The 141,514-nt window shown below is 54.0% G+C and overlaps 1 protein-coding gene and 2 long non-coding RNA genes across 7 annotated transcripts in view; 2 read left to right on the top strand and 1 right to left on the bottom strand.

Annotated features, from left to right (window-relative positions):
- Positions 1 to 258, top strand: part of LOC128075616 (uncharacterized) — a 5,671-nt gene extending 5,413 nt beyond the window's left edge. The window contains exon 5 of the long non-coding RNA XR_008203922.1: positions 1 to 258. This exon is cut by the window's left edge and continues 2,475 nt beyond it. This is a non-coding gene — a long non-coding RNA (uncharacterized LOC128075616).
- A 3,886-nt stretch (positions 259 to 4,144) lies between these two features.
- LOC128075615 (uncharacterized) lies at positions 4,145 to 30,656 on the top strand. Its single transcript, XR_008203921.1, has 4 exons — positions 4,145 to 6,203; positions 6,298 to 6,419; positions 26,427 to 26,553; positions 30,446 to 30,656. It is a non-coding gene; the product is annotated as an uncharacterized LOC128075615 (long non-coding RNA).
- A 70-nt stretch (positions 30,657 to 30,726) lies between these two features.
- Positions 30,727 to 117,940, bottom strand: LINGO1 (leucine rich repeat and Ig domain containing 1). 5 transcript variants are annotated; one of them, XM_052672528.1, is made up of 3 exons: positions 117,884 to 117,940; positions 94,068 to 94,109; positions 30,727 to 32,668 (listed from the first exon to the last, which is right to left on the bottom strand). In XM_052672528.1, the coding sequence occupies exon 3, from the start codon at positions 32,654 to 32,656 to the stop codon at positions 30,815 to 30,817; it is 1,842 nt and encodes a 613-aa protein (XP_052528488.1). In that variant the 5' UTR covers positions 32,657 to 32,668; positions 94,068 to 94,109; positions 117,884 to 117,940; the 3' UTR covers positions 30,727 to 30,814. The 5 variants fall into 5 exon arrangements, with proteins under 5 accessions (XP_052528488.1, XP_052528490.1, XP_052528486.1 ...); XM_052672530.1 differs by lacking the exon at positions 117,884 to 117,940 and adding an exon at positions 107,084 to 107,166; XM_052672526.1 differs by lacking the exons at positions 94,068 to 94,109; positions 117,884 to 117,940 and adding an exon at positions 41,064 to 41,238.
- Positions 117,941 to 141,514: the final 23,574 nt, after the last annotated feature.

The raw sequence follows: 141,514 nt of genomic DNA on the forward strand, positions 1-141,514 counted from the left end.
TGCTGTTAGTGCTGTCAGTGGCCAGAGCTTCCTGTGCTCTCAGGGTGCGTATCTGGGCACCTTGAGTTGCACATTACAGTGAACGTGTCAGGGGCTGGGTGCTTCACTATCCTTCCAGGGTTAAGTGCCTGCAGCACAGCTCTGTGTTCCGAGGAATTTCCATTACATCCACATGCCATGGTGTATTTCTGTCAGATTAGGTAGCCCAAAGACGCCCAGCTGTTTGCAGCAGGTAATGTTTATGATGACTTGTGTTCACCAGAGGGGCTGGGCTGGCTGCTGTGTGTGGATGAGAGCCCTTGTGTGAGGCACAGTGGTGCTCTGTGATGATTGAGCGCACCGTGGCCAGCGCTGCATCCTGGAAGGCAGCCTTATATCTGCCAGGGGGTCCGTGGGGAAATGAAGGCTGAGGCTGTGAGTCTGATTTCTCCTAGATCTCTGTAGGCAGGACACCAGCCTGCTGTGGTGGTGCTAACAGGATTACCCGGCAGTTAGGGATGCAGAGCGTGTTGCAGCTGAGCTCCCTGCACGCTGCAGGCTTCAAGGTAAGGCCTGTCACACTGCTGCAGTCTGGCTGAGAGGTGAGGGAAGGTGTGAATAACTGAGGTGTTGGCACTGTTTGCAGGCTGGGGTGATCTGAGATCCCGGTGTTAATAGAAAGCGTTGATCACAGGTTCTCTGACATGGTAGCTTAAAGGCAACAAGGGATGCAAGGAGGTGTAAGCTAAAAACTGAACTGACTGTGCCAATAGCATCACTAACCGCTGGCTTTCAGCACTCAAAGTACAATTTTTGTGGTGAATTTACATATTTTCTATCTTACATTCAGCTTCCATTGTGGCCTGCTAGCTGCAGGCTCATCTTGGCAAAGATCTAGGCAGCCCTTGTGGTACTGGCATCCATGTGAGTGACAGGAGTGATGACAGTCCAATTACAAACTTCATAGGCTTTCTGGTCGTGTTAAGTGTGCAGCAGTAATAACCAAGCTCTCCTCAAGGAGGAAATGCAGTGGCAGGCTGCAGGGCCTCACTTGGCTGATGCAAGGGTGTCAGATGCTGTGTTTCTCCTTAGCCTGGAGGGATGTTCAGATGGGCACGTACCGCCCATGGTATGTACCAGTAAGATGGCAGATCCTCATAGTTTCATGCTGACCACAGAGATGCTAATGCCCTCGATGGCTTGATCTTGCTCCTGTCATTGTGGTGTCTGATAAATAATAGCCAGTTCATCTTATGCTCTGTCTCTTCCCGTGACCTTTCTTAAATTTAGTCAAGTTCCCTATACACAGATCGTGTTGTCCTTCGTAATGAAGAGAGCTGCCCTGGAATGACCCCAGCTCACACTGATTTCTGCCTCAATACTTTATTCCTGACTTTATCATGGAATAAGACAGCGTTCAATCATGCTCCACAGGGTACTAGGAGCCCATGGTCTGGGTGATGTTCTGTGTAATCTGCCTTGTCAATACCCATTGCTCATGTCCACAGCAGTGAAAAGGGTTTTGCCTGCTGACTGGATGCTTCTGAACCTGAAGTGCAACACCGACTCCTTCCACATCCTGCCTGTCCTGCTTTCCTTTCAAGCGTCTGCTTTCCATTCAGGGTTCTTGGAGCACGTGGCAAACAAGTATTGTACCCCCAGGAGATGTACAGACAAGGAGTGCGGTGAAGGATTCCCTCATGACAGGTGAGGGAAGTGCCGTTCTACAAAAGCAGCTGTGGGGGGCACTGCCATCTATTCCTCTGCCTTAGCTGCTGGATCATGTTCCCATTAGTCACCTCTATAGGAGCCAAATCAATCCATTGCTACTTTACAATCTTCTATGCAATTGGCTGCCGAAAGCAACTCTTTTGGGGAAAATAAATGTCACTTATATGGAAGCTCTGCTTTCTTACTCAGGCAGTGAAAGAACTTACCCGGAACATAAGGGTTCCCAGGGCTGCAAGGTCTTCTTCCTAAGCAGCTTGTGCCAAGATAACCAAATGCAGGTTTGGAAGTCAGAGAGGAAAGACCAGAGGTTACAATGGATGCAGATGGATTTGTAGTCCCAAAGACTAGAAATACAGCACACTGCAAGGGCTTGGCTTTCCAGAAAGTGCCATGTCTGGGTCATTATTTTTGCAAGGGATTTGTGCTTTGATTGCTTCCAGTGGCAAGCTTGGTCTTGCAGTGATTGTAGGTTAAGGTGGCAAGCAGGGGAGAGGAAGAACACCTGACAGCAGAATCAGGTGCAGCTGGTGATGGAAAGGCCTTCAGGCAGTTGGGACAACGTTATGAAACGTGTGGCATGCACAGCGGTCAGATCTTGTATGTGCTCAGCTGTCATCATTAGCATGATGTGCTGCTGGTGTAGGAACACCTTCCCTGCTGTTCTCGGAGGGGATGGTGAATATGCCAGTTACAGCGAGGTGACAGTGATGCAGTAGATAAAGAGCAGTCTGGGTTGGGAATTCATGTTTTCTGATCCTTCACAGTGCCCTTTGAGCTTGATATTGATTGTGTTTGCAGGCAGCTTGGGAAGGGATGCCCTGGATACTCGCCAGCCTGATGCAATGTGCAAAGTTCTGTGTGGACCTTGGGCACTGCTGTCATGGGGTCAAGAACAAGAGGTGCCAGATCCCTTGCAGCATTGATAGCTTCTGATATGCAAGACTAGTGAAGCAGTAGTCCCTGAAAACTTGTTTTCTTGTTCTTAGACAGGCTGATAATTCCTGCCTGAGAAAAAAAAAGAAAAATCATGGCCCTGTATCTGCCTGAAGAGAGGATGAAGTTCAGGCTGTCTCAAGCTACCAAAATGTCATCAGTCTAATCCTGTCTTCTGAAAGTACCTGAACTTCTTCCCACCTTCATGTCGCTTGCACATTTAATAAGTTTGGGTTTTGCTCCATCATCCAGGTCAGTAGCAAAAGCCTTCAACAGAGCAGAGATATGACAGACCCCTGCAAAATCCTTAAATCAGCAAGTCCTTCCTTTGTGGCAGACGAGGCTGCTGATGCCTGCCCCCTTCACGTGGTTATCTGAGCAGTTTCATACCTGTCCTGTCACAGTTTCTCTTAAGACCATATTTCCCTAGCTTACGGGAACAGCAGGCAGGACAGTGTCACAAGGCTTTCTGAAGCTGAGATGTTTGACAGGTAGTGCTGTCTGTGCCGAAAGCCTGTTACCCTGTTATAGGAGGAAGGTAGATTGGCTTGATGTGACTTGCTCTTGACAAATCCATATTGGCTGCAACTCATCTCCTTGTTATCTCATTGATTTTTTTGGAGGGCTTGGAGTTGGTTCCTTGGGGAACAGAGCAGCGTGCAAAGGAACACGAGCTTCCTGTCTGCAGATACACGAGGTGTGTGTTGACCATTGCCACCGAAGCCTTTCTCACTCCTGGTTCCCAAATTGCTTGTTGCTTCTTAGCACCAAAATGGTAATGGTGTGGTTATCTGTGTACCCTTGATATGGTTTTGTCACACCCTAGTGGCCAGATAGCACAGTGGTTGTGGATACAGTGCTGCTGCAGCTTCAGGGTTTTTTGCTTTTGCTCTTGCCTTTTGCTCTTCCATGGGAAGGTTTGGTCCAGCCATGTGGAAGCCTGGGTTTCAGTCCCCCCTTGCTCACAACATGCCTGGCTATCTCCTTGTGGGCTCCCAAATCTTCCCACCTCTGTTCAGAGCTGTTGGCTGTTGAGCAAGTGGATGGCGAGCCTCTCTCTGCTCCTGTAGCACAAGTTATTTTCTCCTGTTTTAGAAAGGCTGGTGCTTTTTTTCTCCCATTAAGGGGCTTGAGTAGGAAGACAGGATGAGATGCAATTTCCACAGTCTCTGTCCTGTGAGCTCCCACTGAATACACAAGCTGCTTTCTGGCGCTGTAACAACGATGCCAGCAAAAATAGCCTTATGGAATCAGCACCAGTTCCTCCCCAACATGGAGGAGACTTGGCTAAGACTGTTTGCTTACTGGGCTCCTGTGGCTGCGTTGAGATCACCAGTGTTTAGCATCTTCAGTGAGGAGTCTTAGGGTCAGCACCTGGCTAGTAGTGCAGCATGCAGACTCCAAAGCTGGGGCAGAGGGAACTCTCCTCACACCTCAGGCTGGGGCCTTGAGGCCAGGAGGGTTTGATGCTTGGGCAGTTGCCTCCTGCCTTAGGGAAAATGAGAGGAGGGAGGTTACCCCATCCTGAAAAAGGCACATCATGCTGTTGTGTGTGAACAGAGCTGCTCTGACTTGCTGGTGGACACAGTCACTGTCACAAGCTCCTTAGTGGCTGTTTCTTTTTTAGAGCTTCCTGAGCAACGGGGATGATGAAAAATGTTCTTTATGGTCTTTGGGTTACGAGCACCTAAGGAGGCTCTGGTATCTCAGTTGTTAGACCTCTTTTGCATTCTCAGTAATTGAGTCTGAAATCTTAGGGCTGCTAACATGCCCGTGCCAGCACTGAGCTGCCCCAGTGGGATTGCTGTGCAGATGGAAGCCTTCTCTCCTTGTACAGCAAACCATGCTCAGGTCTGCTGGCTACTTGTCCTACTCCCTTCCTGCTACAGGGTGTTCTGCTGTACTGAGAGCAGGCTGCTCCTCAGGCAGGTGTCTGAGTGGTTGTATTTGAGCTGGGAAAGAGCAGAAGCTGTCCTGGGACCTTTAACATCTGGAAATAACTGGAGATATGGGGAGGCTGCTTCAAATTCCCATCAACCTATCAGAAGAAAACTGCTGAATTGGTGCCCTTTCTTTTATGGAAACCATGAACGTGTTTTGTCCTTACAGATGTTTAGGAAGTCAATGCTCTTGTGATCCCATGTTGCTTTCCTTGCTGAGCTTTTATCTCACCTTTGTCTTATGTAAGGAGTATAGCTGAATTCTGATTTCCCATTAATGGAACTCTTGTGCTCTTGCCCTCCTCCTCACTTTGATCGTGATATCTTTGAATATTTGTTTCTAAAGTGTCTGAGTGGAATCAGGAGTGGATGGAAGAGAAGATATCCGAACCAGAAAGTTAAGCACAGGTCTTTCTCAACAGCTTATCTGCCTGTTCACAACATGCATCTGTCAGTTCTCACACAGTTCTAGGTGGGATTTCCATGTAGGAGATCTGCTGAAGGTCTGAGTGTTTCACCTGCTGCCTATGCTGGCTCCAAGCTATTGCAAGGAGAGGCTGGGGGGCATGGGAGTACCGTCAGATAGCACTGGTGAGTGATACCTGGTGGTGGCTGTGCAGCCAGACACCCAGCATCAGAGCTGCCATGCTCATCAGGCTGTGCGTGCCCAACCTGGGCTCTTCATGTTTCCAAACAGCCCAGAGGTGTGCACAACCACCTTTGTTGTAAGGGTTTTTGATAGCAGATGATGTGCTGAGAAGCAGGCTGGCCCTTTTCCCAGAGCTGGAAGTGGCTGAAGCTGGGGTGTGGTGGGCAGCAGGGCAGGAGGAAGGCGATTCTGTTCTTTAGAGACTCAGAAATATAACCAAGCCTGGGGCTGAACAGGGTGTGCGCTTTCCTACCCAGATCTCTAATCAGAAACAAATCCTGCAATTGCATCAGCTGGAAACTCTGAAGCTTCCTGCTGTCCACTGAAGGGTAAAAGAAGGCTCAGTTCCTGGCCCTGCTCTGCTGACACTCTCTTGGTTTTCCTCTCCTCCTTAGCCACCGGAGGGCAGGCAGGATTCCTGTAATTACCAACTACTGCGGAAGAAAAGCACCGGAATAATTAAAAAGCAATTAATGTTTGCACTGCTGGATCTGCTGTGGCATTGCTCTTTCCAGTTGCATGCTCTGCCTCTGGTCCCCTCGCCACCTACTTCACTTTGTAGATTTTCCTTTATCAGTTGCTTTTCATTTTCATTCGAGCTAGCTGTGAGAGCTGCAGTTCAACTTCAGATTAAGTTACTGCTGAGACGTGCTTTGCTTGGGGGGATTATGGAGTTGGCTGTGATGTGTTGGCTGCCAGGTAAGGCAAGAGAAGGCAAAGCCTTTTAGCAGGCTGCGATCAGACAGAAGCCTCTGTGTCCCAGGGCTGGAAATACTGCTGCGGGGTCAAACACTCCTAGGCTCAGCACTACACTGGTGTAACCATTACAGCTTCATTATGGAACTGGTCGATCCTTGGTGAACTGGAGCTTCTGGATCAGCACTGTAGAGCTGTCAACACTGGTGAAAATTCAAGCAGCAAGTGGAGAAGAGCAAAGACTGTTGCCAGTGGTGCATTTCAGTCTGATGCAGGTCCCGAGTGTAGCAGAGAGAAAAATTGGAGCTCTGAGATACCAGCTTTTTCAATTGCTTGGGTGAGCTCAATTTCTGTAATTACTTCCTCCAGGAAGCTCCCTGGCTGTGGCTGTTGGGCATGTTGAGGAGATGCATCACTGAAGGATTAAAATACAACTGCTGTGAGCTGGGAAGCAAAGCAGGCCAGGACTAGAAGCTGCCATGGAAGGAGAGGTAGGACATTAATGGATGCTGTACATGCAATGGGAGTGGTTAGAATGCACAGCCTCTGTACTGAGTTTGAATAACTGATGCTGAATGGCCGTTTCTTTCAGTATGTTAAAAATACTCCAGTTTCTCCATAAAGTCAAGAAATGCAGCTGCAGTTGCCTAGCACAGATGTGGATGACTGTCCTCACTCAGAGCCCTGGTAGGAGCTGTAGTGCTGGCACCGAGCTGATATTTTAAGGACCCCCTAAGAGAAAATGGCATTTTGTACTTAGTTGGGTAGCTGAGCCCAGCTGGGAGTTCAGTCAGTGGTTTAGGGCAACCTGCTCCTTCCAGCAGCTGAGCGCAAGCTACCCTCAGGCAGCTGCGTTGCTCTTTCGAGGCAAAAGGCCCAGCCCATGAAGTTGTGTGTGACTGAGACAATGCTTTGAGCTGCAGAGTTTCACAAAATGTGCTGTCGGAGTTGAGAGCCTCCCCTGTTCCAGCACAGAAGGACCTTTGTGCTTGGCTTGAGAGAAAGTTTCCAGTATCCCCATCTCTGGTGGCTGTTGGGTCACAGTGCTGTCGGACTGTATCCCTTACCCACGTGCTCCCTTCTTTCTGTGTCTCAGTGAAGCAGAGCACTCTGAAAAACCACCCCAGCTTGGAGGGATTCACTGTGCGATACCTTTGTTCCTACTACTCCTAGAGCAGAGGGAATTGGGATCTTCTGTCTGTCCAAACTGGTCACAGTGGGGCAGGAGCATAGAGGGGAAGGTATGCAGCAGCCAGAGCAAGCAGCATTTGTGTGCAGAGGAGAGGGTTGCTGTAGCAGCTGAGAACTACGCATCCACCTTTGAATGCGCCAGAGCTGCAAAAGATCATTCTGCCAGACCTGTCTCTTACCCCGAACTTCCTGCACTTTGCCCTGCTCTTGACTGGACCCACTGCTCTATCTTATGGCTGCAGTATCCCCTGCCATCACACCACAGCACTGGAATTGTGCTGTGGCTGCAGTGTAACAGGCACATATGGTAGCACGGTGATGCTGCCATGTCCATCCCACGCCCTCCAGGACTTTCCTCCTTGCTCTCATTTCTCTTGGTTACTCCAGGAGAATTTCAGCTGGGTTTGAGGTTGCTGGAAGGGCTGCTGTTCTCTGAGCTGTGGTCATCCCACCCCTCCTGCTCCCTGTGTCACAGGCCATGCCTTGCTTGCTGTGTGTTTCCAGCTCTGGGACATGCACACAGCATAAGTGCTGCACAGCTTAACAGGGTCCAAGGAGATCTCTGAAGGCATCTGTGTGGTTGAGATAGTGCTATCTGCTGGGAGGGAGGGAAGGAAGGAGTGGCAGGCCTGCCTGACCTCTGGAGCATGAAGAGACTAAAACCTCACGCTTGACTCTCTCATCTGATCTATCAGATCTCCCTCCACCTTTCTGCAACCTGAAGAAAAAAGAATCGATAATTATAGCAGCGTGGTGCTGGAAGATGCTTGGAAAACAAGTGATTGTACTAATGGAGAGCAGTAAGAGGGTAGCGTGGTACTCACAGCCCTCGAGGATGCTATAAATTGGGTCCTGCGTGATGCTGAGCCACTGCCACACCATATGGCAGCCGGTGTGGGCTGTAAGTCTAAGCCCTCGGTGGTGCCTACTGCCACCCAAAATGGCTCAGAGCCATCTGCTGTGACTACCCCTCCTCCCACCCCCTGCAGCAGCCATGGCCCGAGCATGTATTTCCTGCAGAGCCATCCCATCTTTCTCTTAGGGTGCAGAAGAATTTGGAAAGCTCTAAAACCAAATGTTTCATGTAAACCTTTGTGTCAGCAGCATGTTAATGTGCTGGGAATGTTAGGGATGCTTCCTGCTCCCTTAATTTGTTTGTTCTCTTCTGAAAGGCGTCAAGGGTGTTGGAAAAGCAGCAGTCTGGAGAGCCTGTGGCCAGGCCGAAATTCCTCAAACAACAGACAGTTGAATGTTTGTTTAAAATTCTCTTCCACCTAATCTCCACAGATGCTACCAAGATAACAACATTTTTGCAGGGTTACTCAGCAACGAAAAAAATATTTGGGTCAAGTTGAGCTGTTTACATTCATCTCGGTTTATCCATCTTGTAGGGAATGAAACAAGTTTCTTCAGATTTTCCCCATCCTTTTATTTTTATCTCAGTGCTTTGTATAAAAAAAGTCTTCCATGTGAATCATGGATATTATGATTCCAGTCATGATGGAGGCCTTGTGACATCTCCTTGCTGGGGTGGTACATGAGGATGAGTAAGCTGGTTTGGTGCAGTGAAGCCCAGCTCGTCATCTCTCTCCTGCACTTCCCCAACCTTCTGGTGCTGAGCAGAATGGCCCCAGTTTGTGAACTGCTGATGGTAACAGACATAAGTGGAAGCTCTGTCTTTTAATGAGATGCCCGGCAGCCCTGGGTTTCACACGTGGTTCCCAGCCTGTGTATGAAGAGGCTCTCCAGAGAACAAACCTGTTCTTTTCACACACATTATGTTTTCATGAGCTGCTTTACCTTTGGATTCTAAGTGAAGGTGCAAATAACAAAATGACTTTCAAAAGTCAGGTTCAGCATTTGGTGTGATCATGAAGCCCTGGAAAGTCTCTGAAAGGTTTCTCGTACTGCTCTTGTGGAAAGTTCAGATTGCTATCATGTCTGTGGGGACATTTCAGGACATTAATAAGTCCTGAAAAGGTACTGGTTGACTGAGGATTGTCCTACAGCTTTAGAGGAGCACCCCACACCCATTGCACTGCATTGGGCTTTGATTTGTGATCCGTGCAGTGGGGATCCTGTTGGCCAAGGTGAATCAAAATGGCGGGCGGTGGCAAGCTGCACTGGATGGGCTGTGGCAGGAGGAGGCCGTGCTGTCTGCAACTGCTGTCAAATGAAAACAAAGAGGAAAGCCTTGATGGAAACAGACTGGAGATGCTGCCGTATCAATTCCAAGGGCTGGCTGAGTAACCAGGGGCCTCCTCCGTTGCTGAAGCCAGTGGCTGTTACCTTAGGACCCAGGGACCTGACCATGGGGGTGGCACCCGGTGCTGCTGCGGGGCTTTGGGCACAGCAGGGATGGCTGCTCTGAGCAGCAGGGCTGCTGGGGAAGACAAGAAGTGCGTTGCAGGCACACGGATGGAAAGTAGGTCAGCAGTGAGGAGCAGGTCTCTGTGGGCATTAGCATGCTGGCGTGTGGCTGGCAAACTCAGGGAATGAAGAAAGCTGTTTTTATCCTCTCCTTTTGCATGCTTACTGTGGAGGGAAGGAGAGTCTTCAGAGAGAGCAGGCCAGATTCTTCTCCACAGCAAATCTTTGTAACTCTGTTGATTTAGTTTGGCACCTCACTGATTCATACTAGTGGAGAAAGTGGGCTGGAGTGTTTTGTGTGCTTGTAAATAATTGAAGACCATGTGAATACAATGGTGCTAAGGAGGATGGGAATAAAGCAGAGACGCCACAAAAATGTAGGATTTTTGCCATGAAGCTTTTATTTGGAAACACATTGATATCTTGGCTGCAAGGTGCCGTGGTTGACTGTGAGGTTTTTCATTGTAATTATAAGGACTGGAGCTGCAGAGCTGTTGAAACCACAAAAAATGGTGAGCACGTCTGATGGGAAGAGGGAGGCTGTGCCAGATGTTCTCCCTCCCTGCTGCCAGGCTGGGTTTGATAAACACGAGTCCTTGCTCTGGCAAGGTGCTGGGTTGCCAAACTGGAGATTAAAGCCCTCATTACCCAGGGCAAGGTGGTGACAGCACCAGCGTCCCTCGTGCTGAGGTCCCAGTTAGTGCCACGCTGCTTGGTGAATGCTGGCACGTGCCTTGTGGTGAGGGCACGCGGTGCAACTGCAGCCTCCTGCCTCCTGCCAAAAGCCTCCTCGTGAGAGATGGCTGATGGCAGCAGGGCTGGTGGGAACTGGCATCCTGGCTGGGCACAGGTCATCAGTTCTTAACATCCCTGCGGAGACGCTCACACGTGAGAAGTGGGGCTGGGAGTTCCAGGAAGATGCAGGCTTTGTTAGAGCCTGTTGGTTGTTTTATTGCCCATCACGGTGAGAAATAAATGTGCCTAATTTCTTGTCCACCTCCCGAGATGCTGAGTGGGATGGAGATGGGGATGGAGGCAGCTGTGCAGCCGCAGGAGCTGCTGCCTCTTTGTGTGCAGAGCTGGCATTGCTGGCTGTGGCAGCAGCTGCCATGTTGTGTTGAGCTCCAGTTTGGCGGCACAGTGAATTGCTGTGCTTAGCCTCTTGGGGAGGCCTTGTATTCACTCTTCTCTTCTTTATTGCTGTCTTAAGTGTAGAAATAAAAGTCAAAGAAATGCCCATTTTGCTCTGAGTGTGGGACAATGTAGCTGGCTGCAGGTGCCTTCCATTTCTCAGGCTGTGGGCACAACTTAATGCTGTAAGTCATTTCTATCGAGAACTTGGGCTTTTACTGCTGTAGCATTCGTTAGCTGCTTGCTACACTGCAGATCCCTTCCTGTTGTAAGACTCTTTGTGTGCTCCAGATCCCTGCTCTGGTTTGGGAGCAGCCTGCACAGGACAGAGCATGGAGAGGTGAGGTGAAGGTGTGATGAATGGTGCATTAAGCTTGAAATCCCAGGGAAGGATGCCTGAGTACTGCAGAGGGAGGTGGAAGGAGGAGGAAGGATGGGCCAGAGCATCCTAAAGTCTTAACTGTGGGATGGTAGGGTTCTGTGTTTTGGGGGACAGCGCTGCCACTTATGAATTCATTCTGTAACAAAAGAGTCATGTGGAGAATGCCACATAAAACAGCAGTGCTGTCCCAGTGGGCAAGCAGGAGAAATGCACAATTTGGGGAACCTGGGGGGGGGCTGCAGGTCCCTCCCAGAGCAGCAGCTCTGATCTGGAGCCCATCAGAATGCCTGCCTTAGGAAGAAAAGGAGAACCTGTGGAGAAATGTCAAACAGCAATCGTTAGAGAACACGGTGCTGGCAAGATGTCAGCCCTCACCCCCCAGACTCATTCCAAAACATATATTGAAGGTTACCCAGACACCCTTAATACTTCTAGTTGTGTGACCTTGAGAATGACCTCTGGAGCACACAGCTTACAGGTAATCTCAGCTGCTAGCCATGAGTGGTGCCCCTGAGAGGGACTGAGAGATGTCCCTTATTCCTCACCTTGGTTTCACCTGATCCCACCTGCTCCCACTCGAAATTCAGCCGGCACCAGCTTTGGTTTGCAGACTTACTGCCCCTGTGAAAGGGGGAGGTGATCTGCTGAGGCATCCGCACAGCACTAAAATGTATTTCATAAACATCCACCGGGGAAACTACGTTTCAAAACAAGCCAGCCCTGTGGGGGTGCTCTGGAAAGGACATCTAAAGCAAATGCTGAGCTCCCTGAAAGGTTATTTGTTGTTGTGCTGTGGACTGGGGTATAAAGCTGCCCGTCTCAGGTGGCTGTGTCTCATGGGAAAGGAAGCAGTTAGTCCATGGGCCAAAGGGTTGTCATCTGATTTAAATACATGAAAATGGTATTGGGTAACTAAATCGTGCCCGCACCATTCCTCTCACTGCCCAAGACCTGACTCCTTTCTAGGGAGCAGAACAAAGCAGCAGAGGGCTTTTTATGCTTGCAACATAGGCATTGGGACTTTTCCTATAGGGAGCAAGGAAAGCAGCTGAAAAATGCCAAAATCACAAAGCAATCACAACTTCCACGCCCTTTGTCACATGTTTTTATTTGCCTCAAACATCCCTGAGGCTCAGGCTGGTCTGGGAGCAATCCCGTGGCAGGCTGGGCTCATCCTGCTGCTCACAGCTGGGACAGGGACGGCAGGCTGGGGCTGCGGTGCGTGGCTGCCTATCTCAGCCTGCTGGCCGTGCCTGCCTTCAGCTGAAGGAGGCCCCAAATGCTCAAGTGGTGACTTTTTCATGCCTGCATGTTTCAGGGGCACTTGTAAGAGTGCTGTTTAAAGAAGAGAGCTCTCTAATCTATTATTCATCCAGGAAAAATCATTTCAGAGTAAAATAAAATATTTTCCTTCTCCACCTCATTCTTAATATACTCTCTTCTCCTTTTCTCTCTTCCCAACCTTCTTTCCACCCTGCAGGGCTCCAGGGAACAGTATGTATGAAATTATTTTGTAGAATCCAATAAAAATTTTAATCAGGTCAACATCATTACAGGGGAGGAAAGTGATGGAGCTTTCCTGATGCGGGGGAAAAAGGTGAAGGAAAAAGCTAAGTAAGCACATCGTTGTAGAAAAGAGACAGAGCTCCACGCCTGGGTACCACACAGTCCCTCCCCATCCCATCTCCAAGCAGCACTGTTGCTTTCAGACACGCAGGGCTGTTCACTGCTGGCAACATGCACACGTGCCTCGTGCACAGCCACAGCCCGTGGCACATACACCAGAGCAAGGATGGAGGTGCACCTTTGGAGATGCAGGTGAAGCTCTGACACCTTTAGGAGAACACCCTCCTCTGCTCGTACTTTTTTCTTCTGCTCTGTCAAAACCTTCCTCTAACCCTGAAGGTTTCTCTGTTACAGAGCCCTGGGGCCGTATGTTCAGATACAGTCACCTCACGGTGATGGTAAAGCAGAGGGACCAGCAGTTATGTGGCTGCTCTACTCTTTAATCCTTGTCTGTTTGATTACCATGGAGGGGAATAAAGAGCCCTGGCAACACATGGTCACCCTCTGAGGATTTGCATAGCATATTACGGTTTGCTAAGATCTCATTCCTGTCCTGACATTTGCAGGAGCTGGTGAGGCTCCTCTCCATTTTCCCTCTTCCAGAATAAATGTCAACATCCAAACCTGCAGGAGGAGTGAGGGGAGGGCCAGGACAGGTAGCTGCCTCTCATCGACCTCGGCTCATTACCTCTATCAGGAGTGTGGAGAGGGGCCAACCGATAGAAGTGATGGATGTCTGTGCAGGCCAGAGCCCTGAGGGAGGTGAGCGGACATGCCGGGCCTTAAAAGTGATTTACTGCTGACTCCAAGGGATCCGCAGAAGCCTCCAGGAGCAAGGCAGTTGGTGCCTGGAATAACGTGTTGTCACCCTGTTTGTAGAGAGGTGGCGGGGGTGGGGGTGGCTGCCTTCACCCCCTTCCCACCAAGGTCAGGACAGTGATGGGGAGAGCAGCACCAGCTTGGAGATGAGCACTGTGCTCTGAGGAGCCACTCCATACAATGGGAAAAGGAACTCCTGAGACCTGTACAGCCGCAGGTGGAGATGCTTCTGTGTGCACTTCCTGAGGGTTTGCTGCATCCCTCTGGGAGCAGAGACCCATGGAATAGCTGTGGTTCCTCGTGCTTTTCTGATCGGACTGGGTCACAGTGTTGTCCCAGACACGGTGCCCTGTTGGAGCCGGTGCTCTGGGCATGGTGGTGATCCTGAGGCTCACGTGGGATAGGCTGGACCGTGTGCTGCAGCCTCCCCTCCCTGCTGCCACACAGGCTAAAATAGGAGTCAAAATGTTCCCTGCTCCTGGAAAGAAAAACAAACTCCCAAGCTGGTGCCAAGCACAGCAACCATTTTGGCACGAGTGCCATCCTGCAGGGGTGCAGAATGGTGGTCTGTGCCAATGGGGCACCCATCATCCACAGCCCCACGTGGTGCTATGCCCCATAGCAGTGGGTGCTGTCTGAGGGGGCACTGCCCATGGCAGCCCCTCTTCTCCTGCCATGTCCCTGCTGCCCCCAGGCTGTCAGCGAACACATCCTGAGGCTCCGGCGTTGTTCTCTGTTAATTAATGGGAGGGACTGAAAAATGCCCATTTTAGGGGTTTTATATTTTGGGACCCAGACTGAAAAGCTCTTCACGGTCAGTGACAAGCAGATTCTGGGAAACAGATGAACAGTGCTGCTAGGAATTCATCTCATTGCTGCCTGTGTTTAAAATCTAAAGTTAGAATGAGAAGAGAGGAAAAAATGAAGTTTTGTAGGCTGAATTCCAGTGGAGTGCCACGAGATGGTCTGCAAAGCTCTCCCTGTATGGCTGCAGAGCTCAGGGCACTGAAGCGGGCACGGAGGGCTCTGCTGATGCAGGAGTGGCTTGCAGCAAACCCTGGGGTCCTGCTGGGAAGCTGCCAGCCCTCTCGGGGGGATCAGCACCGCCTGGAGCCCAGCACCAAATGACACAAGCACCCAGGGCCAACCTGAAGTCGGGGTCCTTGGGGGACATGTGGGCCCTACAGGGTAGATGTCAGCCCTGCCTGGCTGTGTCTGCTGGATCTCAGCCTCATGCTGCTGCCTGCAGGCTGGGCCTGGCCGTGTCTGGCAGAACGTGCCTGAGCTCCCCGTGATAGATGGCGGGGGGAACCGACCGCCCGAACGGGGAATAAATCTGACGGGTTGGGTGATATAACACAGCACTTGACCTTTGCCCTGGTGGTTTATTTTGTAATCAGTGCCCGGCCATTGATTTATGGGATAATCAATCTCTCCCTTTCTCCCTTCCTCTGGCCTCAGCTCTCCCTGCGCTGCGGTCCCTACTTCTGAGTGATTGCTCCGGGTTACAAATGGCACCAGGGATGCCTGCCTGCTCTGCCCCTTCCCTCCATCACAACCAGGAGGGGCCATTGCCTCCTGTGCCCGACAGACCTCTGTCAAGGAGCTCTCCTCCCTCTCGTGCAGGCAGGCAGCTCTCCTCCTCGCCAATCCTGCCTGCCTCTTGGCTCCCAGCACTTCGGTTTATAAGTCCTGCAGCAAATTGCCCTGGATGAAAGGCTTTCATGCCTCGTGATGGATTTCCCTCCCATAAATTGAGGCTGTGAGCATGTCGCTCTCAGGGCTGCTCCGCGGTGGGAAGCTGCAGCTGTGCTGGGGCACAGCTCATGCACAGGGACACAGACGTGGTCGGTTCCGGGGGTCCTTCCCAGGGAGGGTGCTTCAGATCCCTTTCTTCCTTGTGAGAAGTCTTTCCTTATATCTATTCCAAACTTGCCCTTCTCTTAAGGCCGTTCCTTCTTGTAATACATCATCCTCGGTCAGCCTTAAAGGTTGGCGAACCCTCAGGGAAAGAAGGAAAGAGTTATAATGTCTGAGGGACTAAAGGTTTGATTTGGATGCAACCACATTTATTCAGCAGCAAATTACATCTTCAATCAAACTAATGCAAATCAGGCTCCCACTCCAGTCTATTTGTTTGGACTTAGTGAGTGCTGGGGGATTCATTATTTCTTGCTCTTCCTTCCACCCTGCACAGTTTCTGTACACATGCATGGAGTTGCACACCAGCTGTAACAACCCTTTCCCCAAGGTGTTGTGCTATAGGGAATCGGTGTGGGATGGTGTCTGGGTGTGGGCAGCCCCTTCCCTCAAGAAAGCAATAGGAAAGCAGCAATGGCTGCTTTCCCATGCGAGGGAAAGAAGAGATACCTGAAAGTTGCAATTAGGGCTTGGTGTAATTGAGTTTTTCAATGGGGTGTATGAAGTAGAACAGCTAAAAAATATCTCTGGGAGTCTGACAGTGATCCCTTTCCCCTCACACACACCCTGAGGAAGAAACAAACCGTGAACATCTATTTCATTTGGTTGGGGTCAATTCATTTTGCTTCTTGTTTGTGCATGCCTGCTCACTTCCTGAGTGAAAAGAAGGGGGAAAAAAAACACAGGTCAGAAATACTCATTTTCACTTTTTTTTTTTTTTTTTCTCCTCCCTGAAATTAATCTGACTTTGACCTGCGTGTCTCTGAGTTGATATGAAACCTGCACTGGGAGGGGAGGGGGGTTGGAAGTCTCTTGTATGAGCAATTTCTCTCACCTTAGTCCTGCTCTGCCCTGGACATCTGGCTGCCTGTCTGTGCTGGAGCTGCTGGGAAGCCCTGGGGGCCCTTCTGCACATCCCAGCCCTGCAGCGTGCGGGTAGCATGCAGCCCAAACACACAGCAACAGCCTGATGTTCAGGGACAGAAGCTTCTTCCTTTGTCCTCATCCTCAGATTCAGGTATAGCCGTCATGGTACCTGTGAGGAGATCCTGCCTGCGGGGTTTTGCATCATGCTGGTTCTGTTCCAATGGGGCAAAGCTCCGGGGAGGTGAGTGAGTTCACGCTGGGTCCTCGTGCTGCCTTTTGCACAGAGCCCTCCTCCTGCATGGCTCACATGTGGGCTCAATTTCGCATGCTGCCAAGTTCAATAGGGCTCCACCAGTAAAGCTCACGAGACCTTTGCAAGGTCTGGACTTTAGGCTGTGAGCTCTTTGAGGCTGGAGGGGCCATGTGTGTTGTGTGCAGTTCTTGCAATCTTCTGCTCCCCATGCTTACCACATTCAATCTGGATTCACTGCTCTGGGCTGAAAGCAGCTCAAAGCACCTCCTGAAAATGGCAGATGACATTTCAGTGCTGAGATCAGTGGGCAGTGAGAGAAGTGAGGGGATGGTGTGAGAAGTCCGCTCTCGTAGAAACTTGCTCTGAGCCTGAAAAAAAAACCTGCAAAAGCCTTGGAGATTTGGTGCCCAGGTCTGGGTTTGTTGGTTGCTTTTACTCCCGAATTAGGTCAAAAAGCTGTCTTTTGTATGGATTCAGTACTGTGCACCGTCTTATTTGGTAGGAGCACATAGTACACGGTATCAGCTGCTTACCCCGCTCCCTGGACCCATTCCTCTTTGAATCATAGCATCTTGAAGGTTGAAAAAGCCCTCTAAGATCATCTAGTGCAACCCGTCCCACCATGCCCACTGCCCACGTCCCTCAGTGCCACATCTCCACGGTTCTTCAGCACCTCCAGGGATGGTGATTCCAGCACCTCTCTGGGCAGACGTGCCACTGCATCACCTCTCTGTCTGAAAAGTTTCCTAATATCCCACCTGAAACTCCCCATCACCGCTTGAGGCCACTGCCTCTCATCCTAGGCTTTGCTCACCTCAGGCTCAAATTTATCCCTGTCTCACACAGCTGTTTCCCTTCACTTACAAATCTGCTGCCCCATAAACATTTGGGCTCCATCACATGCGAATGCTGCCGTCCCTGTGTGCCAGGTTGCTAAGGGACTGCTCAGACTCCTCTGGAGTGTCATCGTCTCACGGCTCAGTTCCTGTAACATCCTTTTCTTTGGCTTTGACAAATGCAATCTTCTCCCACTTCTGCTTGTTCAGAGCTCTGCTGCGAGGCTCATTTTCCTTGCCTGTCATTTCTCCCGTGTCACCCGTGCTTTCCTCGCTGCTGCTGGTTCCTGCTGGCAAACAGCAGTTACCTGTCTCACTCTCAGGCCCTTCACAGCTTCCCCTCCTGTTAACCTCGCCATCCCTCCGCGCGCGGTTCCTCGCTGTCAGTCACCCACTGGAGCATGCAGCTCTGCTTCTGCCCCAGGGCTTCACGCTAGGGGAGGAGCTCCTAGAAACGCCCTGTGAGAAGTTCTGTCCTCCTTCACACCTTGCTAGCAGTGTCCGTCCTGTTCACACCCTGCCCTCCTCCTTCGCTGCTGACACCTGTCCTGTTGGTGATGATGGCTCAAACGCAGCTGTGTGAACCGCCTGTCTGCCAGGCATCCCTGCTTCCTCCTCCTGCTCCTTCCCAGCTTCTGCTAAGCCTGGAGTTCTTCATAGAATCATAGAATGGCCTGGGTTGAAAAGGACCACGATGCTCATCTATTTTCAACCCCCTGCTGTGTGCAGGTCACCAACCAGCAGACCAGGCTGCCCAGAGCCACATCCAGCCTGGCCTTGAATGCCTGCAGGGATGGGACATCCACAGCCTCCTTGGGTTGTGTCTGGTTGTGGTAGGGCTTTCTAGCAGCAGTTGCCTAATGCTGGTGATGCCTGCCAGCTCTAGGCATGTGTGGCCATCCCACAGTCCTGTTTCATGGGAGCAGGTGTGAATTGGAGCTGAATTTGGCACTCCGTGTGTGGATGTGTCTGGGTACCAGAAAGCATCCTTCTCACACAGCTGTGCACAGGCTTTGTACAACATGATGCCAGTGAGCACCTCTGCCCTTGGACGTGCACTCCAGCATACCTGGAGCTGAGGGTGAAGGCAGCCTTTCCACCTGGGCCTGTTCTGCTCGGGCAGCCCTGAGCACTGCTGGGGTCTGAGGGACACACCAGGACATCTCTTGCCATTGCAGTCCTGCTGTGCCACCTGGGCTAAGCTGGAGAACGGCCAGGGCCCTGGGGCCCTGGGGAAGCACGTGGACCCTGGACCCTACTGCAGGTGCAGGAGGGAGATAAAAACGCATCAGTGCCTTCATCTGCCCTTATGGATTTTTCCACCATATTTTATCAGCATTCATTTTTATTTATGTGAGGTTAAAGTCAGTCCAATTTGGAAATCAGCTTGTCTGAGGAGCTCCCCTCAGATCTTATTAGCCTCATGCAGTATTTCTATTCATTTTTGCTAATTCACCAGGCTGGCTGCGGTGGCGGCTCCAGGAAATGGTAACCCTCTCTCTGCCAGCCCGTGGTGGGTGTGAGCTTGCTGGGAGCTGCAGGACCTGCTGGGCAGCATGGAGCTGGAGCTTTCCCACTGCTGCCAGCAGCACGGGGCACTCACTGGCTGCCCTGTGTTCCCAGCTCTGCCTGCAGGCACTGAGGGCATTGGTACTGCTGTGCTGGAAGTCAGGGCATAGAACAGTTTAGAGGCAATGGGGCTATCCTTGTAATTAGAGAAAATCCTGGAAGAAGAAAAAAGAAAAATCCATAGAGGGCTTTTAAACGATAGATAGGATGCCTGAATCAGGAAGTCCTTCAGTCACAGAGTGCAGAGCTCTCAGCACACGCTTGCCCTGCCCTGCCATGCGGCTCAGGCTCTTGCTGCTGGCCTTGCCACTAAGGATGCTGCAGGGTGGGCCTTGGTGGGAGCCAGCTCCCCTTCTGCAGGCATCTCGTGGCCCACGATGACCAAAGGAGCTGATTGCAGAGGGAAAACAAGTGTATGTGCAGGCTGGGTGTCAGCCTGGTGCCTCTGTGCATCAATGTGACCTGCAGCAGCACGGCCGGCCGTCTGCCCTCATCATCGGGTGTTATGGAAGTGTTTGGTGCCGGGTGACTGTAATTAAAAGAAGGAAAACACAGACAATGAAATGATTTCTAAAATGGCAATGCGCTGGATGCAGTGAAGCAAGGAATGTATTAAATATTTATTGCCACTGGTCTGCTGGGGGGAAAAAAATTGGAATTATTTAGAAGGGGAAAAACATTTTAATTATTTAATTTGAGAGAAAACCTCCCCCACAGCTCTCCTTAGAGCTGAGCCCCAGACACATGGCAGCACAAGGCAAGGTTGGATAACATCTTCATGGGACTACAGCCTAGAGATGGGAACGGGGGCTGGGAGCCCTGGTGTGCCCAGCCCCTGCACGGTTGTTCTAGCAGGCCCACGTGGGGTCTGCTGTGCATGGCTAGGTCTGAACACCAGCATCTTGCAGCACACACACCCTGCAGGCATCAGCCTTCCCCTGAGAGCCTCTGTGCTCTGCAGAAGAGGTGCTGGGGCAGACATCTTGCTGGCACGTCCCTGGAGATGGAGCTGAGGACCTCCAGGACGCACATCAGAGATTAAGACGGACGAGGCGTGAGGTCTGGCAGCAGCTGATTGTTTGCCACGAGAGGAGATGCTGCGATTTTTTCCCTTGTGTCTCCAGATTGACAGTCTCTCATTATTAGCCCCCTGGAAACAGACGCTTTGACTGAAAGAGCCATCCCAGCCTTCGCTGTAACAATCAAAGCGGCTCAAGAATAAACATGGCTTGGCAAAAATAAACACAAATTGCAATGCTTGCTGTGAACAGCAATATCCAAGGGAGCCAACATCAAATGAAGGATTATCCCTGTTTGCAAGGAAGCTCTTCTAGCAAGAGATTGAATAAGGACCATCTGCAGCCCAGAGCAAAGGGGCTGCGAGAAGAACCTGCTCATGCCATCAGGAGCTCTCCTCTTTGAAGCCCACATGTAGGCACTGTCTGGTTTGCTTTATGTGCACTGCTGCCTGCTTCAGCCCCTCAGCTCTTTACGGCTCCCTGCAGCTTGCAGGCAGAAAACCTAAGGAGGGGCACGAGGAGGGCTTGGTGTGGAGAGAGCCTTCCCTGAGGCTGGGGTGGCTGGAGGAAGGCAGCATCAGCCCAGTGCTGCGGGAAGGCTGAGGGCACAGCCCTAAGGCAGCTCTTAGCCAGCAGCTGTCCCTGCACCCGTGGGAGTGAGCAGGAGCAAGCCCTCCTCTTGAACCCTCACAGGGAGCCCGCGCAGCATAAATCAGGTTTGGAGGCACAGAGGTTCCATAAACAAGCTTATTTTCTGAAGCCAGCTCCCATTATGTTATCTGTCACTTTATTGGGGTTTCTGAGCCATTTATTTTTATGTATATACATCGGAGCTGGTGAGCCGGCGTTGGCCTGAGCGTATAAAGCTGACAAGACACGGTAGCGGCGTGCGAAACCTGTCAGCGGAGCAGCAGCCTGTGAAATGAACACAAGAGCCGGCTGCGAGGCTTTTATTTATGGGATCTGGTGCTGGGGGTGCTGGCAGCCCTGCGACCCGGAACAGGCATGGGCACAGGCTGCTGGAAGCACCCCTCCTTCCTAAGGAGCACCTGAAGGTCCGGAGATCACTTTTGGCCAAGAGAATCCTTCTGGAAGGGCTCATCTTCCTGCGGTGGGTGCAGCACTTTGCTTCCCAGTGTGGACCTTCTTGGTAGATGCTCCCTTCCTTCTTTAGTTCTGTTTGTGTTTACGGTATAAGAATTTGTTCTGACATGGGAAAATCAGCGTTTCCCTATCTGAAAACTGCAGGGCTTTCAAATGGTTTGGAAACATTTTTTTTTTTCCCCAGTTATTTTACCCCTGAAACAACATTTTGCCAAACTCGATAGTCTTTACAAAAGCCTAAATGAATAATAGTTTCTGTCATACTCCAGGAGAAAAGTGTTTTGATCAGCATTTTTTCCTCCTAGTTGCAGCAAACATTTAGGATGCTAGATAGTTTGATGGGTCATTGAAAACCCTAATGAACATTGTTACCAGAGTGATGGAACAAACACAGACCCTATTTTTACCCTGTTTTGCTCTCTGTTTTCACACCCTGTGGATGTTGCGGTCCTGGTCTGGTCCTTCAGTAGGAGCAGTGTACCTCTGGTGCTTTGGAAAGGCAGCAGGTGGCCACGCTACATGCAGAGGTTGGTGCTCCCTGAATGCTGATGGCAAATTCTGGTCTAATTTTTGGTTGGTCTCGATGGCCCCTATGAGTCCCTTCTAACTCAGGGTATTCCATGCCTCTATGAAGTGTTGAGCCCATACAAATGCATCTGGGTGCTCTGTATGCATCCTCTCCCTTTCATTCACACCCTGGCCAAACTTGGCCCGTGGCACTTTCATGGTAGACAGCAGCGTGGCTGTGTGCCACCCAGCTCAGGCTGTGTTTCAACAACCAGAGATGAATGTTATGCCTTGTACTTGGCAGTGGAAGGGGTCAGCAGAAAGCACCGTGCTGCGTGCCAGCTCCTCTGCTGTGAGGAAAGCGGGGCCACACAGGGCTGCTCCTGCACAGGGATGTCTCTGATGCACAAACCTCTGCATGGAGTGGCACCAGAGCTGCTTTCCCTTAGCACCACAACGCTGTCACAGCACCCTTTCTGCTGAGGCTGCTGCCAAAGGGCTGTTCTGCCCATGTCCAAAGTCACGCAGCCTTGTGCCTTTTGGTTAGACTAGGGAAGAGCACAGGAGATGGAGAGCAAGCTGGAAGCAGCTATTCTGGGCTGTGTGTGTGTAGGGGGATGTTCTGTTTGACAGGAATAATAACACGCAGTTGAATCTAGACTCCCACCCTGCCTTCGTGCTTCCTGAGCGGCAGCAATGTGTCATCTTCCCAGAGCCATTCAGGAAAATACACCTGGAGCAGCTGTGTGTCTTGGCAAGCTGGAGGCTGTGGATGAGATGGTGGCATTTGTCCTCACAGCAGCAAGCCCTGACCGTCTACAGGAAGTGTTCCAATGCTGCTTGAAAGTGAGTGACATTGTTTTAATCCTCATCTTTCTTTCTGCTGGATGAGGAGCACATTTCCTTCCCAGACTGTCTCTCTCCTCAGCACACCCCATGTACACCCGCTGCAGGAAGGGCCTCATCTCCTCCTCTCCCTGGGGAGTGAGCTGGCAGCTCTGCCTGGTTATCTGCTGTCCTCAGCCAGGATCATCCCTCTGCAGCTCTGTCTCTCACCTGCCTGGGCACTGCTAAATCTTCCCTGAAAGGAACAGCAATTTGTCAAGGAAAACAGGAAGGTCTGAGCCTCACGCGCCCCAAGGCCACTTAGCAGGGCTCTGGCTGTCTCTGGACACCTGCTTTGTGCGGTGGAGTGACAAGCAAGGCTGCAAAGCTTTTCTGGAAAGAGCTTCCTTCATCCTGCTCAGTGTTGGTGCCACTGCTGTGAGCCCTTCTGGGGGAGCACTAAATGTGTTTTGCCCCCAAAGTCCTGGAGAGGTGTCATGTGCCCCACGTGGAGTGATGTCTGCTCCGTGTGCTGTCACCGCCTTCCTTTGTACTTCTCTGCACCAAGCCACTTATTGACTGGGAGTGTAATTGTGCTGCATCATGGCTAATTGGTTTGCTCTGTCGCTCTCCATTTGCTTTCTTGCTGCACTCTCCCCCCTCCCCGTTCCCCTGCTCGAATGCACTGAGCTGTGAGCGTGACTGGGGCACAAGGCCACCATCCTGATTGCTGGAGAAAAAAAGGCACCCACCTTCCTTCTTTCTTCTCCTAAATTCAAATGACAGGAAACAGAGGAAAACAATTTTGCGAACCCTTGGCGAAGGGCCAGCTCTGATAAAGAGCCGTAATTAATCTCCCCAGCTTCATTAGAATATCATTACAATTAACTCAGCAATCTTCTGTTGATCAAAGCCATTGTTCCCCTACAGAGCAGAGGAAGGCAGCGTGCGTTTGTGAGCCTGGATCGTGCAGGAGCTGAAGGCACCCAGAGCCGAAGCTCTCCTGCAGGCTGACCCAAAGCAGCCAGCCTTTGGGTCCAGCCTATTCAGCAATGGGTTTTTTCCTTTGTGTGTGCTGATGCAGCTCTTTGCCTGCCCGCTTCCCACTCTGGGCTGGAGATACAGCGACTGCTGCAGTAATACAGCCAACAGAAGCACAGTGGGTAAAGGAACCGGGGAAACATTGGTGGAAGCCACATTGTGAAGAAAGGAGAGTTGTCAAAATGAAGCTTACTGAGCTCTACGGTTAAATAGCCCGAGATGTGTGCTATAGAAAAGCAAGGAAAATGAGCATGGTTAAACTACCCCTTTCCTCCTTCTCAGACTGTTCTCTTAATATCGGGTATTTATCTGTAATTTAAGCCTGTGATTAGTTTTATCAAAAAGATAGTTCTGAAGCAGAGATCTTCAAAATGATTAGGTGTGTGTTTGAAGAAAAGAAAGCCGTGCTTGTGCTGCAGGATAAAGCTGTATCTGCTTGCTTCCTGGAGCATCCATCTGTGAGGGCCTCGTGCCAGGAGGAATCTCCTGGTTGTGCACAGATCTACACCCCCTCTGTTCTTTCAGAACAGCCATCTGTCCCCTTCGAAGGCACCAGTGCCAGATCCTCCTAGGTGCAGGTCACCAGGCAGGGCAGTTTGTTCATCTGAGGTGACCTCACGTGTCTCTTCTTCCTCACCACACTTCTGCTCCTTAGGAGATGCTTTGGTGGCTATTGCTCAGGTTCTGACAGCATGGGCTCTCTGACAGCTCTGGGTGCATGGACCTGGAGACACGCTGCTCTCCAGCTCTCCCTGCAGCACCAAGAAGGAGAACGGCCCCACTGCTGGACAGGGTGTGGGGCCGAGCTGCTTGCAAAGCCCTCCATGGGGCTCTGGTGCAGCCATGCAGGGGTGAATCTGAGAAACGGGGCTGGGTGGCTGATACAAAGCAAACACTGTGCAGACGTTGAGGGTGGCACGCACTGCTACTGCTGCTGCTGCAGGCCAGGGGCGTAAGTAGATTAAAAAATGCAATCAAATGACTTCAAGGAAGAAAGGTTTGTTAAGGACTAATCAGAAAATGCTGCAGAGACAGCGTGGCTCAGAAACTCTCTCACCTCCGTTTGCCTGAGGCTGGTAGGATGGTGCAGGAGGGCTATTAGAATTATGCAGTACTTGCCTCAGCCTTCCCTCTGCTGGGGCCATGCCCGGATGACTCAGTGTGGCCCTTCCAGGATGCAGACCTTCCCCAGCCTGAAACCCAGATGCAAGGAAGGGTGGAGTTCTTCGTCTTCCCCAAGCTTATGTCCTTGGATAAAGTAAGGGAACCTCCTGTGGGTGCTGGGCACACGATCTCTCACCACTTTGGGCGAGCAAGAAGAAGCTGAGCCTGGATGTGGAGTTGTTAGTGCCAGACTGGGAAAAACCCCATGAGGGCAGGGGTTACAGTGTCATGGTCAGTGTCCCTGAGGGCCTTTGCTGTCTGTGCCCGTGCTGAGAACATGTTCTTCCACACTTTGTCTGACAGTGCTCTCAGCAAAGCAATGACAGCAGGAGTGGGCTGAGGGGAGGAGGGTGCTCTGCTTCCATGTTGGGCTCAGCAAAATACCAGTGCTGAGTCCAAGAGATGTGCTGCATGCCAGGCCAGGCTCGGAGGGAGCAGGAGCCAGGGAGGCTTTTCTACAAGGCTCCTCCACAAATGGCTGGGGACATGAGGCACTGTCACAGGGCTGAGTGAAACGCAGGGCTGAGTGTCAGGTTGTTATTAAATACCATTAATAAGTGACAAAACTTCAGGCGCAGACAACGGCTGGAGGAGGATTGTTGCTGCAGCAGGGAGATGGGGCACAGGGAATGTCAGAGGCTCTGCTCTGTGCTCCCTCTCCTGCAGGAAAAAAATGGGATGGAATGGGATGGGATGGGGTGAGTGGGGTGGGGTGTGATGGCATGGGATGGGAGGTGGTGGGATGGGATGGGATGGGATGGGATGGGATGGGATGGGATGGGATGGGATGGGATGGGATGGGATGGCATGGGAGGTGGTGGGGTGGGATGGGATGGGATGGCATGGGATGGGATGGGATGCTATGGGATGGGATGCTATGGGATGCTATAGGATGGGATGCTATGGGATGCTATAGGATGCTATAGGGTGGGGTGGGATTAGGGTGGGATGGGGTGAGATGGGATGAGTGCACTAGTGCTGCATAGGGAAACAACTTCTGTAATATCCTGGAAGCAAGTGGATAAGAAATGTTGCAAACAACTGTTTTTCTTCCAAAATATTTACTGTGCTCAGTGCTTGCTTTCCCCTGCTGCTCCCCCAGGGAAAACCTGAGCTGGAGGACCACTGAATGGCAGCGCTCAAACCAGCAATGCCCACATCTGCATGGGGCTGCCTGCCTGCTTCAGTGCCTGGGAGCAGCAGAGCACATGCACCTGTGGGAGGGATGAGCTGGAGATCGAGACACCTTCAGTGATTATGGCTGTGCTGGGAGCTGAGGGACAGCAAGCGGGCTGATCAGCTGCTTGAGGCAATTGCAGGGCATCATCAGCGCAGAGAGACTTCCTGGCAGTTATTTAAGGCGAGATGCCCTAGTTTTGTGCTATCGTTGGAGTCCCTAATTATTTCTCAGCCTTTGTAGTGAGCTAATTGGTTTTGCAGCTCTCAGGGCTGGGGAGCACTGATAGGCTCAGGAAGCACGAGCTGGAGGGACAAGGAGGGGAGGGGGAACTGCTGGGGGACATCGGCATGGCTGGGTGTGGGGAGAGGTGGTGAAGCAGCATAGGGTTATTGGGGAGATGGTGAGGTGGGAGGGCAGGGAGAAGGGAGGTGTCTTGTCTGATCTGAGCTGCTGCTTTTGAACGTCATTGGAACGTGTGGCCACCACACGCAGTGTGTGACAGCTCCAAAGTGCCCAGGTGGCATTGGATTTATTAGGGCATTATCCTGCTAGTGCTGCAAATGGTGTCATCTGTCTTCTAAACTTTGCACTTTATTTCAGGGAGAGAATTTAGAATATCCAGGCGATATGCTGAAGCTTTAGCATATGAAAAAGCCCTGCTGGGAAGTGTAGTTTTATTGATTTTGTTATTAAAGTGCCACTGGAATAAATTAGCTCATTTGACCGAAATGTCTCATTACCTGGATTGTAACAGGCACATGATGAAGTCTGAGGAGCTGCTTGCTGATGGGACCCGCTGCCACCATCCTGCACCCTGCTCTGGGCACACAGAGACCCCCAGCACTGCCCGAGTCCACCAGGAAACAGCCCGGAAACCTCAGGTGCAGTGGGGGGGAACGCTGTACTTTGTTGAGGTTCACACTGCTCCTCTGATCCTTGGCTCAGCTGAGTGCATTGTTTTAAAGGGAAAGAGGGAAAATCCCCTTCACGGGGCAATATTTCTTTAGTAGCTCAGTAATGAAGGTGGATTGGGAAATGAACCGTTCCCCATTACAGTGGGACCTAACTGCACAGCCCATGCTTTCCAGTTAAAATTTGATTGCCTTGAATCCTGAAGATTATGGAAAATAAGAAAAAGGCCCAGTAAAATTTATGGCTTTTAATCATAAAGCAGTAGAATTGCAGTAAATCTATCGTAAGCAAGCAGATAGGGACCCAGAAAATAGAGAATGAAGCCATAGGCCTGGTGCTGGGGTCTGGAGGAGCAGGGCTTCAGGGTGGAGCAGCGCTGCAGCCCCCACCTCCTCCAAGGTGCTCACCCACATGTGCAGGGCCCTTCTGTGCCATCCTGCAGAGTCGGGTGCCACGGGCTACAGGCATGGCAGAGAGCTGGGCAGGGCTAGGGGGCATGTAGATAGTGAGGAGAGGTGAGGTGGGAGCAGGGGATGGGGCGGATGGGGGAGACCTTCATTCCCATTTTTAAGAAAGGGAGACCTGAATAACTACAGACTGGGAGGATCATGGAGAAGATCCTCCTGAAAGAGATGTTAAGGCACGTGAGGGACGAGGAGGTGATCTGAGGCATCTAGTGTGGCTTAACCAAGGGCAGATTGTGCCTGACCCATCTTTCTATGATGGAATGATGGCATTGGTGTACAAAAACTGAACATGATCCAGCAGTGTGCTGGGTCTGGAAGGCCCAGGGCATCCTGGGCTGCATCAACAGATCAGTGGCAGTGGGCAGGGAGGGGACTGTCCCCCTCTATTCTGTCCTTGTGAGGCCCCATCTGGAGTACTGCGTCCAGGCCTGGGGCCCCCAGTACAAGAAGGACATGGAGCATCCTCTCCATGCACAGGGTGCAGGATGGGACCCACTGAGAGAAGCAGAGGGGGAGGAGTGTGATGAGAGGAGATCATGGAGAGCAAGGAGAGCATGGATAGAGGAATGGCAGCAGGGAGAGAGGTGCACAGAATGATAAGGAGGAAAAGGGGAAAAAGTCAACGATTGACTGAAGGAGAGAGAAGAGAGGAAGGCAGTTAGTGGGAACAGAGCAAAAAAATGGGGTAGTGATAAAGCCTGATAGAAATGGGAAGGCCACGAGGAGCTGGGCAGCTCCTCCATGCCCTAAGCACACCTCTTCCTGTTTTTTTTACATTGTTTTATAAAGCTTTGTATTTATCCTTATAAAAAAAAAAATAAAGTGAAAAGCATCTATCTGTGCTGCACAGCCCATGGTTACCTGATGAGCAGTGCTGGCAGTCAGCCCCTGCTCTCAACTGGTTAAACTGCAATAGAAACACACTGTAAATTTCAGCAAAGGAGAGAGAGAAAGAGTTTATTCTATTTTTTTTTTTTTTCCTCCACATCTTTATGGCCATGAAAATTGCTGATCTGAGATGCTGGCCCTTCTAAAATGCTTTTCTCCTGCTCCATCCATCTGCTTTAATCACCCGGCGACTGAGAAAAAGAAATGATCCAGCTCACAGAGCATCAAAGATAAAAAAGTGTATGGTGCCCTGACAGGGGGGCAGCTAATGAGGATGGGGGTGGCTCTCCTGGGGACACCCCCAGCTGTGTGCTCAGGCTGTTTGGGTGCCTGGGAAGGGGCAGAGGGCTGCAGGACCTTGTACAGAGCAGAAGTCATAGTCTCTCTTCTTTCCTAAAGCTCTCTTTTAAGACCTGATTCCTTCCCTTTGATTGCTAGGATACTGCTGTGCGCTGCAAATACCTTGCTGGACTTGCTTGTTAGCATTATTATTATTATTATTATTTTTTAAATCTCTGTGTGTTGAATTAGCTCTTTTAATTATGGCATTAAAAGGGATAACGAGTCAATTAAAAAGCTCTTTCAAACCGGCAGTGTTAATAGCTGCCCAGGAACATGGAAACCCCTCCACCCTCCTGGTGTCTGTTGAACTGCCAATTGAGTTGTCACCATCATCCTGGCACAGCTTGGGCAGAGGTATGTGCACACCCTTGTGGGGCAGAGCACGGTCCACAGTGGTGCTGGGCACAGCTCCTCATCTCCAGGGAGCACGACTGCATCCATCCATTGGCCACTGCAGCACATGGAGCTGCGGGCACTTCTGGTTTGTTACCTTGGGTTCACTCCTGGATCACTGCAAATGGCGTCTAAGCACTGGTGGGAGGGAGAGCCTGCAAAAAGCCATTGTGTTTTGACTCTCTCAAAAAGCAAAACACAAAGCAAACGGCTTTAAAAATAGTTGGGTTTCAAAACTGAAAAGGGAGGATGGGTTAGAGATGATGAGAAGCTAAAACATGAAGCTCCTGAAGCCTGCTGTGGAGAAAGAAATGCAAAATGTTTTGTTTCAAGGTGAATGGAAAGCTGAAACCAGCAAAAAAAAATCCCTCTTCCCATGAGCACAGATGTTTCAGGTTGTTTTTCCTAGATTAGCACATCGCTGGAAGAAAAGAAAATCCATTCTTTTCTTTGTCGGCACTCCAGGTTCCTTTTGCTTATTTTTTATCATGTTGTAGTGACTTTGATCCCCGAAGACTCCTTAAGTGCTTTACAAGCCAAGCATGCAAATCTGGGCTCATCCCCTGAGGTGCCACTGACACTATAGAAGAATCATAGAATCATTACGGTTGGAAAAGACCTCCAAGATCCCCCCGTCCCACTCCAACCCACCCCACCATGCCCAATGACCACATCCCTCAGTGCCACATCTCCACGGTTCTGGAGCACCTCCAGGGTGACCCCACCACCTCAGCCTGTTTCGGTACATCACCAACTCTTTCTGAGAAGAAATTCTGCCTGACACACCATGGTGATAGGCGACCCACAGCAGCATCAGGGCAGTCTGCCCCACCTCCATGCTGCCCCAGGCCTGTTCCCCCCTGGCTCAGGCAGCGTGTCCGTGTCCATGTTTATTTATATATGTGTGTAATTTCATATTTCCAGACGAGCCTGGAAGCCAAATTCCCTCGGACGTGCCTGAGGGTGCTTGCAAGTCTGACTGCCAGCTGTCATGCGCCCAAATCCTCTGTGAGAGTCACTGCAGGAAGGAAACCTCAGTGGACCCATCACTGCTTGTGCTGCTGGGTGCTGCAAGGCCGGGTTGCAGCAGGGCACTGCCTGCCTGTGCTATAGCACTGCAGCATCCCTGCCTGTGGGGAACAATGTCCATTGGAGAGGAGAGACAACTGTGCTGCTGGCAACGGCGGGCAGACAATCCTCTCCCACGGACCCCCAGGCATCCCCATCTGCACTGGGGCTTTCAGTCTTTGCACGCAGAGGGCAGGCAGACAGCCCTGCTGTGTGCTCCTTACGCACATCACAGACTCGGCCCTGCTCCCCTGGGCTCTGAGGGCTGCGCTCACCACTCTGATGGGCATTTGGGAATTGGCTGTAAAAATACAACCGGTCCTCGGCAAAGAAGCTGAATTCCTCCGGGTGCGCTGCGCAGGGCCTAGGGCACCAGGAAAGTGTCTTTTCTGGGCAGCGTGAGCCCTCGATGTCAGCAGGAGAGTCACTGCCTGGGGCTGTTCTGTGCAAGATGGCTGGAAAGTGCGTCCTGGAAAGTGCCTCCGAGACCACAGCTCCAGAGGGGAGAAACCGAGCAGTCGCCAGAGATACAGAAGTCAAGATTTTGCATTCCAACTATCTATAGGAAATAGGGTTTTTTATTATTTCAAGTTTTCATAAAAATTCATAATTATTGAAATCAAAGTTACAGAAGAAAGTTTGTAACTTTTTATTGATTTTATTTCTTTTTTTTTTCTTTTTTTTTTCTTTTTTTTTTTTTTAGTTTATTTTCCCCCCCCCTTGTTGTTTTTCCCTCTCAGAATTATATCTGACACCAGAGTCCATCAGACAAAGTCCTTACAAACACAGGAGTCCTGAAGACATCGGCTGAATGTTTTCCTGGTATAAAGAAGAAGAGGAGGAGAAAGAGGTGGTGACGGTGCGGGTGCAGAGAGTTTGGACTGGGACGGAGGGCGTGGTGGAAGGAGAGAGGTCGGTATGTTTGTACCAATGTTTTTAAATTATTTTTTTATTTGTTCATATGTTCTCTTTAAAAAAAAAAAAAAAAAAAAAACCGAAACAAAACAAAAAACAACAACCAAAAAAAAAAAAAAAAAAACCCAACCAAAACTATTTGCAAATTGTTGCCTGGTTAAATCATTTTCATATTGAATTTGCGCGGTGCGTCGGCAGAGCTGATGCCTGCGTCAGACTTGCGTGGCACGTACTCGATTTCAATGTTGTGCTTGGTGTTGCCTTTCCCCCGGCTCCACAGGAAGAGGAGCACCAGACAGAAGAGCACGACGCCCAGGAAAGAAATGAAGCCCATGGTGGTGGCGATGATGAGAGTCTTGATGTCAAAGGGAAAAGGCACGGTGGCACGTGTGCTGTTGGCATCGCTCTCGTTGGGCTGGTTGGAGATGAACGCGAAGGTCTTGTTGGGCTGGTGGGGCCAGTCTGGGGAGTAGCTGCGCACGTGCAGGTGGGCCAGCATGGTGTCGTTGCCACCCGCGTTGCTGGCAATGCATAGGTAGGTGCCGTTGTCCTGGATCTGAGCGTAGCGCACCTCCAGCGTGCCGTCAGGGAAGACAGTGAGCCGCCCGTTGGTTTTGGTCGAGATGAGGTGCTTCCGGGGAGAAAGCCACATGATGGCGGGTGGCGGATCCCCGTCTGCCCGACAGACAAAATGCACCGTGTGGCCTTCGTCCACAAAGATCTGCTGAGGTTTGCGGTCCCGTATCCGAGCCCGGCGGCAGGTGAAGTAGTTGGGCAGGAGGACGTCAGGGAAGTCTTTGAACTCCTTGCCCTGGACGAACTCGGGGGTAGAGCAGGTGGGCTGCTGCTTATTGAAGTTCAACCTCCATCGCCGTCGGAAAACCCACAGCAGCCGACAGTCGCAGGCTAAGGGGTTGTTGTCGAGGATGAGCGTCTCCAGGTTGCCCACCGAGTGGAAGGCCGACTCTTCCAGAGTGGTCAGCAAGTTTCCTGACACGTTCAGGATGCGCAGGTAATTGAGGCCGCGGAAGGCAAAGGGCTCGACCGTGTTGAGCTGCCCTCCCACCAGCTGGATCTCCTGCAGCCTGAGCAGGTCATGGAGCATGGAGCCCTCGATGGTGACAATGGGGTTGTAGGACAGGTTCAGGAAGCGGAGGTAAACCAAGTGCCTCACCGACACGTACGGGATGGACGTCAGGTTGCAGTGAGTGATGGACAAGGAGGTCAGGTTCAACCCGTACAGGCAGTTGGATGTCATGGTATCCAAGTAGGGCCAGTGTGAGATCTCGAGGACCTTAAGCCTGTACAGCCTCTTGAATGAGTAATCCCGGATGGCGTTGATGTTCAGGTGGCGCAGCCGCAGCACAATCAGGCCGTGCAGGTGAGACAGGGCCTCTGTGGGGATGGAGGTCAGGTTGCATTTCTCCAGGGTCAGCTGCTCCAGGCTGTTGAGGCCGCTGAAGGCCCGGTGGGAAATGTAGACAAGGTCGTTGTCCCCTACCTCCAAAGACTTCAGGTTGTACAAGTCCTGGAACATGTAGTCTAGGAGGATCACAATTTTGTTCTCACTAATGTCTAGCTTGGTAAGATTGCTGAGTCCAGTAAACACCCCCAAGGGGATCAGCTTGAGTCTGTTACTCCTGAGCCCCAGCGTCCTGAGGTTGAAGAGGTTGTTGAAAGCCCCAGGTTCAATGGCACTGATAATGTTCTCGTTTAGCTCCAGCTCTTCAAGGTGAGGGTAGTTGGCAAATTCATCCTGGTTGAGCGTCTTGATGCGGTTCTTACCCAAGTCTAGCTGCCTGGTCTCCGTCGGGATCCCCTCCGGGACGACCATGAATCGCTTCCGATGGCACAGCACAGCACGCTCCTGGGCAGAGCACTCGCAGCGCGGAGGGCAGCCCGTGGCAGAGCCGGACAGGATGGATCCCAGCATCAGGAGGAGAATTGGCTGCCAGCAGGCCAGGATTGGGCTGCGCATACTCGCCTCCCCAGCTAACATCCTATCTCTCACCTGCAAAACACAGGGCAGAGAAAGAGAAAAGGTAGAGGTGAGCAAACACGAGGAAGGCGGTTTACCGTCCCGGTAGAGGTGACATTATCTGCCACCTAACACGGTGAGAACTCTGTTGGCACTTTGATTTCAGAATCCTCAAAAAGTACCAGATGAGACACTGGTCAGTGGCCGGTGTGAGGCTGGAACACAGCAGGGATCACCACACACTAAGACAACGGGAAGGCTTCTCACACACGGGCAAGAGATGGCACACCATGTCAGGGAGCTGTTGTGAGCACACAGCTAACACACTGGGTGTGCTCTGCATGCTCCTATATAGAGGTGCATGCCCCTACACATCGTTTGTGCACCTCTAAGACATCAGGAGCACTTTGCAAGCCCTTACACAGCAGCTGTTACACACGTGCCTCTGACACTGGGTGTGCTTTGTGTGCCTCTATATAGGGACTGCTCTGTGTGTGTCTCTAAGATACTGGGCACACTCACTGCCGCTGTTAGAGACCATAGAGCTCTTGCCTCTAACACACTGGGTATCCTTTGCACATCCCCGGATAGGGACTCCTCTGAGGCACTTTGTGCAGCCTGATAGAGGGGCTCCTACACCCCCCCTAAGACACTGGGTGTGTTTTGTGTGCCCCTATACAGGGGCTATTGAGCTCTTGTCTCTAAGACACTGAGTGCACTTTGCACGCAGCTACATAGGGGCCATCATATCTATCTCTAAGACAGAAGGTGTGATTTGAGTGTCCCTACATGGGGCCATTGTGCAAGTGCATCTAAGACACTGGGGGTCTTGTAAGAGGCCAGCTCCCCTTATGCACTGGGACTCTGCAGATTGTGGCTGCATAGGAAATTTGTGCTTCATCGGGTACAGCATCCCTCGGTGATGATCTCAAAACACAGCTTGTGGTCAGCCAACTTCAGGGCTGCATTCCTCCAGGCTCACCATTTCCTGGTTCCAGGCCTTCTGTGAGGCCCTCTGCTGCCTGTCCTGGGAGCACTGGTGGCCTTCCCTGGACACTGTATGGGCAGCTCCTGTCCAGGATTGGGACAGAAAGGAGTTCTCCCTCACTGCCTCCATGGCATTCCTTCCCTTATTGTGTAAGCTGCTATGAGGAATCAAATCATATTAATGTTACAAATGAGATGAGCAGCTACTCTGGACTTTGTTTATATCTATTGTTATGTGTACGCTCTGCATCGCTTCTACCAACGCTATTTATGTCTATTGCTGCATTGCTTTATATCCCTCATTACATGCACTGTCCATTACTTTCCCTACTGCAGCACTATTTATGGGCCTGGTATACATTCTGTGCGTTACTTTAATTGTGTCTGTTTATATGCATCATTTCATAGAGCTAGATGGCATAAGTATAACTTTTGATGCAGAAAAATAAATTCAGCATTTCTTTGCAAGGTTAAGGTTTCAGGATGAGCGATCCTGGACGGGCATAAAACCATCCACCAGCACCATCTTGGAGCCCAGCAGGCTTTGGCATGGCAGGCTGAGCTCCGGCTGGGCTGTGTGCTGTGGAATCCTCCATGGCTCCATTGGGCCATGCAGTAGGTGCAGCCCTTCCAGGCATGCCACAAGGCAGACCCTGAACCCTGCCTGACCTTGCAGCACCTGAACCCCCACTCCAAGTGCTCAGTTGGGATCGGGGCTGATGGCTACGATGCACGAGCTGGTACCAGCTGGGGAGCACTGCAGCCCTCGGGCACCAACATAGAAAGGGAATCGATAAGAAGGGAGCAGCTGCCGGAATCACTAGCATCACACAAATATCAAATCAGTGCAAACCAAAGGAAAAAATAGTGCCCAGAGACATGGCATCCAGCACTCACCCTCGCCACCCGCTGCCTGGGGACGGGGAGCTCGGAGGCACAGCCCCATCTGGGGGAGAGCTGCCGAGGGGCACAGATGGCCCATGGGCACGGTGCTAAATGCGGCAGTACCCGCTGAGCTGGGAGGAAAGATGCTATTCTGGGGCCAGGCTGCTGACGTGAGCGGGGCGTGCTGCTGTGACGGACACAGGAGGAACATCCCCAGAGAAACCAACCCTGGGATGTCACCGAGGAGCCCCACCGTGCGCCTGGGCTCAACCCCAAGGTGCTGCTCCCTCCCCGCCCCAGCCGTGCCGTGCTTGCTGCCCGCAGGGTGCCCAGCACTGGGACTGGAGCTGCACCATGCAATCTGCTGCGCCGACAGCAAACGAGCGGCAAAACCCCTGCGTCAGCGCTAAGCCCACCTGGCATTCATAAATTACAGCGCGTGAGACGTTCACCCTTGAACCAGATGCTTTCGAGAGCATCAAGCGACACAGGCAATCGAGGACGAAGCGAGCCAAATCCCTGGGGCCCCACAGTGCATGGGGCCAAAGCAGGGCTGGGGGGCACGGCTGAGTGTGGGGCTGTGGCTATAGGTGTGGGCAGGGGGTCAGCCCCCAGCTCAACCCCTCCTCTGTACCACCGCCTTTGCACGGAGCTTCTGGGATGCAGCTCCCGGAGTCGGCGCTCTCCTCGAAGCTGCTCCGGCTAAATCAAGCTTTATTGAACTTGACTACATTTTAGAGATAAAGACTCCAGGTTTACAAATAAATATTTAACAACCTTTCCCGCTGCTAGAAGAGTTGCTTAGCCAGACCCTGGGCTCTGCACTAAGTGTTCCTGTAGCTATCTGCAAAGCAGCAAAACAAAGGGAGAAGCTTTAATTTGCCAAACACATTCGTGCCCATTTCCGCCTCTCTCCATCACTCCCTCTGCGCCCAGTGCACATTCATGGCCTCTTTCCTCCATCTCCCCGCTCCCACCCCAGGTGGGGTGGCACCGTCTCCCCGCTTGGGAATGCGCAGCGCTCCGGGAGGTTGCACAGAAGGATCTCTGAGCTGCAGGATCTGCTTTCAGCTGCTCCGAGATGGAGCCTGGAATAGGTGCGCCGCAACCTGATCTGCCGTGGCAGTTGCTCCGGGGCTGTAAAAGAGCACGAAGAAGTATCAAGATGTAAATCCCCTTCCGGCACCAACATGGCCTGGCTGGCACCAGGTACCCACAGCTCCCAGCCCATGGGACTGCTGTGCAAAGGGCTTCCCCATGGCTATGGCTCTTCCTCCCAAAGTGCAGCAGTCCCATTGCCCCGGGGAGGTAAGTCAGCAGGGTGCTGGCAAGGAGATCCCATCAGCTCCGTGGTTCTGCTGAAGCCCTCTGGCTGAGATCACAGCTGTGCAGAGCTGCTCACCCTCCTTACACCTTTGCTCCCTCGTTTTTCAAGGTTTTTTTCTCTCTTTGGCTGCACATGCTTCAGTGACCCATCAGCAAAGAAAACATCCTGACAAGTGATCAATAAGTAATTGCAAAGGCAGCTGTGGATGCCTCGGGTGCAGAGCCCTGAGCTAGCAGGAGATAAATGAGCATGGGAAGGTGCAGCATACCGTGGAGCTCAGGCTGAGAGCCAGCCTTGCTCCATGCACACCGAACTGCTGCAGCCAAGGGCTGCCCGCAGCTGAGCAGTGCCTGTAGGGCTGTGTCTGCTGGGGGATGTCCCCTGAGGGTCTGCCTTGGGAGCAAGTGCCCTGGAGATGTTTCAAGCTTGGGTCATCAGGAGAGCAGGAGGTGGACTGTGAAGGATCACAGAACTATTAGGGTTGGCAGAGGCCTTCAAGATCATCTTGTCCAACCCCAACTCATCCCACCATGCACACTGCCCACATCCGTCAGTGCCACATCTCCACGAACCTGGAACACCTCCAGGAATTGTGACTGCACCACCTCTATGGACAGCCTGCGCCACTGTTTCACAACTCTTTCAGAGAAGTTCCTCCTGATAATCCAACCTGTCCGTCCCCTGGCACAGCTCGAGGCCATCACCTCTCATCCTATCGCCGTTACCTGGAGCAGAGGCCGACCCCCACCTCACCACAACCTCCTGTCAGGGAGTTGGAGAGGGCAGTCAGGTTTGCCCTGAGCCGCCTCTTCTCCACGCTGACCCATCCCAGCTCCCTCAGCAGCTCCCCATCACACTTGTGCTCCGGACCCCTCACAGCTCTGCTGCCCATCTCTGGACACGCTGCAGGGCTTTGATGTCTTTCTGGCAGTGAGGGGCCCAACACAGCACTCAACGTGCAGCGTCACCAGAGCCCACTACAGAGGGACGATCACCTCCCCAGTCCAAGGACATGCACCAGCTGTCCAAATGGGGCTTCTCATTTTATTTATGGCAGCAAGCCTCCCCTCTGAGACACCCACCTCTGGGGACATGGGCTGCTGGAGGCACTCAGCACGAGGCACCCAGCTCAGTGAGCACCAAGCACTGGGCCAGAGCGGAACTGAAGGGCTGTACAGAGCTTTGTGCTTCCCTTCATGTAGCTGTGGAAAGGGGATGGAAAAAGCCTCCTCGACTATGGAAACATGTGCACCGGAACGACGAAGGAGCATCTCCTGGGAGAGGCGCCAGGGTCACGCTGACATTGGGAAGGCAGTGCTCACCTCGCCGTGCCCTTATGGGACAGAGGCAGCTGCTGCAGCCCATCCACAATCCCCTCTGTGCTGTGGGCTCAGGGCAGCATGCCCTCCCATGCAGCCTGGGCTGTGACTTGCTGTGCAGAGTCTGGGTCCCCCACCCCTGCATCCCAGCCCTGCTCTGAGGTGAAGCCCTGGATGGAGGCACCGATGCTGCGCAGCCGCAGCAGGTGGGGACCAGGCTCATCCCAGCCTCACGGAGCGATGCTGCTGCTGGAGACTGTGGGCACATCCATTACGTTACATTTAAGGTCAGCCCGTACTCACAGCACCGCTTCTGTTCCCACGCTTTATCCTAAAATACACCCACAACCAGCGCAATGCCCTACAAAAAGGCTGATCCGGAGCACTGCGTCGTTCCCCGGAAACCTTTAGGATAACAGCAAGAGGACTTCAGAGGACACAGCTCCAGGGAAGCTGCCGATTTACCTCTGGCTGGGACCGGCCCTGGTATAATCACACTGCTGCCCCAAATGAGTGGCCTCACAGCCCTTTGGAAGGGGCTGACCACAGAGCAGGGGAGCATCGCTGTGCCCCCTGTCTGCCTCCTGCCCAGAGCCTTCCTGTGAGTCACATCTCCACCTGTCCCAATTATTGCTTCCTTCACACAATAACGAATACAGCGCTGCAGGAATGTCCAGAAGGAGAGAAACGGAGAAAAAAAGGCAGTGAAGGAAAGCACGAGTGATGGTGAACACAGAGATTTCTCTTCCCAGCCCGGCTTTCTTTGTGATGATTTCACACGTAGAATTCCTTTTTCTTTCCCCTTTCTTGCTTGTTTGATTTCTGCATTATTTATGGCTTGTCTTCAGGGCCTCTATTTGTTGTTATTATTTCATCCAACAATGAAACACATTAGATACAAACAAAGAGCACAGAGCCACAGCGGAGCCCCGTCCTACACTGCTGGATGGGGCCGGCCTGTGCACCCCCAGCCTGACCCCTCGGCTGCAGGGTGCCATGGGATGGGATGGCAGGAGCAGGGCTGTCCCCACGGCAGAGCAGGGCTGTCCCCACGGCACAGAGCTCCCTTCAGCACGGTGCTGCGCGGTGCTTTGGTTTTGTTCCGCCTGAGCTGAAAAGCGATGCTTTCCACCCTTTCCTCCTCCTCCCCAGCGGTGGTGATAATAACACAGAGGCTGCACTCTGGGCTGTATGTGAGAACAAAAGTAATCACGTGGAAACACAGCGCATGGAAATTAAATCGGAAATGCAAGGCCTGGGTTTCCATTTCGGTTCGGCTTCTGTATCGTTTCCCATTGAAAAGGATAAACAGAGTGAGAGCCAATCAGCCTAATGGCAGCACCTAATGGCAGCACAATTCCATGTTTCCCGAAGCAAATTGCAGCTCCGGCCCAGGGCCCAGCAGCAGCTCTGTGGGATGGCCATGGCACGGCACGGCCCGTGGGCAGGGAGGGGTTCCTGCAGCACCCAGCGTGCCCATGTGGGAGGAGGAGCACCCAGCAGCTGTGCACGTGCCCGGGCTCTGCCCCTCGCCCCCCGGGTGCCTCTGGCTCCACATGGGTTGTTATCCATTTCACACTCGACATCTCCAATCTCAACAATGAGCTGGAAGAATGGATTGCGCCAAAATATTTCTGCTTCTCTCTCCGGTGAGAATTCCCCATCGGAGACCAATCCAATTAAGGTGCTGGTTATGAAATTAACCGTAATTACAAGAGCGATATTTAACGTTTTGCATTCTGATGAAGAAACGGAACGGAAACGATAAAGAAAAAAAGAAAACAAGAAACCAATCCATTATAACTGTGGGTCCTAGCAAGATAAGTCAGAGCAGCGTGGGGCAGTGGGAGGGCTGGGGCTGGGCTGTACTGTGGGGGGGAACAGTGCCTGCCTATCCCCAAAGCATGGCACCGACCCCACTGGACAGCATATCCGGACCCCATCAGGCTGCTGGAAACGTGGGCAGGGAAAGCAGGGCGGCCCCAAGGCAGGATAAGGGTGCAGCCCCAGCAGCACGCAGAGCAGGGGCACGTGGCAGTGGCACGGAATGCTCTGCGTGCGGCCGTTCCCCTCCACAGCTCCAATTTCTGCTCCCCCAGGTGGGGAGAGAGAGAGGGTATGGGGAAAAATGGGCTTGGAAGGAAATTGAGGGCACGGCCTTCGGTTTGCTTCTCCCTTTATTTTTCTTGGGTTGTTTGATTTGAGTTAAGCATCCCCAGCTCGCTGCTCTCCCCCCACTGGAGCCACGACAGCCCTCTGCCCACGCAAAGCCATTCCTGCTCTGCCAGGACAGACCCCACCAGCACCAATGTGGTGCAGGGCACCATGCCTGCATCCTGTGCCACCAGGAGGGCTGCCATACAAACCAGCAGCACACCCTGCCTACCCCATGCATCCATCAGTCCTCGCTGGGCAACGATGAGCTCCGTTTGCTTGGGAATCCAGCAACTGTAATTACGCTGCAATTACAGTGTGATTGTGGCGATATTATAAAGTGATTTATCAAGCCCTGAAATGAAAGCTCACGTCAGTGGGTTTTACACTTGTTACGTGCAGCGAGCGGCACAAACTTTGGCATCCTTATGGCAACTGTCTTAAGCGGGAAAGCAGAGGAACAGTAAGTCATTCCATCGTGCCGTTCACCTTCCGGTGACATGAAGCAGTGGTAATTAGCGGTATCGCGGAGTAATTGCGTTACAGGTGTGCAATAGCAGCTATGTTAAGGAGGTGTAACCACCTGCTTTGTAATGAATCCCCCCAGCCAAGCGCCCGGGCAGCGCAGCCCTTCCCACAACTCCTGCTGCACCGCCCTCCGCCCGCCCGAGCCCCGTGCGAGCCCCCGAGCGGTGCCACAGCCCCGGGCACCTCACCGGGACGGGAACCCCACGGTGCTCTTCACGGGGCCTCTGCGGCTGCCGGGGGAGCTGCAGGGAGGGCCGTGTGCTGGGGAATCGGCTGCGTGGACACCGCTAGGTTGGGGGCACGCGGGGGGTGCCGTTGAGCCCGCAGCGAGGAAAGCCGCTCGCACGGAGCCCGCAGGCGTTTGCCGCACGTCCCTCCCTCCCGGCAGAAACCCTTCAGCGGCATCAGCGCTCCCACCTCAGTCCGGAGGTGGCACCTCCGCCGCACGGCTGCCTCGCACTCCGGGCTATCCGCGCTCGGCGAGGCGCAAGGTGAAAAATCCGATCATCCGCGGACAGCAGCGGAGCAACAAGCGGCGGCCGGGGGGGGTCGGGGCAGCCCTCGTGCCCTCCTGCCCCGAGAGCCCCTTCACCATTAACCCCTTCTCCTGCCGGGCGCAAACCGAGGGCGAAGCGCTGTCAGAATTCCCCTCCCGCCGCCGCCTCTCCCTCTCCAATTAGGAGCCCGGGCACGGGGACCCTTCAGCGCCCCGGATTCCCTCAGACCTCCCACCCGCCGGCACCTCCCCGCGGCCCCGCTGGCCGTCCCTGAGCCCAATGGTGACGGAGGGCTCAGCGATACTCCCTGGCCCCCTCCCGCGGGCCGCTCCCCGGGGCCGGGCGGCGCGTCCCTGCCTATCTCCGCCCGGGGCCGGGCGCAGCCGTGGGGCGATTTTCCCCGGCCCCGGATGGCAACGCTGGGGCCGCCGCCTGGCTGGGAGCGCTGCCCCGGCCGTACCCCACCTGCATGTGTAATCCGCTGCCCGGCGGCTCGGCTCCTCCATCCGGGGAGCGGGAGGGCTGCCCCTCGAGATGCGGCTGCGGGCAGGGCGGGGCGGGGGCCGGGGGAGCAGCGAGGAGGGCTGCCGGCAGGAGAGGGGTGGCGGGGGCGGCCACCGGCGGGGCCCGGGGTTCGCGTCCACCCCCCTCCATCCGCCCCCCCCGGCCCGACAGCCCCGCTCCCCGCTCGCCCCGCGCCCGCTCCCTCCCGGCATCGCCTCCGCGCTTACCTGCATCTCATCCTCGCCGGCGATCTCCTTCGGTCAGAAATGGCATCTCCCCCGGCCCCCACCCCCTCCGCCAAAATCTCCACCTGCAGTAACGCAGCTCCCCCTCTCCGCAGCGGCCGCACGGGAAGGCGGCGGCTCTCCCGGCTCGCGGGTCCGCCCGGCTCCGGCCGCCCCCGGCTCCGCTCCGGCACGGGGAGCTGCGGGGCCGCCCTAGGGACGTACCGCGGCCGGCGGCCTCTCCTCCGCGCCCGGCGCCGTGCTGCGGGGCGGCGGCATGGCCCCGCCGGAGGCTGCCACGGCCCGGGCTCCGGCTCTGCTTCGGCGCGGCCGGGCTGGGGCTGGGGCTGCAGCCGGAGCCGGAGCAGCCGCCGCCGCCGCGCCGGCCCCCGCCTCCCCTCCGGGAGGAGCCGCCGGCGGGCGCGGGGCGGTGCGCCGGAGCCGAGCGGGTCGGTGCGGAGCCGCCGCCAGTCCCCTCCTCCCGCCGCCTCCCCCGCGCCGAGGGGCGGTGGGTTCGGGGCTGCGGGAGCGCCGTGCGGGGAGCGGCGCCCCCAGGGGCCGGGGCCGCGCGTCGCCTCTGCCCGGCGCCCCGCTCCTCTCTCCTCGCCGCAGCCCGGCGCCGGGGCGGGAGGACGGGACGATGGGCCGGGGGAGCTGCGCGGGCGCGGGGCTGAGCGCTGCCGATCCCCACGGGCCGGCGCCGAGCTCACGCTGAGCCCTCAGCTCTGCGGGCAGCGGGCAGCACCCGGCGCTCCCCGCTGTGCCCGCCGCGTCAACCCTGCCCCGGTGGGTGCCGATTTATCGAGCGGCATCGGCCCCTCTTCTATCGAAGATATCCCTGGTGATAGTGAGCACCGACTTTGCTCCCGATGTGCTCCTTCCCCTCCCGCCTCCTGTCAGCTGGGCTGCCCGGTAGGTCCCGCATGGCCAAGCTGGGTGAGAGGCGGCTGTTCCAGGAGCCCAGAGCCGGGCCTTCGGCGTGGGTCTGGGCATGGGTCTGGGCATCCCGCACTGAGCCCCGGGAGCCTTCCCTCGGGCGGCCCTAAAGCCCGTGGGAGCTTTTGAGGAAGAGGAAGGCTTGGCCTTCCTCCACGAGCCATTAACTGAGCGCAGGGGTGGGGATTCCCAGGCGCCCTCCGTGGGCCGCGTGCCCGGCAGCCATCCATCCCTTGGGGACGGCGTTGGGGCAAACCCCGTGCTGCTGCTCCCCCTGGGCCTGCAGAGCAGCAGCGATCCTCCCGCTCCGAGCAGCACGGGAACAAACAAGGGGTGGGCACCGCCAGCTCGCCCGCTGCAGCTGAATCAGCCGGCAGTGCCGCTGCCCACCCGCCGGCTGCCGGCTCCTGGCACACGAGGAGCGCAGCGCAGCGCAGCCCCTCGGTGCAGCTCAGGCCTTCCCTCGCGCAGATCGATGCCTCCTATTATGACGGCTATTTCAGCGATGCCATCGATGTTAATAGCACTTCACCAACACAGACAAAGCCGGCGAGCTGAATGCATCCAGGAAGAAAAAACAGAGGACAAAAGACAGGCTAAGAGCGCCGAATGCTGTTTTCAGTTCTTTTCCCCCTCCCCCCCACACACACATCGTTAAAGCCCCACTAAAGTGCAGGGCGCTGCGCGTTCGCTAACAGCACTCCAGAATAATTCCTGGCATTGCCTGGTGCGTGAGAGGGGGACTTTGCCTTGGCCGTGCCGCACAGCCGCGGTGCTATGCGCTGCCGGGAAGCAGGGGGCCTCCCAACACCGCCTTTCCAACAGCCGTCCCCACCCCGTGGCACGCAAGGGACGAGGATGGAGCTTGGCGTGAGGGCATGGACAGCCCAGGGCCCTGGAGCCCGGTGTGTCCCCCCAACACGGCACCGGGGCCGAGCTGGCAGGAGGGGGACGGGTTGTCATCCCTCCCGTTATGATTATAGTTCCTTCTCTTTTCAGATTTTCACACTTTCTGCCGTAACGAGCTGAGCTGAGAAAATCCATGCAAATGCCAGGCGGAGATAAGATGCACCGCGCCTTGAAGCACCGCCAGCGTCGGCTCTGGGAGCACCACATCCACTGCCTGCCTCTCTGCACCGCTCCCACGGGGCGGGGGCTGCAATCCCCTGCTCCACGCCGTGCCCAGCACTATGCACACCATAGGGCTGCTTGGGCAGAAGCGTGCCCTGCCCACAGGTGCTCCCTTCCTTGGAGGTGGTGGCATTTTGGGATGTGTGTGGGGAGCGGGATGAGGAGCAAGGCGGGGATATTCCTGTCCCTCATCCCCACGGCCATCTGGCCGTGTGCTGGTGCCTCCTCGCAGCAGGCTGAATCAGTCCAGTGGCTTCTCATTACCAGCTGGAGGGAGTCCAAATTCTGCACGGTACGCCTGCACCCGAGTGAAACTGAGGGTGGTTATCAAGTGTTATCATAATGGTTTCTCTCCATGGCCTGCTGATGGACATGGAGCCAGAAGGCTCCCCAATCCCTTGCACTCCAAATCCTCCAACCTTCAGTCAGAACTGGAGCCCGACCCAAGGCCCAGCAGCTCTGCTGTGCGACAGGCTGTGGAAGGGCTCCATTCAGCTCTGGAGCTCATTGACACATATGCAGAAGGTATTAATAATATCGAGCATCTCCGCGCCTATTGTAGCCCTCATCCAGGAGATGAAAGATAATTTCTGGGACAAGGAAGTTATGACAGTGACAGCTTTTTAACAGCTTGGCACAAGAATAGGAGCAGCACAATGGGACAAAGCAATGATTAAAGCTCTCAGCACAAAGTAGAGAGGGCCAGGAGAGCACAGTGAGCACGAGGCGGGGGGGGAGAGGGGGAGACAGAGGAGTCGTGTCAAGAGCCAGCAGTGAAAGAAAGCTGAGGGGGGAGCGGTGCAAGGGAAGGGACAAATCCGGGGTCAGAGAGGTGGGGGAAGGAGCCCCTCAGCCCACGCTGGGATGGCGCTGGGCCCTGTGGCTGTGCCAGGCCCACGGTGGCATTTCTGACAACCCTGCACATGCACGCTCTCCCCTCCTGTACACCGCGCATGTAAACAGCCGCCTAGTGACATTTGCACGCCCAATTACACCTGTGTATCATTGATTTACATGCACAGTTGGAGAGCAATTAAAACACCGGAGCCTGCTTCGCACTTTCCCACGGCCACCACGGGGTGAGTTTTGGCCCCATCCCTCGGGCTCACACCTCTGCTGCTCCCCCCGGGTGAGCACAGAGCGCAGCACTGCTGTGTGCCCACGCTGTGCCGGGCAGTGCAGAGCTGTGCCCATGCCAGCACACCAGGCCCGGCCATCACCCTCGCAGCACATGGATGCTCAGCCCCGGGCAGCATTGCCTGGCACCTTCCCAAAAGGGATTAAAGGCAGGGAGTGAGAAACATAAACGCTTGTGTAATTATGTGCAAAAAGGCCCTTAATAATTTATAGAGGGAGAGGGTAAATATCTCCATGTGTTATCCGAGTGTGGCTCCTTGTCCCGTTGGCTAATACCCAGCGTGCACGCATGGCAGCCTTTATCCGGGAGGCTGCTCTGCCCTTAATACCTGCCATAAATTATTGAATTTATAAAGAGGAAAGCAGGTGTCATGTCATTCCTACACACCGCTCATTCGTTACAGCTAACGAAGGTGGGGAGCAACGCTTTTCCACTCGCCTCGTCTTTCCCTTGTGGCTGCTGGCAGAGATGTGGCATAGTATGGGTATGGCAGCACCCCTGCCCTGGACAGATGGATGGACGGATAGATGGATGGACAAACGGATGGACGGATAGATGGATGGATGGACAGATGGCACTGCAAACACAGGGGGTGTGGACATGGAGCACCTTCCCGCGGGCGTGCAGCTGAGTCAGGCAGCACATGGTTGGGTGCAGGAAGGCAGTGAGCATCCAGCATCCTCCACACAGCCCCCGTGCAGCTCTGCCCCAGCCCCATGCCGTGGGCCAGGAGCCGTGCTGCAAGCAGCTGGCTCGGGGGCTCCGGGGGACGAGGCGCTTCGGAGCTGGGCCCCCACACACACCTCTCCAAATATAGCACGTGTGCATTGGAAAACAGACACGGCACTGGGGGGATGCGGGGAGCTACCCACAGCACCAGGCTGCTGGCTGCAGGGAGCTGTGTGATGGATGGGGGATCCCAAAGAACGGCTGCGGGGCCTCACAGGCACGGGAAGAGGGAGCTGAAACTATTGATAATCAATTAACTCCTTCAATTACAGGAGCCTAATGAGGTAGCACAAAGTCAGCTCTCATGAACATCAGTTTAATAGAGGCGGTTCCTCGGGGCGCTCCGTTTTGACTCAATCTTTACAGGGTAGGAAACACGATGAAAGTAGCAAGCAATTAGTGCCACATAACGAGCACCCGCTGCCGGCTCTGGGCGCAGGGTGGGCCATCTCCATTAGGGACAACAGTGCAGGGGGACGCAGTGCAGGGACTGGGGGCTGACAGCAGCTGCTGTGGTGGCAGAGCGGAGCTCTGAGCTCACGGTGCTGGGATGCTGCTGGATGCATCGCTTGCTGTTAGATGAAGTGAATGTCACAGGGCCCAGCTCTCCCCTACAGGCAGCTGTTTTTTCCTTTTTCGGTGATGGCAGCACAAGTGACAAAACGAATGTTACTGCCTGCCGGCCCTGGTGCCTCATCGGAAACCTGCTGGGGCACCGGGAAAGGGGAGGTGCTGGCGGAATGCTGCTCCTCGCGCTTAGCGCCAGCACCGGTAACCGCGCTGTGCCCAGCATGGAGACAAAACCACGGCAGGTGAGAGCGTGGCGACCCACTCCGTGCCCTGAGCTACTCCTCCAGCAGCCTGGCCAGAGGTGTGTGCTGGGGAAGGGCGGTGAAGGAGCACGGCGCTCTCCCTGCTGGGTAGCACGCTGCTGAGCACCTTGAGCCGGGCTGTCGGCGGTGCCGGCCCTCTGCAGACACAGCTCTGCACTGGCCGTGCTCAGGAGGGATTTGCATACTAAGGAGCCTCCAGCAGAGCGGAGGCAACCTAACATCTATTTCGGGTCTCAAAGCCAAAGACCATATTTCAAATCCACTAATCAGGTGAGAACACGGCAAACTCACGCAGCGAGGAGCTGGGGCTCATGGCAGCACCCCCTGCTCCACAGCCACATCCCCACAGGGACTCACAGCCCAGCAGCCGTCAGCATCCACCAGGATTCAGCTGCCAGGGGACTCCACACCCCTGTGGGGGCCAAACCCCACATTCCCACCCTGGGTCCATCTGCAGAGGCTCTCCCAGCAGTCACCCCCTGTGCTGCTCCCCAAAGGGGATGGGCAGAGGCAGAAGCTCGCTTCCTGAGCCCAGGTGCACCCTGCAGGCTGCCATGCCTCCAGCTGCTGAAGCCTCAGCCCTCCTGCTCTGAGGGTGGGAGCAGGCAGAGGGGTGGGAGAGCCCCAGTGCCTGTAGATGGGTAGGTGAGGGGTACAATGTGCGTGTACCCCCAGGGCAGATGGCCCCTATTGCTTGGTGACAGCAGGGAGTCATACAGTCAGAGTCATAGAATCATAGAAGGACTTGGATTGGAAGGGACCCCAAGGATCATCAAGTTCCAACCTCCCAACCACAGGCAGAGCCACCAGCCTCCATACCTGGTACTACACCAGGCTGCTCAGGGCTCCATCCAACCTGGCCTTGAACACCTCCAGAGATGGGGCACCCACAGCCTCTCTGGGCAGCTGTTCCAACACCTCACCACTCTCTCTGTGAAGAACTTCCCCAATATCCAATCTAAACCTTCCTTCCCTGAGCTTAAAACCTTTCCCCCTTTTCCTATCATTATCCACCGAGCAAAAAATTGATTGCCCTCTTGTTCATACAAGCCATCAGGAATGTGCAAGGCATTGGGTGAGAGCGAGGAGATATGGGTAGCTATAGAGCGGGACTCCACTGTGAGTTGCCCAGGGAGGTGGGTGCAGGCTGTGCTGCATGGGGATGTTCGAAGGACTGCTGCCATTAGCAGCCACACAGCTCTGGGCACTGAGATGATTCTGCCCCTTTCCTTGTTCAGTGAGCTTATTATAAGACCATCAGTGGATTAACCAAAATTCTTACGGTCCTGGAGCAGCACGTTTGTGGAGGCTCTGGGGCTGCAGAGGGGTTGTTCCATGTTCCCAGAGCATGCCTGCAGCTGGGCAGGCTGTGGGGGGCACACAGGAGGTGCAGAGCCCTGGCAGCAGCCACTCCCATCTGCCAAACTGGGGACACAGGTGACCAAACCTGGCACTGTGGCTGTCCCTTCCCAGCTGGGAGTGCTGCTCCAGCGAGCCCTGCCTTCCCCACAGCCCCCAGTCCCACAGCAGCCCACACTGCAGGGCTGCGCCGGTGCATTCAGCAGATCCTTCCCTCCCCACCCTGCAGCCTGACAGAACCCTGGTAGGTTCCCCCGAGAGCATGTGGTGAGACCCAGCGTGAAACAACGGCAGATAATTAAGGGATTTGAGCGGGGTATGGAGAAGAGCAGGGAGATTGCAACAGCCATAAATAGCTTGCCTTGCCGAGCTGCTTAACTCCTTGCTTGTTCTTGCCAAAGAGCGGACCCCAAAGGGATGGTGCCTGTGCGTGAGCAGGGGTGGAGAGTTCACCAGCGTATTTTTAAACCATTCAAGCTTTACTCAGGCTGGGTGATACGTTATTGTGTGCGTGTCACTTCAAGTCTCCAATGAATGAAGAAGAAAAAAAAAAAGAAAGCACCACTTTGTCTCCCTAAACTCCCACCCCTCTGCTCCTACCCAAATAGCATCAGGCTGGATCTGACAGGCGAACGGAACGCACCACGCTCCTTCAAAGCCATGTGCAATGCTCTCAGCTGCAGGAAGAGCCCAAGGGCAGCAGTGTGTCAGCTCTGAAAAGCACTGGGAATCCAGGCAGGGCAGCACAGATGTGTGCCCTGTGGAGATGGTGGCCTTCACATCATGGAATTATGGAATCCTTTGAGTTGGAAGAGATCATTGAAGGATATCTGGTCCACTTCCCACAGACACCAGCAGCACATCAGCTGCTCATAGCCCCCCAGCCTGACCTTGGTGGCTGCAGCCACGGGGCACCATCGTCTTTCTCGGTGTCCTGTGCCAGTACTCAGGTGCCTCATGAAGTGTTGGACCCCACAAGGTTCTCCCACTGCTCATCCTGTCTGGATCCCTCTGGATGGCATCCCATCCCTTGGGCATGTCACCACACCACACAGCTTGGTGTCATCTGCAAACTGCTGAGGGTGCCCTCCTTGCCACTGCCAGTGTCGTTGATGAAGAAATTAAAGAGCACCAGTGCCAGAGGGACACCACTCATCACTGCTCTCCACCCGGACACCGAGCCATTGACCACCACCCTCTGGGTACAATCTCACAGCCAGTTCTTCATCCACCCATCCATCCATCCACCCATCAAGTCCATCTTTCCAATTCAGACACAGATGCTGTGGGGAACTGTGTCAAAGGCCTTACTGAAGTCTGGGTAGATGAAACCAGTGGCTCTTCCCTTGCCCAATGATGAAGTTAAACTATTGTAGAAGGCCACATCACAGCGACACATCTTCCCCAGACCACAGGAATGCTGAAAATGGGTTTTGTGGCCCCAGATAAGATTTCTGACTCCTGCAGCCTCACACAGCAGGCCTAGATGCCTGCACGACACAGAGCCTGCAAGTCCCTGAGGCCATCGCTGTGCACACATGGGCCAGCCAGTAGCCAGGCGAGGTCCTTGGGGACCCCCTCACCATGAAACCTGGGCACGGGGAGGAGGTGTGTTTCACAATTGAACTGCCTGCTTTGACACCCCCAGCAGATCTGGGTGATGCTCGTGTTGGTACAGTTGGGTTCCTTTGCTCGCAGACCATTCGGCCACTCCTGCCATGAACGCTCACCATGAAGGATTAGAGAGGCCCGAGCGAGAACGAAGGGCTTTGTGCTAGAAATTGAAAGTTGATGGAGTGTATCATAGGAAAATGACAACAACCTACTGTACCTCGAAAGACAATTATTTTTCCCTCATTGAAAGTGATTGAATTTCTCCACACTACTGATGTCAACGCCAACAGCTCTCTTAAGGAAAGGCTCTTCCCCAGCTGCACACCTGGGTGCTCCTGACGCCTGCCCTCCCTCTCTACTCTGTTCCTTGCTCTTTGCAGGACACAGCCACCAGGAGAACTGCCTATGGGCACAAACACGTGCTTTTCCCTGCCCCATAGCTCCTGCAAGCTCAGGTCTGTCCCACCTGCTCCTCCAGACCATTCCTGAATATGCCTCAAGTGGAAATGACAGATTTGAATCATCCATCAGGGTTCCTGCGGCCCCTGCAGACCCCACCAGCCCTGCGGTGCCATGCCCGTGCCCATGCCTGTGCCCATGCCCATGTCATGCTGCAGGCAGGTGCATCCCAGCACTGCCCCAGTGGGGAAATGCGCCTGCGCCGGCTGTTTTCTGCCGCATATGTTGTGGGGGCTGAGAGCACATATGTCAGCTACACACACATCGACGCGTGTGTGCGTATATATATACACAGACATACATGAGGGAGACAATTATAGATACAGATTTACATATATAATCAACACCAGAAATCACTGCAGGGCTTGAAGGCAGCAAAACCAGCACAGGCAGCAGGAGATGGTTGCCTTCGTCCCTGCCCTTCCAGCTTGGTCCCATGGCCATGCCTGCTTTCCCAGCCCAGCTGGGAGGTGTTAGCTGCCCATTTCTGCACCCAGGGACCAAGGAGCCATCTGCCTGCACGCAGCCTATGTGCCGCACAGCAATGGAAGCAAGGGCTGCTCCGGGCAGCATTAATCTCTTCTGAAGGTGGCTGCCTAAAAAAGGTCAGATGAGTTTTGCCTGGTCGTGCCATTTCCCTCCTGCTGACTGCAAATGTCATCCAGCCAGCAGGCATGGGGCAGGCACCCACAGCAGGGACACGTGCAGAGGAATGGGGTGGTGGGGGCTGGGAGGCACCTCTGGGGGTCATCCAGCCCTGCAACCTCTGAAGCAGGTTCAGATGGAGCTTCCTATCAAGTTACAGGTTCACAGGATGGCTTGAGTTGGAAGGGAACTTCAGAGCTCATCCGGTTTCAGCCCCCTGCCATGAGCTGGCTGCCACCCACCAGACAAGGCTGCCTAGGGCCCTCTCTTGGGCACCTCCAGGGATGGGGCACCCACAGCTTCTCAGGGAGATGCTCCAGGTCCCTAGTCAGCTTTACGGCCCTCTGTTGGACCCTCTCCAGCAGTTCCCTGTCTTCCTTCAGCTGGGGAGCCCAGAACTGGTCACAGTGCTCCAGATGAGACCTCACAGGGACAGAGTAAAGGGGAGGATCACCTCCCTTGACCTGCTGGCGATGCTCTTTTTAATGCACCCCAGGGTTACCACTGGTCTTCTTGGCCACGAGGACACACTGCTGGCTCACAGCCGATCTGTTGGCCAACCAGGACACTCAGGTCCTACTCTGAAGATCTCCTTTCCAGCAAGTCAGCCCCTAACCTGTACTGATGTATGCATGTATTTCTCCCCTGGTGCAGAACCCTACACTTGCCCTTGTTGAACCTCATTGCATTCTTCTCTGCCCGATTCTACAGCCTGCCCAGGTCTCACTGAACAGCAGCACGGCCTTCTATGTCTCAGCTCTGTACCAGGTGTGTGAGCCCACTGCTGCCTGCTGGCTCACCCTGGTGCCAGGCACACCCACAGCAGGCAGCAGCGTGGGGCTGCAGGCGCACACACACTGGCTCAGGGCTCGAAAGCATGGGGTGCTGGTTCCAGCCACATGCAGGAACAAAATCTCCTCTCTTAGGCTGAATTTTGGGCTGGATAAAAACAGAAAGTGCTTACCCAACAGTGTGCAGCATTAGCTAATTGGCAACGAGTTGGCGGGTCTGTGCCAGAGTGGGATCGAACCTGAGCCTTCACAGCCCAGGACAGAGCTCTGTGTCTGCAGACCAGGGCCAGGGGCACCCTGCTGGTGTCAGGCTGCACTGCATCCATCAGTGCCCTGCACAGCCCTCAGCAGCTCTGGGCTTCCCACAGAGCCACAGCCAAGTGTGGTGTGAGGGCACACGGCTCGGGTGCTGGGAGTCAGCAACGCTCTGGCTGGGTAAGGAAACTTTCATTCATTATATCAGATAGCCCCGAGCAGCAGCAGCGAGCTGTAAAGCACTTCAGAGTTGACTCAATGTCACATTTAAGTGCTGGCTGCATCAGAATTCAGGATGCTTCAGAAAGGTTATGTAAACCATTACATCAAATCCTGGGAGAGTTATTAAGGTGAGCGGCAGAGCATGGGAGAATGGGTGATTATCTCACAGCAGCAATGTGGAGCCATGTGAGCAGTGTCCAGCTTAAGGATGTAACTCATTCTCCTTACAAGACTAATTTTGTTTCTCCTTAGTGCTTCGTAACAAAAAAAAAAACCAAAAATTATCTATTCTGGGAAAAAAGAAATGGTTACAGGGAGCCTCCAATTAATCAGGTGAAGTTCTGGGGAGATAAGGTTGAGAAAGAGAAGGATTCTCACTTTTGGAAGTTTTCAGCCCTCCCCCTTTTTGGAAGGTCATATTTAAAACTCTGTGCGCTCTGTTAACTCCCAGTCAGTTTTATCCATCTGAACTCGTGCCTTAGGGAAGGGTTTGTTTTGGAGTTATTTGCTGTGAACTCTCGAGACTCTCCAAAAGGCACGGCATCCCCGCAGAGCTCCAAGGACACGGGGCACCCGCAGGGCCAGCTGTGTTTCAGAGCCTGGAAGCGCCCCAGCTGGGTGGGCTGATGGACGAAGCCGGCAGCAGCGGAACACGAGCGCTGGGCTCGGCCCTCCAGCAGTGCTGCTGTCACCCCCTCTGGTGGGTTACGGATGCAGTACACACTGCTGGCATTTCAGCAACCGATTGTCACAGCGCTGCTCATCCTGCGGTCTGCAGTCACACCGGTGTCGAACACGGGGGCACTGACTCGTGCGGGTTCCAGCAGCGCCCGGTCGCCATCTGCATGACAGCCCTGGGGAGATGAGGCTTTCCCACGCCACAGTGCTGCTCCATCAATCCAACCAGCCCTGCACACGGCCAGAACCCCACCGTGGCCATGCCCTGTGAGCTCACCGAGGGGCAGAGGGGTCCCAGCCTTACGGCACTGCTGCTGGGACACCCCTGTGCTCCCGAGGCTGCGGGGGATCTGTGTGTGAGATGGGCACACAGGTCTTCTGTCCCCTTTCACTGACGGTAACGTTCCTTAAAGAAAAACTACAAAACAACCCCAACATGGGCTAATTAGCTAATGACATTATTTTGGCCTGATGTGCCATATAATTAAACAACTAATAAACGGCAAGAGCCCTGTGCTGCTGAGGCTCCTGAGTCAATACCGTGCTATTACCGCGGTGTAATTGAGTTTACAGAGAACCTCAGCGCAGGCGTCCCAGAGCCCATGCGAGGAGCAGCATTGAAATAGCCACCAGAGACCCACCTGCTGGATCAAGGAGAAAGACAGATCTTTTAATCTACAGAACCGCCTGAAGTCACACGCAGGGAAGAGAAGTTTGTGCTTTGCGCTGCGGTAAACGCGTTTGCTGGAGGAGGGTTCACGCGGCCCTGGGGAGGCTGCGCGTGCCAGAGCTTCTCCTCTGGCAGAAATGGGGTTAGGGAGGAGGGGATAGGATGGGACGTGGCCGCCCTCGCTGCTGCAGCAGTGCTTCCAGGAGGCAGCGCCGTGGTATGGTGTGCATTCCTTCACCCAAACGGAGCATTTGGGCCCTAAAGGGTTCAGACTTTGAAGATGCTGCACTGAAGTTGGATGCATCCCAGCGCTGACCCCGGCCCCACGCAGTGTGAGCGGGGGGCAACCGGCAAGCAGCAGGGCTGCGTTGAAACAGCAGCAAATCCACATGGAGAGGGCAGAGCAAGGTGCAGGAGGACACGTGAGCGGAGCGGCACAGAGGTCGGGGAGGAGGAGGAGGAGGCTGTGCGAAGGCTGCGCGGCGGCGGAGCTGCGCTGACAGTGAGAGGCAGCGCCTGTCGCGAGCGTGAGCCAGGCTCTGCCAACCCAAATAGCGAGCTGGCTGAAAACAAGATGTGCGGCCATGCGTCTTTGCTGTCAATCAGCAGCGTAGAGGGAGCGTGCCGTCACAGCTCCATCTCCATCTGAGACCTGCCGTGGTGCGCTTTGCTGGCACAGGGAGGGGGCACGTGGTGGCCTGAGCACGGATGGGAGGACAGGAACGTGCTCCATCCTTACAGCCAACCGGGGAAGTTCTCCCCCTGCCTCACCTCAGCTCACCCGCAGTCCCCTGTGCTGGGGCCGAGGAGCACCATCTGACATCCGCTGCCGCTGTGTGAGCTGTGGAGAGGTGCTTGTGTGGAGAGCAATTGCTGCACTCGAGAGTTACTCACCGCACTCTCCAGAGCCCTGCCGAGAGCACGGGGTGCACAGTGTGAACCTGAGTCTCCGGGCTCAGCCCTAGCATGCCACCGCTCACGGGAGGTGCAGCCATGGAAGGGCAGTGCCAAGGGGTACCCACACCCCATAACGCAGTATCGGCACCCCACAGCACCAGCACCCATCCCAAGAACCCAGCCCCATGTGAGCCATGAGTTCTGTCCTCCTGGCCGAGCTTTGCCACTCGTGCAGGGTTTAAGCAGCCCCATGTCTCCCCTTTTATTTCTCATTTCTATGCTGACATTTTAAAGGAAATTTGCTCTCCTCCTTGAAGTAGGGAAATCTGCGTTCAGAGAGTGCTCGGGCCCCAAACGCCAGGAAGATAAACATATTTGGACGTGTGATTTCACAGTTGCTATGCTGATAGCTTTCAGAGGCCGGGTCCTGTCCATCAATTACCCACAATGTGCATTCAGACGTGAGATGGGAGAACAACACCCGGCTCATTAGAAAGGAGGAGGTGAGCGCAGCAGGGCTGCTTCAGCACGGCAGCTCGTGCTCTAGGGGCAGCTGGAAGTTGTTTCCCCCACCACATCCCAGCCTACAGCACACAGACGTGCCCCAAATGTGGTGCTTGGCTGTGCTGGCAGCGACTGATGCTTGGGCACAGGGGCAGCCCACAGAGCAGGCTTTGCTCTGGAGACATTTAGAAGGGGATTTTTAGAGATACTCGGGCCCCTCTCTCCCCTCTGGCCTGCAGGAACTTGGGAGTGCTTTGCACACAAAAGAGTATTTGTCTAATAGATCATGTTGGAATGTGAGATGACATATCCAGGGCAGACTTTTGTATAAAGCAGAGTTTTAAAAGCAGAATTTTAACAGTCCTGGGGGGACTGGAGCATGTGGAAGATGCAGCAGAACAGTGATGGTTTGTTTTCAGCCTGGGCAAGTATTTTTGCCTCAATTCCCTGTTCCTAAGAAAGGCAATCACCATTTTCTGGGCTCCCTCTGGCACTGCTCAGCCTGACTAAGCAGTGCTCCAGACCCCTCACAGCTCTGCTGCCCATCTCTGGACACGCTGCAGGGCCCCAGTGTCTTTCTGGCGGTGAGGGGCCCAGCTCTGAACACAGCACTCCAGGTGCAGCCTCACCAGAGCTGAGCACAGAGGGATGATCGCTTCCCTGCTCCTGCTGGCTGCACCACTGCTGGCACAAGCCAGGATGCCACTGGCCTTCTTGGCCACCTGGGCACACTGCTGGCTCGTGTTCAGCCAGCATTAACCAACATTCCCAGGTCCATTTCCTCTATACAGTCTTCCAGCCACTCTGCCCCAAGCCTGTAGCTCTGCCTGGGGTTGCTGTGGCCAAAGTGCAGAACCTGGCCCTTGGTCTTGTTCAACTTCATCCCACTGGCCAGCAATCAGCCTGTCCAGATCCTTCTGCAGGGCCTTCCTACCCCCAGGCAGATCGACACTCCCTCCCAGCCTGGAGTCAAACTTACCAAGGGTGCACTCAATCCCCTCACTCAATGACGATAATAAACAGGATAAGCCCCAGTACTGATCCCTGGGGATCACCACTTATGACTGGTTGCCAGCTGGATGTAACTCCATTCACGACCACTCTCTGGGTCTGGCCATCCAGCCAGTCCCTTACCCAGCAAAGAGCACACCTATCCAAGCCATGGGCTGCCAGCTCAGTGGTGGCAGAGCCTACAGACGGGCGTCTACGCAGCTCTGCAGGTGATGGCTTAAGGTATTGAGCCACTCAGGTAGAGGATCACATTACTCTGGAAATGGAGGATCAAAATATTCCATTATTCCCCAGGGAGGGGATTAAATTACCCTGGAAATAGAGGATTAAATTACTCACCAAGGGAGAGGATTGAATTACTTTGTGAGATGTGGGATTAAAACGCTTTGCAGGTGGCGGACTCAAAATAGACCTTCACACAGAAGGCAGGATTAAATTATTCTATGGCTGACCAGAAGGAAAAAAAAAAAAACAACCCAAACCACCGTACTCTGGAGGAAGCCATATTAAATTATTTCTGGAGATTAAATTGCTCCACAGGCTTGCTGGATCCCGGTGCTCAGAGCAGACCATCTGCTCAGTGCAAGGTGTGCGGACACCCATGTACTGGTGGAGCTGGGCTCTGCTCCTCTGCAAAGGGAATTCCTGTAGGGAAGACCAGGCCACCCATGGACCCCAGGGCGGCCCCACGTCACTGAGCTGGGTTGTCATTCACTCTCTCTAGGGAGGTTTTGCCTTATTTTCATGCTTGCATCCATGCCTACAGCACTGCTGGGGCTCCACTGGGCGGTGGCACTGCTGCCCTCCTGCCGTCCTCGCTTCCCACCACGGGGACAAATTGCTATTTGCAACGTGCATGGGTATTTTTTTACGCTGATTTCTTTTGGAGGTGCCACTGCTGAGATTTTGAGAGAGGGAAAGAGAAGGAGAGTTTTTAGGATAATCTTAAAAGCAGAAAAAATTATTACATGTCAAACACCGAACGGGGAGTTTAAAAGGCTCCCAGGTGGGCTGCAGAATTAAATGTTTGGAGGCTTTTTTTCCCCCGGAGAGGTAGGGAATGGCAACATCACCATAGCAACGGCGGGGCAGATGCAGGGATGGCGTGGGGCACGATGCTGCAGGCAGAGATCCCATGTCAGAGTGGATCTGGAATGGGGACTTCCTCAGGGCGATTGGGGGGGGGGTCAGTGCTGGGGATGCTACCTGGCACCCAGCCCTGCTGAATCCCACTGCTGCCATCTGCCCAGGAAGCTGGGAATCAGCACAGGCACCCAGGGGTTAATGGGGCTTTAGATGTGAGAGGGATCCCGCCCCTCTGCTCTGCACTCTGAGGCATTAGCTGGAGCACTGCATCCAGATGTGAGGTCCTCAGCACAGGAGAGACGTGGAGCTGCTGGAGCGTTTCCAGAGGAGGGCCATAAAAATGCTCCAAGGATGGAACGCTTCTGTATGAGGACAGGCTGAGAATGGAGGCTGTGCAGCCCCAAGAGGAGAAGGCTGTGGAGAGAGCTGAGAGTGGCCTTCAGTATCTAAATGGGCCGGAAGGAAGGGAGGGAGGGAGGGAGGAAGGGAGGAAGGGAGGAAGGGAGGAAGGGAGGAAGGGAGGAAGGGAGGGAGGGAGGGAGGGAGGAAGGGAGGGAGGGAGGGAGGGAGGGAGGGAGGGAGGGAGGGAGGGAGGGAGGGAGGGAGGGAGGGAGGGAGGGAGGGAGGAAGGGAGGGAGGGAGGGAGGGAGGGAGGGAGGGAGGGAGGGAGGGAGGGAGGGAGGGAGGGAGGGAGGGAGGGAGGAAGGAAGGGAGGGAGGAAGGAAGGAAGGAAGGAAGGAAGGAAGGAAGGAAGGAAGGAAGGAAGGAAGGAAGGAAGGAAGGAAGGAAGGAAGGAAGGAAGGAAGGAAGGAAGGAAGGAAGGAAGGAAGGAAGGAAGGAAGGAAGGAAGGAAGGAAGGAAGGAAGGAAGGAAGGAAGGAAGGAAGGAAGGATGCTGCTGTTGCGAGGCAGCAGGAAGGCTCCCCTTGGCCCAGCATTTTCTGCAAAGCTGCAGACAAATTGCCAGCAGCCACCAACCTTGAACACGGTGGTGCAGAGGGCTGCGGAGCAGTACCAGCCCGGTGCCACAAAGTGCTGGCAGGATCTCACTGTCCTGTTTGGCAGCACTGTGTAAGCAGAAGATTGGAGGGGCCGGTAGGGACACCCTCCCACCACCCCCAGCATGCCAAGAGGAGGGAGACTTGCTGCCCTGATGCCCACTCAGCCACTTGCCCACGTCATGGCCTCAGTTCAGAGGGCTTTTTTTTATCGTGGGCAAACAAAGTGGAAAATGAATTCCTTTAGATAGCAAATGAGTTTAATAGAAATGGTGATGGAGTGGCTCTGTGCTGGGAATGTTAATCCAGCACCGATGCAGCCGGACTCTCAAGCAGGGCAGAGCAGGAGGGGAGAGGCTGCACATGTGAGCCGGGACATCGGGTCGGTGCCAGGCAGGGCACCTTAGCAGGGGGCACCGAGAGGGATGGGGCCCTCCTACATGGCCATGGGCACTGAGCAGGGGCTCGAGGGGCTGAGAGGAGCAAAGCACGGTGGGCAGGGACTGGGCTGGAGCAGGCTGTGGCTGGGTGCTGGCGTGCAGTAGGGCAGCACACAACACAAGCCGCTGCTGTTCCCATTGCTTTCCTCTCCACTCAGAGTCACCAGGAGAAGCCCACGCTTCTGCTGCCAGAGCATATTTGATTCTTCTGCTAACCTGACCTTATTTAGTTCATTATAAGCCCCCAGGACATTGCAACTGTAACTTAAAAGGAGAAAGGAAAAAAAAAAAATCCTAACAGAAACACAAACCTTTTCTCTGATCAATAGTGCAGGGAACTGGAAAAGGTATAATTCAATTTGTCAGCACGGAGTTATTAGTTACCGTGATGGAGCCCTTCCTCTCAGCCCTGCTGCCCTCAGCCTCCTGGTGCCGTGTCCCTGCAGTGGGGCAGCAGCTGTGGTGGGAGACAGCCACCAAATGCAAGCCAACAGGGTGGCTGTGGGAGAGGGCAGAGTGTGGAGACAGGCAGGGAAGGGTGTTTGACGAAGGTTCTTGCAGTGGAGCCATGGTGACATTTCCTCTTCCTCCCACTGGCCTTGCAAGCACCATTCCTGGCACAAGCATGGCATTCAGGGGTTGATGCACTGTGCCCTCTCCTTGAAGTGCCAATGCCAACGCTCTGCCCAGGCATGCCAATCCTGTGCCACTCACTGCTGGTAAAGCCATGTCCATCCTCATCAAGGACCCTCTGGGCACTGTCCTCGGGCCTGCAGACAGAGCTGCCCTCCACCCATCCACAGGGAACAGCCCAGGGCTCTGCATGGAGCAGCTTGTGGCCGGGGGGGATGGCAATGCGCTGGGCCACGCACAGCCTCCAGCCTTGTTGAAAATCAATTACCATGCCAAACAAGTGGCTGGGAGGCTTTGGGGAGCCTTATCACATGCCTTTGATTGCAACCTAGCCTGAAATTACCTCCCAGTGCTCCTGAGGCTCAGGGAAAACAATGGGGGGGAGAGGTGTGACGATGTGCAGCCATGAATATCAAATGGCTCCTGCACGCACCCATCCCCGGGCAAGGTGTCCCCTGGAGCGCCTGTTGTCCAGCCCCAGAGCCCACCAGGAGGGCACAGAACCCCCATTGCATTGCAATGTGCTGAGCCATGCCGTGATGCCTGGAACCACGCAAAGGGAGGCACTCCCTGCTCCTTTCCTACTCTCCTCCCCCAACTTCCTCACGGGGGAAGCCTCCAGATCGGCACCCAGAGACGTCTCTTCCCATTTGTTGATGTCGACAGGCGTATCACGCACAACACACACACACATTCATTATTTAATCTACCTTTGAATCAAGCTAAATAGTTCTAACGATAATTACAGAGCGCTCGTATTTATAGCAAACCGTCGTGCACAATCTGCATCCACACGGGTAATGCCGCCGCGATCTATAAATACGGCCAGGGATGGTGTGGGAAGGCAGGCAACGCTCTGCTGGCATGCACTGCTATGCAAGGATGTCACTGGCAGCACGGAGGCCTCCATCCCAAGCAGCATGGGGTGCTGGTGAGGCTGGGTGGGCACAAGGAGGGAGTGCAGAACGCATCCCCACCGTGTGCTGGGGAGGGCAGGGCTGCGTGTGGCGCTGCTCCGGGCACTGCCTGTCCCACACATGCACACACGCAAATTAAGAGTGTTTCTATTGCATTACTGCCTGGAAATCTCATTGCAGTCATATCCCATTCAGCAAGATGCTGCACAGATACAGGACAAGAAGCTTTTTTTTTTTTTTTTTTTTTTTTTTCCTAGAGAGAAAAGCAGTGTTTCTCTGCATATTGGTTTAATGCAAACACAGCCAGCGGCGGAGCACGCTTGAGTAATGGCCCGTGGCTGTGCCACTGAGGAGGGAGAGCTGGCAGCACCGTGCCCATGCTCATTGCTTTTGAGGTCTCCTTGTGCCGCTGCGGTAATGGGTTTGCCCAGCCCTGCTCTGCAGGGACCGACTGCAGGAAGAAGAGTCCAATCCCAGCCCTGCCTTACTCCCAGTTAGGGCTGCATGTCTCACATTTCCCGTTGCTAATTTACAAGCAAATATTTGGCCATCTGGCAGCTCCATCCATAGGGCGAGGTGCTGGTTGTGCTGCTGGGAGGGCGAGGGCAGCGCTCGCTCCCATCCCCGCGCACCGGGCAGCCCTTCTCAGCAGCACGGCATCCCCCTCCTGGCACGATGCTCCCCACCAACTCCAAGGAGAGCTCTGTGAAGGGCACAGGGCTGCTAAATATAGCAGGGCAGCTCACAGACGCGTAGCCAGGCTGGGAAGGCTTCTCCCAAAGCTACAGCTTTTGGGGCCACCTCCCTGCGTGTGACGTCTCCTACATCCTCCACCACACCTGCGTTTTTCAGCCCCATTTCCTCCCCCTTTCCCTCTGTTCCCCATTCCCTCCTCACCACCACTCTTCATCTCCCCTTTTGTACGCAGCAGAGAAGAGCTCTGGCTGGTGCCAAGGCTCACCCCATAGACCACGGGTGCACAAGGGGACATCACACCAGCTGAGGTTGGGCTGGCCAGCACAGCCTCCCCTTTGTGCACTGCCTTACCAGCATTTGGCTGAACCACTCTTCTGCCAGGTTGATCCCAACATACCTCTGCTCCCTGCAGGAGAAAGAGCCATCCAGTTGTGTCTTACCACGGCAAACAAACTAAGCAACGGGGAAGGAAAACAAGCACCCAGACACCTGGCCATGGACAGGCCTGGCACGGAGACAGCCCTGCTGCTGCCCGGGCGTGAATTGTTAATAGAGCTGCTCCTGCAGCCTCCTCGTTGGGAGAGCACAGAAAGGGAAAACGCAACAACACAAAACACCTTTAACAATGAACTCTGGTGTTCAGCCAGACGTGAAAGACAGGAGAAGGGGGGAGAAATAGAGAGAGGAAACGAAGAGGGACAATAGGAGACAGAGTACTATTTCCTCTTCAAATATTTATTTTCAGGTCTGCCTTAGAGCACTGCTTATTGAGATATAGAGCCTTGCTGCATGGCAGCTCAGAAGCTGCTCTGCCCATGGGCATAGCCCTGCCTTGTCTTGGGGGGGTCAGAATGGCTGGGAGCTGCGAGCAGCCCAGGGCCAGGCCTGTGGGGCAGCCCCACTCCTCTGTATCACCTCCATCCATGCCCAACACTGGGCATCTGAGGTACCCGTCTCCTCCAGGTGCTGTGTGGGAGCCCAGGGAACACGGCCCATCTCCATCCCTTTGGACAAGGAACAACATCCAGTTGGAGCAGGATCCTGGAGCTCAGCATCCCAAACACCCTTGGGACTGCGATGATCCCCCTGGGCAGCAGCAACAGCCCTGGAGGTGAGAGCTGCCCCGGGCAGCAGGGCTGAATGCAGCATGCAAGCAAGGCAGTGGAGAGCCCCCGGCTGCTGGAAGTGACACGGCTTGGAGGAGAGCCAGGGCTGCCATCCTGATCGCAGACAGCAATTAAGAAATTAAGCTATCAGAGAGGCTTTTTGGGAGGAGTGAGTGTCCGTGGCTTGGGTGGGTGCCAGAGTGGGTCAATAACATTTGTCCTTCCCCTCTCCGCTGCAGATGGAGATCTTTGTTCGTGCTCCCAGGGCGGGCGTGCTGCTGCTCCCTCCTCCCAGCGCCACGGAGGGCACGGAGAGGGGAGTGCCAGGACTGCAGGGCCGTGATGGAGGAACAGAAATCCCCTGGAGAGGTCAGACCCAGCTAAACAGCTTCACCTCCCTTGGGTCGGGTGTCACCCCCCAGCCTTGTTTCGAGTCCGGAACCACACACTCTGCTCAGTGGACATGCACTCAAATCTCTCCTCCAGCAGCTCCTAGCACCATATGTGTGTGCATGCTCCTACCTTGAAGCCTGCACATCTGCACCTGCACCATGCCTGTGGCCGTGTGCGTGGCTCCCTCCCTGTGCTGGGCCTGAGAAATATTGATTTCCTTCCCCCCTGCAATATTTCGCTTGGTTGAGCAGATTTAGAATTGAAGAGTCAGGCTCTGCCTAGAGACCAGAACCATATTTAATTCCACGCTTTAAGAAGCCCTGGAGCAGGTTATTCTTATTTTAAACCACCAGTGCACTTAAAAACCAGTGAAATTCGGGGAGACGGGTCGGGAGCGGCTGCTGGGTCCTACCGGGGCTGGAGCCGTTCTGCAGCCCCGTTGCATCCCCTCAGGCCCGGCAGCTGGGGTTTGCAGCCCAGAGCTGGGCAGGAGCCGTGAATCACAGCGGGGCACTGCGGGCGCAGGGCTGGGGGAAGCAGCCCCAGCGGCTGCGGTGAGGCTGAGGACAGCTGCGGTACGGGGAGATGGAGCGCCTGCCGCAGCAGCCCGTGCATTAGCCGGTGTGGTTGGGCTGACACACGGCACCGCTGGCTGCGGAGCAGTATTTTGACTGAAGCAGACAGGCAGGAGAATTAAAATGGATCCCTTTATCTCAGCCTGCTCACACGCCATAACCGCTCTTGACATCTCTCCCCAGCTCCGCTCTTCGGTGCCCAAAGCGAGCTTGGATGGCAGTGGGAAGGGATGGGTGGGCTGGAGGCTGGCTCTGCCCAAAGCCACGCTCAACCACCTGGCTAACCCTCACCTGGCAGCACCAGCAGTGCTCAGCCAGCCATGCCACAGCAAGACCCCCTGTTCCCATCATGAGGCTAAGTGCGGAGCAGGGAGTGGAGCTGCAGAGCAGAGGGAGTGCAATTAGTGGTGGTGAAAGCCAGGGCAGAGAAAACGCATCGCTGTTAGTGCAATTGTTATGATTGGCATTTTTTTTTTCCTTATTTTTGATAATTTGGTATGAGTTAGAATCATAGAATCATAGAATGGCCTGGGTTGAAAAGGACCACGATGCTCATCTGGTTCCAACCCCCTGCTATGTGCAGGGTCACCAACCACCAGACCAGGCTGCCCAGAGCCACATCCAGCCTGGCCTTGAATGCCTCCAGAGATGGGGCATCCACAGCCTCCTTGGGCAACCTGAAGGTTGTGGATGCCCCAGCCATCTTTATAGCAGGGGAGTTGAAACAAGATGATCATTGTGGTCCTTTAATTAGCTTAACTAAAATGTCTTCTGCTACGTGGCACTGAATCACAGGCAGAGGACGCACCCATTTCTCCAAGGTAACAGTCAAGGAACTTTCCAACCAAAATTGCTCTTTCTTAAGGAAAACAGCAGTTACATCCTCAGGAAAACAGCTGTGTGATGCCATCGGACACGTTCCAGCTTTCCATTTTTTGGCCCCAAACAAACATTTCGTCTGCCACCAACAAGACACTGCATCCTGTCCCCCTGAGACCACTGGGCATCCCCTGTCAGCTCCATGGGGACCCCGGGCTGAGGACACTGTGCACATTGCAAGGTCACAGTGGGAGACGGCTCCCGGTGGGGATGGCAGCACTCACAGGCACACATACATGCGTGTCTCTTGTGCTCTGTTTATACATAGCCCAGGAGCTTAACCAGCGCGCTACCAACAACGCATCAAATGAAGCAATTTGTCTCAGACAATTGCCGGAGCTGCCTCTGATGTCGCTGTCTCGCCACCGACGATAAGAGGCTCTTAAGTGTCCTGAAATTGTACTGCGAGTTCCCATCGCGCTCACCCCCGCCTCTGCCGCCTCTCCCCCGAGCTCCTGCCCGTGTTTCTCCAGCAAAACACCCTCTTACGCAAATAAACATGCGAGGAAGCACAAAAGGCATTTTGTCTGGGCTTTCAATAGAGCCGTGCATTTCTCATTCAAATATGCAGCTCTACCCTTCAGAGATCAAAGCCGTCAGCAGCCCGAGCCCCCATCTCTCCCACCGCCTTTGGGTTGGAGCGGGGGAACTCTCCCCCCTCCATCACAGCAGCCTTGGACCCGGGGTGCCCACATCTCTGTTGTGCAAGGTGCCCGGTTGAAGCCACGGGTTTGCTGTGTTTTCCATGTGATGTATGAACCCGTGCAGGTTTTATGAGCTCCTCCTGGCTCCAATCGTATTGTAATTCTAACCAGCCCTAAACTCATTTAAATCCTAATAAAAACACTGCCCGGCATTTGCATTCGCCACTCGCCGGGCCCTGCGGCTGCTGTGGCAGTGGTTGAGCAGAATGGAAAACGCTCGGGATGCTGCACACTGGAGAGCATTGCTCAGGGCAGGAATGCTGCAGGAAACAGCCCTGCAGGGAGCATAGCGCAGGGCCAGGGCTGCCACGGCGCTGTGGGAGATCCTGACCTCGGAGTCTCACCAGCCTGCATTTGTCCCACAGTAGAGAGGGCTCCAAAAGCACTAAAGAGGTACTAACAGCCGGCCTGAGAGGGCTGGGAAAGGAGGGCGGGCAGGACTGCAAAGGCAGTGGAAGGGCTGTGTCTGCATGGAACCCATCGTGGGGGTGGGCCAGGACAGACGCACGTTCACACCCTGGTTCCCACCGAGCCTGGCATCCGCTGACAGAGGGCTGCTGTCACCACTTGGAGCTGCGTCACGCACTGCGATGGCATCCCCTGTCCCCAGGCTGTGCCCTGCAGCCCCTCCTGCCCAACCCTGCCCAGCACTTCGTGCCTGGCTGCTCTCGGGGATGCCACGAACATGCTCCCCTGAAACAGGCAGGTGATGAGCCATACTCTCACAGCAATAGAATTACTAATTATTCCGGAGATAAATGGGAATATCAATGATGAATATCAATATTATTGCCTCCTTTGTTCCCGTTAGTTTTATCTGCAGATGAGGAGCCGTTTGGCCCAGGATGAGGCTGGAGCTGGAGCTGCAGCTCCTGGCGGAGCCACGCTAAGGACTCACGCTGCACACCCGCCCGCGAAGGGCTCTCCGAATCAGCTGCTCTCAGAGCTTGCATTGTCTTTGATTAATTCACAAAACCGGAGCTGCCTCCGCTCCCCCAGCGAGGAGGGGCTCAGGGAGGGGAAGGTGCGGTGTGGGTGGAGGCAATGAGTGGCGCAGCACGGCTGGTTTGGCTGAGCGCGATGCTCGCACCCTCCCCAGCCACACCATCCCCACTAGGGCATGAAGCCACGGGAGCTGCAACCCCACACTGGAGCTGCCATCAGGGAGACCCAGCCAGGCGAGCCCCACGGCAGCAGGGCTGCCTCACTCAGCACGTCTGCTCTCCTGCGCGCTCTGAGTCAGAGCTGCTGATCTCAGTGGCAAGAGACTCTTTTTAAAGCGCGAGCTCGCACAGCAAGGAGCGGTGAATTGGGATGCTAATTCTGGAGCTCGCTGGGAGCACCTCCCGCAGCAGGAGGAGCGGTGACATCGGGCAGTGCAACCCGGAGCACACGCAGAGCACGAGGGATGTGCTTCTTGCTCCTGATAATGCCGCTGAAACTAATGCCACCTCTGCTTCCCTTCCAAGCTCCCATTCATTCCATCATGGCAAACTCCCATGGAACAAGCCAAACACAGAGCCCAACCCCCTCATCCCTAAACACCTGAACAGGACCATAACCTCCCCGTGATTGCAGCAGCCAGCCCAGCCCCAATCCGTGCTGCTGCCTCCCTTCACGTGCAATGACACTGACCGACCCTGGGCTTGCAGCCAGGCTCCATCCCTGGCTCATTTACACAAATATTAGTGGTGCAAGATGCTAACACGTTACTAAAAGAAAATAAACAGCAGAAATGTGAATGGCTTTGTCAGCCCTCAGAGCAGGATGCTTGGAGAGAGATCTGGCTGAATTTGAGAGCTGGGTAGGGAGGTCTGGAAAAGAAATGCAGGTGTGGGTTTTCTCATCCTTGCTGGGTGAGGGGGCAGAGACGACTGGTGGAGGTTGGAGGCAGGAGGTGTTCACACCTATAGGCTTTTCCCATAACCTCAATGCTGGAAATTTGCTTTAAAAATGCAACTCTGTGACACAGTGGCTTAATGGAAAACCTGAGCTATTGCGAGTTCGTTCCTGTATCACCAGAGCAGGAGGAGAGGGAGGGTTTTTTGAAGCATTTACAGCACACATTCAGAGAGGAAGAGAAACATCCCTCTGAAACCACACAGGTTCAAAGATTTGTTCCATTTAAACACTAAAAATTCATGCATTAAAAATCCACTCAGGCTCAGCCCTGCCTCAGAGCTGAATAAAACCTGTGACTGCACCATCCGGCCCCATGGCATCAACCAACCCCATGGCATCAACCAACCCCATGGCATCAACCAGTCCTATGGCATCAACCAACCCCATGGCATCAACCAGTCCCACGGCATCAACCAACCCCATGGCATCAACCAGTCCTATGGCATGATCCAGCATCATGGCATCATTCAGCCCCATGGAGTCATTCAGCCTCATGGCATCAACTAGCCCAGTGGCATCAGCTCACCCCATGACACCATCCAGCCCCATAGCATCAACCAACCCTATGGCATCATCCAGCCCCATGACATCAACCAGCCCTATGGCATCAACCAACCCCATGGCATCATCCAGCCTCATGGCATCAACCAACCCCACTGCATCAACCAACCCCATGGCATCATCCAGCCTCATGGCATCAACCAACCCCACTGCATCAACCAACCCCATGGCATCATCCAGCCCCCATGGCATCATCCAGCCTCATGGCATCAACTAACCTAATGGCATCAGCTCACCCCATGGCAACAGTCTACCCCATGGCATCAACCAGTCCCAGGGCATCATCTGGCCCCATGGCACCATCCAGCCCTGCAGATGCTGGGTGCAGAAGATGCTCAGTGGGGAGCCCCAGCACCGGGAGCCCTGTGCTGGCTGTGGGATGGGGCTGGGTGGGGGGATGTGCCCACCCAACTTTTGGCAACAAGAATCTGGAATAATCGCTCTGCAGAGCCAGGAAGAACCATCTGCAGGCCCCTCTTGCATGGGAATGAGGCAAGGTGAGGACATGGAACCCTTTTTGCATGCACCAGGTTGATCCTATGCAGCCCGCTCTCTGCTTTGAGCAAAGAACGTGAAGTAGAGGGGAAATTACACACCGGTGGGCATGTGTTTGAGTAGGGCAGCCGGCTCTGCCTTGCTTCTTTGATCCCTTCCTCTCCAAACCTGATGTGGGTGCAGCCCCAGGTGACCCCACGCTGTGTCCCAGGCAGGCACAGCCCTGCTGGTTGTCCCTACAGGACAAAGAGCAGAGCACACTCCACCATCACGTTGTTTGGACAAAACCCGATGCGAACACCACCCCCTCCCCAGCTCCGCTATATAAAAGCTGCTTGAATCATCCTAATTTTCTCTTGTTTGTTTCATTAGGAAGCCGAGTTCTGCTCTTCACTGCTCTCTCTTTGTTCTCTCCCGAGGACTGACATCCTGGGAAATTGCCCGCGCCCAGCCAGCTCTGATGTTTGCCGTCTCACGCGGCGCTCGCATCAAGCTGACAGCTCACAGACTTCAGCTGAGGATGGGGATGTACTGTACGAGCCGAAACCTGCTCCCATCCCTCCTGACCATCCCAGTGAGAATGCTGGGAGGAGGCCTTGTGGTCCCGATGGAGACACACCGGGGCTGTGCTTCAGAGCACCCATGGGCCACCTACCCGGGTCAGATGAAGGCACGGCGTTGCGGGACGGCTGCCAGGGCCACTCCTCAGCTTTGCACTCATGCACTGTGGGGAAACGGCGCTGCAATTAGGGCTGTAAGCTGGCATTTAGAGGAGGCAAGCGGGAGGGAAATTAAAAAGCTGCGAACGCTTCGCCCCTCTCCCTCCCGAAACGGAGCTTAATCTTCATCTGAGATGATATTTAAAAAGCTATAAATCAGGATGTAAGGGAGAGGAAAACAGGGCTGCCCAAATTTAGGGACCTGCTGCTGGAAGAGCCAGGATGAACCGCTCGAGAGAAGCCATTTTCCCGTGGAAATGAAGCAGACCTGTGCTTAGCAGCGCATCGATCTGCTGACAGCTACCAGGACAGATTTGGGCCAGAGCACTGGGGAATCATTTGCAGCCATCTCTCAAGAAACACATGCATGCAAAAGCCCTCTTATTAGCCCTGCTGTCATGCTACCTCAGGTTGCACTGCACCCTGCAGCCTCCCACCCCGCAGCCTCACTGGGTGCCCTGGGAACTCGCTGCCTGCCCACACTGCTCCCAGCCCTTGGTTGGTGCTCTCCATGGCACCGTCCCCATGAGGGCAGTGGGTGAGCTGGGAGCCCCACATGCCCCATAGCAGTGGAGTCTATCCTGCATCTGTCTGTTGAGGAGCCAGTGGTTCACTGCTTGCTGTCCTTATGCTCTACATCTCCTTATGAGCTCTCACAGTGAAGATCTTACTCCAAAAGCTGCTTCAGTGTAAGAAAAGCAGGAGTGAACCAGTGGGAATTTCACCTGTCCATCTGTGCCCCGAGGAACAACAGCTTCCCATGTCCCTGAAGAGCTGCAGGAAGAGCTGAGATCTGGGAAACAACCAATATTCCACGTTTCCCCCCCACACCTCTGCTATCACACACGACTTGCTTAGAAAAAAAAAAAGTAAAAACATGCTTATGAATTTAATGTATTTAAATAGCTCAAAATCTGTTTCTCTAGGAAGGAAAACAGCTCTCCCACCCCAACCTTCCCGTGGGCTGGGACACGCTCCTCAAGCTCACACCCACAGGCAGCACTCGGCCCCTCTGCAGCTGAAAGGGGAAGGAAGGGGGACATGAGAGGGGGGAGAGGGGCTACTGGGCCCCCCAGCACATCCCTGAGCAACTTGGGGGTCAGCTGGGGGAGAGAGATGCACCTGTGTGTGGGGAGAGCATTGGGGGTGGGCTGGGAAGGGAGGATGGGGAGAAGTGGGAAAAGCCTTCCTCCTCCTCCTCCTCCTCCCTATCCATGGGCAGCTTTCCACGAGGAGGATCAATGCAGCCCCACTGTAACCGTGCTTCTGTTCCATTTTTAATTAATGAAAGAAAAAAAAACCTAATCATTGAATTAAACTTCTCATTACTCCAGCTGAATACTCGCTAAGTAAATTTAATTACTGTACGAATTGGGTTTCTTCCTGCCTGTTTCATTAGCTACTGATAAAGATGAAGGGGTGGGGGGAGAAGAAGGAGAAAGGAAAAAGAATGGGAGATGGGAACAACAAACACCAAAGCAGAGGGGCTGAGCAGGGAAGGCAGAGGAGCATCAGCACGCAGCTCTTGCTCAGAAAACCCAAAGCACTGCATGGTACCCCAGTGCAGGAACCCCACTGCAAACCTCCTCCTTCAACCTCCCCCAGGGACAACAGAGCTTTTATTTTATTTTTTTCCCTTCTCCAATCCGTTTCGGTGGCCAAAGCTGAGGAAAGGAATAATTCCAGGTGACGGAAAGCATTTCTTTTTCCTTTGGACAAACCCCAGCAATGATCCAGTGCTGTAGGGAATGCGTTGTTTGGTCTGAAACGAAGCTCTCTCGTTTTGTTTTGTAGGTGGCTCCCCCCCACGCTGGGAAAAAAAAAAAAAAAAAAGGAAAAAAAAAGAAAAAAAACCCAGAAAAAATTTCAAAATGAAATGTCATCTCCAAACAGATGGCTGAAAGGTTTCATTTTGAAAATGTCAAAATGAAACTTTTCAGCGTTTCACTTTTTTTTTTTTTCTTTTTTTTTTTTTCCCCCAGCCAAAACCGCTTGCTAAATACAACCTGGATTCGTGAGCAGTTGCTGTTGACTGCAACCTGAATTATGGGGAGTGCAAACTCTGTGCTCTTGGTGGGATCTCCCACGAGCCCCAGCGCTGTGCATGCTGCAGTGGGGATGCATGTGAAGCAAACTGGAGAGGGAACCCTATGGCACAGGGCAGTATAGGGCAACATAGGGCAGTACAGGGCAGTAAGAATCATAGAATCATAGATTCCTAGAGTCACTAAGGTTGGAAAAGAGCTCCAGTATCATCCAATCCAACAATTCCTCTATCACCAATATTTCCCCACTGTAGGGCAGTATAGGGCAGTACAGGACAGCACAGTGCAGTACAGAATCACAGAATCATAGATTTATAGAGTCATCAAGGTTGGAAAGGAGCTCCAAGATCATCCAGTCCAACCATCCACCTACCATCAAGATCTCTATAGTGCAGCATAGGGCTGTATAGGGCTGTACAGGGCAGTGTAGGACAGGCAGTCTGGGCACCTACTGTGGCAGCAGAGTGCAGCAGCTTCATGTTGGGCACTGGAGGGGGGTTCTGTGCATCTCAACAAGAGTGGGGAGCCACGGCCCTGGGTGCAAAGGGCAATGCAAGCCTTCCTGGCACATGGGACCAGCCCTGGAACACAGCTCTGTAGGACTGGAGGAGAGGGAGGTTGGCAGAAGGGCATAGCAGGGAGGCTTTGTGCAGAGCAAGGTGAGCACAGTGTTTTTCCTCCTCTCACAGTTCACCCACGCTGATACAAGACCCCACGCTCCCCTGAGCTGCACAGAGACCCTTAACAATCCTTGGAGAGCCATGGGACTCCCGAGTGCATCAGCAAGGAGCAAGGAGATAAGACTCAGAAAACACAGAGCTTTCAATCCAACCCAACATCATGGCCATAAAGTCTGGCTGATGTTCTGCAAGAGGCCAAGAGAGGAAACGGCGTGCATGAAACCTTGCAAAAACAAGAACTGGCACCTCAGCTGCCGGCCAGCAGCCACACGAAGGGCTCATTCCCTCCGCCCTGCCCCAGGCTGTGCCCCAGATGCACAAGGCAGCGTCACCCTCCAGCATGCACATCACAGGGCTGTGCCACCGAGCTGCTCCAGTGGGATCGCTGCCCCAAGCGCCGGAGGAAAGAGGATTAGCTGGAGCTTAGCCTAAGCGTCTCAGCAGCATCAGCCTGCGATGCTCAGCCATTGCTCAGCCTAGGTGACACAGAGACAGGTTTATCCGAGCGGCAGCCCGGCTTCAGAGCCCCCCGGCATGAAGAGGGCTGTGTGGGGTCCTGGTGTGAAGCTCTGGGCTGGGCAGCAGCCTGAGACTGTCACGTGGAGTAGGAGCAGACGTGCTCCAAGCTCGAGCCTCCCGCAAAGCGCAGGGGCGGCAGGCGGAAATTAAACCCATCTGTTCCCGAAGCAGTGCATGGAGAGGTGAGCAGGCTGGGAATGAAGAGCTGGAGAGCAGGAGTGCTGCCCACAGGGAGGGATGTGGCAAACTTGAGCTGCCTAGTTAAAACTCCCTAGCCCAGGAGCTACGGCATGCGTGTAACCCACCCAGCAGCGATGGGACAAGGCAGGAGGTCCCATGTGGGGGGGGTACAGGCCAGAAGGAGATACTGAGTTGAGGGCACAAAGGGGCTAGGAGCAGACTGGGGGGGTGACCAAACCACGAAGCGATGCCCATCCTGCCAAACTCTCCCCATTGCACAGAACGGCGCTCCAGGAAAGAATATCATGTCAGTCATCAGCAGCATTAAAACCGGCTGGCTTTGACATGTTTAAAAGAAACCGTCTCCCTCTTTCCCTCCCCCTGAGCCCACCTTTCAATCCGAGAATCTCTTTTTTTAACCCCGGCTCCACACGCTGCCATCAAGCCTTAGAACTCGCTTTGCATTTCTGATGCACTCACTCCAATGAATCACTCCGATCCCAAAGTGAGCCTTCGCGTTGCCCTCCTCCCTCACAGTGCTGAGTTCCCAGCTGACCTGGAAGAGCACCCTGCTCATCTCCTGCCCAAAGCAGGCAGCAGGCGCTGGGCTGAGCGTGGGAGGCAGCAGCCAGGTGGGATGGGACATGCTGCCCACAGAGCAGCTCCGGTGCCAAGGACATGGACAAAAGAGATTTGTGCACAGCTTTTCATCCCCAGGAGGAGGAAATGGTGAGGGAGCAGAGCTGGGCCAGGCAGGGAGGCATGGTGAGTGGGCATGGGGCCACAGCCCTGTGCCGTCCTGCCTGCCGGAACGGAGTTGTACTTAGCAAGGAGTATTTATGAGTATGGAAAGAAATGCCGTGCCACAGGGAATAGAGCAGCTTTCTTGTGGCTGGCAGCTGAATGAAATAAATCCATCCACTGGGCATAAATTGTTTAAGCAGAAATCCCTCTCAACTTGAATATTTTGTGAGGAAAATAGCAACAAAAAGAGGGAAAGAGAACTCAGAGCACTCATTGTTTCTCTCCTCAAGGTCAGGGCTGTTATTCTCTCCTGCGTAGCAAAAAACCCACACCTTTTGCTACAGCATTTGTCCAGAAGAAATGTTTGGGAAGCAAGCATGTTGCTGCTGGGCTTGGTTTGCCCACCTGGATTCAGTTAGCATCACTGCTGGACCAGGACTTGCTTCTCAAAAGCAAACCCTGGGCAGCTCAGCATTGGGATGGTGTGGCAGCAGCACCAGCCCCTCCTGTCACCTTCTGTCACCTGGCTATGGCATCCACTGGGAATGGAGCAAGGGCTTCACACACTGGGGCTGCAACAGTCATGTGGAGCTGCCACGTGCTACTAAAGGATCCCCAGCCTCTGTAGTTGTTATGCAGAGGCTGTGCTAAGGTTGCTGCTTTAGTGCAGGCACTAAATTAAGGGGATGTTTACAGCCCAGAATGCAGAGAAGCAGCTGCTAGGGGTAGCCACGGTCAGTGCATTCCCTGCTGGGTGCAAGGTTCCGTGAACCCCATCCGGGAGGCATGGATGTGAGATCAACTCTGCCTTCCTCCTGCTGCCCTACAGGCGGTGCAGCGCAGGGGGATCAGCCTGATGTCCTGGGATCAGCCATGCAGGGGGACAAGGGACAGTGCTGTCACAGCAGCCGTCACCTCCTGGAGGTGGTGGAGGGGAAGAGGAGCAGGAGGGAGCAGGGATGGGCATGAGTGAGAGCAGTCAGAAGGGATTAGCTCAGCTCTAGGCAGCACAAGGCAGAGGTGCACCCAGAAGGAAGCCCAAAGTTGCAGCTGACCAGAGCACACATAGGCTTTCATCAATAATTCAGCACAGCCAGGCATGTGGTCTAACCCATCTGCTTTGGGAACAGAGGGGCTGGGTGCCAAGAAGGGGTGGCAGCCACCAACCCTACAGCCCGCTGTGCCATGGGTTGAAAAGGCTGTCCCCAAAACACCCAGCAGAGCAGAGATCCCTGCTGCAAAGGGAGGCCAAGGCTAAGGGTTGTGCTGGCTGACAGGGTGGTGGCTCCTTGGCTGCAGAAAAGCCACAAACTGCACAGTCGTGAGCCCAGAGACACCTGTTAGCTTGCAGCACAGGCTGGCAGCGTGTCCTCAAGTGCAGCCTCAGGGACAGCCTCCTCCACGGGTGCTGAAAATGAGAGCTTGGGCCACCATGCTCCTCCCCTGCATAACACTACTACAGCTGGGCAGCTGAGAACGTGCCCGTGCCCAGCGAAGGGTCCCAGACAGGGTACCAACCACATCTAATTCCTATTACCCAAACATCTCCCCATCTGTCCGCCTCCCACACACTGCGGTGTGCCAGGGCTGCCTGATATCAATGGCACTTTAATTTCATCATTCCCAACTTATTTAGAGCAATTAGGAGGCAATGAGCGCACGCCGGGGGCCACGATGCACTTGAACAGCATCCAAGGGCTACTGCAGCGTCGCGGGAGACCTTCTGATGGAATTATCGGCCTGCAGAACCAACCCAAACAAGGAGCAAGGCAGCCCCCGAAGGGAGGATGAGGTTCTTTCTGATCCTACAGGTCCCTTTTTAATTTGAATCAGCTGACAAATTTAAAGAGATGATATTACTCATGGAATTAGCGAAAAGGTGGCATCTCCAGCTGGAAGACACCAACAGATCACTGCCTGCAGTGAGGGTTTACTGCCGGGTGTAGAGGTAAAATTGAGCAGCTTTGGAAATCCTACACAGGAGGGCAAGCAAAAAGGAGAGCCACACATCCAGCTTGCAGCTCTAGCAACCCCTCACTGCCCACCCTGCTGTGTGCCCACACTCCTCGCGCAGCCTCACTCAGCGCTGCCTGCGTGAGAAAAGCAGTGGCCTATTTTTCCCCAGCACATCCTCCAGCCCAGAGCACAGTGCACGCAGGTCTGATGTAGGATGCTTCCGACACATCCGGAGGGACTGCGGGAACCAGCTGGGGAAGAGCAGACTGAGTGGGCAACCTGAGTCACTTCAGTGCTTACGGAAGTGTGCATAAGCATCTTCCATTTGAGCACAGCTCAGCACCGCTCCCGATGACTCTGGGGACCTGGGGAAAGTGCATCTTCTCCAGCACACTCCACTGATGCAGAACAGCTGTGCAGCACCGTTCCTGGCTGGGCTGACTGCCTTTTCCACCAGATAAGAGCCACAAAGCGTGGTCCCAAGCAGTCGACACGGTCTCACAGATGCCATCAGCACCACGTGCACAGCTGCTCCCGGATGGCAGGGAGTGGGTAACAGCAATGTGTGGAAAGCGCCAAAATATGAACTGCTAACAAGATGCATTTTCAAACACCATCCAGCTATGATCTATTGATCCCGCACCAGAGGCTTGACTTTTCCTCTGCAATACTAATCTATGTCACTCACACGTTCCGGGAACTGCAGATTGAATGAGTGCCATTACGCTAAAATTAGATGTTGCAATTAAGTGCAACGGGCCTGACCCTGCAAGGTGCTCAAGAGCCAATGCAGGGAAACAGTGACTTACAGCACAGGAAGCACACGAGCTCAGGCACTGGGCACTCCTGCCCTGGATGAACTCACCTGGGTCCGTCTGGGAACGAGTGAAGTCCTACCCACAACCAGGAAATCCCAAAGAGGACTCCAACTTGGGTTGGTGGCTGCCACCCCTTCTTGGCACCCAGCCCCTCTGTTCCCAACTCCACCCAACGCAGCATGAAGGCAGCAGCCTGCTCACCCCACCAGCTGCTGGCAGCTTCCCCTGACGTTCCCCCAGCTCCTGCAGTGCCCCAGTGAGGTGCTCCTCCTGCAGAACCACAATTTCTCCTGCCCCACAGCAGCTAGGCAGGAACACAGGCATGGCAGGGAACTGCTGGCCCCTCCTGCACTGCGTGCCCACACTGAGGTTAGCACAAACCTCAGAGCATGGCTCTGGTAGGGGCTCTGTGTACAGGGTAGCCAAGCTGTCTAGTAGAAGGTTTTCCAATAGCTGAAAATGCTCCAACAGGGTTTTGGCCAAATATTTTTGATCCCTTTTGAAAACAAGGCCAATCCATAGTTGCTTCTAACGATCCAATTGACTGTTCCGCACTGAGTGCTAATAGAGACAAGTTGTCTCCTTTAGACCACTATATCACAGCTGAGAGCATCAGGAGGGGAAGATGATGGGCGCGGAGAGGAAGAGCATCCTTCCTCTGCTCCTCTCCAGCTGCTAATAGGAGTGCCAGAGCTCCCCAAATGCCATTACATCAGCGCTGCACAATGGCAATAAAGCCCTGAAACAACACATTATGCACTCACTGAACTACACGCCACACAAAACACCATCCCCAGGACACACATGAGCACTCAGAACAGCAAAGCTGAGGGCTGGACAAAGCCCCAGTCTGGGCTGGCATGCACGGTACCCTCAGTTGGGCTGGGTGCATGAGAGCTGGCACACAGGGAGCTGGCAAGTGACCTGGAGATGGCATCCTCATCCTCTCTGCCAGCACACAGGCAAGCCCCAGCCACAGCAAGGCCAGCACGGCAGTCAGCATCATGGGGAACACCGAGACCAAAGAGAGCCACCCTTAGCCATGTGCTCCCCTATGCCGCAGTCTTCACTTCCAGAACTTACACCTTTGTACTCTATATGCCCTATGGCTTGTCATTTCCAAATGCCTCCTGCCCACAGGAAGGGGAATTGCACAAAGTGCTGCTTGATACTTTCAATACCTGTCCCTACAGCATGGGGCTGACGTGGAGCCTTCAGTGGGAAACTGTCATGATGGCTTTGATGGGATGGAACAAGCGGGCTTTAAACAGACCTTTTCCTAGCCTGCTGCACACAGGTGTCTGCTTCCTCATCCTGTTCTTCAGACACCTCTTGGGCAGCCACACCAAGCAGTGGGATGCACAGTGGCACTGAGATGCAGCACAGCACTGGGATGCACTGCAGCCCCCATGCCTGGCCAGCACCCAGGGACCAGCGGCGAGCGGAAGCGCAGCGCCTCACAATTTTGGTTCCTTATTGTGTCACACTGAACAGCTCTGACCTTTTCAGCGTTCTGTATGTTCATTGGCTGCCACTTCCCCTCGGTCCCCACAGGCTCATTAGGCAGCACTTGCAGCCAAGAGTGGCTCTGGCAGCCAACGTCACTACACTGCACCAAAAGGTTGGGCATGGGACTGAGCGATGCTGCTCTGCAGCTGAGCGGGATGGGGAGCTGCAGCCCAGGGGTGCCCAGCTCCACAAGTGGCATGGCATGGAGCCACAGTGCTCCCATGGTACTGGCAGCAGGGAGAGAGCCAAGGACATCCCCTAGAGCTGCTGGGGCACAGCACCAGCTGCTGGCTGCTCCCTGTGCCCAGCAGATGCAAGGATGGCAGGAGAGCACCAAGCACAGCGACAGCGACATTCTGAGATTGGGAAAATATCACAGATCTGGAAACAAGTACTCAGATTTTTCTAAAATAATGCTGGATTTTAGAGTTATTTAAAAAGAAAAAATGGATCTGGGCAAAGAAGTGCATTGACATTAGTGACAGATGGGATGGAAAAATTTTGTTTGGAAAAAATATCATCTTTTGAGTCACATGCATGCAGCAAGGAAAACAACTTAACCCCTCTGTGACGAGCTGTGGCACAGCAGCAGAGCGAAGTCCTGGTGGTGTATAACCAGGCCCACACCTGTTGGATCAGCAGTGGCCAAGGTGAAACTAGCAGAGGGAAGTGGAAATGCCTACAAAGAACCGCTTCTTCCATCCCTGGGGCTGGACAGGAGCATGCTGGCGTTCAGCCCATCAGATCCCAGCGGCCAATGAGTTTTACCCCAAACCAATGGGTTTTACCATCCTATGGTGATGGGGCTGTGCCACACCAAGCCCTGGAAATGATAACATCCTTCCTTCCAACCTCACACACCACTTGGCCAAGCCCATCCGCAGAGCAAGGACCGATCCATCACCTGCACTTTGGAGCAGGGATGGGCTCTGTGAGAGCTTAGCGGAGATGAAGAGCGTTCAGGACTGCAGACCTGCAAGCAGCAGGTTTTCTCCTGGGAAGCAGAGGCCAAGCAAGGAGCTGTGTTTGCCCACAGAAGGCAGGCAGAGGGGAGGGAGCTACAAAGCGTTTGCCCTTGCGGTGCCACCGACTGGAGACGAACTCCCACCGCCGCTGTTCTGACAGCCCAAACGCGCTCGCTCGCACAATATCTCTGTCTTGTTAAAGGTAATTACAGTTCTTCCTGTGTAATGAGATGGTTTTTAAAGGCCATTCAAAAGAAATTTTCTATAATGAGGTTAAGGGTTTTATGGTGTTATACATCAAGGGAGCTGGTAATTGGTGGGATCCAGGCAGCATCCTGAAGCAGGGAGATAGGAGGTTTTGTGAATAATAGGCTAGCACAGAGTGCAGAGTCTCCAAAAATGTTTTGGTTCTGTAGGAGAGCGAGCATAAAAGTGGAGGGAGAGGAAGAAAGGAGCAGGCAGAGAGATGGAAGCCGATAGCTTCTGCAGGACCGAGGTGGCACCTTGCATGCTACCTTGAGTGATGGGCTCATTATCCCTGGGCACTCATGGCAGCTCCATGCACTGTTGCAGGCCTGCAGCCTGTCTCCATATTTAGGCAGAGCTGGTGGTGGTTCAGACACTGCTGCAGGCGAGCGCAGGGGAGCTGAGCGCAGGCAGCAGCTGTTTCCTTGCCACCAGCAGCTCCCTCGCACAGCGCGTTCTCTCGGGATCTCCAGCCCACTTGTTTGTGCTGAAGAGGCAGGTGTAGCATGGAGAGACAAGTATCTGAACTCTGGGAGCCTCAAGTGCTTGTCTGATTGAGAAATCAGCCTGGAGGTGCAGGAAGGCTCACCCAGCGCTTGTGCAGCAGAGCAGACAAGTGTGCAGGGGGTGGCAGCACGGACGCTCGTTGCTTTACTCCCACCTGCATTGTGAGGATTGCTGGCGAGTGCTGGGGGAGCAGCTGCCCTGCTGGAAAACCTTGATTTTCCCTCAACACATCAGCTGAACCTTCTGTAAACTTCAGAAGATATCTTAATTGGGGTTTTTCCTTGGTTTGCTTCAGTCTTTCCTGTGTTGTCTCCCCACCCATAGCATCAACCAGCCCCAAGCATTGGCTTACAGCATCACAAAATCACAGAACCCTGAATATTGGAAAATACCTCTAAGATCATCTAGTCCAACCCGACTCCACCATGCCCACTGACCACATCCCTCAGAGCCACATCTCTGCAGTTCTTGAACACCTCCAGGGACGGTGATTCCACCACCTCCCTGGGCAACCTGTGCCAGTGCATCACTGCTCTTTTGGAGAAGAAATTTTTCCTAATATCCAACCTGAATGCCCCCTGGTACAACTTACAGCCATCATCTCTCATCCTATCGCTGTTACCCGGAGCAGAGGCCCCACCTTGCCACAACCTCCCTTCAGGGAGTCGTAAAGGGCAACAAGGTCTCCCCTGATGCTCATGTCTCATTGGGGCGGTGGAGCTGGCTGCCCGAGGGATGGATGTGAGCAAGGACATGCAGTGCAGCACCTCTCCATCACCACGAAATGGAGCATGGCATGAGCTGGAAGGAAGCGGACTGCTCAGGGTGCTTCCAGCTTCCTGCTCCCACCAGCATACCAAGGAGAAGGAAATGTATCCCCAGCCCTTAATTCCAAACCACACTGAGTGCATCACGCAAGACGCTGCCGGTTGCTGCGTACCACACTCATCTCACTCTGCCTGAGGAGTTGCATTTAATAGCCTGCCTATTTATGTTTTTTAAAGACCAATTAAATATTAAAGGCATTTATCAAGGTTTAACGCTGCCAATGGCCGCCCACGATGGTGGTGCACGTGGTCGTGGTGGAGCTGCAAGGGAAGAGGGGCATCCAGGGGTACCCAGCGCTCCCACAGGGGCACCGCAGCCCTGAAATCACAGCCACGGCCTGCACAGAACCTGCTGGGGGATTTGCTGCCTGAATATGTTCTCATCAGTAAATATCAGTTTGTAGCAATTCAAAGCCTTCCAAAAAAAAAGGGATCAATTGTGACAAATTACCCATTTCGTAAAAAAAATTCTGGAGAAAGGCTCGGAGGGGTCAGAATGTCCCATTTTTGACACATTCAAAATGAAAGAAAATCAATTTTTTTTTTTTTTAGGTTAATAAATCCAAGGTAATATATAGTTTTGCAGAAAGAACTAGAAATGAAAAGCAACTATCAAAACGTTTTGAAATTATTTAAAGAACCCTATTCAGTGCAATCAAAAGGGTTTTCTTTTTCAAGACAATTTTTTTTTTTTTTTTTTTTTTACATTCAAATTTTACATCTCTGTTGCTGTCACTGGTGGAAACTCCTCCCTGTTACATCTCCAGAACCGTAGAGCTGGGGAGAACCTTCCTCAGTGGGCTCTGGCTGTGCTTGCACAACCTCACATTGATTATCGTGGCTGCAGACATCACAACAGGAGCCAGAGGGTTCCTCTAGGCTCTGCCTTCTGGGGGAGTCCAGGGAGCATCACCCTTCTCCCTGTGGCCCCAGTGCTTTGGGCATGGGGACAGGACATGGCGGCTGGCACACAGGTGAGCAGCACTTGGCAAGGGGCATCTGTGTGAAGATAAAGGCAGTAGAAGGGGGAAAATACGTCGATGGAAATAAACGAGGCTGAGATAACGAAGCAACATCCAGCACAGAGGAGCAGGCAGGCAGATCAAACAGCAGCCGGGCATGGCAGCAGCCATGGGAGAGCTGCTCCCCTCCTTTCCCACATTTCTCCCCCTCCTCTCGTGCCCTGCTCCCCCTGCATGAATCTTTCATCCCGACTAACGTCTCTCTTCATAAGGACTGAAAGAATTAAATATTTCACGAGACTGCAGTCAATCTTGCAGGGCCTTTCTGTTGACATTTCCAACATATCTTTGACATTGCTTTCTCATTCCCTCCTGGTGGAGCAGGGAGCTCTGCACAAAGCCCATTACACTCTGCACAGAGGGGACGCTAGGGCCAATTCCAGCTGCCCTAATGGGAAGCGAGATGGAGGCAGCAGCCCTTCACCTCCCTCCATTCCCATCCTTTTCTCCCCCTCCCCAGCTCCCACATGCAGACAATGCTGTCCCTTCACTCTGTCTTTCCTTTCAGCACAAGAAACACTGATGGACCTTTCTTCCCCAGCGCCAAGTTATCCGAGGGCCTCTCAAACACTCTAAGCCATCTTCAATGGTTTCTCCAAGGTGCAGCCAAAGCCACAGCATCCCTCTTGCATCCCAGTAGGCCATAATCCACCGTGCACAGAACATCTGCAGCAGGGCTGGGTAGCATGGGGTGTGCATCCACCACCACGGTGTGCCCTGGCTGCAGTGGGTGACCTCTCTTCCTACGATGCATGGCTTATAGGTCATAGGATCATGGGTTCGTAGGTTCATTGAACCATAGAATCATGGAACGGTTGGGTTGGAAGGGAACTCAAAGCCCTCCCCAGCCCCATACCCAGCTGTGGGCTGGTTGCCCCCCACCAGATCAGGCTTCCCAGGATACCTCCAATCCTAGTCCCAAGAGAGCAGCATGCTAAGGGGGTGGCAGGAAGACCCCATCCCATCCTTGCAGCCCCCCAGGCCTGCAAGCAGTGCGAGCTGGAGCAAGAAGTGGGCTCAGAGCTCCTTGCCAAGGCTGAAGAGCTTCACAGAACCATCTCCTTTTTAATGAGGCTCTACAAATTGTTCTCCAGTTCCTCTGGTGTGTTGGTTGAACAAATCCCATCCTTCTTTTTAAGTTCTGTATTTAAAGATACATTTAATCCCCCTGTTAAAACATTTCCCAATTCCTAATAAAATTACGGAACGAAGATTTCTGCTTAGTTCTACCTATCTGACTCATATTCTTACAGCTACCTTTGGGTCTCCTTTAGATTGGCACAGATTGATGTCTGTAGATCAAAAGGAAAGATTCATGATCACTGGTGTTTCCCCTGCAAACACCCACGACCCACGCGAGCTCAGGTGGCTCCAAGTAAAGCCAAAAAAAAGCACACGTTGGAAAGGAGCTGCCACTATGCACGAGCAAAAGAAAGGGAGAAGCAGCCCAACCACGTGTTGCTCTGCCTGGTGGCATCACACAACCCAGAGCAGGGCTTCCCAAGGCAGAGCTGTGCCCCAGAGATGCCCATTGCACAGCATTGGGAGTCCCTGCCCATGCACCCATCCCCTAACCCCAGTGGAGACAGCACAGGGACCGTCCCCACGCCCTGGATGGGAGCTGCAGGGTAGGGAGCTTGCTGGAAGGTTGGGTGAGATGATCCCATTGATTTCCTCGGGTGTTAAATCTCCAGGAATAGAAAAACGGCTTGCCTTGCAAGGAAGTATTTTGCAGTTTATGTGGCAGTTCTCTTCCCTGCTAATTTCTGCTTTGTCAAAGATACTGGAAAGTATTTCTTCTGACTGACAAAGCAGTGGGATTTATGAATAGGGAAATTAAGAATAAAGAGGGAAGAAATAAGTCTGTTGATAAAAAAGCTGAATAATTCAGCTGAGGATCAGTTCCTTTAGTCGATTTCCCCAGAATTTGAATGAAATCATTTTTACTTAAAGTAAGTTTGTCTTTTGGGTTGGAAACCTGCGAGCCGGAAAGCAACATATTTGCATTTTGCTTTCCAATACATAAACCGAGACTTCATTTTGTAGGCTTTCTTGTTGAATAATCTGCTCTAATTTAATTGGAATCTGAATCCTATAAAAAGCATTTTCTACTTAGGTTTCTACTGATCTTCAGTACTGAGATTTTGTGATCTGAAAAAGCAATATGTCTGTGTTTGCTTATTATCATACTCAGAGGAGCCTCATTGTTTTCGCTTTTTCTGCTGAATAATCTGTTGAATCTAAAATGCGGTTTTCACTTCGCTCCTTATTGATATTTTTATTTTAAAATGTTATGATACGAAGAGCAATTTGTTTGTATTTTCTGCTGGGAAGTGCGTTCTGTCGAGTAACAGGGGGCTGGTTCTGTCAATGTTTACAGGAGAATCTAAGTCAACAGCATTACTCACGCAATTAATCTTACCTGGCCCTAATCACTGCCTACAGGTCCCTGACAGGAGGTTGTGGTGAGGTGGGGGTCGGCCTCTGCTCCAGGTAACGGCGATAGGATGAGAGGTGATGGCCTCAAGCTGTGCCAGGGCACGGATGGATTGGGCAAGACTTCTCAGAAGGAGCAGTAATGCATTGGAATGGGCTGCCCAGGGAGGTGGTGGAATCACCATCTCTGGAGGCGTTGAAGCAAAGCATGGATGGTACTGAGGAGCACGGTTCATTGGGCAGTGCTGGTGGTTGGTGGATGGACTAGATGATCTCAGAGGTCTTGCCCAACTTTAACCATTCTATGATTCTGTGTCCCTTTGCAATGGGAAATGCAGGTGAGCATCCACTGGGCAAAACCATTCTGACTCTGGCCACAAGCTTGTATAGATGTATAGAAAATAGATTCCTGCTGGCCTGCAGTCCCACGTGGATAAACCAGCCCTGTCTCATTTACCAGCCTCATTACACCAGGCCTGTGTGCAGACTGCTGGCTTGTAGCGGCGGATTGCTGCCAGGGCAAGCACAGCCTGGCACGTAATGTAATCACAGCTGCAATCACAAGGAATTAAAGTGAATTTATACATGCAACAGTCACCCGGCTCTGGGATATCAATAATACAGCAGCAGAGGAGCGAGTCGGTGGCCTGATCCTGTTCTGTGTGCTCAGACCATAACTCAGCAGCAGGCAGCACACAGCCCATGGGCGGTGGCAGCTTGCTGCTCACAAGCAAAATGGACTGCAGGAGTGCTAGGGGGAACAGAGCATTTTATTCGGTGCATCAACAGAAAGGGATTAATAGAAGACAGTGATCCTTCCAGCAATGTCTGGGTAAAATATCACCAAGGGGATGGGAAAGCTACATTGACTGTGAAATAATTCCAAAGGGCAGCACCATAATTTTGGTATCATTTCTGTCCCATGGGTGCTATTTCTCTACTGCTGCACTCCAAACAAAGGCACGCAGCACTGCTGATGAGGCTCCTTTTGCTGCAGCTTGCCTCTTGGTCTGAGCACAGGCCGTGGCAAAGGGTGCCTTACAACACATTGCTTGTTAGCTTCTCCATCACCCTGCTTGGAAAACTAAGCATGGGGGTGAGGAGAGAGAGCCACGGGGCCTTCCTGCCAGCAATCAATACTCATGTGAATGCTGAGTGTGCTCACAGGGCACAAGTGAAGGTGCAGCAAGCCATGCCATGGGCTGGGCTCAGGCCGGGTCCCTGCGCACACGCATGCACACATATCCATGCGATGTGCTGGAGCACAAAGCCCCTGCTCCAGACTTGAGGCAATAAGCAGATGGCTCCCCAGCACTCACATTTTACAGCATCACAGCTCCTGCTCTGCTCGTGCAGTAAACATTTTCTGGTTTATTGCATGAGAAAAGGTGGATAACGCAGCTTTGCACAATTACAAATTTCCCATGTTGTCTGTTTGTTGAATACTTTCTTGGGGGAGGGGAGGGCATTTCTATTTTTGATTGCCATCCTGCAGGACTCCGATTTTCCCCTGCATCCCAGTAGGCTTGTGCCTCTGCTTGCCTCTCTCCAGATTGCTATAGCTCTGTCACTCTTTGTGGGTAAGTGGGAGATGGAACGCTGTTATGCAGACATCAAGGGCTGCGTTTGCATGCTGGTAAACATGAGAGCAAGAGGGATTTCTGATGGTATTAGAAACCACAAGATCTCTGCAGACATGAGGATGTAAGCATTCCTGGAGGCACGGGTCTGGCTGTCAACAAGACAATTAGACCTGGTGCTACTGCCAGTCCTGGAGGCACCTCAGAGGAGATCCCTGTGTAACCCTAAACCTAAACCTAAGCTTAACCCTAACCATAACCCAAAAGCAATACAATGGAATGGAATGGGATGGCATGGCATGGGGTGCAATGCAATGCAATGCCGTGCAGCGTACTCAATGTCTAACCCAAACTCTAACCCTAACCTTGGGCCACATCCAGCAGTGGCATTCCCACACCTTGGGCATTCTCATAGGGACAGATCTGCTTCGTCCCACCTGCCACCAGGGCACTGCTCATCCCAATGGGGCCTCAGCAACTTGGCAACAGGGGAAGGAGATGATCTGAAGGAGACAGCACCGTGCCTTGCTTTACATGTACTGCAATTACCGCCCTGGCATTTTCCCTGTGTTGAGAAGAAAAATGTCAATAAGGAACAAGCTATTAAGCCAGCAAGAGAGTGGAAATGGCAAGGGTTCCCTGAGGCTTGAGGTTGAGCGTTATGGCAAACGCTCCCGGGGTCCCTGGGCTCTGCTCCTCCTGCTCCCATCCCTCTCCCCAGCACTGAGGGGCGCAGAACCATCCCAGCGTGGCCACTGTGGTGCTTTGTCAGTCTGCTGAGGGGCTGCTGAGGACCAGAGCAAGTGGCGTGTGCCACCTCGGGTTGTCAGCCTCCAGGCGAGGCCCTCCCCGCTCCTCGCCATCCTGAGCGATTGCATTTTTCTCTTTTAATGAGGCTTTTCTGTCTCGAGTGAAAAACCTTGCCTTTTCCTTTCCAAGGCTCTCATCGCTGCCCCGCTGAGCTTTCTGCCTCCACCAGCAGAGCCAGGAAAACCCCAGGGAACAACGTTTTGAAAGAAACCGAGCGGTTCCCTACCATCGCTCAGCTTGGCGGCCCCTGCATTGAGCAGGGCTCTCTGCAGGGCACACTTAGGGACCCCAGTGCCAGCACAGACCCCGCAGTGCCATGCAGTGTGAGCAGGGTGCCCACAGCACCATCCTGCTGGGGTGAGGCAGCCCCTAAAAGCACCCCTGCTCTCCTGCCCCCCCCCTCGAGTGCCTCCCCTCCCCCTGTTTTTAATTATCAATGCAAAAAAAAAAAAAAAAAATCACCACCCTCCAGGAATTAATTAGTGATTCATGTTGGAGCCTTGGCAAATCTCCCTGTGCAGAAGTTCAGAGTAGGAACAATAAGTATTTGGCAAGGAGAAGGCGAGCGGCTCGTGCTTGAGGCGTATGGCGTGTGTGGTACGGAGCGGTGGCAGGGGCACAGGGGGTCCCTGCCCTCAATGTGGGCATCCCACAGCCAGCACTGCTGTGCACACCCATCCTCCCCAAAAGCTGGGCCTGGGCAGAGAATGAGGGCGAAGCGAGGCTTGAAATGCCATTAATAGATGTCATGGGACATGCTCTTGCAAGCCCAGCACAAATGGGGCTTGGATAATTGGCACTGAGACGCATCTATCAGGGAGACGGTGCGTCCTCTCCAAGCAGAGGTCAGGGGAGCTCACCATGCACCTTCCCAACCAGCCCTGGTGCAGCACAGTGTTGGGGGGTACAGCCCAGCAGGCAGCAGGCACACTGCCAGTTCTTGCTGAAAAACCCTGAGCAGTGCCTTTCTGCCTATGCACATGCACAAATGCATGCCTCCGTGCTCAGGTGCCCCTCTGCAGAATGCATGGAACGGAAAATCCACTCATTTGTCAGAAACTGCTCTGTGCAAGGCTCCTAAATTAAAAGTTTTGTTTGGCACCAAGCGAAATGAATCAAAATCATCTGCAGAACAGGGCCCGGGAAAAACCAGAGCACCGCCTCTGCTGGGAAACATTGCAGTAAGGGAAAAAGTCTTGCATTGCTCAAACAGCAGACCATAAAAAAAAAAAAAAAAAAAAAAAAAAAAAGTTAACTATAACCTGGATATTAAATTAAAACATAAAAGTCAAAACACGTCGCATCACAGAGATGCATTTGAATTTCCTGGACACTGTCAACAGACGGAAGTCAAAATGATTTGCTTCAAGGCTCTCCCATCTGAATGCTGCGCACCGGTTTTGATAATGCAAGCAGATAAAAAATGTATTTTCCAACAGAAAATTGTATCCCGGTACCTCTGCCTCCATTTCCAGCCTGTACAATGCTCTCCCTGCCCAGGGCTGGAGCACAGAGCCCTCTGGTTGCAGGGGATCCAGGTCCCCCATAGCACAGGGGCAGCACTCAACGTGCAGGAAAGCATTGCTGCGGGTTGTTAAGCATCTGCATATGGCTTTGGAAACTGCAGCCATGTCAGACCGTTATAATTGTGGATAAACACAGTGGAGCACAGTAGAATGCACAGAGCATGGTGGGGCTGTGATGCCTGCTTCCCAGCACTCAGCTGGGAGCAATGACAACAGGATGGGCAGCCAGGGATGTTGGCTTGGCAAAAAGCACATCCAGGCCAGGATCCACGCTGAGCAGGGCAACCACGAGGAAGGCAGAAGGTTTGCCCTGCTGCCTTCTGTTGGGCTTGCAGTGCCTGGCCGGAGGTTCATCTTGGGCTGGATGCCATCCCAGAGGGTTCCTCCAGCTCTGCCAGGCTCAGGAGCACCTGTGCAAGCAGTGGGAGAGGAGTTTCCGTGGATGTTGTTCCTCGGGGGCACAGTGGAAGTGCTGGATTGTGACAGCTCAGCACTAAGGAGCCAGCCCAGATGGCGGCAGGGCAGCCACGGTGACATGGCACGGCCTGAAGGATGGAAGAGGGGAGGCATCGGAAGGGCTGAGCAGCACTAGGAGGGTTAACTGGAGCCACGGGAGCAGAAAATGAGGTTCCAGTTATTAGCTGATTTATTGGTCTGTCCTCAATTGGCACTCAGGACTCAGAAGAAAATGTTCCACTCCAAAGCATTAAGCATCTTCAAAGAGCAGAAGCATTAAAAATTGAAATCATAAAATAGACATGTAAATATAGCAGAGGTAAACGGGGCAGAGAGGAGAGGCACAGAGCCCAGCCTGGGGGTGGGGGGCAACCGTGGGGTGCAGACACACAGGGAGAGGGAGCTGGGGGGCACAGGTGGGCGCCCCAAATGCTACAGGGCTGACACCCAGCTGCTCCTTCTTGCCAGGTGTTTCCATGAGCCTTGTTCCCATAGGATTTGAGAGCTGGTGCAGAGACCCAACTGCCCTGCACCAAGTCAGGGGTCACAGCTGGCTGCGTGTGGCTCCAGCACCCGGCCCAAGGAACACGGGGAGCCGCTGTGCCCTCCAGAGCCCTTGTGTCCCCAAGGCACATCCCACCAGAGCAGCCAGCAGGAGGGCCAGCACCCTGCCCCGAACCCTGGCAACAGCCCAGCCCTCTTGGCACAGCTACCTGTTTTTCCCCTCCAGGCAATTTTTCTTAATTGGGAGCTTGTTAATTACCCCACTACTTTGCAGAGGAAATAAACAGCAATTAGAGACACGAGTGGTGTTTCTACTGGCTGGAGCCTCGCCGTGCTGCCAATGCTCCCCTGTGTGGCTCTGGGCAGGCATGCAGTCCTTGCCCGGTGCTGCACACCACCCTGCTCTGCACTGCCCCAAAGCCATCCATCGCTGGGAAAAGCCCACTTTTCTGCACAATAGAAGCCTTGTGACTTTAAAGAGAGCATCGGACATGTTTTTATTAATCAGAACTGCTATAAAGAAAGCATTTTTAATTAACATAATTACCCTGTTTGAAAGAAGCAGCCTGCACCTCGCAGATACTTTTCAAACTAAAGATGCAGGCTGTCGCAGTCAGTCATCATTAAGCAAAACGAGATGCTTTGCCTTGCTGATCCACACCTGCCTCCCCTTTCCTATTGCAAACCCTTGTGAGTTGAGCAGAGACAGCTTTGGGCTGTGTGGTCCCCTCTGTCCCACTGTCCTTGTCCCCATATCCCTGTCCCCCTGTTCCTGTTCCTCTGTCTCCTGTGCACTCCTCTAGCTCAAGATACACCCTGAGCTGCAAACAGGGAGCCCAGGAGGCAGAGGTGGCTATGAAAAGCTGCAGGATTTGTAAGGCTTTGTTTCCAGCACTGTTGCACAGTCAAAAGATAAAAGACTTGTTCTCATTGAAAAAGACCAAAAGGAAAAGCATTTAACGCCTGGTGCTGGGCTGCCAGCCAGCAGGGAGGGAAGGGAAGGGAATGGAAGGGAAGGGAATGGAAGGGAAGGGGAAAGGGGAAAGGGGAAAGGGGAAAGGGAAAAAGGGAAAGGGGAAAAGGGAAAGGGGAAGGAGAGTGGCTATAGGAGCAGGCATCACCTGTGTGAGCAACCCAGCCCCATCCACGCCACCCTGCTCCACCTGCCTGAGCTCCCACTGAACCGCTGATGGTTGAACTGAATGATCCTAATGGTCTTTTCCAACCTTAATGATTGTATGAACCCAGTTCATTGTTTTTAAAAGTATTTTAATAGCAGCTACGCTGTTTTGCTAACATTTCTCCTTAGTGTGCAGTATAATAGAGTGATCACAAGGAGGGCTTGTAATATAAATCTCCGTGGCTGATAGAGGACGGCTCCAATTGGGTGGGCATGCCCTGGAAATGTGCAGTGCTGATGGAGATGCTCATACCACGTTTTTCCTGCCTGACACCTGCCACATGGTATGAGCAGAAGCCACCTGCAGCTAGAGCAAAGCAAAGCCTCCAGAATGAAGATTTTCAGTGGTTTTCTCCCTTTTTGGCCATGGTTTCCCTAAGAAAGAGAGGCTTCTGCAATCACGTGCTCAGCATGTTGCCTGTCTCCCCTAATCACTCTCCAACTCAGCAGTCAAACTCGATAGAAGGTGAGTGACGGCTGGAAATCTCAAAGATATTGAATTCCTGGAGGTTTGGCAGAAATGGGCAGGCAGGCAGAGATGAGAGGCCTGCTTGTTCAGCCCAGCCAGGCAGGCTCTGAGGAGTCCACCAAAGGGAAGGAAAACCATGAAATCTCCAACCCAGGGAATGGGATGAATGAAAGCACGCATCATTCTGGATACTGAAATCAGTCAACCTGACGTATCAGCCCTGGAAAAGCAGCCTTCTATAATGCAGACAGGCACCTAACAGCCTGTTTCCAAATAGGAAATGCAATTTCCATGGGAAATTCTTTTTTTTTTCTCTCTTTTGGTGAAAGAATTAAAATATTCGGAAGAAGAAAAAAAAAAATAAATCTTTCCGCTGTGGCTCAGTGCAGACTGAAACATTTCAGCACAGAAAGCACAGAAGCACTTCCTGTGAGCAGCTTCCATCTGGAAATGTCCAGGTCCCCTGGTTGCTGGGGAAGGTGTGAAGGAGAAGGAGAGCAATGGCAGAAGGTGGAGCGAAGCCCGGGTTGGGTTCGCAGGGCACACGGGCAAACTTTATTTGCACGCAGGCTGCGAAGCACCCACTTAGAGATGCCTCGAGACCTACTTGCAAGACTAAGTAAAAATACCTCCCTGGGTCCTGGAGCTGGGAAGGAGGTTTCCAAAACGGGCTCGTCTCCTCGCCTGCGCGGAGGCTGGGGTTGTGACTCCCCGGGAAGCTGTTTGTAGGTCTCTGTTGGTGGGCTGCAGGCACCCGCCTTCCCCAGCTGTAAGTAGGGCTCCCTCCTTCCTAGAGCGTTACACAACGCGGCTCCCAGGCTACATCCCTGTCCTTGCTGCCCCGACTCGGCCATGGGTTCGGGAAGCCTCTCCCCAGCCGCCAGCTGTGCGCACGTCTTATCAAAAGCCAAAGCTGCGGCCAGATGAACGGCGATGCTCATAAACGCCTTAGAAGGCAAATGTTAACGAGCGCTGAGCGGAGGGCAAGAAAAGCCCTTAATCGCATTAGCTCCGCTGCCAGAGCTGATGAACATCCCCAGGCCCAGCTCCCGGCCCAGCCAGGCGGCACAGTGGCAGGCTGAGCTCCCAGCCAAGCTTGACCCCAAAGAAATGCCTCCTCTGAGAGCGTGGTGCTGGCACCACGTGGCTCTGCAGCCATGAGTCCCAATGGGCTTCTGATGGCTCGATCGAGCAGGATTGGGAGGCACTGCCCTTGCTGAAGCACACTGATAAATCAGAGCCAGGGACATGGAGCAGAACTTGGCAAGCATAAGGAGACCCTTCCACATGGTGCTGGAAAAAGGAGCCTGCCTGAAGGAAGGCTTCTCCACACCATCATTATGCTGCGAGGCTGGAGGAGAGGGAGGTGCATTTATGTACTGCAGCTCGGCTTGCATAAATAAGCCATGTACCAGGTTTTCATACTGGAAGCTCTGCTCCCAGCTCGTGTAACTGCCTGGGCTTTTTTATGCGGCCAGGAAATTATGATATAAAAATATACGTATAAAAAATAACGGCTCTCCTCAGATCAGCAGCCACGTGAGCACAGCCTGCTGTGCTGCCCTGCCTGTGGTCCTGCTCACCCCGCACACGCGCTCACGTGCCGCTCCACAACACACGGCGATGGGTTTTTTACGACGCCAGTCTGCAGTTCCCCCTTGGGAGAAAACGTGGTTTAATTTTTATTATAACCTTAAAAAGGAGACTAGTGAGGCATCTCTTCCATAAATTTGGTAAGTGACATTTACTTTCGCACGCATTAAAGCTGCTGATGGATCAACCCGAGGAGAAGTGTCCCCTGGGCAGGGCACCTGCGGCTCAACTCCGCTCCAGGGCTCCCTCAAAATGCACCCCACCCCCAAAGTGTGCCCCACTGGAGAGCTCCAGGGATGCCTTCTGGCCAAGGAACCCCACGTGTAGGGCCAAGGGACCCCATACCATCAGTGCCTTCCACCCTACAAGCATTTCTGGCTGGCATGGGTTGTCACCCATCCTGGCCGGGCTAGAACGGAGTTTACTGTGCGAACGCAACAGATCTCCTTGGCCACCGAATCCGGCTCCCTGCTAGTCAGGAGCCTGCCAAGTTTCAATCTGAATACACATAAAAGACCTCAACAGCTGGGTGTTTAATTACAGGGCTAGGAATCAGGCTCTGCAGAGCCCTATCAGGTTATTGCAGCTCCCTCGAGCTGGCTGCATGGTGAGCCAGGAGCGGCCCCGGGCAGCCCAGCAGCTCCAGCTCTGGCTGAGGGTGCAAAAGCTCAAGGAAGCGGAAAAGCAGTGAGCAGAAGGCAGAGCACAGAGCTCAGCCCCTTGCTTGGGCAGAGGTATCACAGTGGCTCTGTGGGCAAGCTGCTCTGCCTCCTGTGGGACCGTTCCTGGTAACGTCTGTCTGTCCTGCACAGTAGGGCTCCCTCTGGGCAGCAAAGAGCACGACTGAGGACTCAACCATCACTGCACCACACACCCGTGCAACTCTTTGCTCTGTTCTCGGTATCCAGCAGCCCAAAGCTGGCACCCACTCCTTCCTCCAAGTGCTCCGTGCATTGTGAGCAAACAGAGCAGCGATGAGCCGGCAGCAAAACGTGCAACTTCCCCAGCACGGGGGGTTCACTGGAAGGTGTCCAATTAGTTAGCTAGCACTCCAGAGCAAAGCACTGTCAGCAGTCAGTAATTAATTGCCACAAGACAAGCGGCAGTGAATACATCTGAGCAACCCACGTCTGTCCTAAGGATGGATGTAAGAAAAGAAGATACCGGGACGACCACGACCCTGGAGCCACAGCGCCCAGCCTCTCCCAGCAGGGAGGAGGAGCCTAGGCAGCAGGCAGAGAGCATAGGCTCAGCCCCAGACCCGTGCTGTCACGGAGAGGAGCAGCAGGCAGTGACACCGCAGGGGTTATGAATGGATGGTCCGGATCCCCAAAGATGCGCATCCATCCCTCCGTGCAGCACCAGGAGCTGCCATCCCTGATGCCCCACAACCAGTGCTGGCACACAGGGATACGGAGCACAGCCGAACAGCCCTGCCCTGCTCCCACAAGCTCGCAGCAGCACGTCACAGGCACGCACGCTGCTGCGGCGCACAGCCCGTGCGGACTTTGCTTCTGACGAGCAGAGCTGCAGTCATTAAGGGAGAGGGAGACGTCAGCCCAGCCAGGCACCTCCCACTTCCACCAGCCACAAGCGCCATGGAAGCCCTGGGATCATTTCTTCACGTGCTCACGCTACAAGTGTTGCTTGTGCTGGAGACGGCGGGCACAGCGGGCAGCTCCGCTGTGCTGCTTTGGCAAAGCGTCATCTCCTGCAGGGAGGGCAGGTGTGTCACTGCGCCTCAGCCCTTCTCCTTTCCGCAGCCGCCTCCCAGCAGGCTCCTCTTTGTTGCAAAGCAGAGGCAGAGCCACGCGCGCGGATCTCCCCCAGCGTGCCCGCAGCGACACCGGCGCTCTGCCCGGCCGGAGCTGCGGAGCGGTTGTGCACGCGGCCGCCGTGATAAATCAGCCCGAGAGCCGGGCTTTTCGTGCAGCTGCCTCATCCCCTGCCAGCATGACAATGTGATTAATTTTCAGTGCAGATGAAGCTCATTTCTCACCGGCACGTGACGGCCGCGCAGCCGGCGGGGGTGAGCAGCGAGTGCAGGGGGGGTGAAGGCGAAGGCGAAGGCAGCACGGAGCCGCGCTCGGGGCAGCGCCGGGAGGAGAGCTCGCCGCATCCGGCTGCAATTAAGCACGGTGCTGGAGAGGAGCCCTGCGTGGGCAGCGAGCTTCTATCGCTGCTCGCACACACGGCCGAAGCTGGGGAGCACCGTGGGGCAGGAGGAGAGTAAGAAGATTTGGGGAGAAGCAGCTTTGAGATGCTTACTGCGCTTGGTAGAGGCCGTGCCAGCCGGCTGCCTCGCACCCCTATTCTCCCTTTGGGGCTGTTTTCCACCCCACAACCATCCTATGAAAGACACGTGCTTGCGTGCCCTCCATCACCACCCTGCGAACAGCCAGGCGGAGACTGGCAGCTCCCAATCCATCATGGGCTGCAGCTCTAGGAGGAACTGCCTGGGATGGCAGCACTGCCTGCTGCTTCCTGACGTCACTCAGGCCTGCCCTGGGAAAGCTCAGCCTGCTCACCACCCATTGACAGAGTTTTTGTGCTGGAGCAGTGCCCAAAGCGGCGATGCTGTTGACACAGCGCTGCACAGCACGGCTCTCCTGACACCAGTGCTCTGATGCAGGGCACTGAGCTCTCTAGGGCTCCTGCTCGGCCTTTTCCTCAGAGAACAGAGGCACTGAGTGTGACCGGGTGGATGCCCACCCTCCCATGGACACCCCTGGGTTTGCTGGCACTCGCACAGCAGAAGCAGAAGAGGAAGGCAGGAGTGCACGGCAGGCACAGCAGCTTGGGTTGCACTGCTCTCAGCTGGATGGCAATCTGGGGATCCACAATACGACACCACTGGGAGATGGGGTGCATGAATCAGAAGGAGATGGAAATGCCAGGAAGAACTGCAGATGATCATCCGTGAGGAAAGTAAAGGGTGCTGCAGGCACTGTGCACCAGTGGTCTGCCACATGCCCTGACTCTGGCACAACTGATGCCAGGCCGTGGTGTCCCTGCTAGTGCTCCATATCCCTCAGCCAGTCATCCCAGCAGCAGGTGCCCCTTGTTGGCACCCCATCCAGCACCCCAAGGAGCCATCTCTGCACCTCTGCAAAGCACAACCAGCCCAGGTGGCAGCAATTCACTGCTGTTTGCTCCAGCAAACCCACCCAGTAGTGCCCACTCTTGGACAATACATCACGACCTGTTGCACGGGAAGCCCGCTATGATTTCTTTCCTTCAGGAAATCAAAGCCATGCCTCTCCAGTCTGACCATCTTTTCTCAGCCTACATCGCAGGAGGAGCCCAGAGCCAGGAAGGAGCCTGGCATGGATGGAACTGTTTGCAATCTGTGCAAGCGATGCAGCAGGAGTTCAGCCAGGCCACGTGGGCCAGGGACAGCAGCAACGAAGCAGTGCCAATGCGTGCAGTAGGACTCAATTATCGGCCCTACGGGTAGTGCCAAACAGAGGAGATGCACTTTTTGATATGTGTACTTTCTAAAGAAAACGTGTCAAAGAGACCGGATAGGAAGGCAACACAACATGCGATGGCCCCGCTGCTTTGGAGGCAGCCCTGCTAATTTCTCTCTGCACTGAAGCAGGACACTTTCTGCTGGTTTAAATTACACTCAGAAATCCTAGGGTGACTTTGGGAGTGCAAAAAACATCAAACAAAGAGAAGGCTGAAGGACTGGCTCAAAGAAGCAAGGATGGCCTCGCTGCACCCAGCAAAGCTGTCACGGGAACGTGCACAGCACCACTGCCCTGTGGTGTGACCCAAGCCCCAGCCAGGACCGTGCAAGGCCATGCATCCCCAGAGCCTGGCCCCAGGTACATCTGTGCACTCAAAGCCTGGCACCAGCTTTCTCAGGGTGCTTCATCTTGAAATACAAAAACCAAAGGGGTTTTTGTCTTTGTTTACTGAGTTCCTTTGCTGGAGCAGGGAACCTGCCAGGCCTGATCTGTGCTTCACAAGAAGAAAGGAAGCAGGGTGGCTGCAAGGAGCACACTGCTGGAAAGGTCGCATGGCCAGCACTGCCACCCCTGACCTTCATGGTTCTTCCAGATCCTGGGTGCTCTGAACCACATTTGAACTCACTGCCCTGCCACATCCCCAGGGAAGCTCTGCTCTGCTCCAACCCAGCGCTTTGCCCTCTGATCTTTGCAGAGCTCCTCCAAATCCCCCCTGCGCTTCACCATGGAATTACTCAGTGGAAGTTCTACGTTCTCATCCAGCATAGTCTACCCAGTGAGGACTGAAGATGCCCCCCTTTGCAGACAGCAGAAAGGCAGCGACAAATGCACAGTTTGCACACGGCGGGGAGATAACTGCGCCTTTGCATTGTGCTGAAGTGCTCTGGGATGGACCCTGTGCAGAGCCTGGCAATGGAAAATGCAACCCGGCCCTCATGGCTGAACCTTGCCCCCCAGCACAACATGGAGCAAACACACTGTACTTACCGGAGCTGGAGTCCTGCAGGGACCCGCTGCTAGGTGTGAGACCTGGAAGGGAGCAGAGAGAGATGTGTCAGTGGGCTGGCCACTGCCAGCAATGGGCATTGCAAAAGGGAATGCAGGCAGGCTGGCAAGACAGTGCCAACAGCTGGGGTCCTACTTTTGGCCTCCCAGCAGCATGCAGGGCTGGCAGGACACTGCCGGCCAGAGGACAGACACGGGGCATGCTGAGCCACAGGCTTAGCTCTTGACTACCCTGCTGGGTCATGTGCTTGTGAATACCTGAGCCAAGGAGGGAGAAATTGGGAGCAACTTCACACATGTGGAGGTGCTGGCACCCACCCTGGTGTGAGCACACCTGGTGCTCAGTGCCTCCCCAGCTCCCACAGTGCGCTATGCAAACCCGTGCAAAGGAGTCACAACAACTATAAATTCCTGTGAAAAAATCTCTCCGTAAATACGAGGGAAGGGGAATTTACAGCGTTTTCTTTGGAGATTTCTCCAGGTGTTCCCTATTAAGCCATTGTGTTAGTTTGCATAAGTATTCCTCAGACAATAAAGCACGCTCCGCAATCAGTTACCGGCAGCGGCGGGTGTGCGGCACGCCTGCAGCCAGCCGTAAAGATGACAGACGGGTTCCTGACGTCACCCATCTTCAGGGGGGCTTTAAATCAGCACCTCAGCAACAGGTTGTGCTCAGCCTGCCCCAGGGTGGGAGGATGTGGGAAGAGGTGGGATGCAGGGGGCTGTGTTGCCAAGGGACACCTCATGGCTCCATCCCTGCCTGGGGACGCTGCCTGGTGGCGCAAAGAGCCTTCAGGAGGGTGAAGAGGAGAGAACCCCTCTTCCAATCCCTGCAGCTCTGCCAGGCTGACAGGTTAACATCGGGAGCCTGTGCTGTACTTTGGATGTGACATTTCTTGGCGTGTTTAACACGTCCTAATCACAGTTCCACTGTAATTCAGGGAGAGGGGGGAGAGAGGCAATGGATAGAGCGTTTCCTCCCGGCATGAAATGCGGAGCATGTCCTCCGCTGAGTGCAATTACTGTGTCTCTGACTCCTGTAATCTGGCTAATACAGTTAAGTATACTGGAGATTAAGGGATTTTGGACTGCAAAGTCCATTTCATCCACCCAGGCCTGTGCAAGGTGATGCTGGCAGAGAAATCTCCCGCAGAGGTGTTGGATGGAGCTGGGGCAGGCCAGTGGATGATGGTCACACCGCATCCCTGAATTGCTGGGGGGAGCACAGAGCAAGCCCAGGGCTGCAGCAGGAGATGGTGAAGGGGAAACCTGCCCTGGTTCTGGGGCACGGCTACAAACCAAGGCCTTGTGCTAAAGAGCCTCTCCCAAATAACCCTCCTTCTGCTCACCTACACCCCTATAAGCACATGTATACACTGGTATGGAGCTGGGCAGCCCCCACAGGGCCACCCCACACATCCATGGGGCCCGGCCCCAGACAGCTCGCTCCGACAATTCAAAGCCTGATTCCAAATGTTAGCTCTACAGCTCAGCACAGAGCAATATATACAGAGCAAACCCACGTTGTCAGGAGATACCCCACAGCCATCAACACATCTGGATGCAAATGATCGCTTAAACGCCCCACATGGTTCCGCGCATACGCCATGGATTTACTGCCACGTCTTGTAGAATTAGGAAGGATGAAATAAGGCAGCTGAGCAGCGCCGGGCAGGTGGGAGCAGCCACCAGCTGGCTGCAGGGCTTTGGCTAGGGAGGGAGATGTGGGTAAGCTCAGAGGGATGCAGTGCTGCTCACAGCCCGGGGGCAGCATACTGGGGCTGTGCCCCACAGCGGCACGACTGCATTCCGGATCTGCAGTCTGAAAGTCAGCCAGGACAGAATGTGCTACGGTCCAGGGCAGGAGGGGCACTGCGACCATGTGAAGCTGCCTCAGAGTCATAGAATCACTATGAGTGGAAAAGACTTACAAGATTATCTAGTCCAACTGTCGATCCATCCCACCGCGTCCCTCAGTGCCACATCTCCTCAACTCTTGAACACCTCCAGGGATGGTGACTCCACCACCTCCCTGGGCAGCCTGTGCCACTGCCTGACCACTCTTCTGGAGAAGAAATTTTTCCTGATGTCCGACCTGTCCATCCCCTGGCACAGCTCGAGGCCATCACCTCTCATCCTATCGCTGTTACCTGGAGCAGAGGCCGACCCCCACCTCACCACAACCTCCTGTCAGGGAGTTGGAGAGGGCAGTCAGGTTTGCCCTGAGCCTCCTCTTCTCCACGCTCACCCATCCCAGCTCCCTCAGCAGCTCCCCATCACACTTGTGCTCCAGACCCCTCACAGCTCTGCTGCCCATCTCTGGACACGCTGCAGGGCCCCAATGTCTTTCTGGCGGTGAGGGGCCCAGCTCTGAACACAGCACTCCAGGTGCAGCCTCACCAGAGCTGAGCACAGAGGGATGATCGCTTCCCTGCTCCTGCTGGCTGCACCACTGCTGGCACAAGCCAGGATGCCACTGGCCTTCTTGGCCACCTGGGCACACTGCTGGCTCGTGTTCAGCCAGCATTAACCAACATTCCCAGGTCCATTTCCTCTATACAGTCTTCCAGCCACTCTGCCCCAAGCCTGTAGCTCTGCCTGGGGTTGCTGTGGCTAAAGTGCAGGACCTGGCCCTTGGTCTTGTTGATGCCGAAAATAAGGCACCATTTTTAAGCAGCCACGAGCGCTACCAAGCTCAGAAAGGGAGGAAATCTGTCTTCATGGGAAATATGGGGTTAAAAAAAAAGAAACCAAAAAACAAAAAACAAGTGAGCAAACGATCCCGGGGAGTGACTATAACACCTTGAAACCGTCCTGCTTTGAAAAGCAGGGCTGGTGCAGGGAAAGAAAGCCTCATTACCATCAGAAACCCTCGCTCCTGCCCTCACCTCCCCGCTCATTTCCATATCACAGGGCACACAATGCCTTTCTTCGCCCGGAACGATCGGCACAGCCCCGCACCGGCGGGAGGAGCGGGCGGAACAAAGCCGGGCCGGGTGGCACCGCGCTGCCTTGGGACCCTCATTGCCGCTCAGGGACCGCTCCCATCGCGGATCTGACTATTGGACGACTTCATCTATTTTTTTTCCTCAGCTTCAGGATTCTTTAGTCAGTCAAATAAGGCTCAGGCATAGCAGAAGCGGCAGAAAATCGAGCATTGTAAAGGCTGCGGCGAGTTATTTTCATCTTAATGAACGTGTAGGAAAGGTTGACAAGTCTTTATTCTGCTCTTAGGGGATCGTCGGGAGGTTCCCAGCTGATATGGGAGAAAAAATTGAAAGCATCAGAAGAAATTACAGCAGGAAGTCAAACCCAGGTCTCTGCATAACGCCAAGCAAAGTGTGCTCCACAGAGCTGGGTGCGAGCAGGGTTTCCAGCCAGCACCAAAAATGGCTGTTTTTCCCCAAAAAGCACCATGGACGTGAGCTAAACTCACTGGATTCATTCTTCTCCTCCCGAAAAAAGCAAGGCAAATCCGGTTGTGCGTGGTCAAGTCTCTGCAAAGACCTTGGGTTGGAGCAGAAGGGCACCTAAGTGCAATGAAGCCCCCAGGAGGCACTGCCTGAGGACAGAGCCATGAGGTTCCCCATCCTGGGGGTACCCTGGGGCTGAGGTCCTCCTAAAGGGAGCCACGCTGTGCCGTGCTGTGCTGCTGTGGCTGCTCAGCCCAATGCTGCGCAGCACGAGGCAATGCTGTCAGCACTGATTGATGGCATGGTTCAGAAGGAAATAAATTCCCAGGCTTATTGCAGGAGGTGAATCGGGGGGTGTATCCATCTTAAAGATACTTAATGAATGTGCCTCAGCACGCCGAGTGGCAGCAGATACATCTCCGCAGCCAGCACTCCCTGTGCTGCTCCTTGCAGGGCTCAGGCACAATTTAGCAGCTTCTTATTGATTTTATTTATGCTTCCCAGGCCCTGGCAGAATCTAGATTGCCCCGGCCCAACGAGAGCCCTGTGGTCTTGGTGGGGATGTGCCCACCTTGAGCGGGGCACTGCCAAACTGCCTACTACGGTAATTCTGAGGATGAAGCCTGTGCTCCAAGTGGTGTTTTGGCCCCTGGACCAAGAGTTGAAGATCACGTAGACCTCAGCTCAGCTCTCAGGCCAAGGCAGAGGATGATACTGCACTGCTGGGGAGAACCGTCCTGCACCAGAGCAGAGGCAGGACCAAAGGGGTGGTCCAAAAGGAAGAAGCTGTGTTATTGGGAGGTAGGAGAGGGAATCCCAACAAAATAAAAGAAATAAGGACCTTACGGGAGACAACTTTGCAAGAAAGACTTTGGAAAACCTTAGCTTTTATTCAGCATAGCAGACTTTCACTTTTAAGGCAAGAAAAATGGCAATCAGCAGTTCTGGTGCGTGGCTTTGCTTTGTTTTTCCCTCTTTCCCTTGAGGGGGAAAAAAAAGAAAGGAAAGCAGCAAAGAAAAGCAGAGCCCTGGCTGACCTTTCTGGCTAAGCGACCTTGTCTGAATCACTGGATGGTAACAATGAATGAAATGCCAGTGCCCCAGTTCATAAATATCAGCCTCCTCTGGGGGTGAAATGCCAGCTTTCTAACGTGTAAATGCCGCAAAGCAAATGTCACCCTCCCCGAGGTGTGAAATGCCAGGTGGCAGGATCTGCCAGGACGGGGCACGGTGGGGCAGCTGGGGCCGCCGGGTGCTGCTGGGTGCTGCCCAGGGCTGTGCCTGGCTCCTCCTGAGCTCTGCTCTTATAGAAGTAGAGAATGGTTGGCTTGGAAGGGACCCTAAAGATCATTGAGGTTCCAACCTCTGCCATGGGCCAAGTGCTCCCCCAGCTCAGGCTGTCCAAGGCCCACCCGTATCCTTGTCACCTCCAGGGATGGGGCACCCACAGCTCTGGGCAGCAGTACCAGCTCCTCATCCACTCTTGTCCTGTCACTTTCAGACCACGTAAGACATTGGCCTCCATCTTATTTATAAGCTCCCGTGAAGGACTGAAAGGCTGTTCTCCAGCTCCTCCTTGAGCTCTGCTCTTCTCCAGCTCCTGCTCAGTTTCTGCTCATCCCCAGCACTCCCCCAGCGCAATGCCTTGAGGCATGCAGGCAGGAGGTGTGGGACAGGCATGGCACCCACACTGACAGAACCCCATCTTAGGAAAGCTGCCTTTGGCCTCGTTTTCCCCCCTTTCCAAGCGTTGCTCCCCCAGCAAACCAAGCGTGAGATTCCTCAGAGTGGGCCAGCCAACCAAGTAATCAAATCTAAAGATTGCTTCGCATCAAGCCAAAATAGGTACTTCCAGTTTCCTAAATGGAAAAACAAGTGAGTGTAAGGAGATATTGCCACATAAAGAGTTTATCTGTACCTGAAACTCCTAATTTTCAGTGAGTGCTACCGCTGCTGGTCTTAATCCTATTTATTAAGCAGGAGGAACCATCAAACACGCTGTCATTGTGGCACCGAGCAGAAGAAACACGCGGGTGAAGCCAGCAATATACGCAATGCTCCTCCAACCCGACGTGTGGCCAAGTGCTTTGCTTGGACCAAGGATCCATTTCCCAGCAGATCCCATTCCCTTCTCCCCTCAGCACCAGTGCAGGCTCAGGATACCCTTTTGGGGCTGATCTGCTCCCCCAGCTCCCAGCAAGGCACCCCATAAAGCCGTAGGGCTGTGCACACACCAACATCCCTACCTGCTGCCAGAACAGCACGGCAGCAAGGGAATGAATGAAGCTTTGCTTTGTGTCCTGTGGGATCCGGAGCTCTTCTCTCTCCCCACACCCACACCTTTTTTTTTCTCTCCCCCCCCCCATAAATGTGTGAAATAATTTCACCACTCTTTTTTTTTAATTCTTTCAGCTACTCCTCCTCTCCCCGGATCTCACCCTTCCCAGCATTTGAAAATAGCTCATGAAAAGGAGGAGGAAGGCGGGGGGGGGGGGGGGGGGGGGGAATGGGAGGGGGGAAGAATTAAAGGAAATGTGTGGGGATGGAAAATGGAAGGGGAGAAAAGAGAAAAATGCAAGAGTAAAAAATATGCATCTTTAAAAGCAAGTCAGGTCTGGCTGGTGGCTTCCACCGGAGCACCCCGGGCTGCCCAAAATTCCCTCCTTGGGGGGGGAGGGCTGAATTTTTTAACCTTTTCCTGCTGATTTGGAGGGCTGGGGAAGGCTCTCTGTAGCCTGTCACTGGTTACACAAGGCACAGAAGTGGGGCAGCGCACTCACATCCCTCCATGTCCGGTGCAATCCCTTGACAGAGAGCAGCCCCCCCATGCCCACCAGCACCGCCTGTGATCAGAGCTGGCTGGGAACCTTCTCTCTGAAAGGCTTTCCTCCCTGTGCAGTGCTGACTGCCGGAAATGAAATGTTTGGGAAAATCCTGATGGAGCTGATCATTCTCCTGCAGAACCAAGCAAAGGGAAGGGGCTGCACAAGGCCCTCACCAAGCACAGGTAGCAGAGCCCCCTAGCCCAACTCCCAGGCTGGGCGTAAGGCCTTTGGCCACGAGAACAAAGTGGAGGGCATGGCCTGGCTGTGTTTGAGCGAGGGCATTAAGCTCAGAAAGGGGAGAAAGAAAGGAATGAGTGAAAGCAGGAGCAAGGCAGACATCCCCTTATTGCTGCTGTTTGCTTGCTTAGGGCTCCTGGTTCCACTTTTGCATGCACACCAGTGCTCACCCCATTGCTGGGGACACGAGTGCAGGCAGAGTGCTGACAGCACCCAGCAGGGGTGGGGACACCCAACGCAGGGCAGGACGGAGCCGAGTGACGCGCTGAGATTATGGCGGAGTCTGAACGAGAGCAAACGCTAGAGGGACACATCCCAGCTCCTTCCTTGTACAACAAATGAATGCTCAGCCCTAATTCAGCTCAAAGCAACTGCTTGACGCAGGGGGGGCCCGGGGATTTCTGCTCGCAGCAGCACAGAGGGGAATCCGCGGCGCAGCAGGAGGGCTGGCAGCGGTGGGGCCGTCCCCTGAGGAGCACAGCTCTGCATCTGAGCATCTGAGCCCAGAGGGTGCTTCCCACCCTGCTTGGGAGCACAGCGGGCTCCTCGCTCCCACATAGAAGAACCTGGGGAGCCAAGAAAGCCTGAAGCAGTGGGGAATCAGGCTGGGGTTGGGACCCACCTCTAACACAGGGCTGTGCCCACGTTGCAGAGGTCCGGCACTGAGGAGCACATGGGGGGCTGTACCAAATGGAGCCAGCTCTATCTGCATGCTTTACTGCCTCGGCCAAGCCCCTCAGCACAGAGTGACCACTGAAGCCAAATCCTGGAGCTGGGGGTGATGCTGAGCGTGCCTCCGACATCCTTCAGGAGCTGCCGCTGCGCTGCTCCCTCTTCCCACCCTCCCACAGGGACGCTCACTTCTCCCAGCTGGGATGAGGAGCAAACAAGTCCTCACCCACTCCAAGTAGGTGGCTTGGCAACGGCCGAGCAGGAGATGCTTTCTGCTGGCGCCAACCTGCAGAGCTAGCTCAGCAAAGCCAGATGATAGTCAGCGAAGCCGCCCTTTCCAAGAATAGCACCGCTCGGCACGCAGATCGCTCCTCCTCAAGAGAGCTCTAAGGGCTTAGAGCACTTCACGGCACCCCAATTTCCAGCACACAGGAACAGTGCTTGCAGAGCTCATCATTTTCTAGTGCATCTTCATTAGCCTTTAAGCACTCTGCTGCTGGCCTCCCGCGTCTCCACGGCTGCTGGAGAGCCCGGGCCACATTCTGCTATCATGCACACTGGTGTAAGTGCAGGCAAGGCAGAGCAGTATGGGAGCTAATGGGAAGTGGCTCTGTTCCCACAGGCCCTGTCATGCCAAGGACTTCTTCCCTGTGCCCCCCACCCTGCCTTCCCCAACTTGGTGTTACCAGCCGAAGCCAGGTGCCCTGGCTGGGAGCTTCTCCCCCAGCTCATCGCTGCACCATCACTGCTTTACTCATCTCTGCTGGAGCTGCATACCTGAGGCAGCTTATCTGGGTCACGGCGTTCCCCTTCCAGCCCTCTGCAGCAGGAGGAAGACACTGTGCTCTGAAGCAGCTCTGCCACGTGTCCCATGCGCTGCGCAGGGGACCAGAGGCTGTGACAGCCTTTCTGAGACTGAACCCCCTGGAAGGGGAGTCCCACCACTGCCTCTTGCTGTCTTTTCACAGCTTCTGCTCACAACCCATGCACACACTCTCCAGCCCAGGTGCTCAGACCAGAGGCAGCAGGCTCTGGCAGCAATGCGCATGGACCTGAGCTCCCTCTGTACAGCTCTGCCCTCACCTCCCCATCCCCTTCTGCCCCGTTGACAGGATGGGATTTGCCACAGCTGGCTTTTCTGAGAATCGCTCATAAATCCCAGCATGAAAAGAGCCTGAGAAGAGCTAACTCTGACCCAGCCTTTACCTTTGCCTCTGGGCATGGCTGCGATAAGACCATTCAAAATCCAGGCTGAGGATATCCTGCCCAGCCTGCCCCAAATCTGGCAGAGAAAATCCTCCAGTGCTGCAAGGCTAAAACCAATGAGTGGCACCAAGCCACGGCCATCCCTGAGCCAAGCAACGTCCCAACACCAGCCCCAGCCACCCACAACCCAAACTTTAGGGGTTCACCAGACAGAGGGAGAGGACTGGGGGTCCATCCCAGAACACCTCTTATTGAATGACCTGTTGATATGGTGCTGCCTGCCACTCCCTGCTGCCCACCCTCACAAGAGGCAAATTGGAAATAAATTAGCCAGCATTTAAAAAACACAAACAAGCAGGAGAAGAGAGCGCTCCCAACTTTACAAGCCCAATGGCTGGTGGTAAATGGAACTCATTTTCCTGTAATGAGGGACGACTACACTTCGTTAGCTCAAACTTTCTCATTAATCACCTTTGCATCGCCGCTGTCTGCCTCGTCGCTGTCAGGCCATAATAACATATGAAGAGCATCCATTTATTCCCCAACTTCCCACTCAGTGGAGATATACGGCGCTGCAGGAATGGATTTATCCCAATGCATGGCTCCCTGCATGAGAATGCCAATCTAACCATGAGGCTGAGCCAGACCCTCCTTTCTCCTTCCCCTGCCCTTTATTTCGTGTTGCAGCCAGCAACTGGAGGCGGCTGCGGGCAGCACGGGGCTGCTGCTCCTCTATAAGCAGTACTTCAAGGAGTGCTTTCTGTAACGTGACAGCTGTCACAATTGGAAATGGCCATTGCTCTGGTTTTTGTAGCAGCAATCTCGGGTTGGATGCATGCTTGAACAAAACCCACACGTGCACAGCAGCCACAGAGAGCGCTGGGGATCCACACCAGTGCAGGAGGTGGGGAAGGAGCTCCCAGAGGCCTCGCCAGCACAAGGACAACGAGTGGCACGTGTCCCTGGGGGGCTGTGGGGCCGGACACAGGGATGGGGCTGTGAGTGACCCCTGAGTTGACGCCCATCCTCAGCAGCCGGCTCCATCCCCGGCAGGGCGGCGGGATTAAGTACAAGTTATAATTAAGACTGGATGTTTGAAGAGAAACATAATCTCCGTTCCGTGGGATTCGCCGGCACAACAGTAATTAACGTCTCATTAACATTCGCCTAATTAAGCAGTTTATGAAAGTGGGTAGATTTGCATACTGCTCTACTTCAGCTTGGCTGTGCTCCGTTCAGGCGCCGGCGTTAACCCTTCCTACACCACTCCTCCTGCAGCACCCTGTGGGCCTCGGAGCAGCAATGCCCCTATGCTCACCCAGGGGCCTCGGGGGGAGGTAAGGAGGAGCACTGAGGCTCCCCCAGCCCCTCTGGGGACAGCAGGGCCACAGCACCGTGCCACCACACAGCCATCCCTGGGAGTGCCGGACGCGGTGCTTCCCTCCACTCGTACCCACTTCTGCTCTGCTGTTGGATTAGCAAAGCCACTGCATCCATCATGTGCTTAAAAGGAGCGTGTGCAAACCCACTCTTCTTTTTTTTTTTCCTTTTTTTTTTTTTTTCTTTTTTTTTTCCTTTCTTTCCCCCCTTCCCTCCTCCTAAAGGGGAAAAAATGAGCTCTCTAGTTAGCGTTTAATGCTTGCAGTCAAGATGCACCTTTGCAGCAAATACAGCGGGAGAGAAAAATTCATGACACAGCCTTTCATTGAAAATCAATACAGCCCAGACCTGCCCGCGATACATGCACTCAATTTATCCCCCGCCTGGCTTGCAGCATCCTCACCGCCAGTCCCCCAGCCGCAACAAGGGGAGGGCTGCCCCAGCTCTGGGGGGGGCACTGGGATCACCCTGGTGTTCTACACACGTCCCCAGGTGCTGAAACAGGGCAGGCATTTTGAGGATGCACGGGGCTGGCACACAGATGGCCCCGTGTTCCTGCAGCGCACCGCCCCCTGGCACCATTGGGGCAGACCTTGCCCTACCCAGTGCTGCAAAGGCAATTTCTGAGTTTGCTTCCACCTCACAACAGGTGCCTGCAGCTACAGCAAAGTGCTTTGCTCCGGCTCTGCTGGCCAAGTGCTCCTGATTTGCACTTAAAACACCTCTACCATGAAAGCACCTCTTCATTTTCCCCTCTCCACGTAGCTCGGGAGCCTTCTGGAGGTGCTGATGGGCTGACCCGAGCCTGGCCTGAGCCCAAGCTGTGCAACCAGGCTACTCATCTCAACCTTCCTCTCCTTCCCCACCCAGGAGCCCCAAGGCTCCAAAAACTGCTGACATCAAGCGTATGGAGCCTTGCATCAGTACAAGGGGATGCTGTCCTGCTGTCCCGCTGTCCCCAAGCCCATCTGCTCCCAGGGAGGATGGCCACACTCAGGGTCCTGCTTGGCACTGCACAGCAGCCTGACCTACTTTCTGCAGCACAGCCCAGGATGGGCACAGCAGCACAGCTTTCTTCTCCCCTCTGGCATGTGCAGAGCTGTGCCATAGAGCAGCAGCAAGCTGAGCTGTCCGGCTGCCCTCCCTCAGCCCTTTCCTGCACTCAGGCCAGGGACTGGTGCCTTCCATGCCCTTCCCCGAAATATTCTCAGCACATTGCAGCTGAGAGGAGGATTTATTGATCGCCTTATCTGCGCCTGATCCCAGCTGGAGCAGCGTGATGAACGCAGCCGGCTGAGCACAATGCCTTCCTGCAAGGTCTCAGCAGCAGGAGCAGCTGGCAATTTGTGGGTGCCAACCAAGGGCAGACCCCCCCCTCCTCCCCCAGACCCCAGCATGCAGGAGAGCACACCAGGGCCTGCATTTTGGGAGAGTTAAAGAGGGTGCTGACAGTACCCTGTGGGCAGGGGGCTGGGGGGGGGTGGACAAAACAACCCCAAACTACTTTGCTAATCGATGGTAAGCAGTTTAACCACTGTTCCTCTGCTGTCCAGGGAGCCCTAATTCCAGGCATGACCTGAATCTCTAAAGAGAAAGAAGGGAGGTGGGGCTGGCAGGCGAGAAGACGAAAAGCCAGGAGTGTGACGGGTGCCAATTTGTCCCTGTTCCCACTCTGCAGACCGGCTGCTGGGAGACAAAGCACCTGCTGGCAAGGAGGGATCACCGTGGAGCAGAGAGCTGCTGGTGGTGCACAGTGAAACCCCTCCATCACCCAGCCAGCCCAGAGCAGATGGAGTGACGGACGCAGATGGAATAACAGATGCCGTTGTCATTGCAGAAGAATCCTCTTGGTGCATGAAGCGAGACCCCCAGAACGTGACCCAGGCACTGAACGCACAGGGCACAGGGGACGCATTAGGGGACATGAGCCAGCCTGGCCTCAGTGCAGCCATATTTAGGGAGCACATTGTAAAAAGCAATGGTGAAATGCTCAGAGCATCCCACGGCCACGAGGAGGAGAACAGGGATGCTGGCACAGAGAGCATCCCTACCCTCAGAGCATGGTGCTGGGGGCTGATGGCTGCAACACCCAGGCATGCAGCTACATCAGCAGGGCTCACAAAGCAACACTCCATAAGGTCACACCAAGAGCTTTCCAAAGGGACACGAGCTGCATAGGGGGCTCTCACCTCCTGGCCCACCTGAACAAGGAGAGGGGGGACGGGGCTCCAGCACAGCCCTGGAACATTGCACCCCAAACACTGGGGAATGAAAACCAAAACTAAGGTGGAAAAACCTTCCATTCCTCCAGGTAAAATCAAGTTTGTCACTTGGGTAACAAATTGGCCTGCCTGACTGGCAGAAATAGCTTTGTTAAAACGTCTATATGTATTTTTTTTTTTAAGTTGCCTTTCCTAAATGAGTTGAAGAATGGGGAGGGTTCTCAAGTCCCCGTGGACAGCCAGTCTCTCTCTTCCCTTCCTCGCACGGAGCAAGGTAATTATCTGCCAGGAGCCCGGCTGCTGGATGGCTGGTTACACTGCTAATTAGCAGGAACGAGCCAGGCCCCCGGGGCACGCAGGGCCGCCCCATCCCGCTGTGCCTTCCTCACTGCCTCCTCCTCCTGAGCAGCAGCAGCGCAGGATGCCCCTTCCCTCCCGAGGGAACGTATCCATGGCCAAGAAGGATGAGGATGTCCTGGAGAGCACTGCTGCTGCTTGGTGCCAAAGGACTGGCAAAGTTCTTCACCCTGGGGCAGATTTTCCAAGCAGTCTCCCTTTCCCCCTAAAAATACCAAACCGACTGCTGAACGGGATAAAGGAGAGCCCCAGGGCATGGCAGGCATGGTGCCCATTGCAAGGTGCACCAAGGGGAGTCCCCCCAGCAACCTGTCGTTGTCCATGAAGGCTGGCAGAGCTGGGGCACCCAGCATGCCAGCACTCAGCCCCCCATCCTCCTCACAGGCAGCAGGACAGCAGAGCACACTGATGCTTCAAGCACAGCTCAGCTCTCTGCATTCACAGCCAGAATGGACAGCAGGCACACAGCAGCATCAAGCTGCTCCCCCAGGATCTGAAGAGGCCCTGGATGCTTCCATCTATGACCATACAGCCCCCAGCAAAGACTGACCACCAGGACACGGTCCAACTCCCCATCACATCACTGCACCTCACAACCCATTGCACCCTGCAGGGAATAACGCAGCCCCACAACACCCTGCTCCAAGCTGCACTGCCCCAGGGGAACATCAGGAAGAGTCACTCACCCAGACAGGTCCTGGGCAGCTCAGGCTCCTCTTCCCATTTCCCCACACCACAAGAGGATGGGCCTGCAGCAAGCCGATGGCCAGCACCGTGCTGCTCCCCTGAGCTCTGCCCCTCTGCAGAGAGCCCCGGAGCTGCTCAGCCTTTGAAACCAACGCCCCTGCGCACACAGACACTGGTTTGTGGGTGCTGTGCCGCCTTCAGGATTTTTTTTTTCCCTTTCCCTTTTTTTTTTATTTTTTTTTTTTCCCAGAGCATTTTGTACGTGCAGATGCCCCGGCTTCTTACAATTCAGCCTGGGGGCGTGGGAAGTGTTTTGGAACATGCCCAAGCTGTCTGCTCCGTGCGTGCGTGCTGCTCGATGCCATCCATCTCCAGCCCCCGGCCCCAACCCAGCAAAACTCCAATGCTGGGAGCATTGGGCAAGCTTGGTGCAACCCATTGCAGCAGTCAGCGAGCTGGGGAAATCTGGAGCCAGCCGTGGGGGCACGGTGCTGCAGGGGCCATGCTCATTCCCCCACCCTTCTGCTATCAAAAAAAATAATATTTAGGGGGTGTGCTGTGAACACGTGTTTATCACGCCCATTGGGAGCCCTGCCCCAAAGCAGAGCATCCGTGCAGCAGTGCAGCCCAACGTAACGCGTCTCCTCCCAAGCAATTCCCAAGCGCTGTATGAATAAATAAACGAGCTGCAGGGATTTAGGAACTTAACCTATGAGACAGCAGCGGTCAGACTCAGCCCAGCTAACGGTGCGGAGCAGTGGGGTGGCACAGCAGGCTCAGGTGTGCACCAAGGAAAGGAATGGCCGCACCAGTTTGCACCAGCTCAGCATCCAAACTGGCAAAGTATGAGAAGGAGGAGGGCGTAAGGAGAGTTTGAATTGGTGAGATGCTAAAAGGAAGTGAATGCAAAGCACCAAGGCCCTGAGGGAGCCCCATTGCGAGCTGTACGGCGAGGGGACGAGGACAGCAGAGCCACTGCCAGCAGGGACTCACGCTGCAGGCTCACAACAAGCTGCTAGGAACCAGCAGCAAGGCTGTCTTTGTGTTTGCTTTTAAATCCCTTCAGCAATCCGCTATTAAAGCGCTCGTCAGTTCGCTCAGGGCAGGCTCCCCCCTCCTCCAGCGTCACTTCTCTGCAGATTTGAGTGAAACTCATATTTTCCTATCAGAAACGTGAGATTTCAAACACACAGAACATTGAATTTGAAAGCTGACTTTTGTTGGGAAGGTGCCTGTCTCTTTGTTCACAAAAGGGCTCATTTTTCCTGGAAAAGGGCCCAGATTTTGAGTGAAAGATCAATAACATGCAGAAAGCAGGTCCTTGTATTTAATTTTCCATGATACCAAAAGAAAAGAAGAAAGAAAGGAAAGAACACAATCCAATGCTGAGAGTGAATGAATTCACAATATTTTGCATTTGTTTATCCCCTAGTGCTGTGCTGGAATATCCAATTCAACCCCAGGGGAAGACACAGCCCTTGGGGCTCCTTACAATCATAGAATCATTAAGGTTGGAAAAGACCTCTAAGATCATCTAGTCCAACCTACCACGGATATCACCCACTGGCCACGTCCCTAAATACAACATTGACATGTTTATTGCATGCCTCCAGGGATGGTGACTCCACCACTGCCCTGGGCAGCCCATTCCAATGCCCAGCCACTCTTTCTGAGAGTAAATTCCTCCTAATATCCAACCTTGTGACTACCCTCCTACCTCTGGCTGCCCATTGGGACCTCCCAGCTCAACCCAGCCACTGTGGGGGGCTCCGAGGAGTGAGGACACCACCCCTCTGCTGTGTTAATTACAATGAGCACGTGGGCAGTGGGGAGACAAAATTACTGCAGTTACAGCCCAAGGCGGGGGGAAACACAAAGACACGGCAGTCAAGATGCTGTGCAACAGTCATGACATGCTGTATGTATCCTCCTAGATCCATATGGGGGAAAACTAACACTCTGGCAAATTTATGAAGATGTGTGAAAGTGATTATATTCCTGAAAATATCTCAAGTGGAATGGCCTACCTGGCATACTTTGTTAGTCATGAAACACGATCCGCACACCGACTGTATTTTGTGTGGCTCCCCATCTGCTTAAATACTTTAAATACTGATTTTTTTTTAATTTTTTTTTTTTTTCCTTTAAAAAAGGGAAAGAGCACGATGACAGCAGCAACACAGTGCTGACTCAGGCTGGCAGGGGGCACAGAGGGGGCTGCGTTCGCCACCAGCAGCGTGATGCAGCGCATGCCTTGTCCAGATGGTGCAGCCACCTCCTTGGCCAACGACCAACCTTGGCTTGATGGGGACCAGCCCTCCTCAGCCACTGGGATGGATGTCACCCTGGGCAGAGCAGGTCAGCAGACACGTGGCCCCAGCCCCAGCAAGGTGACTGAAGGATAGGTGGCTCTGCAGGGAGACACTGAATCACCTTTTGCTGGTTTCTCCAAAACTCCCCGAAAGGCCATTCAGTGTTTTCTCACCCGTATCTGCCAGCACCCAGTAGCTAAGGCAACCTGGCTCGGAATCAGCTGAGAAACAGGCTTCAGTATAAGCATCCGTATTCAAAGCAGTTCTGAGAGTTGGAGAGGGGACACAGCCCAGAGAGATGTGGGTGTCCCATCCCTGGAGGTGCCCAAGACCATGGATGGGCCCTGGGCAGCCTGAGTTGGACGACACTCAGCCCATGGGAAGGGTGGAACTGGATGGTCTTTAAGGTCCTTTCAAACCTGAGCCATTCTATGGTGTGCACCACAGGGATGGAGCATTCCATATCCATGCCACGCAGTACTTTAAAGGGAAAAAGCATTTTCCTCACCTTCCACCTCTACAGTAGCTGAAGAGGAAGCTGCAGTTTTACAGTGTGGTCACCTCACAGAACCACCGTGCAAATGAAATGAGAAGAATCTAGGTGTAAACACAATGATTTTCCATCCCGATTCCAACAGAGCATTTATCCACAAAGGGATAATTTTTACTTATTTAAGCAGTTGTCTTCCAGTTACACAAGGCAATGGCAATTACATAGCGCAAGGCAGCCATGCATGGCACTTACTGTGTAACTACATTGTAATTACCCCAGCTTGATGATGGGGAATGATCAAATGGGATCAGAACATCCCAGACAAATCCTTCTTCCCAGCAAGTGTTGGCTGCCAGAGGGAGAACCCATCTACAGACCTATGGAAAGAGAGAGCAGAGCAGAGGGAGAACCCATCTACAGAGCTATGGAAAGAGAGAGCAGAGCAGAGGGAGAACCCATCTACAGAGCTATGGAAAGAGAGAGCAGAGCAGAGGGAGAACCCATCTGCAGAGCTATGGAAAGAGAGAGCAGAGCAGAGGGAGAACCCATCTACAGAGCTATGGAAAGAGAGAGCAGAGCAGAGGGAGAACCCATCTACAGACCTATGGAAAGAGAGAACAGAGCAGAGGGAGAACCCATCTGCAGAGCTATGGAAAGAGAGAGCAGAGCAGAGGGAGAACCCATCTACAGAGCTATGGAAAGCAGAGAACAGAGCAGAGGGAGAACCCATCTACAGAGCTATGGAAAGAGAGAGCAGAGCAGAGGGAGAACCCATCTACAGAGCTATGGAAAGAGAGAGCAGAGCAGAGGGAGAACCCATCTACAGAGCTATGGAAAGAGAGAGCAGAGCAGAGGGAGAACCCATCTACAGAGCTATGGAAAGAGAGAGCAGAGCAGAGGGAGAACCCATCTGCAGAGCTATGGAAAGAGAGAGCAGAGCAGAGGGAGAACCCGTCTACAGAGCTATGGAAAGAGAGAGCAGAGCAGAGGGAGAACCCATCTACAGAGCTATGGAAAGAGAGAGCAGAGCAGAGGGAGAACCCATCTACAGAGCTATGGAAAGAGAGAGCAGAGCAGAGGGAGAACCCATCTACAGAGCTATGGAAAGAGAGAGCAGAGCAGAGGGAGAACCCATCTACAGAGCTATGGAAAGCAGAGAGCAGAGCAGAGGGAGAACCCAACTACAGACCTATGGAAAGAGAGAGCAGAGCAGAGGGAGAACCCATCTACAGAACTATGGAAAGCAGAGAGCAGAGCAGAGGGAGAACCCAACTACAGACCAGCAGAGTGTGATGAACGTTCTCCCTAATGGTAGTGCTGAGTATCAGGCGATTGATGGCAGGTTCCCATAAAGTGAAAATCTCTCGTGCCATCTTGGTGGGTGCATTACACACCTGGAAGAGTCTCCTCTTCCAAATGGGCTCAGTCAGCAGGAGGACTAATCTCACTGGAAATAATCCAGAGAGGTTTTACAGCATCTTTTGAAAGGCTCTTTCTTGCTGACAATTGACGAGTTCATATCCACCGATATCCATTATGGGGTTTATTTTTTTTTATTTCTTGTTAAAAAATGAAAGGGCAGAGCCAGAGAAGAGTAAAACCAGCAACAGAAGCTGAAGACTGACAGCAGCTGCCTGGCAGACAGTGAGTGAAAATGCTCTGACAAGATGAAATGTTTTTTCTTTCATTGAAATCACTCCCTTTCGGAATGACTAATACGCAGCTATCGCACCGTGGATATTTCCAGAGTGATGAGATGTTTTTAAAATATCTCGCCGTGCCTCAAAATATCTCACTCCGGCTCAATAGATCATCCAAAACACCACCCACGGAAATCATAAATAAATAGATACTCTATTGCCACAAAAGAGCAGACCAGCCAGGGCCAGGTCGGCGTCCCTCATCGCCGCTGAACTCCTCACCTCGGTGCTCAGCTCCGAGGCTGATGGACATCAGGTAGCAACCCCAGGGAGCAGCTCAGTGCTTCCTCCTCTCCCCCATCACCTTCACAAGCCTTCGTCCTGCACACCATGCACCCTGATGGATGCAGCCAGGGCGCCCTGAAGTGCTTTCTTTTTGCTCATGGAAGGAAAAGAGAGCGAATGTTGTGTAGGAGCTGAAATCAGGCTCCTTTGCTTTGCTCAGCAAGAGAAAATTGTTCAGCTCATTGAGACCACGCCACTCTCAAATTGTTTCCCCTTTAGAGAAGTTTACCCATGTGTGGTTTCAAACTTTTGGAGATAAGTTGCCTTTCCAGAATAGCAGAGTCAAAATACATCGCTTGGAAACCGCAGCAAGCCTTGTGCTTCTTTTCCCCTGCTTTCCAAAGGGCTGGACCTACTCCTCCAGCACAGCAGGCGCTGGAGCTTTCAATGGGTTGGAGAAAGATGAATGCCTCGCCCATAAAAGCTCAACCCAGCTGCAGAAATCAGGACCACAAAGTGAGGAGCTATCCAAAAAGTAGAGCTCTGCCATCCGAGCCACCCCAGCCCCTTCCCCCTCCTTTTGCTCCCCAGGAACAGGACTGGGAGCTGCCAAGGAAAGACAGAGGTGCTGCAAAGGGTGGAGAGAGAGAGCCCCACACCCCCAACGAAAATAGCTCCAACATCTGTCCTCAGACAGAAATGTATTCACCCGCACAGACACACTCATCAGATGAGGCTCTAAAATATTTACTGCCCAAATATCAATCCTCATAAAGCGAGGCAGCCATTCGGGCCTGGGGAGGGGGAAGGAGACCGGGTGGGTTGTCAATAATGTCATAAACACGGGCAATTTTATGTATCTCTGGAAATGGCCAAGGAACACGCAGTTTGACAGATGTGCGAACGGGTAATGCAGGCTCCCTAGTTATGAGCATGAGGATGTCAAGAGGAATAGATGAGCAGTAATTCAAAGTATATTGGGCTTAGAGAAGTACAGGGACCTTGCAATGAATACGTGATGGGCACTGCGGTGGGGAGGGTTGGGGAGGGAGGCGGTGCGCTGGTCCAGGAACACATCCAGCCAAGGGCAGCCCTGCTGGTGTCAAGGAGCAGCCACTGGGATGGGGACTGGGCAGAGCTGTGATGCCTCCGGGTGTTACTGCAGCAGGGTGCGTGGCAGCCTGCTGGATGCTGCCTGGAGCTGGAATGACCTCCGGGCTGACTTCTCAACTCTGCCACTCATATGTCTCTTTAGATCAGAGGATCACACAGAGATCAGAGGGTACCCAGCTTCTGAAGGCTCCTGGTTACTCTGCACCATCAGCGTTAGCCATTTAGAAAGGCCATCGGGTCATTAAGGCTGGGAAAGACTTCTAAAATCACCAAGTTCAACACCAACCCATCACCAGCACGCCTCTCAGTGCCACATCTACATGTTTCTTAAAAACCTCCAGTGACAGTGAATCCACCACCTCAATATCAAGAGGTCTACCTCATACCACTCTTCACACAGGGCACCAGACCCGAGATCCAACAGCAAAGTGCCCTTGGGACTCCCATCAGCCCAGCCCCTTGGCTGATGGCGCCGTTGGGTGGTTCTCCCAGGCCTTCATCCTACACGGTGGGCCAGGCTGTGCATTCAGCTGTTTGCCCCAGCAGGAGCCTGCACTATGTGCCTGCTCTCCTAGAAAGACATTTCTGAGACCATTGAGCAACAGAGCTGAATTCTGTGAGGGTATCCAAAGCAGCCTGGATGCAAACAGCCAGGCCTGCTTGCCCACTACATCCAGAGTGCCATTTCTTGCAGGTGTAAAAGTCTCCTACACCTAAGGAAGCATCTGAAATGGGATCCCAGGTGCCACAGGGTAGCTTTTGGAGGCCTTTCCTTGGGACACAGTCTATGCAGCAGAACCAGTGTCCTACACACTGCTTTCTTGGGGAAGCTGGAGAGTCGGGACTTTTGGCTGCTCTGACTCAAAGTCCTTCATGAGAAGGGATATTTGATGTCTACCTGCCCCTCAAGCCCACTCCGGGCCCAGATTAAAAGCCAAAAAGGGGACTTTGCTGCTCCACCTGCACACACCCCCACCATCATGCCACCTTTCCTTTCCCATCCATGGAATCTTGGAGTCTGGGTCAAATTAGCATCTCTATACTCTTCCAGTGTAGAGCACACTCAACAAACAAATAAATAAATAAAGCATCAGCAAGAAATCAAAGTAAGTTCCATCTCCAAATTAACGAGCTCCAGGATGGCCTCACTCAGAGACCTGAACTCTGCTTTGTGCAGATTCACCTCCTCTGGGCATTGCTCCCACTCCATGGGACTCTCCAGCAGGATGTGGTCACATTACCAGCGCTGCAGCCAAGCACACCCTTCCTCCCCAAGCCCCACATGGTGCCTAGGGAGGAGTTCATCATTTTCACACACCCTGGTGCTTTCTGTGGGGGGAATTACTCATGAAACCAAGCAGGCGCCCGCACACCAGCCAGCCCCGCAAAGGTGATTTTCCTTGCGGAAAAATCCATGAATCACTGTGAAAGTAAGCCTGCCTCAAACCAAGGCACGCTGCTCACCATTTGTTTATTAAAAAGCAGCAATCTTTCCCGGCTGATTTTATGACAGATGACTTATCCTAACCACTCACTCATCGCTTATTGCGACACTCAGCTCCAAGCTTCCCCTGCTCACGCTCTGCGAGCTTTTCACAGCTCTCATGGAGAAACATAGAATGACTTTGGATGGAGGGAACGTTAAAGCCCACCCAGTTCCAACTCTACTGCCCTAGGCTGGGTGCCCCCACCAGCTCAGGCTGCCCAGGGCCCATCCATGGCCTTGGGCACCTCCGGGGATGGGGCACCCACGGCTCTGGACAGCAGTGCCAGAGTCTCAACCTCAAGGCTTTGATAGGTTGAATGAGAAGATGGAATAAACGTCAAGTCAATACTTCCTACAGTCTCAGACCTCATCTTTCCACTCCAGTGAGACACTGCCACCACTACATGTTCCCAGAGATGTGTCACTGAGTAATGCTGGGCTTGGGAGAGCAGAGTGCCAACGGCTGGCATGAAGCTCAGGCAGTGAGCAGGGGACAGGCAGAGTCTGCCCAGGCATAGCCATCCTGACACGATGAGATGACCGAGTGGGATCAAGCTGATAATGAGTGCTTCTTTCCCAAAAACAGGCTTGCTTTAATTTGACTTTCTCCTGGAAGCACTCTCCTGTGCGCAAGAGCTCTGCAATGAAATGGTATAATAGCAACAAACTTCAATGCCCACAGCCAGAATAGCAGCAGAAGGAGATAATTGCACTTGTTACAGCAGCAGTAACTTATCTCAGGGACGCTTTCCTCACTAATGAGGCTGTTCAAGTCAAAGTCAGTGCAAGCGGAGAGGGCCAGTCCTGGTGCCAGCCTGATGACCAATACCAGTCCCGACCTCATTGCTTCATAGCTTACACCAGCAAGCTGCCTCACGTTTATTTCTCCTTAGTAAAGCCTCCCCGTGCAAGCTATTGTTTGCTCTGCCTCCGTTTGCCTTTGGCTACACGCTGGTTTTGAGGCTTCTCCCAGCAGTGCCGCACGTGCCATCCAGCCCCTGGATTCCTGCAGAGAATTTCATGCATCGTTGCCCAGATGCTTGTGGGTCCCTTGGAGCACATGGCAGGCACTGCCTGTGGGGACAGGGTGCAGCCTCTCTGCCAGCTGCACAGCATGTGCCGGGCACTGCAGCAACTGGAGGCAGAGGGAGCGATTTGCGTGCTCACCTGGAAAGGCAGAGATCCTCCTGCCCCTGCTCCCACCCAGGAGTTAAACACCATCATATTTAAGCCTTCAGCAAAGAGCTGCTCTCCCTGAATTCAATCAGTTTGCCCGAGCAGTGGCAGTGGGAAGGCTTGGAAAAGTAGAGCATGAGAAGAGGAAAGGGAGGGGGGGGAGCCTGCAAACCATTGCTGGGCGCAGCAGAGCAGTGCAGCAAAGGCAGGCGGCATTGCTTCGGTCACTGATGTGACCTTGAGAGCTGGGACAAGCTGCAAGGATGAGAGGGAAATCACCCTGTGCACCATGCAGAGAGGCTGGAGCCCACGCAGTGGGTCAGGCTTCAGCCCCTTCCTCAAAATCACAGCTCAGGTGAAACGCATCCCCTCCCCTTTGCACTGGGACCTGGGGCTGATACAGACAGAAGCACGACAAAGGAGATACAAGTCTCAGCAAATCACAGGCACATCAGAAGCAATAGCTTTCAAGTGCCTGCTCTGCCACGAGATAAATTCCCTCTTGTCCTGCGCCTGGCATGCATGCAGGGAAGATACCTGGGAGTGGGAGCCAGGGCACCGCCCAGACCCCTTTCCACCCCGTCTATGCGAGGTGTGTTCCCCCCTCGCCCTGTCTTGTGAGCATCAGTGTTTGGGAGCTGCATCAGCGTTTGGGACAGCAGGCACATCCAGCAAGGATGCTCCCAAATCAGCATCCTGGCCCTGAACAGCCACAGCAGGGGGGAACAAACCTTGGCTCAGTTTTCCTGCTGCCTGAAATGAGTGAGGGCTGCAGAGGACGGGAGGTCACAGCCCCATAGGATGCCCAGCACTGGGACGTGGCTCAGAGGCGGTGGCCAGAGCAGATGCAGAGCACAGGCTGTTCTGTATGGCTAGGCTGTCCTCAGGATGCTTTTATTTCCAGAGAGAGCTCATTAGCTCGGCTTGTGCAGGAGTTCGTTTTTTTCCCCCTGTTACCGAGAGCTGGAAAACTCCACTGAATAACATCTCCAAGCACAGCTGGAACAAAGACAGGGCACGGGGGGTGAGCGGGAACAAAACCAGAGATAATCAAAGCTGCTGCTGCAGCCTCACATCACTGATGGGAGGCCTGAATTCCCAGGCGAAGCTTGCCTGGCCCCCAGCAGCCTGCCCTGTGCTGGGGCTGCGCTCAGCCCTGCTCACCCCACAGCTGGGGGCTCCACTGGAGCCGGCTCCTGTCCCAGGAGCTGCAGGGCAGTTTTGGGTGGGACAAAGCAGGCTGGAGCAGGTGAGATACCAAGAGCCAGGCTGGGAGAAAGCTAGAGGAAAGCCAGGGGCTAAATGGGCTCATGCATGCACCAGGTAAGGAGGCAGGCACTGCTGCAGGAACACGGGCACATGCTTTCACCACGGGTGTTCCAGCAGAGATGCCCTGCATGGAGCAGCCCACAGCCAGCTCTTCCTCACCAAGCTCTGGTTCTCCTCTCCCATCCCTGCACAGCCCAGCTCGCCACAGCCAAAAATCACGTAGGAGCAGCAGGAGATAAGCCGGCTCCCCAGATATGATCTAAAGCTCTGTTATCACCTTAACCTTTCTGCGATTCATTTATCCCTCCCAGATCTGTTCCTCCCTATCAGGATCCTCCTGCTCTTCCCCTCTGCTCACCCTGCAGAGGCTCTCAGAGCAGGGGAAGCTTTGGCAGCCTGATTCAAATGGGCTGCTGCTCGCTGCACCTAATGGGATGGACTCCGATTGACTGGCCCAAGCGATTTAAAGTTAATAAAATGTTAAAAGCAGCCCTATAAATCACCCGCACAGGAAGTGACCTGGACAGGAGGCCTAACGAGCTAGCAGAGGGTTTTATTTAAAAGCCATTTGTCTAAGAAGCACAACACAAAGAGTCAAATAACTCTGAGGAAAGCAGGAACGCTGGAGCTACGGGGAGGATTAGAGAGGGCAAAATATTTATGGCTGAGGACATCAGTGCTAACCAGCTCCTGCTTCCCAACCAGATTGGTTTGGGAGGCTGAGATGGGACAGGTCAGGCCAGAGAGCTCCTGCAGCAGGGATCTGTGCCCTCCCTGCACAGTGCTCAGGGCACCCACATCTTCCTACCCATCTCAGCTGCTCCACACAAGGCACTCAGCAGATGGAAAAGTTGCAATGCTCACACGTTAACACACACACCCAACGCTGCTTGAGACAGGAAGCTTTCTAGCAAAGAAGCTTAAAAATCTCCAAGCTCAAAGCACCAAGATTTTGATTTCTAAGCCCAGTCTCTCCCCCTTAGCCATGACCACCACTTCCACAGCAGCACGGCTGCAGTCCTTACCTCTGGAGGGCCACGTGGGCTGCAGCAGAGGGGCTATCAGCACCGGGGGGGTGGGCACAGGGGGCTGCTCCGGCGGCTCTGCGGCTGCTGGGGGTGGCTCATGGCTCCTGGGTGCAGGGTGCTGTGGAGGAGAAGGCACAGGGGGTGTCAGGATGGGAAAGCACAGCCTCGAGTCCCCACCTCAGCCTGTGTGGGTTTGACTGCCATAGGGGGCAGCATCACTGTCCCTCAGGCCACCCTGTGCTACGTGTGCCATGTGCTACCCGTGCTCAGCCACTCGTGTACCTGAAGAAAAAATGTGGCATCTGAATTTCCAGGCACTTGGCTGCTTAGAAGTATGGCATTGATGGTCTGCATGCATAGGCTGAGTAGGGTTTGAACTTGGTCGCCCTCGGTGGCCAGATATCCTACTCCCACTCTTGCTCATGGGGACGTATGCATTTTCTAATTGCTGAATTTGTAGCTTGTCTGCCTTCCTTCTGCCTTCCTTTCCTTTCTCAGATGTGCTACAAAGACACTGAGCAGCTAATGTTTCCTCTATACTTCTTCCTTTCCAGCCCATCACTATGTTATGAATATTTCCAGAAATTTTCAAACCCAAGCCTTAAACAAAGACTGAAACAAGTGTAAGCTTTGCTTGCTTACAAACATTTCTCTTAATCTACTCAAGTACTCGTCTGAATTTTCATCCTTGAATAGTTTGCATGCATAAACTTGAGTCCAATCTGTTTTTCTAGGACATACTTGGGAAACAGCATTCAAAATAGAACCCCTGGGCAATTTAATATCAGCGTTTGGCATGGGCTATGTTGCATAGTTTCCTGTGGAACTGCAGACTTAAAAAGCTGGCCCATGGTTAAGTTACCATTGTTTATTATTATCCTAAGCCCCTCGTTCAATTTCCAGTCTGGGAACAACAAAACCCTTGCTGTTGAAATGAGAGGGCTCAGACTCAGGGCTAGTTGTAGAATCAGCTTGGGTACATGACAGACCAATGCGTGGATGAGAAAAACAACGTGGGTTTCCCACAATACAAATAAAGATACAAATGCTGAGGTGGTTTGGTTCATTGATCAGTTAATTTCCATTGTTTTTATTTTCTTTTTTTGTTGTTGTTGTTTTTATTTAACTTTTCCTGGTAGTCTTTTTTGCAACTCAGTGCGCTGTTTAGATGCACTACTGCACCAACTAAAAGGCATCCCACTGAGTCTCTGTGACCGTTGCAGTTAGAATCAAAACCACATTAAGGGAAATTGTTCCAGAGGATCATCCTGGGTACAGCAATTGCATTTTTCTAAAATCTTGCAAGTTTTATAGGAGGAATACATAAATTAGGCATGGCTCTTTTGGAGAGAGCCTCACCCTGACGCCAGGTTCTGATGGCCATCTGTGTTCAGTTTCACTGACACACACAACACAGGGGTAAGTTACAGGGAATGCCAGACTGCAGATTAATCTCCTCAAGACGACTTCTGCCAGCCCTTGATGCTAAAGATCTCTTCAGAGTCTTTCATACCAAGGAAGCAATTTGCTATTCAAACATTTGGCTGCGTTTCAGGCCCACCACGATCACAGAATCGTTAGGGTTGGAGAAGACCTCTAAAGTCACCGAGTCCAACCCCAACCCATCCACTATGCCCATTATCCATGTCTTTGTGTTCTTGAACACCTCCAGGGGTGGTGGAGTCACTGGGCAGCCCATTTCAGTTCCTGACCGCTCTTTCTGAGAAGAAATTTCTCCTAACATCCAAACTGACTTTCCCCTGCCACAGCTTGTGGCCATCTCCTCTCATTATCAGTTTTGCATTTCAGTCACATCAAGATGGCAGCCCACCTGAGACGCGAGGCCTCCCTGCCATCACACCAAGATGGCTCACACCACAGTGGTGTGGAAGGAAGGGGTACATTAAAGCCAGACATCTCTGTCTGATCCAGATATTGGGGGTCAAGGGCAGGTTTCTTCAGTGACGGGGCTCAAGCAGCTCCTCCAGGGACCAGATGGAGGAGGGTTGCAGAGGACCCTCCTGTTGAGTCACGAGCCTCCTCCTGGAGCCTGGCATGGACCCAGCCCCAGTGACGAGTTACCATCTCATGCCTGAGAGCTCTCACATGCACGCACAAGCAGCTGACTGGACAGACAAAACGAAATATACTCCCCCCAGAAATTAAGAGCTTATGTTTACCCAAATAAATTAGATTTTCCACCTGAATCGATCAATTAAAATGAAGTTTACTTTAGCCATCTTCGTGGCCCCGGGTTGACGTGTATTTTAAAAGTCCAAACGGTCGCTTCTGAGCGCGGCAAAGAGACTACAGACAATCCTCACCAGTGGGGAATGGTTTAATTTCTTTTTTTTTACAGAAGGTCTCTTACCTTTTTAGTTGGGCACCTGGGGTCGGGAGGAGACAGCCTGCGGTTCCCCCAAGCTGTGGCACAAAACGCACTGAGTCACAGCACTGTAATTGCTGGAGGATATCAGGAGAGCATAACAACACAAGCACAGTTTGGGACAGATCTGGCAGAAGCTTCATTAACCATGATCATAGCAATAGAATGCTCAGGAAGTATTTCCTTCTCTGCACAGTTTGCAGAAACCCGACTTACATAACTGTTTCAGGGAAATGAAAGGGGCAAGGAAAACCATCCCAAGTTAGAGGCAGGCATGCATTGCTGGAAAGGATGGGTTCCAGAAAGTCATTTATATGCCAATGAAGCCAAGTGCCCGTTCATGGGAGGGAATGGACAAAGCTCAGTGGACCTGTATGGCCAGGGATCTCTCCTCAAGTGCCTTATAAGTGATGAGATGTCCTTGGAACAACACCTCCTGTTTGCCTGAACAAGCAGCAAGACCCTCGCCTGATGGAAAAGAAAGCACCTTCACTCCTCTCTGACCAGCTTCACCTTTGCATGCAGTGCTATTATCTCCAGCCTGGCTATGATTTAATACATTTATTTCACTGTGAGATCTCCGTGGCAGAGCTCACATCCTTTTTTTTTTTCTTTTCGCATCTCAGTGTTGATCAGTCGGTGCTTAGCAAATTAATAATAAAGAGAAGGCGCCCTGAAAAATAGTTTCCTGTCCTCGGGAAAGTGGCCGTGCCTCCCAATCACTCCAAAGGGCAACGCTTCAGACCTCGCTGAGCAAACGGCATTTAGCTGCAGCCACCTTTTAATGGGAATGATGTGCTCCTGCAAGGGATGCAGTCAAGTGTGTCACATCTGAAGTCAGCCACGTGCTGCACAGCAAAAGGGCGGGAGGGACAAAGGGATGGAAGGAAACGCTGTCAGCCTCAGCATCCAGCAGCAGCCGCTCCTGGCCCCATCCCAAGGCCTGACATCCTACCCCGAGCTGCCAGTCACATTCAGCATCCAGGTCGGGAGAAGCATCCGCGAGGATCGCCGCGAAGGCGGGCAAATATTTGCCAAGGATTCTTCCAAATCTCCAGGCCCGCCACGCGCTTGCTGCAAATGTATTTGCTGATCGTGGTCCTTGCACAGATTTGCAAATGAAGAGCAAAGAAGAGCACTGCTTCGGAGACAACTCCGCTGACTCGAATTAGGGTGCAGTAATTAACACCTTGGGAACGACTGGTGCGCTACCTGAGCTGCACACAGACAAGGAGTCTTCTCCTCTCATCTTGATGCCTTACCCTCAAGCTCTAGCCTGGCCAAGAACCCCGCTAATTAGCTACACTAATTAATCACAGTTTCTATTGTTTATCTTCTTGTTCAGCCACAAGCAGCCGGGTGCATGGCCGCAGTGGTAAGCCTAGATCACCTTCAAAGAGCACCAGCACGGCTCCACAGCAATGCTGGGAGGTGCACAAGCTCTGCCACCACTGCTGGCACAGCACACAGCAGCCACCCTCCTAAACCTGCTAATCCCCCAGCATGCCAAAATCCACGGCCAGGCTGTGCTGAGGACAGAGCTGACAAGCCATTACCTCTCTGCTTGCTCCCTTTTGTCAATGCTTGTTTTAAACATGTATTTTGCAAAAAGACACCAAAAAGAGAGAAAAGAAATGTTGGTCCGAGTGAGGCTGTGTTGTTAAATACTGAGAAATCCAACCTGGAATCCAACAGAGGCCAAGGCTTCTGGGCTTTGACACAGCCGACAAGCTGCAGCACAATGAGGAAATGCACGCACAGAAATAGCCAGCCAGGATAAAGGATTTACTGCCTCTTTCACAGAAAAGAAAAGAATGAGCTTAAACTCTCCATTTAGGAGCTGTAAAAAAAAAAAAAAAAAAAAGCCAACAGATCTGCAGGAGGAATATTTCAGCAGCAGGATTAGCAGGAAGTGAAGAAAAGCCAAATCCTTCTGTCCTGAGCACACAAGAGGATGCCGACCTTCTGCTCCGGGTCACCTCCATCCCAACACATCCGTGGGCAGCCAGGTCCCAGTGCAGCTCCTTGGCACAGTGGGCATCACAGGAGCCCCCAGCCAAGGGGCTGTGCTGGTTGAAGAGCTGCTGCTTCATCACAGCCCCATCCTCCCTCAGCCCCAGCCTCCAGCTGTAAGGCAAAGTTTCAGCTTCCCTTAAAGTTTCCTCCATCTCAAGATGAAAGGAACTCTGGAAGAAGAGACAGGAACCCAGTTTCCCTGAGGAGAGCAGTTCAGCTGGATTCCTTCTGACTAGCACCAGTCAGAACGGAGCACTGCAGCCAGCCACATGAAAGATCTTACGCTTCTCATGGAACCAGATCAAGTCTCCCAGCTGGAGGCCAGAAGAGTGGCAGAAGAACCCACCCATGATCCTGCTGGGAAGTGAGTTAAAAACCACAGCCTTCATTTCTGGGCTTAAACAGAGCACGATTTGCAAACCCAGCCCAAGGCAGCTCCTGGCAGAGCCATCACATCACCTTTCTGCCACCCCACAGAGAGACAGGAGCCGCTGGGGTCTCTTCTCACCTCCCTGCCCTCGAGGCAGGACTTTCACTTTTCAGTGGACACTGTCAGGCATAGCCTTACCACCTCCAGCAATGGCGATCATTAAGGTTGGAGAAGACCTCTAAGATCACCTCCTCCAACCATCCACCTACCACCAGTACTGCCCACTAACCGTGCTCCTCACTGCCACGTGTCTGCATTTCTTGAGCACCTCCAGGGATGGCAACACCACCACCCTGTGCAGCCCATTCCAGTGCCCAACCACTTTTTCACAGAAAGTTTTTCCCTACACCCAACCTGAACCTCCCCTGGTGCAACTTAAGGCCATCACCTCTTGTCTAGTGATCTAGCAGCCTCCCTTGGCAGCTCGTGCGCTGCTTAATTACCCCTGTAGTTATGCATTGAAGTTTTTTATTGTAAGCAGCAGCTGATTTCTCAGCAGCAACAAATACTTGGGAAAGCTTCCTCCCTGGCACACGCTCTCTATTGTTCATCTCTTTCACATAAAGCGTTCCTAATGAAGAGGGAAAGAAGGATCTTGGCTTCTTTCAAAACAATCTGAAATATTATATTAAAAACATGCGCTGAGTGTTGACACATTTACTGCGTTGCTTTATAAAGCAAATTGCCCGAGCTCATTGTGAGCTTGACACTATTAAGACAGCACGTAGCTACACAGCTGGAAGGATACAGCTGCAAGAAGACCCACTCACACGAGGTACAGTGCACCAGACTTTAGGGGCAGCTGAAACCACCAGCACCAAACAGCACCTCTGGGTCTGAGGCCCCGAGGGGAGTAGTGGAGGGGAGGTTTAGATTGGATGCAAGGAAGAAGTTTTGTACACTAAGGGCAGTGAGGCAGTGGCACGGGTTGCCCAGAGAGGCAGTGGTGCCCCATCCCTGCAGACATCAAGGTCAGGCTGGAGGGCTCTGTGGGTGTCCCTGTGCATTGCAGGGGTTGCACTGATGGACTTTAAGGGCCTCTTCCAACTCAAATGGTTCTATGGTTCTGCTTGTAGTATGTACCGAGCCTGCTAGCAATGGGCAAGTGTGGAAGCATACTCCAGTGTCTGCCCCTCCGCACCAGTCCCTTGGAAATGAACAGATCATCCTTGGGAAGTGCCCATCTTCTCCTCCAAGCAGACCAGCACCCAAGGGTTCTCAGCACATGACAGGGAGGCTGCAGCATGCACAGAGCTGGTTTAGGTGCATTTACACATGACTTATCCTGGTTGTACAACCATATCCCAGATCTGGTCCTTGGCACGAGGTCCTGCTCCTCCAAGTCCAGCTGGGGCCAAGCACAACCATTGCACAGCCAAAGGCTGCCCTCTGTCAGGAGGTGACAAAAGCCATCCAGGGAGAACAAGGGGCAAAACAACATCCCCAGTTTCAGCACAGAGGAAGGCAAAGCAAGGGAAGGAACACAGAGGCCCCGAACACCATACAGCTGCAGACAGAAGGCAGGGCTGGGAGAGCAACTGCAGAGGGATGGGATGTGCTGGAGCCTTCCCTAATGTAGAGAAAATTGCTTTTGCCAACTATCTGCAGTTTGGAAGCAATTACGTTTGGGGGAAAGCCGAGAGAGCACGTCTGGATGCTGCGAGCATGGCGTGTGTGCTTTAAAATGCAAGATATGAGCTGGGGGAAAAAAAAAAAAAAGAAAAAGAGAGAGAAAATTCCACTAAACAAAATGCTGTGCTGCTTTAAGTGCTGGGAGGTTGAAGTGCTGGTGCTAAAAGGGAGGACAGGAGCCGGGTGCCAGCCCCGTGCAGCTGTGCAGGCACCCAACTGCTGTGCTGGCTGCAGAGAGCTCCTCCAAGCTGCAGTGCACCTCTGCAACAGTCTATAGCAAAGCTTCCAGGGAACTCCTTCTCATGGCTTCACCCTGCAACCTTTCACTCCTCACCCCTCTCAGTCGTTGGAATTAGAGAGGATTTCAGATCGTTAGTGCTCTGCCTCTAACGAGGGGGGCGGCAGGTGCTGCGAGGACTGCTGCCATCACTGCTCCCACACCAATCTCATGCTGTGTGCCCACGTGTGCTCCGTCCTTATCTGCTCCAGGACAGGTGTGGGAGCTGATGGCAGCCCTAACAGTGCCCCTTTTCAAAGTGCCACCACTCTGCCATCGCTACGGGCTCGGAATTGAGACATGAAGGAGATTTGTGCCTGAGATAATGGCATTTATTAGACAAGCTATTGAGGACAAAACAAAAGCCAACAGCGGAGAGCCACTGCAAGCAAGGCTTTCAAAAAAATCCATCAAGAACACAAAGAGGAGCAGTGCTAATAGGTGGTGCTTCCCATCGCTGATTAGAAAGCTTGTGCAGTCCCTTAATGGCTTTGGATGAGAGCAGGCTGGTGTCACTGAGCATGAGGTGACAAGCACACATGAGCGGAGGTGACAGCGCCAGCCTGCTGTGTCTCACGGGGTCTGTGAGGACAGGGCAAGCAGAGAGGGCACGTCCTTGTCTCTTGTCCCTTGTCCCTTGATCCTAGCATGGTGGGGTCAGCACAGCCCTCTCCTGCTACCCCCCACCTGCACCACAATCATTGCACAAAGGCCCAACCCTGCAAACACACAGCAGGGACCACAGCCACTGAACATCTCTCCATCCATTCCCTGGTGGAATATTTTACATTTCCAACTTGGGCAAACAGCACAAGAAGCCACCAAGGCTCTGGTGGCTAAGGCAGCCCCCCAGGAAGCCTCTTCCACACCCGACCTTGCCAGCCCCTTCTTGCTGCGGGGCTGGGGTGCAAACCGAGGCAGAGCCGGCAGCGGGGAGATGGGAACACGAGGGCGTCCCCGCCGCCCAGCAGCTCAGCCTGAATTTATTGCTTGTGACACGCTGTCAAATTGAGACGCGCCTCGTTAATCAGAGCCGAGGCAAACAAGAGGGCTCCTTAGTGAATTAAGGGAAATTAGGCAGGCTCCGCTGGGTGCACCGCTGCCTCCCTTCCTGCTGGGGGTGGACAGGAGAAGCAGGGCACGATGCACAGCACTGCCCACCAAGGATGCTCTGCTTCCTTCCCTTCCCCTCCCCCCCCCAAAAAAAAAAGGGGCGCACAAGACTCAAAGCACGGCTCCAGCACCAGCAGTGCAGCAGCTGCCAGTGGGCTGCCCAGTGCTCTGCTCAGGAGAGCTTGGATGCTCATGGAAAGCAGCTCAGCCCACGTGCTGGGCCAGCCCCAGCACAGCCAGCATCCCTAAAAGCCGAGTTTCCCCGTGGATACAGGCAGGAGAGGCAAACACCAGCAAACACCAGGCTGCGTGCACCACTGGCACGGATGCTCACAGAGCCCCAGCTGGCACTGGGAGCTCTACACCAAGAGATTCCTTTGCAGAGCTCCCCAGGCGCTTTGTTTCCCAACTCTTAAAACAGAACCCATTGACTCTTCCCGAGTGTAGTTCTCTGCTAAGGAAGAGATCTATTTTTAAAAGCTTTTCTTTTACAAATGACGTGGTTTTCCTTTGTGGGCTAGGCTGAGCTGGCACATGCTGTGCTTTGTTTTCCAAGCAGTATCAGCCCTCACTGCACAAGGCTCTCCTCTGGCACCTCAGCGGTGCCCTGGGCTGTTTGGATAGTGTGCAACCAGCCCTGTCCTCTCTGAGCCCCTCTGTGCCATCAGGGATGCTGAGCCACACCCTGACAGCAGCAGTTCAACAAGCCCAATCCTTGCACAGGGAGCTCAGGGCAGAAAAGAGCTTCCAGCTCCCGCTGGTGGAACCAGCTCTGCTCCAACCTCAGAAGCACCCAGCAGACAAAGGAGAAGCTGCAGCCCTAGAAGGTGTCCTGGTTGTCACCATCCCAGGGCTGGAGACAGATCCCCCACGAGCAGAACGGAGTCCCTGCACTGCAGGAGGATGCACCCAAGCAGCCCTTCCCCGGGCCCTCACACACCTGCAGGCACTGGCACAGGCATGCCTCACCTCCTGAACAGCCCCAGGGATGCTGCCTGTGGGATGCAGGCATTGTCAGTCTGGTCCCTCAGTGCCAGGCAGGCTGAGCCCAGCCATCAGCAGCATTTTCCCTAAATTAAACAATAAACAAGCAGCCGCTTCAGCTTTTCCTTACGCTGTGGCTCCTTATTAATCCCCACAGTAAACACAAAGGGAAGAAAAACAATTAACCTAAGAGGAATGCTTTCTGTTTAAGGATACGGATTGCTGCTACAAGCAGGCAATGGAGCCGAGCGAAGCCTGGCAGGGCCGGGCAGTATGGCAGGTCCTGGTCCCCGTGGGAAGGGGCAGGGTTCCCAGCCCACCCCACAGCTCTATGGAACCCAGGATGACTGGCCTGGAGATGTGCCAGGTGCTGGCAGCGGCACCTCACTCCTGCCTGGCTTTGTTAGCAAAGGAACCCGGAGCTCTGCATCTCCTGGTAGGTCCACTGCTCATCCCGCCGGAGCTGCTGCCCGCACGGTGCACCCAGCTAATTAATTACAGAGTGCAATCCAATCAGCCCGGCCATCCCATTTCACCTAAAGGCATTTAAGAGATAACGCCACCGATCCCCAGATGGACTGGCCTGACCCCAGGCTCCGGCAGCGCGGGTGCTCCAGGAGCTGGCACTGCCCCGAGCCACAAGCAGGTGATGGGAAGCCACCTGCCCAGGCTGGGCACACTCTCAGTGTAGCAGAAGGACGGACCTGAAGGACAGATGCCAGCCCATCCCCTCCCTGCTGCCGACGTGTGCCCCGCATATGCTCAGCTACGGTGGAGGCTGCCTTGTTCTGATAAACCACACTGCATGGCAGGCCGTCTGGCTTGTGTGCTGCAGCTAGCCTCAATGCCTGCCCGAGCTCCCACTCCGCTGACTCCCCCCAAAAATCCCTATAAGTGGCAGCCTGGCCCTACCTGCAGGTGCTGGAGCAGCTTGCAGTGCTGGATCCTCGCAGCCCTGCAAGGTCTCAGTGCTCCGTGCCAGCTGAGCTCACAGCCTTCTTATGTTCAATGATGAAAGTGGCTGATCTCTGATTTACTGATCCTACACTTGGTTAATTTTGCCTACCCGGGGTGAGGATAAGCTCTTGGATTTGCAGACATTTTGAGGATTGTGGTTTTAATTTTTTTTTTTTTCCTCCATTATTTTGTGTGCATGCGTCAAAAGCTCTTACGCCTTGATCCAAAGCCCAAAGCCAGAGCAGGGGATATATATCAAGTCTAAATATGCTCCCGTCACAGGTGGCATCAAAAGCTTGTTGCTGTTGCAGTGAGTGTGGCTTTGGCTCGTGCTCGGTCCAGCCTGCCCCACGGCTGCTTGGCTCCATCACTCCACTGCACAACCACTTGCACCTCCCAGCCCCTAAAGCAATGAGCATCACTACAACAACCAAACACCACGGTTTCACCCAGTTTCACCAGCCCCTTCATGCCTCCGAGCAAGTGGGGGCTCGGGGGCATTGCAGCACACACAACATCTGCCCCATGCACCTCTGGGAAAGCTCAGGAATGAGGATAGAGGATAGCTCAGCACATCTGGATGAAGGATAAGATCAAATACGATGCCCTTCCACCTCCTGCTGGTGTGTCCCAGCCCAGCACTGCATCGCTTCAGGGCTCAGAGAGGCGTCCTCGTGGTGGTGACACGGCTGTGCTGGGGTACCACAGCTGGGGTTCTGCAGAACTCCTGCCTCCCAACTGGGCCCTGGGGCACGAGGAGCAGGGAGCAGCGGGACGGGGAGTAGGATCTGATCCATACATCCCCATACTGCAGCCGTGGTGGGGTGAGGGGAGAGGCTTTCCCCATGGCTGCGGGACTGCAGCCCTTCAGATGCTGATGTCAAGAGCTGGTTCAGCACCTCAGAGATTTGGGCGGGAGGAGGACAGAAGATGCTCGATGGATCCTGAGCTCATCCAACCTTCCATCTCGCAGAGTGCTGTGCAGAGCCCAGGTTCTGGAGGTGCTTTGCTCACTGTCAGCTCCCCTGTGCCCTATGCAGCGCACTGTCTCCTGACAAGCAGGACGAGGGCTCCCCGGGGAGCTGCCTGCTTCAGAAGCAGAACAGTGCTGGAAGAGCACCGGCCCTCAGAGGACAGCACCGATGTGATGTTGTGCCACCAGCCCAGAGCACCTGCTCTGCATCCAGCCCCAAAGCACCGAAGGAACGCGCTGAGAGAACTCCCAGCCTACAGCAACCATCCTTCCTTTGCCAGCTGTGCCAATAGGATTGCCACTGGAGCCCGCACCACCTTCCATACCCTGCTATGAAGCTGCCAATTAAACCACCGAGCTGCTCTCAGCTCAGCCTCCCGTGCACGAAACCCTCCTGTTATCTCGCACCTGCCAAGAGCTGTGTCCCGGCAGATTTCTCTCGAGCTGACACGGGAGGGTAATTAAACCCTTCTCTCTCCTCCGCCAGAAGCGCAGCGGATGAAAGCCGATCCCTGGGGCCCTCGGGTCGCCGTTGCGGTGGTGGGCTGCCGTGCCAGGCGGGCAGCACGAGGGGAGGGGGCAGCTTCAGATTCGCCCTCATTGGGAAAGGGACGCGTGCCGAGCTGGGCGGTCACCTGCTGCTGCAACACCGAATGGCAGCGGATCAAGAGGCATTGGGGGCACCGTCCCCGAGCCGCCGGTCCCGGAGCTCCGGGCGCGATCCTCCGGGAACCCTACCCGCCTCCAAGGGATCCAAGGGAGAGGGTCCCCAAAGCAAGGACTGCTGCCGGCAGCACGGAGCCCCCCCCCCCCCCGTCCACGGATACCCGGCAGCTCCCCGGGGACACGGCGCTTCCCTCCGCGCGCGGACCCTCATCTCCCACCTCCGTTTTACCTCCGTTGGGCGGTCGGGCGAGCGGCGCCGCGCTGCAGCTGGGCTGGGCTCGGCGGGGCCCGGCGCATCCTCCGCCGCTCCGGCTCCGCCCGGCTCCGCGCTCCCCGGGCACCGCGGCAGCGGCGGGGGCGAGCTCCCGCCCCGGGGCTGCGGCTCCGGCTGCGGCCGGCCCCGCACAGAGCGGCTCAGGCTCCGCTCAGCCGCCGCGCCGGGCACCTCCCGCAGCCGCCGCCGCCGCGCCCCCCGCCCGCCCCCAATCCCCCCAACCCCCCCGCGCCTCCCGCGCCCGGCCCCGGTGACAAATGGCGGGGCGGCCGGGCTGGCTTTAAAGGGAGAGAGCCGGCCGTGCGGAGCCCCGAGTGCCGGGAGGACGCTGCGGTGGAGCCACGACCTCGAGCGCAACGGTGGGAGCTCTGCTCCCTTCGCATCCGTGGGCACGCCGAGGCGTCGGGGCTCAGCCGCACCCCTGGCTATGGCTCTGCAAGACCGCCTCTGCTTTTTCGGGCACTCGTCCGTAAGACCCATCGCTGTGGGACACGCGGGGGCCGTGCCGTGCCGTGCCCCTTTCGCACCAGCCGGTCCCGTGCTGCTGTGACCTTTGGGGCTCCTTCCAGCAGCCTCTCCGTTCGGTGCTGTGCATCACAGGGCTCGGGACTGGGTTTGGAACGATTCCCGCCCCATTGGCACCGGGATAAGTGAAGAAAAGCACCTGCAAGGAGGATCGTAAGGCAATTAATGCACAACATTAGCAATGACGTTCTTATTCCAGCTCCACTTGTTATCACAACAAGCTTCGCTCCGGTCCACCATGATGCATAAAGCAGCTATCTCCTGAATCTGATTTCCTGTTTGGAGATGATCTCTAGCTGAGAAATTACCTGCTCTCGAAGCTGATTAAAGCCCTAATCAGCAGATTCTTCACCAACCCTTTAGGCAGCCCCAGAATACAGAAGGAGCTCACAGTAATTTTGTGCACGTGTTTGCTCAGCCCCAAGGCACGCCGAGGGGACGCAGGGAGCAGCCTGCCGGAGCTGGGGGAGGCAGAGGAGTCACACTGAGTTGGTAAGCATGGGGCACTGCGGAGCACCTAGGCAGCACCTCGTGTCACCCAGGGGTCCCCACATCCCTCCTGGGGCTGCTTACCCCTGCATCAATGCACCCTGAAGCACTGGGACAGACACACCGCCCTCCCTTTCTCTGATTCTGCTGTGTTCCTCCTCCCTCCACACCCCATTCCGTGCCATTTCCAAAGCATTGAGGTATTTTTCCTCCTTTTCCTCTACAGTGCCGCAGCTCTCATGGTTAAAATTTTCTCTTCTGATTTCTAGCCCACAACAGCCAGTTTAAGCCTATTTGTTCTTGTGCCAGCACAGTCTTTTAGCTTAAATGGTTCTTTTCTGTACCTGGTGTTTTCTTGCTTGGTATATTTATGGGAAGCAATCATATCACTGCTTTTTCTGCCTTTGCTGGGCTCAACAATCCGAGTGCTCTCAGTCTCCTCTCATAAGCCAGGCTCTCCATCCCCAGCCACGACGAGCGCTCCGCACTGCTGCCATACAAATCCATCTCACTGGGTGCTCTCGGTGACACACGGAGCCTCGGTGCCCCCTGTGCCCCATGCCACTGCCACCCTGCCAGGTCCCACCATGGCCACAAGGCCTTTGCACGGCCTCAGCCCACGAGCACAGGCGGGAGATGGTATCACCATGCTCCGATGGCCACTAATAACTTTACCTCCGCTGTGCTATTCTCAGCAGAGATAAACCTCCAGTGTCTGATGAGCCAGAACAGAAATATCCAATGGCTCTCCCTTCTTTTCTATTTTTGCTGCAAGCTGGTTAACCCTGAAATCCAATTACTGCTCATTACTCGGTGGAACTTGCCTCTTATCAAACGGGCACACTGCAAGGCCGATGCACCGGCTCCCAGTGCTAATGGAGCTGCAAATTACTGCTGCCACGCTGATGGACGGGCGGGTGTGAGCCTGGGGTCACACTGTAGGACAGCTGCCAGCCCTGCTGTGCCATCACAGGGACACGGGTGGGCGATGGGCAGCCTTTCAGTGCAGCTGAACTGGGCCCGGGCATGGCATTGCTCTGGGACAGCCCCGGGGTGTCCACAGCTCCCAATGCATGAAGGCATTCAAGGCCAGGCTGGATGTGGCTCTGGGCAGCCTGGTCTGGTGGTTGGCGACCCTGCACACAGCAAGTGGGTTGAAACCAGATGATCATTGTGGTCCTTTTCAACCCAGGCCATTCTATGATTTTATGAGTCTACTATTGAGCATGGAGCAGTGCTGGTGCGGACCTGGGGGATGTCGGGCTGTGGGCTCAGGTCCCAGCACAGCACGCAGCAGGAGATGAGCTGAAGAGTGCTCAGAAACCCAAAGTGCTCCTCTGCACCAAACGGCTTCCCCCAGCCCTGCACTGCGAGAGGAATCAGAGGGAGCAGATGAAAGAGCAAATCTAATAAAGGGAGTTTTAATCAGAGCAAAAGTGAGCGGGGGGGGGGGGGGGGGGGGGGGGGGGACAGCTCAGAGTTGTACACTGGCTGGGAGCCGGTCCTTCGTTATCACAAACACATGATCAGAACTTAATAGTGTTTGACGTTTCATTAATTTAACCCGGGAGTCTTGGGAATAGAGAGAGAGAAAGAAAGAACATTATTAATTTTAAAGACCTCCTCCCGGAAGGGCTCATGCTGAAAAAGAAAAGAGAAACGTTAGAAGAGAACTGTTTCTTTATGCTTTTCCCCACTTTCCCCCTCTGTCTTTTCTCCTCTGGCTGCAGGAGCTTGTTAGCCATCAAAAACCCAGGGCTGGGCTGCAGAGCCTTCCCAGCCCTGTAAGGCAAGGGTGGGATGGATGGGTTGCCCTGAGAATCACCACAACCCCCTGCACAGCACCAGGAACTGAAATAGCTGTCCCCAGCCCCAAAGGCAAGGCAGCGGCAAGCAGCCCTTTCATCTCCGCTCTTTGCTTCGACCCGGTGGAGCTGGATGAGAAACTGCCAAAAATAGGAGAACGAGGACACCGACTCTTTTGTGAGGGCTGCTGCGCTTCAAGAGACCGATCTGAAGAGAGGCAATGGGAAAAGGATGGGAGAGGCAGCACGGGGCTGTGCAGGAGCCCAGGGGAGATGCTGCGCTTCGGAGCGCCGTGGGGTCCCTGTTGGCCATCACCTCTTCCCAGCCATCCCAGCACCGTGCAGGAGGAAGCTGAGGTCCAGATGCTGAGGCTGTGCCTCTCACTCCCTTTTTATTGCCGCCGTCTGACAGAGAAGAAATACAGAGGGGATATTTACGAGCCCTCCAATAGGTCGGTTTGGCTCCGGGCGGGCTGCGTTTCAAGCACCTCCACCGTTAGAAAGCATTAAGAGCATCCGAGATATTTACAGCGCTGACAGCTGGAGACAGACACAGGTTACAGCCCCGTGCACCTGGAGCTTGGCTGCGTTTGGGTGCTGCTGCCCTGCTCTGGGATTGTGGCACCCATCCTCCTCTCCCACCCTCTCTCGAGCTCGTGTTTATTTTCCTGCTCTGCTTTTGCATCCTATTCATCTGTCTCTCTTGCCATCTCGCCTCCCCGATCCTGAAAGCCTTGTCAGGAGCAAACAGAGCGAGCCCCGCATCTCCCAGTGCTATTTACCAAATAAGGCCTGGAGTCAGATTTTATTTCAGAACAGGGAAATGAACTGGATGCAAGTAGGGCAGGAGACTCACTGTGAATAGCAACGATGGCAGAGAAGCTGATGTGCAGGGAGGGGCAGAGACCCGCATCCCCCCCAGTCACCCACCCAGGGGTCTGCGTGGCCCGGGGGGGGGAATATGTCCTGTGCTGTAGGGCCAGACCCCTCACCGTGCCCCCGTGGGTGATGTGCCAGCACTAACGAGCTGCCTCCTCCCCCTGGCAGCTCCGCAGCGAGTCGCTGACGAGCCCTCCTTGGGGGCTGCTTGAGAGCTGGGATGCAGGCAGAATATTTTACAGCAGGCAATAGCAGCGTGGTAGATATTTCTGCATGCTACAGCGAGACCTTGTACAGGACGGCTGGGAAGAGGCCCTGTGCTGGTCAGGCTGTGGGGAGGAGCGGGGCATTTCCTCTGTGTCCTTCTCAAATATCCAAATTCCGGACAGGACAGAGCCTCTGTAGCACCTCTACACCTCTAGGGGCTCCTCCAACCTCCCCCTGCACATGCTTGCCCACATATGGCTCATGCAGTTGGGTTGTCTGATGGCACTGGGCTAAAAAGTGACCAAAGATGTATTTTTTGCAGGCAATCCACCACCCTTCCAGCAAACAGCCTTTAAAGAGGGGCTTGGCCCCATGCCCAACAAAGTTAACTTCAATCGACTCAAACTCAAAAGCATTTCTCTTCAGGCCCTCCCTGGCTTTTCCAGAGCGCCGTGCAGTAGAGCACTGCCACAGCCACTGAATTCAGCTCGCTGTGTTCCATGCAGAAAGATCCCTTTGGTATTACCTTTCCCAGAGCCACACGGGCTGCCCAACAAACCTCCACCTTGCTTTAAAGGTTGAAAGAAGGGTTATTGCTTTAAAGAGATGCATTTGGCCTTAAATCCCTTTTCCTGGGGAGCAGAAGTGATTCCGGCCCGTGCGGCCAAGGGAAGCACATCAACCCCTGGTGGAAACGTGAATTATTGAGGTCTAGGGGTTGGCGGTGCACCCACTGCGGGCAGCCGGTGAATTATTCACAGCCTGAATTTAAGTGGTTCCTGAAATGAAGTGCTGGAGAAGGGCACCCCGAGGGGTTCCGGGCTGGTTGGGCTCCAGAAGAAAGCAAAGGGAAGGAGTGAGAGCTGTGTTCCAGCTGTATGAAGTGAGGATACAAACGGGGTGGCCCAGCCCTGGGCAGCCTGCCCAGAGCAGCATTGGGATGAACTCCCCATCGCTCTTGGAGCTCCTTGAGGCAAACCCAGGCCCCAGGAAGCGGATCCGGCCCTTCCAGCACTGCCCTGGGAAGCACTCTGGAAGCAGCCGTGGGCCCTCCAGCACTCTCAGCCCCCGCTGATTGCAATCAGCGCTTCATTCACATGCTTCTGTTTACCCATTTTCCAGGAGATCTCATCCTAATGAGGGAGCCAGGCAATCAGGCAGCCTCCTGGGAGGGAGGGATGTGGGGTTGTAGGTACCTGGCAAGCAGCATCCAAGCATCTCTGGCTAGGTACCACATATCCCTGGTCAGGTACTGTGCATTCCCAGTTGATTGCAGTGCATTCCCAGCTGGGTATCACACATCCAGAGTTGGGAACCACACATCCCCTATTGGGTAACACACATCCCCAGTTGGGAAGCACAACTCCCTGGTTGGACACCGCCCAAATTGGGCACAACTCGTCCCCGTTGGGTACCACAAGTCCCCATTTGGGCATCACTCATGTCCAATTGGGTACCACACAGCCCTGGTTGGGCACCACTCAACCCTCTTGAGCACTATTCATGCCCCACTGGGAGCCCCACTTCCCCAGTTGGGCACCACTCATCTCCAGTTGGGTACTGCACACCTCCAGTTGATCACCACTCATCTCCAGTTGGGCACCACTCATCTCCAGTTGGGTACTGCACACCTCCAGTTGATCACCACTCATCTCCAGTTGGGCACCACTCATCTCCAGTTGGGTACTGCACACCTCCAGTTGATCACCACTCATCTCCAGTTGAGCACCACTCATCTCCAGTTGGGTACTGCACACCTCCAGTTGATCACCACTCATCTCCAGTTGAGCACCACTCATCTCCAGTTGAGCACCACTCATCTCCAGTTGTTCACCACTCATCTCCAGTTGGGTACTGCACATATCCACTTGGCCACCACTCATCTCCAGTTGATCACCACTCATCTCCAGTTGATCACCACTCATCTCCAGTTGAGCACCACTCATCTCCAGTTGGGTACTGCACACCTCCAGTTGATCACCACTCATCTCCAGTTGAGCACCACTCATCTCCAGTTGATCACCACTCATCTCCAGTTGAGCACCACTCATCTCCAGTTGAGCACCACTCATCTCCAGTTGAGCACCACTCATCTCCAGTTGATCACCACTCATCTCCAGTTGAGCACCACTCATCTCCAGTTGAGCACCACTCATCTCCAGTTGGGTACTGCACATCTCCACTTGGCCACCACTCATCCTCAGTTGGACAATGCACATCCCCAATTGGGCACCACACATCTCCTGTTGACACCACTCATCCCCATTCATCTCCATTCATCTCCACTTGGATCCTGCACATACCCTGTTGGGCACCACTCATCTCCAGTTGAGCACCACTCAGTTCCAGTTGGGTACCATGCGTCCCCAGTGGGGCACCTTGGCTGGGTTCCATTCATCCCTGGCTGAGTGCCATGCTGCAGGAGCTGGTAGGAGCCCCCAGGTTACAGCAGAGCTTAGGCCAGGATCTATTGCACATAACACAGGTGAAGGAGATGGATCTGAGGAGGAGGCAGGATGGAACAAGAGGGATTTAGCAACAAGGCAAAAAATAGCCTTAAAAATATGGCAGGCGAGCAAACAACACTGGTTCCCAGCACCATGAGGATGAGTTAAATCCTGTCTGGTGTAATTCAGCAGAGATCCCGGGAAGCCGTTGGAGCTGCAGTAATTTACTATAACTGCTAGTTTGGCTTGGCTGAAATGCTGGGTTTTATGAACATTGGGATTGGGGTGCGTGAGGGGAGGAGAGGCAAGTGGGGAAGGGTTTATTTACACTGCAGCTTAGGAGCTGCTTCAACTGATTTGGAGCACAGGTGAATAATTAATTGCATCTTTAAGGCGCCCAGCTCTTAATAACCCTCCCCACGGTGGTTGTGCACAGGGAAGGGGATGATGCTCTGTGCCCCCCCCCAGCTCTGGCTCTGTTCTTCCTGCCACCCAGCTGCTCCTGACACCTGGATGTCACATCAGTGCTGTAATGACAGCACTGTGAGATAGGGGGAAAAAGAAAAAAACATCCTATTACTACATGGAAAATATTTATATCACCTCCGACTCTCCGAGGTGCAGGCTGCTAATTGAGCACAGAGGTGGGTTTGCCTGCAGCACCCAGCCCGTAGAGCTGCCCTATATCCTGCACGGGGCAGAACCCCACCCCCAGCCCCCAGAGCTCACATTTGGGGCACACGGGTGCTGCAGATCAGAGAAACTCCTTCACAGCAGCACTGACAGTTTTCCTAAAGCGCAGTCTCCCCGGAGCTACTAATAATTACTCCAGACCCAGACATTAAAGCACCACCAAAGAAAAAAAAAAAAATTGGTTTTAATTAAAAAATTAATTTTTCCTGACAGACGCGTTGATGCTAACTTGGCACGGCGTTCGCTGGGGAGAGGAAAGCCCTGAGGCTGTGCAGTGGGGGCACGGGGCTGTCCACTAACTGGGGGCAACCGGTGGAAGCCCCAGCATCCCATCTCCATCCTGCTGTGTCCCAGAGCAGAGTTAAGGGGATGGTGCCATGGCAGCTGGCTGCTATGGGAGGGGACATCAGATACGTGGCCAGTGGAAATGCTGCCATTTCTCAAAGGGTCTCAAAGGGTCCAATAATGGGGAAAGAAGGAGTGCAGACCACCTCCTCCCCAGCTGTGGCACTGTGGGGTGGGCATGGGATGGTTCCTTCCTTCTGCACCCTCACGGAACTGAATGCTGCTCATTCACACTGCAGAACCCTGCACCCTGCTGCAACATCCCTGCCAGCTGTGACCTCATCCCCCAACCATCATATTCAGGAGCAAATTAATAGGAGCAGCAATTAATTAATCGCAAATAACCGCTTGCTGCTGCCTATGAGTGCCCAGGGCCAGCTGCAGCCTTGCTCCAGATCCCACCCTGGGAACACTCAGCTCATAACCAACCCCAAATTGCAGCCGACCCCAAATTGCAGCCAACCACATGGGGTCCTTCTCCAGGCCCAGCACTGAATCGTGCTTTGCTGGTTGTTTTTCTCCTTCTCCTCCAGAGAACTTCATCAATCTTGGAAATCATCAAAAAGAAATGCAGCTCTGATGCTCAGTGAGTGCAGTTAAGTTACTTCCTGGCAATATAAACCATGGCTGTAAAGTCAAACATTCCTCTGCCATAACACAAAACAAAATGAGGGCTGGGGGGGGGGGAGGGAGGGGAAGCAGAAAGAGCCCCATCTCAGCTCCCAGCACTGAGACACGACCCAGGTAGGGCATCTCAGGGCACTTCTCATCACCAGGCAGCCCCACTCCCATCCCATTCATGACCCCAATGTGTTGTAGCCCCCCTGCCCAGTGCCACCCCCACTGCAGAGCCCTCGGTTTGCTCTCCTGCTTTTTGCAATCTCACTTTATTAGCGCTGCTTTGGAGCTGCTTTGTGCACAATTAGAAGTATATTCGTGGTTTAAAAAAAACAAACAAAAACAACAAGCAAGCAGAGCTCACACCCAGCTCTACAGCAACACCAAAATTAGTCCATGCTGCCTTTAGCTGCTTATATTGATTACCCTGCCAGCTGATTTGAATAAGTAAGGCCAGATGGACCCTATTTATATGTTTGTGGGAACAACCCTAGGAGTTATCCCTTGGGGTGGGGGGGTAAGTCTAGAGGGTTGCTGTTGTATCTTCCTCTGCTGCCTGTTTCTACCCTGTTGCATTCCTAAGCAGCGCTTCTGCAGCAAACCGTGGGCAGTGGGCAGCATTAGTGCTCCTCTTTATCCAGGAATAATTGCTGTTGGTGTGCTGATAGCATCCCTTATGCAAACACTGCTATAAAGGCTAGCCAGCCGTGCGCTGATGGCGGTGAGTAAGTGGAGCTGGTGGTGGCAGTGGGTGAATGGGGCTGTGGTGGGGACAGGGATGTCCCCAGTGCTCAGCCCTACGCCGGAGCAGGGAAGTGGCTGTCTGACCCTCAGCATCTCCTCAGGCTCCAGCAGTGCGTCACAGCAAGCAATCTGCAGGTGTTTATTGTCTGGGAATTGCTGTCAGGCCTCGCTGGGTTTATTTATGCATACTTCCCAAACCTGGAAATAGATATGTATACAGAGCTGTGACGTGCTCCAGAGCTGGTGGCCCCAGCCCTGCAGCAACAGCTGGGGGCTGTCCTGCAGCTGGCTGTCCTTACCAACCCAACACCTTGGTGCTGGGGGGTGGCACTTTGCTGCACCCTGCTCCCCACCCACAGCTGTGACCATGCACTGCGTGTTGCCAGGTGCAGAGCGCAGGTTTGTACCCCCCAATCTGGCCCCCTCCCCTCTGTTTCAGGCTTTGCTCCTCATCCCATTGCTCCCATGTAGGAGCTCGCTGCCCTGCTTTGGTATTTCCATGCCAGCTTTTTCACTGTGTCCTTCTCTATTAGTCACAGGAATTAGGGAAGACAGTTGGTATTTCATCATTAGATGTATCACATCCAATAAATTGATCATTATTCTACAATGATTAGCAGCTCAGTTTCCATCAGTTTGGAGCAGTTCTGGTCTTTTTTTCCCCCTGCCTTCAAGCAGCAGCACGCCTTCTCCTAGGATCTGTTCTAATCAAAGGATCAGAGCTCTGGAAATGTCCTTTGCACACGTGGGAAGGCTGTTCTCCCTCTCACAGCAAGCGACTTTGAAGCGCTGCATGCAGCCCTGCACCGTGGCGGTGCCTGACCTGCTTTCCTTGCAGCCGCCTACATCTGCCCCCGCTCCTCCGCTGGAGCCTCCAGAGCTCTCCATGGGGTCGGTTCCTTCCCTTTGCCCCGGCTGCTGGTTACGACGCGGGCGGTGCTCTCGGTTTTGGGAGATTTTCAGCCATTCTGAGCTATTTAGGAGCGTTATTCGTGTTTCCAACTTGGGGAAAGTCTCAGGGCGTGAGGACGCACAGCCCAGCACAAAGCAGGGGCTGTGTTTGGGTCGGGAGGTGCTGTGGGGTGCAGCCAGCCCCAGCCCCGAGCTGCTGAGGAGCGCAGGGGAAGCCATTTCGGGCGGCATCTGCGCATCGCCGCGTGTCTGTGCGTTCTGGAGTGCCATCTGCTGGCACCCGGCCCACCGAGGTGCCCCCAAAGCAGCTCCAGAGCCCCTTTGTGGGGGGCTGCAGACCTCGCTGCACCCCAAAACCGGCCTGAATGGGGAGAGCAGGCAGCCCACGTGCCCTCCCCGGCTCTCCATGGGAGCAGCTTTGGCACACCCACGTGTGCGTGGCTCCTTGGTGTGGAGCAGTGCAGTTACCATCTTGCATCCATCAGCTCTAAAGCTCCAAGGATCCAGAGAGCGCACAAATCCAATTTAGGATCCCATTCCCATCCGGCTGTGGAATGAAGCCTGCTTCACCGAGGGCACAGAAATCTGATTGTGCCTCGCTGTGCCCAGAGGCATCCCAGTGCTGTGGGGTTCTCCCAGCAAAGACCACGGAGGCTGTGTGCCCTGCCAGGAAGGAGTGCTCAGACCTCCCCATGCAGTGTTGGGGCTTGCAGATCCCCCAGCACCAGCTGCAGAACACCTGGGGAAACTGGAGCAGGGCCACAGGAAGGGAAGGGCCGGGCTGGGGGGTGGCTCTCCAGGGAGCGCTGGGTCCTCTGTCATCTCGGTCCTTAAATGTTGCATTGCAAACTCACATTTCCCAGCCAAAAACGCCTTTTGCACCAGCGCTCCCCCATTTTGCACGGTTACAAATCAGTGGAATGGGACATTCCTGATCGTTTCTGAACATCTGCTTTGAAAATGGGGAGATTTATCAAGTCTGACCTTCCCCATGTGCACTTTTGCTTTGACGAAGGAGCAGATTCCAATGAAAGCCCACAGGGCTGCTCTGAGAACCATCCCTATCCTCAGCCAAGCCCTGGTGTGCTCTCTCCTCCCAGTGTTACTGGTTTGCACTGGTGATTGGCTGGGTAAGAAATGGGTTTGATGATCCTGTACTGGTGGCACTGCTGGCACTGGTTTTGGGGAGGTGAAGTCCATGCTCCCACCAGCCCCATTTGTCCCATAGAGCAGGGAGGAGATCTTGCCCAATGTGGATGAGGTGGGATGGTGGCACAGATGCTGACAGAACCATGGATCTCGTTACCATGGCAATCAGCACAGCCCTCAAATGATGGCATGGGTGGGCAAGGGGACATCCCAGCACCCATCCCATGAGCCAAGTTCTGGCCCCACACCACGCACCTGGGGGCTGGCAGTCTGGGCTAATTGAATGTTTCTGCTTTCACATCTCCCTTCCCAGCAAATAAAACCAGAGTGAGATAAAAATCTATGGTGCTTAAAGGGGACTCTGCCAAGTACATTTTTATCAGCTTCCATTTGCATTTTCCTCTCGTTTTGCTGGCAGCACTGTCTGGGAACGGCGTTTCCCCCCTGGCTGAGCGCTGCCCAGCTTCAGCTGGCAGCCCCCTGCTTCCAGCACGCCCTGTGCACACCCAGCATCCAGCTCACAGAGCCCGTTGGTGCAAACCCCAATGGGGAGTTTGTAAACCCCAACCAGAGCTTGCTTTGCCCCACGAAACCCCGCACAGCTGCTTTTGGCTGCGCTGGGCAGAGCTGAGGGCTCGCTGTGCTCCTCTCCCTGGGATGCAGCACTGCTGCAGGTGGGAGTGCCACAGGTGGGGGTGCCGCAGGGAAAAGGAAACGCCGTTTGTCCCGCTCTCGTGAACATTACGGCGTGTCTGGAGCCTTAATTTATACCCCGGCTCCCGGAATTAACAGCTGGAAAGAGAATATTAGCTTTTGGTTAAAAGCCGCGGATTTCAGCCTGAGACATCCTCGCTACTCCGCCCCATCAATCCTGGCAGAATTACAGCCCCCAGAGCCGCAAACCCCTGCGCCGCGCTCCCGCTGGGGGTCCTCCTCGCGATGAACCAACGCAGCTCCAGAAAGGCTCTCCTCGACTCCAAAAATCCCTGCAGCCTCTCTCCCTGCACCGTTTTCCTCCTGTCCTCCCCGGGCCGAGCCGCAGGGACCAACCCCACAGCAGCTCAGCCCTCGTCCCTAATCGATGCCCACGTCCCCGCCGGGCGACGT

This window comes from Tympanuchus pallidicinctus, unplaced genomic scaffold, assembly GCF_026119805.1.
Source record: "Tympanuchus pallidicinctus isolate F22 unplaced genomic scaffold, pur_lepc_1.0 scaffold12, whole genome shotgun sequence".
Lineage (NCBI taxonomy): Eukaryota > Metazoa > Chordata > Aves > Galliformes > Phasianidae > Tympanuchus > Tympanuchus pallidicinctus.